Source organism: Acanthopagrus latus, chromosome 12, assembly GCF_904848185.1.
Source record: "Acanthopagrus latus isolate v.2019 chromosome 12, fAcaLat1.1, whole genome shotgun sequence".
In the NCBI taxonomy this organism is placed as follows: Eukaryota; Metazoa; Chordata; class Actinopteri; order Spariformes; family Sparidae; genus Acanthopagrus; species Acanthopagrus latus.
Genome location: NC_051050.1, coordinates 21,911,280 through 22,050,967, shown reverse-complemented (window position 1 = coordinate 22,050,967; position 139,688 = coordinate 21,911,280). Strand labels below are relative to the sequence as shown.

Genomic DNA, 139,688 nt, shown 5'->3' with positions numbered 1-139,688 from the left:
TGCTTTTTTTTTTGGATTGCAGAATTAACCAAAAAAAAAAAAAAAGGCAGGATTTGGCAGAAAAAATGATTACCCCTTCCAAAATGTGTAGTCATTTGAGCCCAGTTCTTTCACCAGTTGAGCTCTTTTCTTCTTCCCAGTTAGGGTTCTGCGAGTATGAGAGTGTGTGGAAGCGAGTGGGAGCGAGAGACGGAGGGAGAGTGAGTTAAAGAGCCTCAGTTTAAATTTAGGTCCTAATAGAATTTGTGTCTTTCCTCTCCGGCACGCTGCCATTACTTCCCCCTTTCATCACTTTCCGTGCTCTCTGCAGGGTAGATGCTACAGATAGCTATTAAAGCTATGTTTCACGTGTCTATTAGGTCTCAGTAATGCTCCGTTCATTTAGTTTGCTGCAGAGCGGCTCCGGATGGGTCCAGGACCTTGATCGGTTCGGCGCTTATGGAGAGAGAGAGAGCCATAAAAATATGATTTAACATCCTTTTTATGTGTTGATCTTGAGTCAGTATTAATGCCTTTTATAATCACTCTGTCTGTATTCAGCCTTCAGACCTTGGGAGGATAAAGGAGGAAGTGCCGTAGAGCGACGGAGAAAGGAAAGAGGAGCGGACGAAGGACAGATAAGAAATCTTTACAGACGAATGAGAAACAGCAGTGGTTGTCAGTCTTCGAAGAGATTTGATGATTATCTATAGAGTTATGATTAACTCTGAACTGAAACAATACGTTGAGTTTCACAAAGCTGCCATTTATGGCACAGCTGCCTTTAAGAGACCGGAAATCTGAGGCTACTGGAGGGAAGATAAATAATCTGGCATAAAGAGAATAAATTCCAGATTCGTGCATTTGAAATAGTGAGGTCTGATGAATCATGTTCCACTCATTTATCTGCATCCGGACAGATTTGTGTGAAATAAAGAAAAAAAAAACTAAAAAGGCTTTTGACTGTCAGATACCAGATGCTAAACATGGTTTAAGGCTTGGAGTGATGCAGCCGTCTACTGCAAAACATCAGATCTCGTGATTGCGATCTTTGCTGCAGTAAACATTACCACACTTTTTAAAAAGGCTCTAGATACCAATAACCCCCAGCTGGACATCAAGCACCAAGACCGAAACCAATGTGCACAAAGTTGGGATAAAAAGAAAGTCACATCTGAACTCTTTCTGAAGTATTTTTTCACCTGAAATGACCGAGTGGCCGCCATATTGTGTCCTGATTATAAACTGAGGCCTTGTTCATTGAATAAAGTTGGAACTACAATAGCACACACCTCTGCCAAGGTCCAACTGTCTCCTTTTATTCAACCAAGCTGAATCACCAATAGAGCCTTTCTGAATCCCAATTAACTAGCTCCACAGCGATTCCCCGTGAATAGTCATGTAAAATTACGAAAATCGCCCTAACTGGCAATGTTAAACAGAGTGAGAAGTTTGCACCATATGACCCTGAAATATGGCGGACAAAAGTAAACATTGGGTTGATGGTAACATACACATTTGTGAAAGACATTTCATGGCTTACAGGATCCGTTTCTTTTGTTCTTCCTCGTCACTCACACACTGGAAACAGCTGTCAGTGTGTCATTTAACCGCTCTGAGCGGTAAGATGCAAAACATAGTGCATGTTGTTCCCACTCAACACACGTAAACACACAGAAGTCGGAAGACCGTTTTCTGAACTCAAGAAGTGGGATCATCCAAGGAGTCTCACTCCCAGCCTGTCAAACACTGATGCTTTGGTGTCAGTTTTTGACAGCCTGCGAATGAGACCAAACATATTGAACTTTCCAGAGGACTAACTGGTAAAGTAAATAACACTGATAGATCCTGTTGCAATGCGCTGTTCTGCTGGGAAGCCTTTGGTAGCGACATTCATGTGGATGTCTCTTGACACACACCTTCCACCGGAACACTGCTGCAGACGAAGTACAACCACCATGGCAACGGCCTCCCCGACAAAACCTCCTCAGGAATGGCCCGAGGCGCATGACAAAGAGCTCATATGACAAAGGATGACCTCAATGGATCGGACTTGTTTTAGACTTCTCTCTGATCCTCAATCAGATTGGGATCTGGGGAATTTGGAGGCCAGGTTTGTCATCTTGAGCTCTTTGTAAAATGCTAACTTCCCAAAAACCCCTGACTCCCATGGAACGTGACAGTTTTAAGATTGGTGTCGTCAGGTTCAGGTGCCCATATGAGGATTTGATGTTGCAAAGTGCACAGATTGATGTTGTATCTGGCACAGACCTTCAGGGTCATTGACCAACAGGCCAGGTCACTAGCCTCAATACATGGACACTGTCCCTCACATCAGCACACAAGGATAAAATCAACTTTTCCAGTTCCAACCAACCTAAAATAAGGACTGACTTTTGCTTGACCTAGCTTTTCATCTACTGAGGGACATTAGGCCGTGTTTACAGTATCAGGTCCACACAGTAAGGCAGACACCTTTCCCTCATGGTGCTCCCATACTGCAGGAGGGTAATGTCACCAGACACTGCTACAGCAATTTAAGAGTAATTTCATCGATGTCGGGATGAAGTCAAACACATTATACAGTCTCTCCAATCACCACATCCAAAAATCAATAAAGTTTTATGGCAAGTTTCGGAATCACCGAGATAAATTAGACCGTTAACATCTCACCTCCGCGACCTAACGTCATTCATCAAATAATTGGAGGCTCGCTTCCTCCTTGGACTAATATGCCCCCTCAATATAGCTGAAGAGTTATACAGAACGCTGACACTATTTTTTTTAAATCTCTGCAATAGAAGCCAAAGCCCTCCATCGAACAGATTTTTGTGTTCCGTAACCGGAGATGATGACTCTTTGAAGAAAGGGTACAAACGTTTGCATGCAGCCCAGCTAGTAACTCAAGGGTTTGTTAGCTGACTGCATAATTTTTGGGGGGTTACAACAGAAAAAAGCTTCAGGACAGAAACAGTCACAGCACAGAAGATGATCATATTGTAGATGCCACTACGCCATTGTCAGGCAACAGACAATACGGTCTCCAAACTAATGTTAGTGAACGTGGCCACTTGTTGAGTTCCTATTGTAGCTTGCTAGCTCAGTTAGCCGTGCAGCTAGTTGGATTTGTGGTGCTCAACATGCATATTAAGTCTCCAAACTAACATTAGTAAAAGTGTTGTCATTTAAAAAAAAGGTGCAATATATAATAACAGGCCACGTAACTGTATTCTGTATGTAAATACACGACTGTAGCTTGTTAGCTCAGTTAGCCGTGCAGCTAGTTGGACTACTGGCGGAGGGTAGGTATTTAGCGCTAACAGAGGAGCTCTAAGAGAAAGAGGTTTTCAAGGGACTAGCCAATTAGCATGCTAACTTCAGTAGATACATGTCTACAACACAATACATAAAAGTCTGAGTATAACATCAAAACTACATATTCTTCAAATAAATCAAACAGACATTTAAAATTAAGCTTGTGCATGATTGCAGGAGATTGCAACAAGTAAACATTGTGATCGGCTAAAATCTTCCCTCATCCTACAGTTGACTGACTTTAGCGTACCCTGCTGTAGCCTACAAATGAAATGGATCTCCTTTATCTCCATGTTTTCCACATATATTATCAGTTGGTAAGGTGTGCTGGTATTTTTTAGCTTTAGCTTAATATCATATCGGTAGCTACAGTGGGCGTATTTAAAATCCGGTTTCAGACAAGCTCCTGCATTAAGTTTTCATCAAGGTAATGATCATAACTCACAGAATCTTGCTAGTTACCATGATGAAATATGTCAGCAGCAGTCGCAATCAAAGCTTGCAAAATTGGCAGTTGCAGACTAGAAATAGAAAAACTGCCTCTCTTTGAAATCAAGGATCTAAGTTTAGATTTCAGTTTAATTTCACGTGGTAAATCAGTCGACTCTCTAACTACAGTGCATACGCTGCTGTGTGAGAGCAGAACACCTTACAATCAGTAACTCAGGAGGGGCGGGACGTCGATCTTCACACACAAGTTGTCCTCATTTTAACCTATGAGCTGATTGTTCTGTAGGTGGTGTGGGTTGCTGTGAGTGTTCCTGAGCTCACACAGTTTGCTACGGCAAACACGGGCAACTCCAACTCCGGGCCCCCGGGGGTGGAGAAGCCTACAGGCCAGCCCCCGGGCCCTGCCTTTGATTCACTGACTAAGCACTGTGATTTGACTAATGCAGACATTTACAGCGGGAGCACAAAATCCTAAATTGAAAAATATTATGCATCCCACGCGTACACCTTCGCCCATCAACTCTGCCGTTCCAAAAAGATCCAGACACGCTCACAGCGCCGCACGCTAACTGTAGATGCTCTTTTATTTAGCAACTCTGAGGCTGATACACTGACGGTATGCGGCTGCTCACAACCGCACTGTCAAAACACATTCACAGCTGAATGACTGTATTAGTTGAGAAGGTTTCAGTGTGTCTGTATCACCCCATTTGTCTGCTACTGTATCCATTCAGTTAGCTCTGTTAACACTACGGGGTTTGTGCACTTCTTCCTTCATCTCTTAATTATCCGTTCCATTTATTTCTTTGTTCACTGCAGCCAGTGTCTGTGCAGAATATTATCGTCGCCGCTCAGACCGCGCTGTCTTTCTCCATGTTTGTCTGCCTCTGAATAGACCGCGGTGCTGCTCTTGTGTGTTGTTGCTGGGGGGGCTTATGTCGGCGCAACAACTGCCACGGCTCTGATTTATGCTTCGCGTACGAGTGTGTGTGTGCGAGCGTGTGCATGTGTGCGTGCATGTGTGTTTTGAGTGACACAGCCCCTGAAGGGACCTTTCCGCCATAGAAGATCCATGCATCATAGTGCATCAGCCATATACAAAATTGATGACCAGGGGTTATGTAGGTCAGGCCGGAATGATGCAGCAGACACGCACAGAGGGACACTGACAGACAATGGGAGACAGGAGAGGAGAGGCTGAGAAAGACAGGACAAAACAAAGAGTAGTCAGGAGAAATGCAGCGGGGGAGTCGGACGGATTGTCGAGCAAAACAAGACGGTGGAGGGAACGGAGTCGCGGGAGAAGGACGAGGACAGCACTTGACGTTAGTGTTCCTGTCGTAGAGTACCATCCTTTTGTTTTTGCTCATCACACGCGGCATCTCTGTGTGGTTCTTGTATTCGTGTCAGAGCTAATTACAGGACGACGCCGCCAGTTGCCAGATCAGTAGTTAGAGGACGGAGCCGCAGTCTCAGCAACGTGCTTTTCCACCCTACTGGGTTGCCAGATTCGTGGACGTCTTAATTACGCCGTTGCAAGCTCGCAGCAATGCCTCACCTTCTGCGTGTCCTCACATCATGATAATAATAATAATAATAGCAGCGTCGCCAGGCTCCACATTTCTTCACAGTCTTTGCCTTGAAGGTCAACGCAGTGTGTCTTAGCATCCATTTATATGCTTCTGACTCGAGCCGACTGTGGAACACAGCTCTTAAAGTGAAGCGAGGAGGAAAATTAAACCAATTTTCTGTCATTAATTTCTGTCTGTAATTGGCAGTTGCTTTGAATGGTTTTTACTTTATATTTCAGATTACTGTTGACATGCAGTGGGTGAAATTATTACATAAATATGTGAAAGGTGTTGCTGAAAGAGACAAAACACACTGGAAAATGAACGAGGTGAAATGGTCTGATGGCAACTGGCATCTGGAGATCATCATCAGTTTATAGACAGTGTCTTTATTATTAGTAGTACATTCTGCAAATCACTGTGTAAAAATGGCAAGATATGTACAAAACATACAAAATCACTTTCATATCAGGAGTCAGCTGGGATCAGTGTGCAGGGGGCATGACCCTGCAAAGGATATTACATTTACAATCATCCATAAGGAGGCTTTTTTCCTAAACCTAACCAGACCAAGCACAGCGTGGTCAAAAGATATTATAGAAAAAAAATGAACTTAAAGAAACCGAAAGTTGCAACACATGTGGTTTGCAGAAACGTTCGTAGCCAACATTCACTCTGGCAACTGATCATTTCATCCAGTGTAGCGTATCATAATGGATGAAAACTTACTCATGAAAGGTAGTCCTACAGGCGACTTTGGACGCCATTGTTGTTTACATTCTTGTTCCTGGAAGTCGGTCACAAGGCCATCCCTCCTGATAGTGATGCTCACAAGGCCTATGATTGTCACAGGGACCATTTCAGACCCCCAAATAATATATATCTTGTAGTCTGATTAGCTGGTGATAATAATGAAGAATTTAGCAGATAAAGTGTCTGATATTTTGGTGCAGGTCACAAAAACGGCTAAAAGGAGTCTGAATATTGAATGTGAATTTATTTTATTCTGTGCTTATTTGTGTAGAGACAAGTACGCAGAACAAACCAATGACAGATTATTTACAGAGCCTGTCCCTGGATGGGAATTGAAATAGAACTGCATAAAACTCAACAAATACACAAGAGACGTTACAAAACACAAAGCCAACAATAAATACAAATATCAAGGAAAAACTCAACGAGAAAACAGAAAGAGACAAGACACAAACAAAAAGACAATAAAAAAGCTAACACGCTAACAGTGTCAAGATGGTAACAGTGTCAGTGCTGCATTCACTGCGTTTCTGACCACTGTTCCCAATTGATCCGTTAACTAACCTTGTTAACTCTGCATTAATTCATGACAGTTACTATATTTGCACACTGCTACAGGATACATGAGGTACACGTCTCTTTGTTGGGCCCTCAATCAGGGCGCCAGATTTGGTTGATCTCTCTCGGCAAATTATATCTCTCTAGTTATTACTGTCTGCAAATTGGATTTGCAAAGTCTGACGCTGTGCGACTGTTTCATAAATAAAATTGTTCAATTATACATCACGAGTGAAATTGAACGGCGTGCGAGACAATGAACGCAGAGATGAGCAGACAAGAAAAGAAAGAAAAGGGAGTTAGTATTCAAAGTTGGTCTGAGGGAAAAAACAAAAAAAAAAACCTTCCCGGAGCAGCTCGCGGTGATTTATGGAGGGGCGAATATGCGTGATTTGTTCTCAGGAGCAAAAATCTGCCCTCTCGCCTTAATAGCGATTTCAATGCGGTTCAGGATTTTCTTTCCTTACGCGAGCGCCGAACGCACCAGCGCCGGAGTTCAGTTAAACACCATTTCAAAGCCCATCAAAGGGTGCATTCGGATTACAGCGATGTATTTGCTACTCTGAGACATCACACTGCGAGTGTTACAACTTCAAAGTGGCGGCAGCAAGTTCCATTGGCTTGAACGCTGGGGTGCCATAGAAACCAAAAAGAAAAAGGCAAAAGAAAAAAAAAAAAACCCTCTGTGCAGAAATGAAGACAGCCCCATAATTCACACAGAGTTGAACATCCTCGCTGTGTTGTACGAGGATGATCTTTCAAACACCCGTAAGAAGTCTGGCTCTTTATCTGAACGCCTGTTTCATATTCGCAGGATGTTTTTGACAGTTGCATCAGCGGGAGGTTGCTGCCAAGCACCTGTACATCCTAAAATGCAACTCTAATGTGTGGCTTTTTTTTTTTTTTTTGTAATTTCTGAGGCTTTTTGTGTGGGCGTCGTAATGAATCGTGTTGGATTATAAACCGCAGCTGATGTGTCGTCCACCTCTCCTGACAGCGCATCTTTAATCACGTTCACACATTGTGCGTTTTTTTTTTTTTAGTTTGGTTTTTTTTCTCCCCCCCCTCTTTACATGTACTTCTGCCCTCTCCTCCCTCTTTTATTCTCAGTGTGTGACATAGTTTTCATCTTTTCTGCGCTGTGTCTGGAGGGCGCCCGAGCCAGGGAATTCATCATCCTAATACACCATGTATAAGCACTTGTTAAAAACCCCACACTGCATTTTTTCGATATTCATCATGGTTGTAATATTTCTGCTTCGGATGCCTGAGGCAAACTTTCTGCAGCCGGTCAAAGAGCATCAGTGAAAAGAGGAAAAAAAAAAAAAAAAATCAAGCAGCATCTCAAGGAAACTCCCAGATATGAAAACAGACGGCTATTCAGGAATACTGCTGTGGCTGGAAGTCGTCCTACTATCACTACGACTGTGTGAAGATTTGGATTCTCTCTCTTTTGAATCATTTTGCAAGAGTATAAAACATTAATGAATGCAAATTACAACTAAATCATAGTGCAGGAGAATGAATCCAGTATTGTGTTATGTAGTGTTCAGCTTCTATGAGTTTTAGCACAAGGATGTACAGTCAGAAATACAGTTCAGTCACATAATGCCAGAAAACACACAATCTCATCAGCTGTGGCTCAGGGGTAGAGCCAGCGTCTTGTTCTCGGAAGGTTGCTGGTTTGATTCCCCTGGTCTGCATGTTTAAGTGTCCTTGGGCAAGATACTGAACCCCAAACTGCTCCTGATGTGCAGCCACTGCCATCAGCGTATGAATGTATGTATGAATTACTGTAGGTCGCTTTGGACAAAAGCGTCTGCTTAATGCCCTGAAATGTAAATAAATAAAAAATAAAAAAAATGGAGGGTGTGGCAGCATTCACTGTTACAGAGTGTTTGGTCAGCAACCCATCTCTCTCCTCCTGCTGCTCATCCAGCAAAAGAGAAAAAGACATTTTTCTGGTTTTCCCTGCCAACATTACCGTCTCCATAAAGAGGAGTTCCTCCGAGTAAAAAGCACCATCCTCCTGTTTGCTGATGTGTGGTGACTGAGAGGAGATCGGGGATTGCTGGCTGCAAAACAGGAAAACACTAGCTGAAATCACAAAAACGTGTGCAGCAGCAGCAGCAGCAGCAGCTTAGACGAGCCGTAACTATTCTGTGTCAAATTAGATTGAAACCAAATGTTCCATGTTCAGCTACGTTTCACAAGTTTGTAACACTTCTCACAGTTGTACTTCAGAGGGTGTTACAGTGACAATAATACATGATAATCCTGCACTTCTGTTGTCTTTTCTCTACGTGATTATGTAATGCAGATGTCTCTCTTTAACGCAGGATTAGCCATTAAATCGCAAAGCAAAGTAAATTTAATCGCAATCAGTCACATAAAATAAATTAGCTCCCTCACCAGCATGTTATTTATGTGTTCAAACCCTGTCGGAGCTGTTGTACAAACTTCCTGCATCAGTCAGAAGCATAAATATACCGTACATTTGCATCTGACGTAGCTCAAGTAACAGATGTACGTGAATATATGCCGACCTTTTCGTCGCTCCTCACCTTCTCTGTCATCTCTCATTTTAAAACATCAACATGTACAGTATGCCGACTGCTTGTTCAGCACATTATGAGTCACGGTCTGTTTTTGTTGTTGTTCAGTTGTCTGTGATTTGAGGTCGTGTTTCATTTAACGCCTGTTTTCTGTTGTCAGAGATGCTGACTCACACGGTGCAGTGATAGAAATACGATCACATGACTTCTGTGTTTGGAGAGGACGGCAGGTCAGAGACGTCCTCTGTGATTATTACAGTACTACTAACAGTCAAAACATTATACTCATCCCGTGCATAAAGTGTTTAAGACATCATTTAGCTCTATAATTTGCTCAGTTGCTCATATTTGAGAAATAGAAAAGTAATCAAATAGAATAAACTGAGTTAAGTTACTTAACAGGCTTCTTAATTATCTGTAACCCACTGCATTTCAGAAATAACCTTTCCATTTCTGACCACATACGCTCAGACAAAGCCACACAGATCTGAACGTAATCTCCTCTGACTTGTTTATCGCCTTCGTGCCACACACGCGCAGACACGAAACCTCTATGCATTAAAAATGAAATGAGTTCGCCCGGCTCTATGGGTGATAATGACGCTGTTTGACTGTTTGCTTTGCGGATGCCCCTCTAGGCACGGCAGTCCCTGTGAGGTTTGTGGGAATGCCATCAAAGCCCAGTAAATGTCATCCGGAGGGGGGTTGGGGCGAATCCGCCTTGGTTTCAAATAACTGCTTTGGCCATGTATTTTGATTTAATACTTATACATTAGAAATATGATCATGGAACAGATGTTAAAATGTGCATTTCAATCATTGGGATCAGTCGTTTGCATCCTTTTGTCACGACACTGGATGAAATGTAGATATACATTATCGTATGCGACACAGAGTTTGATTATTGGTGTAATAAATAATCAGTCACAATGCATGATATGAGAGAAACAGGGTTTTCTGGACATGCATAATAGATTAATTTTACTTTTGCCTCCATATTTCCATTTTCTTCGGCTTTGTACTTCCACTAATCGGTCAGAGAGCAGCTGATGTTGCTGCCAAGTGACAATAAACACTGTAGCCCTTGAAGCTAGCATAGCAACATTAGCTAGCATACTACTGCTGACAAGATCCCAAAATCTAACCTCCATTTCGCTTTAAAGAATAGAAAACCGTCACGTCTCGCCACTCATCCGAATTCCTTTAACCTTCTGCTTTAGTTTGCTTCTCAGTGCTCATGTTTAGGTCTGCTTCCCCGTGACAGGGATCACTTAAGGTGCTGCGCTGCTCCCTCTGGTTCAATAACCTCGTGCTGTCATTTCAGTGTGAAGTCTGTGCATGTTGAGGATTAGAGAGAAGACAATGTTAGTTTCACAGCCTGATCTCAAAATCAGTTTGGATTTTAGAAGTCCTGTGGTGGGAGCGCAGCTTCAGTCCGGCTGAGTTTGCTGTTGATTCAAGTAGATCGGATGAACGGTTCTCGAGACGTGAAGGGCAGACAGAAAGACGGGTGGAGAGTCGGCGCCGGCCAGACCAAACTGTATTTTTTGCCACACTGGCACAGAGTCAGCAATCAAGTGATGGAGAGTGACATTTGGAACGGGTGGCGCTGTAATAATGAATGTGATGTAAATGGACTGTGGTTTGGTGGTTCTCAAAATGAGTCTTTTCAATAGGTCAACCCCAGAAAGGAGAAATTACTTTATAATTCATTCAATTTAGAGACTTTCATCAAGTACAGACTCGGCATAATCCCAGTCTCGTGTCAATACATTGCCCCACTGGTGAAGGAAAATGCCAACATAGGATTTAATCGATCGTACGTGAGACGCAGCCGCTTAACCGCAGGTATGAGCGCCTCATCTCAGGCTGCAGCTCCACCGATGTGTGACTTATTAAAGAGGGAATGGCCGAGCCGTCGTTCGCCCGTCTGACGTGCAGCACTGCACATTAATGTTGATCACAAGTGTCTGAAGACTCATGATCAGTTTGAGGGTAAAAAAAAAAAAAAAATCAATAGCAGCTGAGTCTCCAAAGCTCCCGCAACTTAAATATTGGGGCCCGCGGGGAAAGAGATCGATGACCACACCAGCAGCAGGTGCATGATCCAATTACACCTGCGTACCACCAAGCATCCATCTTGCTAGTTGGCATGCACACAGGAGAATTAACCCCCAACACACACACACACACACACACACGATCTCACACCAACACTGTGGCCTGTGTGTGTGTGTGTGCGTATATATAAATAAATAAATCTATAGATACATATAGATGTGTAGAGAGAGAGACCTCAGTACTCCAGCACAGTTGAGACACAGTCAGTCTCATCCACCCCTCCCCCATTCCTGTAGGCTAACACAGACACAGACTGCCCTCTTTACTGATTCACAAAGATGCTATACGCTACATAACGAGCGGTCGCCGCACATTAAATCCAGACCGCAGTTCAAGCCGGCCAGAGCATTCGTTAGCATCAGTGTGCCTGTAAATAATTTGTTTTTTTTCCATCACGTCATTTCACACCGTTTCTGCTCTGTGCAGGAGAGCTCAGGCAATTTACAGTCATTCGTGTTGAAAGTAGTTATTTGAAGTGAAGTGATCGAAGTAGCAATGGAGATATAGAGCTCATAATGTTTTAACAAGGAGCTGCAAAATGGTAGCGTGCTGCGAGGATGATGGCGTGCATTTTTTTAGGCTAACTTGTAAGGTGATCTTTAAAAATTACACTTGATTTTAATGATTTTTGAAGGATAAAAGCTATCACCAGAAGTAAAAAGCTAAATTTGGCTTTAAATGAACTGAGCCTCCTGCTACACTTCACCTTAAAAAGATCAATCTGCAAGTTGTAACATCAGAGTTAGAACAGCTCGCAGCGAGTAAAGATACAGATACGTCTTCGTGTTCGGCGTGATGATGTTTCATGTCCCCGACAACTTCTGAAGTCTCTTAGCCGCTGGCTAGCGAAGACATGTTAACAGTTATCATACATGTGTGGGTTATTTACTGACATACCTCATGTTATAAGACAGAAGATGACGATCTCGTAAGACTTTTTTCAAGCACTTAACCGAAACCCTGTTCAAAAAAACCCATCGACTTCAAGACGAGGGAACAGGAAGCACAAAAATCTTAACCTGTTTCCAGGTTTTTGGACCGATTCCTTGCTGGAGTCCTATTAAACCTTTGTCAACAATTATTATTAGTATTCAGCATTAACACGGCACGGCAACATTTATTCTGTGATCCAGCTTGAGGTGTCAAACTGTTGTGATTACTCCATGAAGTCACTGTTCTCCTCCATTTCTTCAGGAGGCAGCGGGGTGAACAGAGTAAATCAGCACAACCCCGCAGTGCTGCCTTTTGACAAGACCTTTTTTCTCTTTTCCTTTCTTCATCTTACAGCAGGAAGTTGTGGGCCTCTTCCTGACATCTTCATACATCAGCGGTGTCTGTGAACAGAGTGCCTGCCTGAGTCAGATTTGTGTTGACAGATCCACCATCGTCTACGAGGGTGCTTATGTGCAGCTGGCAGCGAACAGATAGATGTTTTTTAATATCTATTCCACCAACTGGACCCTGAATAAATGAATCCGCCTTTATCTTGCCAAGAAACATCTCGCCATTCTCTTTTGTGTGCGATTGTTTATTTGATGTGTGTGAGAGAAGAAGGCCGTGCAGAATTGATTTTGATAGCACAGTTTTCGATTGCGGCGTACAAAGCCCAGCCCTAAACTCGCTGCCCGAAAAGATGTAATATTAAACTGCGCCAACAGCTCTCTGAATGAATCTGACACCGCACGCTCAGCTGCTTCAGCTCCTTCAAAAAAAAAAAAAAAAGGCAGTGGAGGTAAATTGTCAGGGTGATGATGAGCACGCCAGGCGCTGCAGACTGCTCATTTTGAAATAGAATTTCTAATGTAATTTGAACAAGCATCTGCAGGCCTCAACGGGATTCCTTTGTGTGTTTGATTTAGTTGCAATGGCATAAAAAAAAAGAAAAAGAAAAAGAAAGATATTGTGTTTGCAAATGAATTTGAGCCCTAATGCAGAACAGAGATTCCATCCAAACATCATTAGGTCTGAGTCCTCCGCCCCCCTCACACACCCCGCCATCTATTCTCGGCGAAGCCAGGCAGCAGCTCTGAATGAGTAATTTGCATCACATTGGGCATCATTAGCAGCTTTTACGAATCTTTAGACAGTGAGAGTATCGCTCTCCTTTTTTTGTAATGAGACAAGTCGTTCCCCTAAAACTCTGCAGGCAGAGGAAAATGTACGGAAGCCCTGAGGGGGCAAGTGGGAAATGATTTCTTTTTTTTTTTGGATCCATTTTGAAAGTTGGATCTAAATATTTTTTCTCTCCTGTGTTTATGACTTGTCATTGAAAATAAGTTTGCCGGGATAATCTCTCTACATTTAAGTGTCTTCATTGTTTCTGTCACCCATCTGTGAAAACAGAGAAACATTTTAGGAGAAAATATTAAACATGTCACGTGAAACTGAGTGAAAAACATATTTCACAAGAAAACTTTTTCTCGCCATGTGTAGAGCCGAAGGATTTTTACATGCGTGGAACAAAGTGAAAAAACTTTTTTTTTTCTCAAGAGCGCCAAAATTGACACATTGAAATGACGGTCATGTTAAATAATAACCACATCAATGATTCATCTTGTGTTTAGAGTGCAGAGAGAGATTAATGAAATACCTTCATACGTTTGTTTTTTTGTTGGTAAAAGTGTGTTTTTGCATATTAAATTGACTAACAGTATTGGTTTGCAAGTCATTGGTTCAGAACAGCCTGTAACTTCATACGAAATCTTGTTGGAGTAGCTTTCTAAGTAGCTCTTGACATAATCAGTTCTTTCTGTACTCCAATTTTGTTTCGGCGGTACGTAAAATCAGTCTACCGTCCCCTCCGGTGTATTTTCTGACACTTGTAACCACAAAGTCGGCGTTGGTTTCCTCTGTTGTCACCAGAATAAATGGCTGCTCGGAGCCAAAAATACCAGTCTGTGCCTCGTTCATCTCATCGTACAAGAGAAAGTACACACTGCTGAATAAATGCACCTATTCCTCCTCCACTACTGATCCTACCTGACTACTGTATTCTAATGGTTTTTGGTTTTGGAAAAGCCTAAAAAATATAAATATATATATTTATAAAAAAAAAAGAATGACACAAATCTGAGTGATTGATTGTGAGCGCAGACAAAAAGTTCTCCTGTTAAAAAAAAAAAAAAAAAGCAGCAAATTACAGCAGCCTCTTCTTGACAGTGTCGTTTCTTTCCCCCCTTTAGTTTACAACACCTTTTCTATCACTCACACTGAAGGAGACGAGACGAGAAGAGATGTTCAGAGACGTCAACATTTGTCTTTTTACCCAGACAATTGGGCGTCTGGTGGGTAACTTGAGATTTCCCTCTGCTGTGGAGGAGAAGCTACGTTTATGCCCACAGGAGGATTCGCTGCCTTCATTAAGATATACTGCCTGCTAATGCTGCTCTCATCCGGCTAATGTAGGCACGTTACATTTCCCTGGCACAGAGTGCACACAGGACAGGACAGAACAGAACATGCTGCGAGTATATAAAAACATGTTGGCTAACCACTGATACCTTCACATCACAATCACATTATATGTTTATGACCCTGAATTCATATTGTGTGGTGGAGGGATGGTCCAGCGGTGTCTGCGAGCCGTTTAAGGGGTTTTCAGGACATCTCAAGCCGCTTTTTTGGCGACTGAACAGGATGTTTTTGACAAGACCTCGGTACATCTCCAGCTGTGATCGTAGCGACTGAACCGGATATATGTGACAACTCAAACCACATCTGATCTCTACAAACACAGCCAGATGATGTCACCTGCTGTTGTCGCCACAAAGTGTGGATGTAAAAGCTTCAACATGATCTTTTCCTGACATTAACCTCGTTTGTTTATACCTAAACCTAATCAGATCACACGCATAGTTTCAGTACATCTGTGGTTTGCGGTACATTTACTCTGCAACTTGGTTTGGTCTGTGGAGTTTGTACCAGTCGGGGGTGACGGGTCTGACTTCACCGCCCTCTGGGCACGTCTGACTTTCTCACTCCACTCCAGTCAACAGCAAGAAATAATAAACAAATGCTGAGTTTGTCAAAGTGTTTGTGTGTGTGTGTGTGTGTGTGTGTGTGTGTGTGTGTGTGTGTGTGTGTGTGTGTGTGTTGTGACAGCCACGATGTGAAAAAAAAAAAAAAAGGGATAAACAGCGATGATACAAAAATACCAATTTTGGTTTATTGGCTGCAGCCCTGAGAGCACCTCCTCTTCCTCCTCCTCTTCCTCCTCCTCGCCTGCCACACTGTTACCTTTTGACATCTCCGAGCAGCATTTCCCATTACTGTCCGCGAGTTATAAAAGTCACTGGGAGTGCTTTTACTGCGAAGCACGCTGAGCCAATTAGGGATCACTCCTTTCATAGCTCTCTAAAACTTTTATAACGCTTGACACTGGGCGTCAGCCAGGGTTTGAGACGGATTTGTCCAAGTAATGTTCGAGTAAATGGGCTTCAATTCGTCCCCACGGAGAAAGAGAGAGAGAGAGAGAGAGAGAGAGAGAGAGAGAGAGAGAGAGAGAGAGAGAGAGAGAGAGAGAGAGAGAGAGAGAGAGAGAGAGAGAGAGAGAGAGAGAGAGAGAGAGAGGACAGTCTGGGGACAGAAGATGGTCTGGTGAAGATTCGGTCTCTTCTCCAGGGTTCAGCAAATCATCTTCACGACATCAGCAGCAGCTAAGTGCCACAACTTAGCTATATTTTTGAAATGCAGCTGCCATGTTTCCCCCCCAAAAAATATCAATTTATTGTGACTCAGTCGTTTTGTCTATTCATGTTAAGTCCACAATTTGTCCCCTGGCTGCGTTCATGTGCCCGTTTGAAAGCCAATTAAATCTCAAATCTTCAGATAAACCGGATTTAACTTTGTTTTCCCCCCTTCTCCCCGTGAAATGCCTCTTCCTCTCGTCTCTTTCACTTTAACCTTGTGTAGTAAGAACTTATTATAGCATCATTAAACAACTCGGACCCCCCGAGACGTTGAAACAACAAAACAAAAGAAACAACCCGCCACAGCTCGTTCGGCTTGTATAAACAGAGAGGAAAAGGATGACGGTGGGGTCCAACCACACACACACACACACACACACACACACACACACACACACACACACACACACACACACACACAGGAGGAAGGATGAGAAGCAGCCGACAATCACAGTGAGCGATGGAATATAAAAGAGGAGTGAGAGACAATTGGTGGCTGGTGTAAAATAAAAAAAAAATAAAAACAGATAAGAAGAGTAAACAGAGTCGGAGGGGAAGTTGAGAATATGCAGCGCGAGGGCCGAGAGAGGGGAGTTTAAAATCCAGCAGAGCAATAAATCTTCACTGAAAGAACAAAATGGGAGAGTCGGAGAAAGTGGAGGTGGAGGAGGAGGAGGAGGAGGAGGAGGAGGAGGAGGAGGAGGGAGTGTGCAAAGATAACGGGGGAGGAGAGGTGAGTGACAGGAGTAGACGGTGTCGCCGGGGGAGCAGCGTTCTACCTTTTCCCTCCTCTTCCTCAAACACGATGCCACCTTCACAACCAAGTCGATACTCATCCAATGGTGAGAGTAAAAAAAAAACAAACCTGGCTTTTTTTCTCTCAGTACAAATGATGATCAAAAGGCAACAGGTGGAAAATAAAATTGAAGTCGAACTTTTTTTGGATCCTTGGTGATGTGTGGAAGGAAGCTCAAAGATTTTAAATCCAGCAACTATACTGTCAAATATCACCAGAGAAGAAGAAGAAGAAGAAGAAGAAGAAGAAGAAGAAGAAGAAGAAGAAGAAGAAGAAGAAGAAGAAGAAGAAGAAGAAGAAGACGGTCTTGCAACATTTGTGCGCAGCAGCTTCGTTATGGTTTGAAAAGTGTAATTTGTGGAATATGGCCAGAATTCAAGGGCATCTCCAAAAGAACAGATTTCCCACTAAGCGGTGAATAGACGGCTGGTAATTTCCAGGAAACTTCCAACTGTTTCCTGCTTAACTTCTGCTAATCACGCCATTTTAATTTCCATCTTTTAATCAGCTTCAATTCTCGTTCAATTAATCTGCCACAACCGACTTCAAAATTTAGTGGCCTGCTGAGTGGAAGCTGGACGCTGAACCTCAAAAGTATGGGAGGTTCATTTTGACCAATTTAGGGACACTTACCGTGAAATTTCTGGACCGAGTCTGGCAAAAAGAGTCTGGGCCGAGAAAATACGGCCGCAGGGTGCTGCCACTGGTGGCTCCGGTCCAGAAGCTCACGACTAAGTGCCATATGTCCTGCTGGTGCTGGCTTGAGTCTCGTATTTCTGGACGTGTGCCACAGAAGTGTTCGGTTGTCCACACCTGTATGTGGTTCTGATGGTCCAACGCTCATGTAAAAAAGTTCAGCTTTAACAATATATTCTACTGTTTAGGATGTCAGGGCTCCTTAGATTTTTAATCCTTTTCAGGACTGCTCTGAAAAGTCACTAAGTACACTGTGGTGGATTAGCCTTAACGAGACTTTAATTTCAATTCCATCTGTAGGTTGATGAAGTTTCTCAAAAAGTACTGAAACAAAAACCAATGCCTGGAAACAAACGTGCTGCCTGGAAATCAATCCGAAAAACTTATGAAAAGAAAAAACAAAAAACAAAAAAAAAAAAGGTCCACGGAGTGATGTTGAGCCTGCGATGTTTGTTTTAATGGTCTTAAAAGATACAAATCTGCCAGTATGGTCCTTTATTTGACTAGTAAATTCAATATCTGTGTGTCTGGTGTTGTCTTTTCATTTCTCCGTGTTTCGTTGTTTTCTCTTGGTCTAAGTCGGCATCTCTAATTAGAGAGGGGATTAGATGGCGAGGATAATGTGTTATCGCCGGCTTCTGTCTGCCCGGGCCTTTATTATTAGCTCTTCTCATCATCTTGGATCATTGAGGAGTGGGGAAACAGATCAGCGCTGTCGGATTAACACCGGCCCTGAGAAACCAAGGGAGCTTAAAAAAGGCAGGGTACAGTTAATACCAGCACATGAATTTCAGGCGTGATGTGAAAGCTGTTATGATCCTCCAAACTACAGTAACCAGCTCTGGGACGCCGTCGGCACAGGAAAGCGCTACAACTCGTGAGGTCTCCGACGTTTGGGGCGGAGGAGGATTCTGCAACATGGTGGGCTAAGCGTGATGCTCGCCGCATTGAAAATAAAAAATAAAAAAAAAAACCTTTCACATCGTCACATCGTGGTAGCGGCCTGTGGACAGAGCGTGACTCACTGCCGGCGCCGTGACTCGCCCCCCCGGCAGCTGTTTTGGCCGTGTTTCATGATCCGACGTCTCATGTTCTGTCACAGGTTTCATACAGAGACTTTAATCCTCATGAAACATTGAGTTCGTTGGCCATGCGCCTAAGGGAACACTGAGACACGGCCGTGTGTGTGTGTGTGTGTGTGTGTGTGTGTGTGTGTGTGTGTGTGTGTGTGTGTGTGTGTGTGTGTGTGTGTGTTGTTCCGCCTCTCCCTCTTCCGTCTTGGTGCATGTTTGTGCCATCGTGCTGCAATTCTGCCATCTGTCCAAGCTGAGAATCAGGTGCTGAATGCTTTGTGATTTGGCTTCCAGCTAATTCCTCGTTCCCCAGCCTCGCTCTCTCTCGCTCGCTCTCTCTCCGAGGCCAGTTTATGCCTAAATGAGCCCAATTGAAATTACAAGTGCAGATACCGGCGCCGGGCTGCACCGGTCCAAAATTTTTTTGCGATGCTGAACACTAACGGAGCGTGTCGGAATGATAATGCTGCGAAACTTTCTGCCGTCACCACAACAACCGCCATCTTTCGTACCCCATTTGCTCGCGTTTTTTTCTCACTTCAGAACGCACTATGAAACCGAACGCGAGGTGCTGCTCAAAACAGCTGTTCAGATATTAAATAACGAACACAATAATATAAACCACGATCGTAAAGCCTGCCCGTCTGAGCATCTCGGTGTGTTTTTGTTTTTTTTCCCCCCCTTCTCTTTTGTGCCCCAGCCCATCCTGCGCTGGACACTCGCAGCACAACACCATTAATAATGCATTGACTGAGGGAACCATGCGAGCCAGAGCACAAAATCTATTTTTGTGGCCAAAGCAAATACACTGATTTGTCTTTTATTTACAGCAAAAGTGGAGACGACGCAGCAGTCGTCAGCCTTCGACGTCTTGTTGGCCTGCCGCCGCCGCCGCTCTCGAGCGGGAGGGGGGGGCGAGACACACTTGACATGATAAATAACCTGAAATATGAGGCGGTCGCACAAGACAAATGCAGAACTAATACAGACGCTGACAACATATGAAGACTGTCTTGCATTTTTATAAGCACATCTTCAATGCAGATTCGCAGCCCTGGCAGTGGATCACGCCCCCACACAGAACGCTGCTCAGCTAGTTTACAACCACCTACATATAAAAAAGACCCCGCTGGAGTTTTTAACGGCGCCTGCAGCCGGTTGTCGTGTTGCACAGCGGCTCAGATGTGTTCACTGCTCCCTGTAATGAGTGATACCCCACCTCCTCTCTCCACCGATGGATTGTAATATATGACATCACACAGCCTACTCTCATTCCCTCTAGATCCAATTTCCTTCCTATGTAACCCCGGGGCATCTGCGCCGCCGCGCAACTAGCAGTCCGCAGTCCTGTGCAAATCATTCCGCCCCCTTCGTCTTCCCATTAACTTTGGCATTAATGTGCGGATGCTGGTACATTGCGTCAGGCGCTGTGGACATCGCCGAGGAAGAAAACGGTGAATCAGAAGAAGAGGGAGGAAAGACAGAAGTGGGTATTAAAAAAAAAAAAAAAAAAAGGGAGACGTGAAATGACTCGAGCAAGACAGATGGCTGAGCGACATGTCTATTTCCAGGGTCATGCATAAATTGCGGAGCAGACTTGTTCTGCTATTATTATTTCTGTGTACTCCGGCGTGCAGCAGTGAATGAATCGCCTATGACCCGCCCTCTTCCGTCCCACACATTTGTTTACTCTGCGAGACAGATTGTGCAGAAGCTATTTAACCAGGCATGCACATCTGTCCACTTTCAAAAACTATTTTTAAAAAAAACAAAAGAAAGAACGTGGTCGTCACTCAGACTAAAATGCAATTACGGATGTATATTTTACGGGCGCTGTAAAAACTCAGAGGGCACACTGTATATTGATTTTTTTTTTACGCGTTCGTAACGACCTCGTTTTAAAGCAACAGTTCAACATTTTTTAGAAAATGGGCTTATCGCTTTCTTGCCAAGATTGCAATGAGAAGATCGATACCACTCTTATGTTTGTCCATTTAATATCACACTAAGGCCAGGAGATGATTGCCCTTCTTTGAGTCTTTAGGCTGAGCCAGAGACTGCAGTAAAGGATCGACCTTTAAAGATTTTTAATGGACATGATATATCTTGTTCCTTTAATCCATACAAAAATTGAAGTGCATAAATGACAAGATGTGTTTTTTTATGGAGGGAGCTCACATGTGCAGGACTTACAGGAGCCATTCTTCTTCCTTAAAGCTTTTTTTTTTTTATTCTTAATTACTATTCCCAATGTCAGATTTCTTGAGGAACTTCGAGTTTGGAAGCAGGACCAGCACTTGCACCCACAGAAAGGTTCATACTGTTAGGAGACCTTCAGTCAACCTGGTAAAGTTTCTGAATAAGCTCAGTTATGCTGCCACTGTAGCTGTAGCTGTACCGGAGCGGATAATCGATTCTTCACAGTTCGCATTATGTCTTTCATTCTTAGCACCTGAAGATGCAATCACCACTGACGTGTCAGAAACATGAAATGGATTGGATAAAGATGTCGTTTTGACACGTGAGGTGTGAAGATGATGATGATGATGATGATTCATGTCAACTCCTGCTTTGAGTTACATGCAAGAACATTTTACAATGAAAGAAGCTGACAGGGAGCTCTGAACTGGGGAGAGGAAATCAAATCAGTTCACAAATGACCAGCGTTAACGAGTAACAATGAAAAAAGTCATCAGAAAATCCTCTCGGCTTAAAAAAGGTCATGTAATCATTCAAAAAAAAAAAAAATGCTGCATCATATTCTGAACACGATGAAGTCAGTCGAACATTTAATCATTCTGTGAACTTGCCACTGATGGAACAGTTGTTACATGAAGGGGCATCATGTAGTCTGAGAAGGAATTCAAACTCAGATTTTTAATATTTACAATATCGATCAAGAAATATATAATCAGAAAACATTTTTTTTTCTGTAACTGGATAAACAAGCTGATCTGAGAGGACCCTGCCACCTGTCTAGCTTCACAGTAACAGCATGAAATTGTGTTTTTTCCGCAAGGTCACTTGTTTAATTCAGTTTTAGTCGTGAAAACAAGTTTGATTAGTCATAAAGAAACGCAGTTTCCCTAAAACTACACAGTGCAGCTTTAACCTTCAAAAAATGAGCATTACCATAAAAAAAAAATATTGTGTTCATGGTGTCCACCTGCATTATTCAGCAGCAGAGTCTGTCCAGTCTGTGAAAAAAAAGGCGTGCTTTGTGCTGAAAGGTTGAGAATATTTCGAGCACACATGAAGCGAGCTGTGCCTTAGAAAAACAACATTTCTGCTGCCAGTTGGTTGTGCAGCAACAACAACAGCAACAACAACTACACATGTATTTATTATGAAATGGATCAGGACCAATTTTTTTGGCTATTATCAGGCAACTGGCAGAGACTAAAAATGTGTGTGCAATGTAATGAATTCATAAGTTACATTTAGCAACAAAAAAAAAATAAATAAAAAATATGTCCCTCCAAACCAAAATGTCCTCACAAGACAGGCTGTCGTATCAGTCCTCACAAGTACAGCTAAACCTGCCCACGCACACGCCAAAAGGCGACGAGTATTCTGGATAATTGAGCACATTTTCTACACTGGATGTTCTGCACTTCCCTCCAAATTCTCACAGCTCTAACACTCCTTTGGTAGCTGATGCCATGCGGGACAGCTTCGCCGAGGACAGACCGGTGTGGTGTGTCCGCGAAGGCCGCCGTAAAAAATTCCCATGGTCACGGCCTTCACTCCCAGAGCTCAAACTGGGTTTAATTCCATCCTGTCAGCGGTTGCACCACAACGAGGGCTGTAGCTACCAGCGACTGCAGGAGACGTGGCTCCCATAATGATCCCCCTCGACTGCTGCAGGGTTTTTTCTTTTTTGCTCTCATCAAAGCTAATACAGAATCCCCCCTGCTGAAGATGGACGCAGGCTGCAGAGGAAGGCCTGACAGCTGTGAACGAGCATGATGCCAACTACATATCCAGACTATTCGTGAACCCCAAACTGCACATCTCAAGGCAGGTGGGTCCCTGCGAATCGGGATAGAGTAGCTGGTATTATGGAGCAGATAGTTGTCATTCATTTCCAGCCATCTGGGTGTGGGTTCACATTTTTGTCCCCAAGTTTTCCTGCAAACTGGGCCACGCTGTAATTAGTATTCACAGCAGACGATCTGCTTTGTTTTTGGTCCTCGGAGGCCGTGAATCACATCTCACTTGTTCCAAAATTTGACACCGTAGCCTCAATAAAAATGCTCTGCCCCTGCGTAGCTCACATTCCGTACTTCATATTGCATTGCTACTAAAAAAAAAAAATAATAAATTAAAAAAAAGGCAGCAGACCGATGTTTGTGTTTTTAAAGTGGCGAGTGAGATATCACACCTAGTTGTCAGCCGTCAGATCAGTTTCTGTGCGAGGGAGTGTAGCTGCCAGCTGCACACCTGCGCTGGCATTCAGTAGCTTCTCCACGTCAGGACCGGCTCGGCTGCTTCTCCTCCGAACAGTTAGTGACGACAAACGGTTGGACACAAAAGGAGCGTCTGGGTTTTTGGGTAACAATCTGCCACTTTGTTGACAAAATGTGTGGCTGACTGGATTTCTAATTTCATGTTCGGCGCTTTAATTAGTTAAGGAAAAGCTTATGCTCGTGAGACCTTCATTTCACGAAGATGTTACGATCCTGAAAAGTTGAGCCGAAGTGAATATTTGTGAGAGTGTGTGTGTCTGCAAAAGAAAAAAAAAGCGGGGGTGGGGATGAATCTGTCTTCTTGATTTATCATTTATGGAATATATTCATCACTATGACTGGAAATTGTGGATTTTGTGTGTGCGAGCTGGAGAGTCGGACCAAAAAAAGAAAAAAAAAGGAAAAAAAAAAAAAGAAAGGCAATTATTTTTAAACTAGACGTACATTGATAAAGCTGGATTAAGCGGGCTGTGTATTCAGGTAAGATTTACAGTAAAAGGCTGCAGACGGAGCTGAAAGAAGAATGAAAATGGAACCAAATCAATTTAGTGCAAAAGAAGTGCATTAAAGATTCTGAACCCGACAGTCTCTGGGAGCTTTTATCCAATTTCCCCGCCAAACTCAGCATATTGATATCCAAGTCATCTCGCATCTTCCCCTAAATCACTTCTGACTATATCGCTGCTGTATTTTCTTCTCACTATTGATACCTATGAAAATTCAAACTCATAAAATATTCACCACAGAAACAGACAACTGTCTGTTGCAGCTGTTCTGCACAAGCTGGAAGTTGTAGTCTCACATTGTTTTATCAAAACTACATTAAACAGCTTGTCTCGACATACCGTCTCCTTGATGAACGTAATAAATCACGTTTAACAGCATGCGCGCTTCCGTTTTTTGCCATGTTGTCCAGCTGTTGACTATGTGCTTTGCATATAGCACATAAACAAAATAAGATGCTGGTGGTTTCCTGTTCCTTCTGCTTTCTGTGCAGCAGGTACATGCTGGAATGCTACCTGGCTCCAGATTTACTGATTGGTAATTTGATTCACAGCGTGTATTCAAGCGCAAAACTGAAACGACCTTCAAAAAAAAAAAAAAAGGGGGGTAAAAAAAAAAAAAAGGTCTCGATTGCTCACATACTGTCACAGTAATCAGCAGTTCTGTCTGAATGCTCAATCATGTTGTCAGCAGGGCTCCATGTGGGTTTCGCATCATCACATATTCTGTTTGTAATATTTATTGACAGGAATCTCAGAGCAAAAAAGGAAGGAAGGAAGGGCGAAGGGTGAAGAACGTCCAGTACGCGGACCTGAGAAGATTGAGATGCAGACTGATCGCTGTGAAGATTCTCAGTCAAACACTACAAAGGCAACCGGACTCGCTTGAGTTTCTTGAAGACGTTTCACTCCTCATCTTCAGCTTCTTCAGTTCTGTTCGGTGGGGGTTGCTAGCTTTCAACCTTTGTGGGGTCGATAAAACCCTTTCAGAGTCGTTTGGAGGTCACCTGAGTCGAAGTGTGAACCGGTTGTGAAGACTGTGGCTCTTCTGGCTTCATCGACCTGTGATCAAAATACCTCGGGAGAGTTTACGAACAGTTTGGGATGCGAGTCAACGCTGACATGTCTCTGGTCGTAGCACTCTGGTGCCGGACCGCAGACAAAGAAGTAGTAAGTTATTTTATTTCCATTATATAGACGATCACGTATCTGTGTCTGTCTCATTCTACCCAAAAATATAAGCCCTCAAGCTAGATGAAATGAGTGGAAAAAAAACAAACATCTTCGGGGAGATACTTTGCAAAGGAAACAGGAGAAGGTCCAATGATGAGACAAGAAGATCCTACGACTGCCGAGAGAAAGGAAGCTGCATGTAGGGAGATGGACGACTGTCTTCAAGTTGGCTGATACCGTAGCTGAATGGCTGTATGTTACCTCAGTCAGTTACAGAGTAGACTGAACATAAGGAAGGCAAATCAGGTGGCAATTATTCACTGTATGATTGTATTTTACTACCGTGTAGTCCAGCTCCCCTCGCGGGTCTGTAAAATAGTTTACATGAAACCAGTCCGTGGTGCAAAAAAAGGTTGGGGACTGTTGTTCTAGATGATGGTAGATGGACTGTATTTATATAACGCTCTACAACACAAGACAACACACACACACACACACACACACACACACACACTGAACAGTCACCGGGAGCAATTTGAGTTTCAGTATCTTGCCCGAGGCCACTTCGTCATGTGGACATCAGGGGCCGGGGGATCAAACCACCGACCTTCCAGCTCTGGACGATGACTCTCTAGCCTCCCTGAGCCACACTTGTGATTTCACCAGATGCACTACAGCTTGTTTTTTCGAAACGTATCCCAGAAGGGGGGTCTCCACGCTCTTGAAATATGCATCCAGTCTATTTTGGGTTGAAGCCGCAGCAAGTTGCAAGGAGCAGATTGAGCAAGGGAGGAAGTCTGACACACGGCAAAATGGCAACGAGCCTCTTCCCAGTCGGAGAAACAGCAGAGAGAGAGAAATCATTTAACTTTGTAGAGAGTTTGAAGGACAAATCTGAGCATGTCAACGAGCCTCTGATAGGGAATGAAGCCATGTGGACGCAAGAACGTAGAGCCATGCCCGGTGGAAAACATGGTGTAGGTTTCGGTAGCAGCAATGCAGGCGTTGTACCCTCACCGATGTTTGTCTAGCAGGCTGTCTCACCCCTAGATAAAAAACGGTGTGAAGCTCGGACAACTTCTGTTCCTCTCGTCAAAGAGAACACTGGAGTTGGTTCTGGGATCTTGGACGTCCTCCTTCAGAGGTTTCCCAGATACTTCCAACTGGGACGAATCCGTGGGGCATCTGGCTCGGGAACATCTTGGCATCCCCCTGCGAATTTCAGGACATAGCGAGGGAGAGAGACTATAGTGCTATGATAGTTTTGGTATTGGAAAATGGATGGTTGGATGGCTAAACAACAACAACAAGTTTCTTCCGGCACAGTCCTGTAGACCAGGGTGATAAAAGTACCTGTGCAAGACACCCCTGTGTTTTCAATAAAAAAGGCAAGTATGCAATGACAGACAAGCGCCAATGTGTAATAGTTCATCATCAAAACTTGCTTTATTTATATGCTCTTATTCCCACCTTTGGATATAAGCTTTGTCATCTGAGGTTTCTTAGTGAATGCGAAATCAAAACCCAAAATAGAAGCCTTTGGTTGTTGGGGTAAAGTCGACGCACCATGGAGGCACCAAACACTCATCACACAAGTGTCACATATTGATGATAACTAACAGTGCAAGAATACCTGCGGGTGGATTATTCCTTAAAAAGTTAATGCTTCCTGATGCCTGCCTGGGCGCCATTAAAGATGCATCACGCAAAGTTTATTTGATCCAGCTGGGTTTTGATGATGAAATGTCTTTGTAGTACTTCTATCGGCGCGAGCGCGCACGCGGCATTTCCTAATCCAGCTGTCATTTTGGGTTAATGACACGTTGCGCAGACAAAAAGTGATGTGAAGTCAGACCTTAAAGAGAATCAGTTTGACTGGATCAAGCGCTGGTGGTAGAGACGACGTCGCAAGATGCGTAAGGTAGCGTAGGGAGGAGTGCAGGAGGGTCGGTACCGTTTCTCCTCCAGGACTTTGTGGAAAAATCGTGTGTCCTTGTTTGAATGGAGGTTTTGACTCCGTGTGTGTGTCTGTAAACACAGGGAAAGCCAGCAGCCTGCGCTTCTGCTGGTACCAGGGGAGAAGAGTGATGACAGCAGTGAGCTGTGTCAACTTAATGCCATTAGATGAATTATTCTGCCCATCAGTCAGTCTGGCTCTGGGCTGCATGTAGCACAAGCCTGACAAGCAGTAGTCCAGCCGGTCTAGTCCCAACAATCCTCTCAGTGGCTCACTGATAGCGCGCCAATACACGGAGCGCTGTTTATCTTTTTTTAAGCCCGCCTTCGTTTAGCTGTGGTACGTTGCGGGAACATGAGCCGAGCTAATCTTTTCCCTACTTAGCATACATGTATTCAGTTACACTGTGTGAATGATAACGGCAAATGCATTTTGTGAGGAGTGTTGATACTGAAAACTGACTTCAACGTTTATTAAATTTGTCTTAAATTAAGAGTTTTGTAATATTATACACTGAATTTGGATGTTATGGGCAACGGCCTGGAATTGACACATAATATTGTAACATTACACAATCCAATATGATGGCTGTGATAAGTGTTAGCTTTGCGAAGTATAATGATTGAATTTTGTTGAGACACACTCGAGGCGCTCCTTCAAAAATCGACTTTAATTATAAAAAAAAGGCCACAGTTGGTGGTGTTTTTGTATCGGACTGCATTGTAGGAAAGTTTCCACAGACTGCAGGTTAATAAGAGATGAAAAACAAAATCATTCCCAAGAATTATTCGTCTATTTTTGGAGCAAACAAAGCACTCAGAGAAATGATGTTAAACTGCCGTGAGCGATGTAACCTCATTATAATTAAAACGGCTTCTCACAGGGACTGGTTGGAGATCTGTTTTTGCTTTGCAGACTGCAGTGAGCGTCTCCCTCCAGGCCAAAAGATGCTTCACTGGTTTGATTCTCCTTGGCATCACTGTCTCCGCTTGATGTTTAATCAGAGGAAGCTTTCTGACCTGCTGGAAAGGTGTTGATGTTGAAATGACAGTGATGAATTACCTCAATGTGCTGTGACCTCAGGTGGTACATCCGCACTCTCATAATTTAATCTTCACTTTTTTTTTTTCCCCCCTTTCCCCTTCAATGTGCATCTTTTTTTGGCAGGATGCAGCAGAGGTGGATGATTCCAGGTGACTCTAATCAATACAAAATCAACTTTGAGGGCAGGTTGGTTCCCTGATATGTTTCAAAATTAAAAAAAAAAAAAGGTAGTAAGTTGTCATATTCAGTTCTCCGGAACAAAGAAACAGAAAGTGGAGTGTTAATAAAAGCGAACACAGACAGACAGTGTCCACCTTGCTGTAGAAACAGGGTTACAAATCATTTAAAACGACCATTTGTATGAGACAGACTGAAATATCACAAGGGCCGAATGTGGTCAAGGCTGGTCCAAGGAGCCGACAGGATGCTATTTTAGTGCCTATTAGTGCCAGAGCCACAGAGAGGGGCCTTGGGCTGAATCCCATTTCTGATTTTTACCCCTACCTCTCATTCTCAAGTGTCCCCTCACACCAGAGTCACAGGGAGTGGTTGAAGAGACAGGACAACCCTGCTCAACCCTCATGTGTCATCAGTAGTCATTAATTCTGTGGATGTAAACTGACATTTCCGAACATGCCATCTCCATCTCCAGCTGATTTTTTCCTTGCGTTACTGCTGCAATCCTGTCACAGTGCCTTTTATCTGATGGAGGCAGAAGTGCTTAGAAACTCACTGTCACATCGCGGTGAGGTTTGTCCTGTCTTGGGGTCTGCCTTGTGAATTTCATGTTTTATTTTGAAAGTAACTCTCCTCTCGTTTCAGGTCACTTGCCCTTCCTCCCTGGTCTGACGTCATCCCTAATCCTTGATTGTTTTCACCTGTGTCCCCTTCCCCCATGTGTATAAAGTCTTTGTCTTCCCCTGTCTGCGTCGCCAAAGTATTTCGTCATTTCGTCGTCTACTGAAGCCTTGTACCACAGCCTTGCCTTGAATATATCGTTAAGTATTGTCACGTTTTATTTTCTGATTTTGCCCTCTCTAGAAGGATTTTGTGTTCCGGTTTAACTTTGTTTATAGCCTTTTATTTTCCTCCTTCTGGAGCGTTTTGTGTTGTACCTTTTTGAATATAGAGAGAGTGTAGTTAAGTTTCATAGCCTTCGTGCTTTTTCCTCTTCGGAGTGTATTTTTGTTTGTTAACTTGCATATTCTAGAATTATAGTTCAGAGTAGGTTTTCCTCCTTCGGGAGCGCTTTAAGTTATTGTGTGTTTCATGTCTTGTTTGTCTTGTGAGTCTCTTAGTATTTCATTGCATTTATTTCATCATTCTGACTAAAGAGTCGCATAACAGAACAATAAAACCTGACATTACATCTGCCAAATCTGCATCTGAGTCCTCTCTTTTGTCTAAGCCTGACACTCGCAGTTCATTCAAAAACTTCAAAAATTTAAAGAGAACACTGCTTCATTACTTGGCTACTCGCGGCGCTTTATACATATAACATTTTCAACTCCTGCTGCTACGCTGCCAGTCTGTGCAGATATTACAGGAGCCGTGCCAAGTGAAGCAACTTCACCACTGGACTTCAGTTAACGTTCAGGCTTCAAAAAAAAAAAAAAAAGGAATGCAACACTGAGAGATGTCAAAATGTGGGACTGTCATGTTCAAATCAGTAGTAACTATTTTGCCAGCTAACCTCAACCCAATCTCCAGAATACGTTAGCCAAGAACCTCTCTGTTTTGGTAGAGTATTGTTTCTCTCGTCACAACACTGTGCCTGTACTCTGCTCAGGCATGAAAACCACTTGGTTAGAATAAGAAAAACATCAAGTTTTGGCAAAAAAAAATAAAAAATATCCGATTTCTGACTAGTCGCCATAAAGATGGTGGAAATATCCAGAGGACTCTTTAAAAATATCCACTGGTGCGACTTGAACGGTGGTCGGCCTTGTTGGTTGTAACATCACCACCACTCTCCAATGTGCAAATCAGATAAGACTACAATGTGATTGTGAGAACTTGATGCACTGTTAACTACCAACATGATATCCTGCTGGCAAAATAGTAGCTGTTGTTTTATGCCTGTTAAAAATGAAAAAAAAAGGACCATAATACAGCAGAGAGGGTAGGAAGGAACCTCTGAAAAACCTTGTGGAATAATTTGTCAACTTCCGATTTTGTCTTTCTACATGGATATTCATTCAACAAGTTGTTTCAACATTGGGAACATAATAAGTTTTAGCCAAGTTATCTACACATAAGCTTTGCTTTTCCATTGCTAACAGTAATGTGAATTGTTGATGACAGCATCAAATTTAAATGTTTTTAACATTCATTATTCATTCAGTAGCACCCAGCCGCTGGCTTCTGCGCCACCGCTGGTGGACGCTGGTGCCAGCGCCAGCTTCCCACCCATGCCACCCTTCCCCGGCTTCCCACCCTAGTGTCCCGCCTTGGCACTGGACATGAGCTGGCTCACCTTGTTGGACCAGGAGGCAAGCATTGTCACGCGATGCTGGGTAAGTAATTTTTATGGGTGGCAATTTGCTACATAAAAACTACTCAGTGACAGTCATATTAATGGTGGATTATTTATTTATCCCCCCCCCCGACAAATGTAATAGGGTCAGGCTTGGGGACCCTAGCACCACCCCAGAGCCATCTGCAGCCGGGGGGGGATGTAGGGTCGGATGTGGAGTTTTCCTCGGAGGCATCGCCACCTCCCTGTCCGACTCCGGCTGCATATCCTGAGTCGGCTGCTCCCCTCCCACCAGACAAATGTCTCCAGGACCAAACTCAGAGACGGACGAGGAGGTAATGGCGTAATTTCTGCCCCTCTTTGAGTATGAGGACTGAGCGCCAATTGGTTTTTTTTGTTGATTTTTTGTTGTGTTTTTTCTATTTTTGTTCTGGTTGGCAACAAAGCCTGGTTATGCAGCATTGTGGTTTCTGTCTTCATTTAGCCTTTTTTACACTTAACGTTATAGGATGATATAAAAAAAAAAAAGGATGAAAACTGCTTTCCGTAGGGCACCGGACTGGAGTCTGCCTTGAGGTGGTGTGGGGGCCCATATCATACTCCTGCCTTACCACACAGGAGTAAACTGTGCTGGGTGCAGCCACTCTGGAGAATCCCTGGGACCACTGGGACCAGACAGACAATGTACCAGGCTGAGCTGAGCTGGCGCCAGAGGAATTGCTCTCGGTCACCGTTTGTCCCTGGCAGCCTGGGAACCTCCGCATCACATAGGGACACTGTCACTTGAATTACGGGGTTCCTAGGCTTGTAAATCAATGTAAAATCAAAGCTGAAGTGGGTGAGAGGTGTATTGAGATTGGGCCCCATCTTCTGTTGTATTATACGGAACATGTTATATTTGGTGTTTTGATGTATAAAGCCAATCTTTGTAATCAGTGTATTCGTGCAGGGGTGTGTGTGCATGCGTACGTCTCTCTGCGGCAATTCATGCATATGTTATAGCATCTGAATTTGCATCTGTAAATGACTGAGCCTGGATCCTAGTTTACCATTTCCTGAATGATTTAGTAGCAAATAAAAAAAAAAATAAAAAGCACAGGGGAAGACGGTGAGATGATTTTTGCTGTCGATGGATAAACCCATGAAAATAAACCCATGAAAAGGAAATAATGAAAAAAATATTTGTTCATCGTGTGTCTACAACCCTGAGCTACTGCTGCAACAGTGCAGCGTGTGCAGACTGCATGTTAATCAACTGCACACCGTCGACACAGTCTGTCCACGGCTGCTTTTTCCACCTCTCCCAAATCCATTAACAGCCCCGTTTCTTTCCCACCTGTGCTTAACCACTTAACCAACACACACGTGATGGGTAAAGATGGACGCCATCTGTGAGAAGAGGAGTAAAGACAACACAGCGGTCGAAGAAATATGAGAGAAATTGTTTGCCGACAGCTTACAGAGCCACGTATACAAGAAAAAAAAAAAGACAGTCTCCCAATTGAATCTGAGAGCAAACAATATTGGTTTCTGTGTTCATCGACCTCGTGAGCCCTCTTCACTATATGAAGTCTTTTTTTTTTAGCCTCCAAATGTCAAGCCATGAAAGTCTCTCTCTCTCTCTCTCTCTCTCTCTCCATACTACACACTGTATCTCAGGAAAGAAATATGATAAACCTGCCATAAATAAAATACATACAGGATCATTTCCGTTGCATCAATGCATCATCTTGGCTGCTGCCTGGATTGTCAGCAGGGAAAACTACTGTTTTGTTTCAACCCGTATTGAGCACAACCGCTTGAGCAATGTGTGCACAGCCGTCACAAGAAGTTGGACGTCGTTGCTTTAAGCGACAGCAGATCAATATGCACAGGGAGTTTTGATGGCATCTATGTGCTCTGAACAAAAATCCCTAACTTCTGCAATCAAACCTCTACTTGTTTTCTCCACCAGAATTCAGATAAGGGGTGATTCTCGTCACCTTAGGTGTTGTCAGGAAGTCGGACTACCAACCAAGAGTCATCCTCCTGGGAGATTCACGATTAAACACCCGTCACGAGGTCTGCATCTGTCCTCCTGTTGTTAACCCCGATAGTATATTAAAAATTCACGACAATCTGAAGGTCTGGAGGGAACATCGTGCTCGGGTCTTCTCTCCGCGCTGCATGTATTATAGAAATCTTACTCATCACACCGAGTGTGAGATTCTTCAGAGAGTGAGCAACAACTCAGACCTCAACAACGTAACGTCTTGGTCTTCCAAAGACGTGATCGGTCACCAGTGACGGCTCTTTATTGGCAGGATTTATGCTTTGTGGACATTTACGTGGCAGTACTTGCAGGAAAATTCCTCCAAACCACATCAAGATATAAAAACCAGAATATGTTTATATCTACGCGGAATGCAAACATCTCTTATACTTGAGTAATCAAGTAAATCTAAGTAAATCTTAGGGAATAATGAAACTGAGATGTACTTCTTTCATCACTTTGAGTCCCCGATGAAATATAAAAACTGAGAGGTTCAACAAAGGAAACCTGCAACACTCTTATTCAATCAAGCTCAGCCCTGATGCAGGTAGCCCAGTCGAGTGGTGAACTTTTGATGATCACTTGGTTGTAAAATGCTCACAACTTCCCCTCAACCAGAGAGAATAAGGGCGGCAGAGAAATCTCAGCAGGGCCCGAACAGAGCAGAGGTTCTGGCTGACAATCAGTTTGGATCAGGTGCTGCAGTGTGTCAAGGACAGAGTCAGAATGAGACTCTGAGTCTGACCTGGGAGCTGTTCCTCCCACCTCACTTAAGCCTTCACAAAAAAAAAAAAAAAGATGGCATCGTCACACCCTGATTGGCTGAGAGGGGAACGCTGCGAGCTGCTGTCACTCAGTAATTAGCAGCTGGTCTCCACACAGGTGATCTGAATCCACTGCAATCAGTCCGGAGGGACCTTGAAACTCAGCTGAAACAAAACCAAAAAAAAAAGATAGCCGGTAGTAATACATGACGGGACATGGTTACTTTAGGAACACATCGTTTCTGTTGTTGAATGATTCATGATCATGACAATTAAAAAAAAAATACTTGTCAACATGACTGAAGTCTCACCTGCAGTCAATTTCAAGACTCAAAGTTGTTAAATTAAGAGTTGAAGAGAAGACTGCGACAATATTTAAAGATCCCACGTATGATAATAATAATAATCCAACAGCCGAGCTAACAAATGAATCACTTGACTTGAATAATTTACTGTGTCCTTGTTTGTCCCCTTGAATGACATGAAGGGAACTCTCACACTGCGTCGAGGAGAAAGTAATTAATGCCGTTAACTCGGGCCCGTCCTTGGCGGCTGTTTGAGTCCTGCACGCCACACCGGCTCTCTTTGACCCCGCCTCGCTACAGGGGAGCGCCAAAGTGTGGAGGAGCGGCCCGCGGCTTCAAAGACGATACTCCGGGATCCCGAAAATAGAACAGAGCTACTGTATGCGAGTGAAGGTGGGTGGGAGGGGGGAGAGGACCATATGCTCTTCCTTCTGGCCGTGAAACGAGATGATCTAATTAAATCAAGTGCTAAGTTTTACATGAGTGGGACAAAGCTTCTCCTGCTGAGAGAAGGTTCAAAGTCATATTGTTAGATATTTTCTCTCTGGCACCGGATCAGCTTCATTCGCCGAGATTTATTCCTTTAAAGCGACCTCGTGTTCTGAGCCTCCATCCAACCTACGCTGTCAAACTGTATATAAAATGTGCTGTTCACGTTAACGCGGCGCTGCTTTAATCTTTCTTAATTTCTCTGATTTGCCGGAGACATCTGAGCTTCATGTCGTCCCCCCCGAGAGAATCAAACTGCTCCTGAGGAGGCGAATTCAGCGACAGCCCAGATGTTTGGCATCTCTGGTGACAATAGCTGAGAGGAACAAAGAAAGACGCGCGGGACGATGAGGCTGATTCCTTCCCTGCATGCTAATGCTACCTGCAGACACTTATTTGAATATTATAATAATGTGTTATTTACCTGCTATTCTGCAGGGAGAACATCGCCGGCTGTGTGCGGTGTATTTACACATCAAACATCTCCCTCGCTTCCCCCATTACTGCTCCCCTTTTATTAATTAATTCAATTATTTTTTTGTCTTCAAGTTCTCCTCGGTCCCTTCCCCCGTCTTCATTTTAAGTCTGGGTGGTTTTTAAAAACGTCCTCTCAAAAGTCTTATCTCGTGTTCGTTATCTGATTAATCTTAAATAAAAAAAAAAAAGACCAGACTACAGTATTGACTCATTACATTTGTTCTACATGCACCACCGATTTAAAAAAATTAATAAATGCAAGGTTGTAGGATTGAATAACCGCTGCGGCGAATAACCTTCGCAGTGTTCGACGTTTGGATACTTCAGGTGAGCCGGTGGAAAGCATTCACAAAAAGATAAATACATGCTGTGTCTCAATTCAGGGTCTGCATCTTTCGAAGGACCCGGTCTTTGTGGTCTTCGAAGGCGAGTCATGCGGAGAGACCTTGTTAACTGCATCGACTGTATGGGACGGTCGAGCCTTTTGGAGCATTTCCTGGTTGCATCACCACATGTTTTACTTTTACGTCATGATTTCTGCCACCCAGGCCCGCGAAAGTGACGATCTACGCCACGCAACGTTGTCGTTTTCGGGCACACAAAGAATCTTGAGGCCACAAAGGATCGTAACAGTGCGTCCTCCAAAAAGGGGGAAAAGACGGAGCGTTTGTTGGCTGCATTTGGAGGAGACTTCGAGTCGGGACAGCCTTCACGCGGTCCTGTGACTGAACTGGCCTTCAAATGCTCCTCTGAAGGATGCAGCCCCTGAATTGAGACACATCAACACATTTTTTGAAGGCTCATGTGAAGCCTCTGCACGCCCACACAGGTGTTGTCACTTTGCTGATTAGACCTCTCAGCTCTGCGTGGGAGTGTGCAGACTGACATCTGCCCGACTCTCCTGGCAGCTTTGTTGCACTTTTTTTTTTTTTTTTTCCGATTCTACTTCTTGAATAACTGTACAAAAATAAGAAGAGGAAGAAGAAGAAGTGGTTTGAAGGTTGGTGTCCTCAGCGAGCACCACGCACGACAGGTTTGCTCCCTAATCAGCCCGGACCGAGTGAAACACTCGTGTGGCAGCGCAGCAGCTCTGACCAAAAAAAAAAAAAACGTACCACACTTTTGAAGACGTGTTCGTATTAATCAAAGCTTTCCTCTAATCCGGCCGCTGCAAAAAGCAATTTTCTTGTGCGCCTCTGACTTTTAAATCCTAGCACAAGTTTGCTATTTACCTCAGTTTTCATGGCTCCGGTCTGATGTATGCAGCAACGTTCTGTACCTCCTTTTTTTTTTTTTATATATAATTGGCTCCTCTTGGATTTTTTTTTTTTTTTGTCTGCAACTCTGTTGAAGTCGAGTTCTGGCACAGTTTGCCAGCTTGCAAGGTGGAGAAGGATGGCAGGCGTTTTCAAGTGTCAAAGCTCTAAAAAGGTCAAAAAAACACTTAATAGTATCTTCTGAAGCGACTGTGGGGCTGTCAGGAGGAGGGAGGGAGTTTATATTCAACAGTAAAGGGAATTCCTCTTGGTAGATGTATGACGGGATGATTTAAAGACGTTTTCGTCCTGGTGGCCTTAGGAATGGTGCGGACAGTCAGTCAGTTCGCTGCTGCGCTGCACAATCGAAACATGTCAAACAGTAACTGGATCACTGTGAAAATGTGTTGACGGTAATGGATGAATCTGATGTACTGACTCATCCCGTAGCGCCACAGGCAGGTTGACACTTCTGGCTTGCGGTGACACGTCTCCAGAACTTCTGGATGGATTCCTATTAAATGTGTCACGGAGATCCACGGAGCAGAGGAGGATGAGTTCAACGCTGGTTATTCTCCCCCCGCCTTTCTCCGTGACAGAGCTGTGCCGGTGCTCTATGTTTAGGCACAACACACAATTCGTTAAGGTTTGGAAAAAAGATCATGTTTGGGCTTCAAATACCTGTTTTGGTCTCAACAAACACAGCAATAAGCAGGGAAATAACCAGTCACGTCACATTTACAAACGTTGCGCCGTAGTCCGACATCAGAAATAATCCAGAGGTTCATCATTTACAAATGTTGAAACGCAGTCTTGAACTGTGGTCACTGGCTTGGCAGCGTTCTTGCTCTGTATCTCATGACATCTCAGCATCTACTAAAGTTTATCCAGTACTTTGGTTGCTTCTGGTGCAAGTTTGGACGCTACGTAGCATCAACAGTGCTAAAATGCTAAACCAAGACGGCAAACCCGGAACATATAAAACCAGCTCACATTGTTACCGTGAGCATGTTAGCACGCTGATGTTAGCATTTAGCTGAAGGAGCCACGAGCATGAACGTGTGTAGACTTGAGCTTTTCACATTTGACTCATTTTGTTAAATAAAAACATGTAAGATTCAACACTTTGTCACCGTGATTCAATAATGTGGAGAAGTCTCTGAAGCATCATTTAGGCCTCGGTGTCGAGGAATGAAATTAGCAGGCGATGAAAGTCAGAAGTGAATAAAAACTCGAAATTATTTTAATATTTCTACAATCCTGCGACACTGCTAAATGTATTCACTGTTTTTTTTCCTCCATACTAAGAATCTTGTAATTAAACGGGTTCGCCTCACTGATGAAGGAGCAAACCGTCTCTTGTTCAACGCTCGCGACGTCTCAGTCGGAGCTTGATTTTTTTTATTTTTTTTTTTACTGATATTTATGCCTTTTGTGTCATCCAGTCACGTCAGCTGATGACTGAGGGTCTGCAGCTGTGAGACGGTAGGTGGAGTCGCTCGTAAATATATGCAGACTGCTGAGACGTTACAGCGGCCCGACGATGACTGGAGGCTTTCGCTGCTTTTATTCTGTCTCTGCTGATATAAAAAAACGTCAAAAGGAAACGCAGCTTTTATGAGCCCAGACTGTTTTTTTTTTGTTTTGTTTTGTTTTTTTTGACAACTAATAACATTCAGATCCCGTGTTTGTTTAAGTCAGGGGATGTGTTGGATGCCATCTTTGATCTTCAGTGGAAAAGAGGCTCCAGATAAAGTTTAATATCGGAGCGATGCAGCCACGCGTGACGCCTGGGTGGCCGAGCCGTAATCACATTAGAAAACCAACATGTTGAACCGCAGCCACTCCCCAAACTCCAAGTCTATTAGAGCGGAAAAGCCTGTTATTAATATCCCAATATGACAGTCCCTGTGTTGTAACACTATCTCTCCCTCCGTTATCTGATTTGTATGGAAGTAGGTCAGCGGTGCCGGGGCCCCGGCTATGAATGGGCTCAGTTAGCCGGAGATCCAAAGGCTCAAAGCAATTACACATGAACACGGGGCTCCGTCCCAAATTTCCCTTCTAGCGGCTGCTGCTTGACCCCTCAGCTCTTCCCAACGACCAGTCGCACATTCACAACATCCAATAATTAGACTTTCTCGCGCTCTCCAAAAGGCGTGAATTGAAACATAATGCTTTAAAAAAAAAGAAAGTTTTCCAGCAATTTCAGGACGGGGGGGCAGAAAAGCCGGAGCAGCTGTCAGATAACAAAACGTTGCAGCAGCTGGAAACAGTCGGCTGCCACCGCGCTGACATCCAGACAGACGTTTACAGCGTATCTGGATCCTGACTGCTGTATTATTCTCCTTTCATCCACGTCCTCCTGTCACAGTCTCCATTCATTATTCCTTTAAACAGTCACAGAGCTCTGCAAAGTTTACTGCTGCATGAATCCGCAGCTTAAATTAAGTGCTCAAAGTCTGTCAATTAGCTGCTCCAGCTGCATTTCATGATTTTTTTTTAATATTTACGATCTGAAGTAAAGTGAGTCGTCATGCAGCTGATGTTCTGTGTGAAAGACGAAACTGGTACAGCCGCCTTTTCATTAAGTCTACAGGTGGTGGCGAGGACTAAATAATACATGTGTAAAAGTTATTCTACTCCTTAAAACATTATTACAATTCTGAATTAATCATTTTAAAATGTTTGTCAGCTCCAGAAATGATTGTTTTGTGACTGTGCATGATTCCAGCGTCTTCCAGCCAATAGTTCGGTTTGCAGAAATGTATCCAATGACATCTCAGCACCTACGAAAGTTCATCTGATACTTTTGTTGCTGCAGCTACAAGTTTGGACGCAAAAGAGCTAAAATGCTAAACCAAGACGGCAAACCCGGAACACATAAAACCAGCAAACATTGTTATTGTGAGCAAGTTAGCACGTTAGCATTTAGCTGAAAAGCGGCCTCGCAGAGTGGCCGGCGTCGCTGTAGATGTGAAGTAGCTTGGTGACGTTAGCATTTAGCTGAAAGAGCCACGAGCATGAACATGTGTAGACTACCTTTCCATATTAACAAATATTAACAAAAAACGGAACGGAAATGAAACAATCCTTGCAGCCTGCAACAGTCTTCAGCTGCGGTTGCCAGTTTGCGGGAGAATAAAAGTAAAGAAAGGCTGCGTTTTTCCGGATGTGCCCAGCGTGCTGTGCCGTCCTAATGTTAGCTAGCTTAGCAACATTATTGGTGGAGGTAATTAAGAGTCAACACGTTTCTATCATACATACATTGATGGCACTTGCTGCCATTCAGCACATCAGAAGCAGTTTTGGGGTTCAGTATCTTGATACTACAACATGATGGGAATCGAACCAGCGACCTCCTGATAACAAGGCACTGGCTCTGCCCCTGAGCTACAGCTCTACCAGAGACACTCGAAACATCCGACCGCTTGTAAAAGATGAAACTGGGCTTTAATCAGTTATCAGTTGTGTCTCTGGCTCTCGGGAAGCCCGTCAGAAAAAGCAGCTTTGTGTTTTGATTTTTTTTTCACGAGCTGTTAGCGTTTCCACCAAAGAGCGATTTTTCCTTTTTCTAAGCCTCTCAGATGGTTTCGTTTAATGAACTGTTTGAAGTGCTGAGAGGTCAAATTAACCAAAATATTTAAAAAAAAGACTCAAGGTCCAACTGTGAATACAAACGTGTGAAGCAGCGAGGCTTAATTTTTCATCTTTCCTCTCCCACCTAATAATTAATGAACTCCCTCAGGGCGATAACTGATCGGAAAAGTGTGAAAACACAAAAACAGCCGACCTTCCTTGACCTGCAGCGCGACACCTGTAACGTCAGAACACGAGCTCGCAGCTAATCGACGCGATCTACCGTCCTGATCACTTCCTCCACCAACGACGCGTCATTAATCACAACGATTCCTCGCGTCTGATAGAAAAAGCAGCAAAGGTTCTCAAGAATCCTGAATGGAACTGCTTCAGGAGCCGGAGCTAATTTGCTTGAGAGGAGCTACAAACAACCTGCAGGATAAAACGGTAAATAAAACATCCATCACAGAACGACAACTTTTTTTTTTTTTTTTTTTTAACTTTTAGACACTTGTGCTGATACGACTCCTGTGCCTTTTTTTTTTTTTTTTTTCTTAAAGTGGGATATAAATGCAGAACTCTCACTCGGATTAAATATTTCATATGGTATCATCGCTGGAGGAAAAAGATCTGAGTTTTCTTCTTCTTGCGTTTTTGTCCTTGAGCGGCTCTTACCTGGCACGCTGCAGCGATTTGGTGATACATCTCCTCTAAAATACACTTTTTTTTCTTTTCTTTTTCCCTAGAACACCGCCTCGCTGCGAGCGCATTAGCACGTCCCAGAGTGACCTCTTCACACATCCTGAATCTGCTGCTCCGAAATGTTTCACAAGCTTTTTTGTTTTACACTCGGGCGCCGCTGTGGTTTTTTGACGCGTCACCTGTTGCCGAAATTGGAGGCAGCTAAATCCCCACCTGCTGTGTTTTCTCTGCACCACCACCTCCACCCTCCTCATCCTCAACCCACTTCGATGCCCCACTTATCACCCCTGCATTGTAAGTAGTTCTGTGCTTAGACGAGCAATTTCCCTTATTTCTGCTTTACTTTCTGCTCCGCTCGCCCAGTGATGCTGCTGCCTCAGTAGAATCCACGCGTTCTGATCGTCCCGAATCCATACTGTAAACACCGCATTAAATATTGATCGCGGTATCACGCACAAGTTTTTATTTATTTATTTTGAGTGAGTGTGTGTGTGTTTGTGTGTGTTTCGCTGTGCTAGGCTTAATGTGCACTGTGCAAGGTTTTTTTTTTGTTTTTTTTCCTGCTAATGAGACACTTGAAGTGCTGCACGTCGTCTCCACCACCAGCAATTTGATCAAAGCCTCCAGATTACAGATTATTGAAATTAGTGATGCATGGGAGGAGATTTTTTTTTATTTTTTTATTTTAATGATCTCTGAGGAGGGTGGTGCAGGAGATACTTCCAGTGGAGGAGTTACACTTCATATCACAGGTCTGGAAATGTCGCGGTACGTAGATGATTCTTTAAAAATGTCACCCAAATCATCACAATTACCTCAACATGTACCGAAGATCACCCCAACACGATTTGATAATGATATTCTGCCTCAAACAAGCAGCTAATAAATAGCTGATCATGTCTTTAATTGATTTCCAGGATACTTCCTACTTTCTTCTTCTGCTGATCAGACCTTTTTTAAGTTTGTCGAACTGCTGCAGGTCAGGATTTTTTTCTAACTGTTTACATTCTCAACAAATCATAAATCAATAATCAGTCTCTCTTTCTCTCTGTCACTCAAACACACACAGTTATTTTACGCATTTACATGATAGTAAACATTAAACGTGCAAGAAACATCCCAAAAAATGTGCCGCAATTATCAACAATGTGTGAAGGAGTAACATTTTTGAAGTCAAAGAAGTCTACGTACTGTGCTGTGATGCTAGTCCGTTAGCCCCCCTAGCCATTTAGCACCTTAAGAGGACAGAGTCAGCTAGCACATGATATTTTCAGCCTGATAGCTGTGCATGAACAGGAGGACAAGAAGAAGTGATGTTATTTTGTGTTTTTTTTCTTTGTATTATAAAGTCACACCGCCCCCTGCTGGCCTGGAGTGCGTACGACAGTGTTTCCAATCATTTTATTTTTGCGGGTCACTGTGCACGAGATGCTGAGTTAGCTCAGGAGTCGCTGGTGTTCAGATGTTAATTCATTTATGTTATTGACTGCACTAAAACACTGACACTGAGGGAAACTGTACTGCAATTGTCACTCAGAGGCTTGTTGGGAATTAAACTGCAGGGAAGCACTTCAGTTTGGTGGTCTTTCATTTCTGATTCACACAAGCTGCTTTTTCATTCTCCCTAAAAAGAGGCACTGCAGATTATCACAGTCACATCGCTGATGGATGATTCACCTGGCAGAAGATCAACAAGGCCTACAAAGAGCTCAAACACCAGCTGGAGAGAGACACCAGACTCCACCTGAACTCAAGTGAAAGTTTTCCAGCTTTTGGAGGAAATGACAAAAAGCACTTGAGCGAGAGGTTAAATGCTGCTCTGACCCGACGGCTGCTGCTGATAGAAGAGTCCAACAAAGACGGAGAAGCAATTTAAAAATCCAACTCCTTTCATTTTCTTGATTTAGACGGAATCTGGTTAGAAAAAAAAAAATCCCAAGTCGAGCAGAAATTACCAGCATTTTTATTGACTGCTTGATAGAAAAATAGCAGTATATTATGGGTAATTTATGGGTCATATATAAGAAATAACAAAGACGTTACCCGGCGATCACGACCTGCTTACCATGACATCTCCAGACCTGTGAAAACGAAGTCATACCAAGTTACCGTACACATGATAACACATTTAGTTTCTGGCAGTTCCAAACCCCCTGAAGTATAGAAAAAGCTCAGAGAACATACATCAGCTGTCCAAAAAAATGCCTTTAACCAGAGAAGATTCTTTAAGCGGAGGAACAATCAGCGGATGACTTGGAGCTTCTTCCTCGCGGCGCATCTGCAGAGCGAGAGCTGGTTGAGACTATTAAAACATTGCAGTGCGGTAAACAGCAGGCCTTACCTTCTCTGAGGCTGAAAACAGACATCCAGTCAGTCATTTCTCTCTCTCACACACACTCACACACACCTCAGGTGTTGTAAACATGAGGACAGGACGATCTATCTGAATGGCCATCCTCAAAGACTCCACTGAAAACGACTCGTCTCCAGCTCACAATAACTCTCCTGTGTGCGTGTAAAGAGGGGGCCTGTTACACTTACACTATGGTATCATTTAACATTTATTTTTTTATTTTAAATAGTACAATAAATATACTACAAACGAACATTGGCTTTGGTAGAGTTACAAGTTCATCATTTTTCTCTCCACTTCACAATTTTTCTTTTTTTCTTTTTTTTTTTTTTTTTTTGACCACTGGAAAAAAAAAACTGGATGTATCCTGATGAATCGAGAGGTGGACGTGGAGAAGATCATGTCACTCTACAGATATCATAACAACAAGAGAAAGAACTTTACAATTTCATGCATACAGATAGGTTTTAATGCTTCAAAAGACATACAAGAGTGGATGGCCACAGTAAACTTGAATTTATTGACATAAAAACCAATATAACTTCTATCCTCTTATCCTTACACAGGTTTGACAAAAAGACTGCGACAAAAAAATAAAAATAAAAACAAAGACAGACAAAATGGAAATCTACAAAATAAAACCAAAAAAAAACCCCCCAAAAAAACAAAAAAACAATGGCAGCATCACTGCTGGTTTCTGGAAATTTACAAAAATGTGTTTGTCCTTTTCTTATCGAGAGCGAAAAAAAGTTAAAGTTAAATTTGGGCGTACTGCATCACAATGGAAAAAAAATAATAAAGCCGAAGATCTACAAGCATACTGATATATCTTAACAGAAATGGTTCAAGTCACATATTTTGAAGATTAGAAAAAAAAAATAATAAAGGAAACAAAACAAACCTATGTATGAAGGGCTGTAAAAAAAAAAAAAAAGAGATTCTGTGGTAGATACTAGTGGTCATAAGCAAAGAGAGTGCATAGTTTGAACAAAGAGCATAATTACAATAAGGGCAAAAAAAAAAAAATAGCATTTTTCTGAAACTGCACGAGCAAAAATCTTTCATCTGGCTGATTTTGGTGACCTGCCTTCTACCCGCCGGTAAAATCAAGAAGAAGATACTTTTCAAGTTGTTTCCCATGTAAGAAGAAATCATTTCAAGCCACTTAAAGCTAAAATATAATCATGAAATCCTTTTTTGTCAGAAGGATTTCAGACACCGAGCAACACTTTTCTTTTCTTTTTACTTTTCATTCCTTTGGACGCTTTCTGGCCCCCCAAAAAAATCACACAACATGTCCCACGTCTGATCTCCCGTCAGTTTTTTTTTCGATGTGGTGACAACAGATGATCCAACAGCACAAGAGAGCCCATAATGCAGCATTCTTAAGAGCAATGATATGCAAAAGCGAAAAAAAAAACCAAAAAAAAAAAAACAGCACCATCTTAGCTTTTTTTTCCTCTTCCAACAATTTTGGTACAAGTTTTTTTTTCTTTTCTCTTATCTGTCGCGGTCCGCTGAAGCAGGAGATATCATAACGCCGCCATGCTTGCACTGATCTGTCGAGAGGGATATGTAAGAGAAACGGCACGCAAGACGCCACCGCCGAACATCATCGAGAGAGAAAAAAAAAAAAAAAACACAAACCAATAACAGGATCTGCAGCAAAGATCCACCCGCGTCAGGACGCGGCGGTTAAGGGGTGAGGGTGGAAGTGTGGGAGGACGAGGGGCTGCTGGTGATGGAATAATTCTCACCCAGTTTCCTTTCATTCGAACAACAACAACTAGAAAAAAAAAATACACATAGCACCACAGAAGAGAGGAAATAGCACCTAGGTTTTTCGATTTCTTTGTGTTTTTCGTTAAAATGTGACATCATCTCCCGTTGCATAGTCAGATAGGTGAGTATTGGAGGAAACAAAAAGAAGAAAAAAAACAAGAAGCTGTTTATTAAGTTAATGATATTGCCACCAAAAGGGTCGGTGTCTTCTGTTCAGAGGGCACAAACAAAAAAAAAAAAGGAGGAATGTATTATTATTATTTTTTTATGCAAATCAAAAGTGTCACATAATATCACAGAGCTTGTTTTCGTCTTTTATTTCCATTCCGTTTTTTTTTTTTTTTTTTTAAATTACAACAAGGTGTGCTCCACAAACTGCAACAAGACAGGACTTCCCAATTTTCTTTTTTTTTTCTTTTTCCTTTTTTCAATTTACAAGTTCAGATTTCCTCACTTTTTTCTACAATTTTTTTTTATTTTAGATGTTATCCCCCGTATTCGTCATCTCCTACCTCAAAAAATCAATAACGTCACATGCATGTTTTGAAGCCAGAAGCAATAAACATTACCAGGAAGAAAAAAATATACAGAATGTACTTACAAACATAAAAATTATTTATATATATTTATATATATAAAGATCCATTCCAAAGAGAATGGGGAGACAATTATGCACAAACAAAGCTCCCGTAGTGAATGAGCAAATAAACCAACAAAAGAGGTGGGAAAAAAAAAAAACAAACAAAAGGAAAAGAAAAAAAAAAAAAAAAAAAGCCAGGGAGAGATGAAGGAAAACATGAAAAAGAAAAAAGAGCCAAATCTGATGGAGTCCATGGCATAAACGCTGCGAGCGTCTGGACGCGGCTGCAGCTCTCAGGGTCGCCTTCGATGTTTGGGTCGTAAACCAAAAAAAAAAAAAACAGGCTAAATCAAGTGTGGGCTGGAGTTGTGTGTGCGTGCGAGTCTGTTGTAGGAGGCAGGATGCGACATCCAGTTTCAAAACTTGCATGTGATGGAGAAGGCACACTGAGGTTTCAAGGTTATCTTTTTTTCCTCTATTCCTAAAGAATTTCACCGTATTCTCAACTTGATTCTCGTTTTTTTTTTTTTTTTTTTTTCTTTTAAACTCATACTTGTTGCTTTATGGAAAAAAAAAGATACTTTTTTTTTTTTTTTACAAATAGAATTGTCCTATGTTTGTTTTTCAATTGTTTTTTTTCTTTTCTGAGAAAACAAATATATGCTTTTTTTTTCTTTCTCCGTTTTGCTCAGTTAAACAGTCTTTAGCCGATGAAACAGACGGGGCCCACTTCGAACCCGAACTTCTGCGTGGAGCCGCCAAAGTCGTTGAACATGATGTCCACAAACGGCACCTGTTCCACCTTTGGCGTGTTGATCTCAAGTATTGTCTTTTCATAGCCCTTTTTCAACTGTCGAAGAGAAGAGACACAGCAGGAGGACGAGTTAGTTTTACGAAGCTGCAACAGAAACAACAGGAAACACTTTCCCGCCGCCGTTAATCAAAGGAACCCCGCCGACACATTCGCCGCGCTGACTTACCGCACAGCCGTCGACCACGGCGCGGATGTAGGGGTTGTTATCGTAAGACATCTCCTCGTCGTTGGAGCCCAGGAAGCGGATGGCCCTGTCGTAGCTGTCCTGCTCCTGGTCGTGCCAGGCCACCGACTGGTAGCAGTTGTACGTCATGTTCTGCCGGGCCGCCGCGCTCAGCAGCCGCAAGAAGGTCATCTGGACCACGCCGATGGGGTTGCCCTCCGCGTCCACGTAGGACAGCTGCAAAGAGGCGGACAGACGGAGTTGAGCATCAAAACGTCAGCGCCAGCAGGGAGGGACCGGTGTAAAGGATTAACTGAACACGCTGTCACGACTTTACTCTGCTGTGGGGTTTTTTTTGTCTCTCTGGAGCCATTTTGATTTAATTTATGACCAGTAATTTGTATTCCTCTTTATCCTGCTGTGTTTGGCTTCCCAGGACGTATTTCTTATTAGAAATAAGAGGTGTCATCCAAGGATATAGAGTTAATGCACTACCATGCTCCGTGAGAGCACAGACTGAACTCCAGAGAACTTCATTTACCAAGGACGCTGACGTTCGACATTTTTCTTACCGCCGATGAATCCCACGAAAGAAAACAAAACCAAGAATGTGTCTCTGAATAATCGCCGCCTTACCTGTTCTGTTCTGCTCACCCACGTTTCCTATTTTCTCCTCCCGGATGAATAAACACTGTTAATTGCAATCTCGTTTCAGCGTGTTGGACCTTCTTGCGTGACTTCTGGTACAGATTTCTGTGTGCACACACAGAAACCCGTATCTGTTTATAGAGGTTAGTGCACTAGTGAGTATTTGGAGAATGGTGCATGTGGGATTGACTCAGAATAAACAACAGTGCCCATGTTCATCATAATGAACATGTCAGCCAGTAAAACTGTGACTCACTGATGTGTTTTTAATAGTTTTTTTGGACAACAGTGTGGCTCTAAATCCGGCTCTGGCCACACAAACAACAGTGGATTGTTCGCGTTGGTTCTGGTGGTGAGTTTCGTGGGGATTCATCGGAGGTAAGAAACACCAACGCCCTTCAAAGTCCACATTTTAATAACTGGGGTAAAGCGATGATGCGATGTAAACGAGGAGGGAGGCTGCAGAGTGTTTTCCGAGGCCTCGTGCCTCCAAGCTGTTCTGATGTTCAAGGCTTAATGTGGGAAAAAAATCTGCCTCAAAGTACAAAATAAAAAAATTAAAAAAAGCATAACTAAATACCTCATTTAAATCTTGATTATGTAATTATGTAAAATATATATCCAATACGAGCAAATTATGGTAAGTACATGAGAAACGTAATTATCGTAATAAGAAATATGTTGCAGTAGGGATATGTTAATTGCCTGGTAATTAACCTATAATTAACCTCACATTTTTGCTTTTCAGGCTCATGTCAGAAAACAGAGTTATATCCCATTAAGCTGATTACAACGCTGTGTAATCCTGACTGATAAGATAGCGATTTGGAACCAGTCACGGTCCGGTTTCACTGTCCGTGGTAATTGGCTATCTGCATACCAACCATCAGGAATCCATCAGGTCCGCATGGACGCCTTTCAGACAAACAGGACTTACTGAGAGCAGAGCGCATGCAGCAATCCGCGCCATGCAGGCCAGAGCGGCGAACCGTCCTTCTCGACTCGTTGTCTCACACACACACACACACACACACACACACACACACCACACCTCAGCACACATGCATATACAAACCCAGAGTGCCGACACTCAAGCTCGACATTAACAGAGCGGGGCTGTCGTCTGTGCGACAATTCCGTGCCAATGATTGCTTTAATTAGCTAATTAATCACAAGATGTAAACAATGAAGACTTTGTTCTCGCGTCGTGTCTGTGAGTGTCGGCGCCGTGGCTCAGAGTGAGAACCCGTTCTGATGTTTTCACCCCCTCGGAGTGGCTCGATAGTCCCATGCTTAGCCACCCCACACCTTCCTCCCAGCTGCCCCCGCTCAGCGTGTGGATCCAGCCCAACATCGCCAGAGAAACATTACCTCTTCATCATCACAGCCGCAAGTCAACAGTGACTGAGTACCCAGAAGCCCCTGGGTGGCGACTGAGTGCCTGACCTGTTTGACTCGGAGCTACTCGGCCGGGGCTAAGTAGTGTTTCAGGGAGACAGTGGGAATGTGAGCACCGCTGAATGGCTTATTTTTTTTTTTTTTTTTTTACACCCCTTGTGAGGGATGAATGACCTGCTGAGGCGGGGAAAAGTGTCAAGATCCACAACTAAAACAAATCTGATGTGCGTGGAGGAGAAGTGTGACGTGATGTATTCACTGTGAGGTGTTTTTGTCCACACTATTAAATCAGCCGTGTGTGGATAATGCTGTAGCTTCCTGAGTCATCGGAGTGTCGAGGCACGCAGTCACTCTTAGGAGATGCTCCCTTAATGTAGCAGAGGAGGATATACAGCCAAGATTTAAACAGTGGGTTGTTTTTAAAACCCCATCAGGTGACGTATATGTTTGTTGTTTTTTTTTTTTTGCAAATCTTGCCTGTATGGTCCACAAACCTCTCCTCCATTTTCCTCGTTAGAGCATCACCTGTGTTTTCTGGACTGAAGGTGAGTGCAGCTCAGTGCTCCATCATGCACCCCAACAAAACCAACAAGCAAAGGTGCCAGTGCATGAGAAACCAGAACCATGCAGAGCCTCAGACGCACAGAGTCCAGGCCGGAGCCGGGACTCTGGCGCCCGCAGGCGGGGCCACTTACCAGGGAACCTCTCTTGTAGTGACTATACCATGTGCCTGGCGAGTCTTTGGGCCATTTTGCCATTTTGCTCTGTAAAATATAAGAGGCATTCAGGGAAGGGAAAAGGACTCGAGGAAAGTCGGGCTTACCAGTTTACCACGTTTGAATTCACTGAACCAGGAGCCGGGATTCTCCTTTACCCAGGATGTGAGCCTAGCCTGGGGGGCATGGATCGAGGAGGAGGAGGAGGAGGAGAAAACAGTGTTAAAGAAAGGAAACAGATCGGACAAACACACCCCCTCCCCGTCTTTCTCCTTCTGTTTGTCCTCTGAAGAGTCCTCCCGACCTGAAACGGCATTCAGCGAGATCAACCAGACCCAACCGGGTCCAGGGCAGAAATTTTCAGCGAGCCATTATGCCATTTTGTACAGTACAAACTGTAGCTGGCAGCTAATTGCTGCTGAAAAATTCATGAGTACACAGTGATTAATTAAGAAATGATCGCCTGCGAGGAGCTCTTACACGGCGGCCTCTATCCCTGCTGTTCGGTGTTAGTGCTGTGCAGCCATGGAGCACTGACTTTGTTATGCCATTAAAAGGCATGAATTGGCCAACAGGGCACAGCTCTAATGGTCTCAGCTATGACAATGATGAATTTCCCCATAATTAGATAGCAGGGTTTGATACGGAACTGTCATCAATAGCCTAATGCGTTAATGAATGATGAGCCGGAGATCGCTCATCGCTGGGAGACGGCATACATTAGACCCACGCTGCCTTGAAGGTGACCTTCGGTTTGTTTGCACCGCAGCAGACCGGGCAGAGGAGGAAGTGAGTACCCTTGCTGCGACTTTCTGACTCAGCGGCGGCGTGTCTGGTAGAGAGACGGGCCGATCGACAAGCTAAGATCAGTGTCAGATATATCCGATCCTGTGTCGGTCAGGTTTAAACACGAGCCTCAACTGAAGGAAAGAAACTTTATATTTAATGTTATTTATGTAAGTTATGTTCACTTGTGAGTCTTTACTTTTGGGAAACCAAAACATTGTACATCCCTCCGTTTCTACCCGCCACAATAAGAGTCCTGGATATAAATTCTTATCAGGGGAGAACTAAAATGATCTCAGACCATTTCAGATTACTGAACAACATATCTGACATGTTAGACAACAGCAACACATCAATAACAAGTTATTAGTTTCTTTGCAGATCAAATGCTGTGTCAGAGCCAAAGTGGAACATCTTTAAATTCATTTATTTTATCAGAAATGAGATTAAAAAATATTCAAATGTCAAAATATGTATAATTTAATTGTTCTTCTGATACTTAAGTACATTAAATATCAGATATCATAGGACATCTACTCGCGTACCCTTCATATGAGTGACTTTCACTTTTACCAAAGTCATATTTTAAAACTTTTAACTACACTGATAATTTGTGCAAAAAGCAGAGCACTTTATTTTGAAACTTGCATGCGAGTCCAAATGTTTTATTGTGAAAATACAAATGTTTGTGTATCTTGTAAATTCAAGTTCTTAGAAAGAAAAACGAAACTGTCCGAACTTCTGACTCTGCAGGTTGGACTTTAAAAATAAATTCCTCGGATTCGTCCAAGACAGTTTCAGTCTCTGAAGTCCGGCTCGTGGTTCTGTGGACTCTCCTCCTGTAATAACTGTGCCAATCCAAACGCATGTGGGAGTGTTTGGAGTCGTTATGCACAGACTGACAGCGCAGGCTTTTCTTCTCACCCCCTCCACGACACAAACCCGCCACCAGGACGCTATAAAAAGTCTGCTTCATTATTCTAAGCTTAGGCAAACTCCTGCTCCTCTGAGGCTCGGTGAGTGGGATCATTAAAATGGCTGTAGCTCCTCGCTGTTACACAACCTCCCTCGACTTGTCACAGCGTTCTCCGTGTTTCAGCGCTCCTGCTGCTCTCCTCGCCTCTTCATACTCATGCATAATGAACCAAATAATCTGCCCGACGTGCCTGTCACCTGCCAAAGGCTTTACAGGTGATAAAGTCTTTTAATGGCATCACACCTTTATAAATGGCAGTTAAACAATACAGGGCGCGCGAGGACGACGTGTGTTATCGAACCGCGCTCAGATTTAGCATGTTTGTAAAGTAGCGTCACCCCTCGTGGGATAAGGATTCCTGTTGAGTGCTCTTCATCTGGGTAACAACACACCAAGTAATCTCACGGAGGCTAATTATATGTCTACATGTGTAGGTACAACAGAGCTACAGCTGCAGCTAAGTCTTGAGACGTTCGGGTTATTTATACTGTACGCGCGGCTGTTAGTCCCAGACGTGAGGGAGGAAAGAGGAATTTACATGCAGCTTACGTTGCTGTCAATCACGACACAAACACAGAGGCTGAAAATAGTTCCTCTTCATCTTTTCTAGTCCCAGCCCCCCCCTTTTTTTTTCCGCCTCCTGTACCCCCTCCAACCTAAGTGTCCGACACGGAGAGTGTTTGTGCAAGTGTGTGTCTAAACGCTGCCAGGCTTACCCCTTCAGACTTCTTATCTGGGAATATGCAGCTCTCGCCGCCCGCTGTGAAGTTGCAGTAGACCTTGAAGGAGTCTCGGGAGCAGCCCTGGTTCGGATCAATCCAGTATTCACCTGGAGGAATGGAGAAAGAGAGAAAGAGAGAGAGAGAGAGAGAGAGCAATTACAGAGTGGCATACGTATGATTTAAAGCCTATACCCGCCTCCCTCGGGTAATGGTGATGTCTGACGTGATATGGCTTGCTGGGCTAAAATTGTCCTGCACGTCTCCATCTACAACTCTGAATTTTCAAGAAGTGTTGAATCTCACCTCGTCCTTTCTTGTGAACAACTGAGCTTTCAACGTCTGTTTCTACGACATCAGACTGGCCCTATTATATTACTATTATTTTTCTAGTGAGATCAGGATCACAGGTCACACACAACCACTTGACATAATTTAACAAATACCCTCCTTGTGATTCCTGCTGATTCCTCGCCAAGAGCCAATAATGAATTGGTCAATACTTGGTATACGATTACAAATGTCATATCGCAGCTGTGACGGATTAGCCCGCCGAGACATCCAGAATGCAGCGTGTAAAATGATGATTTATGGTGGAAGCGCAATAACATCACCGTGTCATCAGCATCGTCCCGGAATGAACACTTCTGAGGACGTGACGGGCCGATGAGTTGATGCGTTAATCAAGCGTTAAACGTTTTGTGTTTGCCCGGTGAATGTGTACATTTTTAAAAAGCCATTGTACGTTAGCATCTGCCAGCGGGCCATCATGATAAGAGGACGTGTAATGATATGTTAATTCCACCGAAGAGGAGACAAAATATTTGTGCATACGTCGACATCAGCCAAAAATTCAATACTACTAATTCCGGAGCTGCTGTTGATTATCTTCTCAAGTGGCTGATTATTCTTTTCGTCTATGAAATGCCAGAAACGTTGATGGAAAGCCCAAAAAGATGTAATCAAATCGCCCGTTTTTGTTCCGCTTTCACATTATAATCTCAAAGATATTCAATCTACTCTCACATACAAGAATGAAAAGCGAGCTGGAATCGTGGGGCATGTTTGACAGTTTTGATTGAAAAATTACGCCAAAGATTGTCTGCTGATGGACATGCAGCGCGACAGCGCCCATTAAGAACATGAATGCAGTGTCCAGTAGCTTATTTAATTCCACTAAGCTGCCTCGCGATAACTGCCATTTCAGTGCGGACATTAAAACCTGCAGAGACGGAGGATGAGACAAAAGACCTCGCGCCTCATTTTTCAGATTGACTGCAGTACAAACCATCGGGGAAATCAGGGTGGCAGAGCTGCAGGTCCTTGCAGGTACGAGCTGGGTTGCCCTGTGTGCCCAGCGGGTGCTTCATCTGCTCGATCTCCAGCTTGAGGGAGTTGAGGGAGCCGAAGATCTCCTCCATGCCGTCGTCGTAGTCCTTGTAGTTGGCGTCCATGGCCGCGTCGTCCATCACCTGGCTGGCGTCGATGTTTCTGCGAGTTCTGCCCTTCATGGAGGACTGGATGGGGAGTGGGTGGATGACATCGCCGGGAGGTCCCTGGTGTGGAGAGACGAAAGATGGAGAGATAAATGCCAGTCATAGGATAAGAATGGAGATTATAACATTCTGACGGTAGTCTAGTGTGTTGACTTACAGGAGGTCCAGGAGGTCCGGGTGTACCCGTCTCTCCCTTTGGTCCAGTTTGACCCTGAGTAGAAATAAGGAAACACATGCTTCATCCATAACGACAAGAGGACACTTGTTGCTGTTTCCAAAAGAATGCAGCTTTCAATGAAACACTTACCGCTGATCCTTTAGCTCCTTTGGGACCAGGAGGACCCTGAAGACACAGAGATGATCAACAGATCAATACTGGCTCGGACATAACAGGCTTTTTAGTTACACACACAACACATATGATGAGAGGAGGCTTACAGGTAATCCAGGAGGACCGAGGGGACCGAGAGGACCTGATGGACCAGCAATACCCTGGACGGAAAGAAGAGAGAGTGCGATCCATACTCATGAGACAGTATCGACTAGCATGAAGGTAATTAAATAAAAAAAAAAAAAAAAAGGTTATCAATAACATCAAAGTAGGCTGATTATTGGCGTCGCAGACTTTAAAACACGACTCCTGCGTGAGAATCGTCACTTACAGTGTCTCCTTTGGGACCGTGTGATCCTGAGGGACCAGGAAGTCCTCGGTCACCCTTTTCTCCCTGTTCGCCTGGGGGTCCGATAAGACCGATGAGACCAGGATGGCCCTGAATGTAGAGAGCAACACAAATATATTATCAATACAGCAATCAATAAAACACCATTACATACATTAGCCATATGTGCCTCTGACCATTAATGATCTGATGTCTGGAGGCTAACAGCGGAGCTAATCAATCTGCTGGTAAAAAGCTCCATTAGTTTTATGCTCTGAGAAGTTCTGGAGCGGCTCACCTTTTCTCCTTTGACACCAGAGTCTCCTTTCAGGCCGGGCAAACCAGGAGGACCCTGTGAGCGGGAGGACACATCGAAGACTCTGTGTAAGGACTCAGATCACAGATTATGTTGAGATACGTGGCTCTTGTTAAAAAGCCAGGAGTCTCTTCTACTCACCATAGGTCCGGGAGGTCCGTCTGGGCCTGGAGCACCAGGAAGGCCTTGCTCTCCCTGGTGAGAAACACAGAGATACACAATTTATTTCAGCCCTTTAAGAAAACTGCTTCTGTGTGTTGAGCAGTTTACTGAAAACTGTTTACCTGCTCTGCGTGCTGTCTCATTAATGCTACCAAACATCCAGACATGACTGTGATAAATCGGTGTAAAGATAAAAAAAACACTCCACTTACAACTGGGCCAGGGATACCCCTGAGGCCTTCAGAACCGGGCTTGCCAGGTGATCCTTGAGGACCAACGGGACCTGTCTTTCCTTGGGGACCTTCCAACCCAGACTCTCCCTTTCACAGAAAAAACAACATACCATTTAATTCCCGCTCGTATGTTTGTTATTTGACATGACTGGAGTACTAAGTGACTGTATCTGTGTGTGTCGGAGGCGTTACCTTGGCTCCCTTCTCTCCTTGTCTTCCCTCGGGTCCTGGAGCTCCAGGGGGGCCCTGCATAAAAAAAAAAAAAAGAAAAGACGACAAGGATTCATATTGTGGAATACAAAGAGGGAACATTTTAGCATTCTGACACTGATAACTTTTGCAAAGACGAGGACAAGTGAGCACAAGACGGTACTCACTCTCTTTCCTGGTGGTCCGGAGGGACCAGACTCTCCAGTGGGTCCAGGGGAACCCTAGACAGAATTTAAATGATTTGAATTTCAAACAGTGTTCATAATGTGTTCTTTAAATGGCATTTTTTTATGACACACAGAGGAGTGGTAAAGTAAAAAAAACAAAAAAACAAAGACACTCACGGCCTGACCAGCCTCTCCGTCATCTCCCTTGTCACCAGGTGGACCGTCTAACCCCTGTGTGAGAAATGAACAGAGCCTCAGTCGTGCTGCGCTGCACAGAAAAACAAACAGTAATGACAAGCTAATGATGACTTAGCCATACGTACAGCTGGACCGGGCTCTCCAGGGGGACCAGGGTCACCGGGGAATCCACTTGGACCCTGCGAGTCAATAAAAGTTGGAGATTTTTTTAAGTTTAAGGTCACATCGTTCGTCCTTTATGTGAGGTCAGAGCAGTGGGGGAGAGTACATTGATTTATAAAACTGAGATGTTGACGCTGAAGGTGGGAAGAAAATCTTACAGGGCTGCCTTTGGGACCATCATCTCCAGGGGGACCTTTAGGGCCAGGAGGTCCAGCTGCACCAGCAGGACCGGACTCTCCCTTTTCTCCTCGCTCTCCTCTTGGACCCTGGAATGATGCACAGTGTGTTTTTTTGACTCAGAGATGGTAGTTTAACAGTTCTTCGTTGGTGAAATTAGTGTTGGTCCTTTGATTCTCTGTAGAAATTCGATGAACGGTAGTAAGAAAACTCACAGGTGGTCCAACTTCTCCCTGAAGACCGGGCTCTCCTGTTTCACCAGCATCTCCCTGATAAGAGAGAGAGAGGAGGGGGGGTGTTATTAGAGGATAACAGGAGGCACACATCATCAGAGAGGTGATTTGTTGATCCAACATTGTTCTGAAATTCCCATCAGTTACAGCAGCCCCTCACTGTCCCGGTGCCCTTGTCAGCCAAACGGTGAGAGAAAGAGATGACACGAGAGATTTCAATCCATCAAGTGGCGGCAGATTGTGTGGCTGGAGCGCAGGAGGGCGCTGACCTCACTGTTCTCCCCGGACCCTGCACATATATCTTGTCTCCTTCCTCCCGGCTTATTGGATAGCTGCCCTGTTGACTCACCTATAACGCCGCGTGCTATCGTTACTCACTGTCACATAACCCTAACGTCCTCCCTGCTGAGGTTTACTGCAGACGCCGCCTGCCACACCTGTTTCGGGGCGGGTTGGGGGGGGGGGGGGACCTTAGCCCGTGTCGTGTTCGGGAGACCGGGAAGCCAATCGAATCACACAAGCTCTGCGGCGCCGGCGACAAGCTGTGAGCTGATGTGTTGTGATAAGCATATCCAGATTTTCTCTTGCAGGAACAAAAGGCTCTGCATTGTGAGCATCAAATCTAAATTAGTGTCTGGCTGTCTTCCACAGCCGCTCTTGTTGCCGTCAAGAAATCCACTTTAAGCAGTCGGCACGCCTGTTTAAAAGCATGACTGATCCTGCTGTATTAGCAGCTCGTACGCGGCTCCTTATGCAACGCTGCATCAGAGGAGCCCTGCAGAGGTCTTGCCTGCATCCTCGCGACAACCTGCTCCCGTTGGTGTTCAGATCTGCTGAGCTCAGGGGGAAAACGGAGAGCGTGAGAGACAGCCGCTCATCCGCAGATATATATGAGGGATGGAGAAAGAAAAAAAAAGGCCTGAGCTCGGTCGCTCGCCAGCTACCCGGGCCCGGCTACTAAAAAAAGTGCCAGATCAGCTAAAGAGCTATTAGGCCAAAAGAGTGCTCGTGTTTGTTTGCACAGCGGAAGGACAGGCGATCCTCCGGGAGATTGTGAAGGAGCAAAAGGTGATTCTATTGACTGAGCCAGATGAAACAAATCACACTATCACTACGGACAGAAAGTGATGAGGCGGCGCGCGGCACTGCGGCCAGCCTGGCTGCAAAGGCTGCCAAAGCTGAGGGTGGGGGGGGGAGGCGGACTTTCATAATGAAAGAGCAGCAACAAATAAGAGTAGGAGCTGATTTTTTTACGAGAGCCGTCTTTAATAATGCATTTATCATCTTAGAATTGCAAGAGCAGTGCCTTTGAGTATTTATTCATACTGTCTCCACCCTGCAACAGTACTGCTGGGGATGGCAGCCTGTCCGGTAGATTTGCTGTGCATCTGTCACTCCGCAGCAGATAAAAAACGATCATGTTCCCGTTTAAAAAGGGTATAATATAAATAGACGCGGGGAATATTAATGGCGGGGAAGAGGCTTTTAAAGGGTATCATGCGCAGGCTTCGCCACAAAGCACTCCAACAAACTGCCAGCTCAGTTGATCTGTTACAAAAACCAGTGAACACGATACAAAAAAAACACCTTTTTCCTACAGAAACTGTGCACATAATCAAGTGTCTCATAATATTAAGCCCACGTGGGGACTTCTGGTGTGTCGTCTAGCTCTCTGGAACGACCGCCTCATTATATACTTTAAGAAATTAACATGAGAGACGGCGCAGTTTTTTTTTTTTGGAAGGGAGCCAGGAAGTGCCATCTGGAACAAAGCGGCTATAGGATGATGAATTCATTATCAATTGAATGAACGCTCTCATGACAGCCGATCAGAACAGCTCCTCCCATCCACTTTAAAGTGATTACAAAGCAGTCCAAATACAGTATTTACACGAGTGGGCGATGTCACTTTTTTTTCCACTCGAGATAATGTTCCAGGAGACAATTAAATTTCAGCGTGCACAAAATTGATTTGGTTCAAATCGGTGCGGCTGAATTAGAGCACAAAAATAAAGAAATGTCCATGTTTACTCTTTGTTAACTGAAGTGATTTGTGCGTCCTCTTAATTGCCTGCAGGATAGACACAAGTAGTATCAAAAGAGATAGAAAATAACATGACTGAAGGGAGTTTATGTGACTTTGAGGACGTCTGTGTTTACATTTACACCAGCTGCAAGTTCCTGCCAAAAACAGCCATCAAAGCTACCCGACGTCCTTCAACACAACCTCAACAAGGCTACACAACAACACAGTAAAGGTGAGTGAAAACAAACACAGAGGGGAAGTTTACCTTTTCTCCGACAGCACCAGGGTTTCCAATACCACCAGGAGGTCCCTGAGGGCCATCTGCTCCTGGAGGTCCTGAGGGGCCTCTGGGACCAGGGGGACCGGGTGGACCCTACACAGAAGAGAGGACACGGTCCGATGAGTAAAGATGTTTCACCTGCAAACTTTAAAACGCAGCGTGTTGAAAAATAACAAGTTCTTACCATTTGACCAACGTCTCCGGTTTCACCTTTCTCACCAGGTGGACCAGGCAAGCCCTGAGGAGAGCGCAGAGGAGTTAATCATGTTTCTCTACAGTAACATTTGACCACAGCTTGTAGTTGTTGCTGCGGCCCGTACCTGCAGCCCGACTGGGCCTGGAGGTCCAGGGAATCCTCTTGATCCTTCATCTCCCTTCTGGCCAAACAGACCCTGCTGACCTCTGGGACCGGGCTCACCATCTGCACCCTGGGGAACAGTCAGGAAATAAAAGTTTTAGTGGTACTGTTGGGATACAGATAAAGCAGATGAGGCACCGAATGGTGTGCAAGGTGGACACTTACAGCGGGACCGGGTGCTCCTACAGGTCCTTGAGGGCCAGTGGGACCAGGTGGACCCTGCAGAGGAGAAGTAACACATCAATTAAAACCCGTGAATTCACAGTAAGAGTAAGAGAATTAACGCTGGAAATGAACAAACAACTCACATGTTCTCCTTTGTCACCTTTGCTTCCTTTCTGGCCGGGCTCTCCGATCTCTCCCTGCGAAACGAAAACGATAACAGTGTGAAAACAGAGACGGACGAAAACCCTCGATTCAAAGTAATACTCAGCTGAGAGGGGGAGATAAAATGTGACAATGAAGCGACGTTTAAATTTTTATCAAACCCTCCCGAGAACAGAGGGCTGACGTATCACAGCGCAAACATCTCAACAATATCCCACCTCTGAAAAGACATTTCATTTTCAATATTTCAATTACAATCTCTCCAAACGGTGACAAATATAGTTCGCCTGCCTCTGACGGGGGCTTATTGTGATGAGTCACTGGCGCTACTAGCAGCCAGAACAGAACAGAAAACTGGTCCCATCCAAAACTGTTTGCACCACAATTCCCAGAGCGAACAACCTTGCGCCATTATTTCAAAGCCTCCACGTGCTGTGGGTGTTTGGAGGAATAATGTTAATAACTGCCAAATCCGAAGGCATTTACTTTTGTTGTTGTGATTCAGACTATGCTCTTTGTGAGGCAGCGATAGTGTCTTAAAATAAAGGCCTTGGAGCTGTTGGTTCCCCGCGGACAGGACTTATAATGAGAAAGCGTCTGAATGTGTGTAAACATTAGCAAGCGAGATCCCTTATTTATTTATTTTTTTTATCTGCATGGTAAATACTCTCCGTGTTCTCCGTGTCCCCGCTCACCACAGGGACCATGGAGAGGCCAGTTAAGAACTGAAGCAGTCTTCAAAGGATAAGAGATTATCCTCTGAGCATCTCCGCGGATCATCTTCCCCCAAATGTTTTGAGAAGGGATGAGGAGTTATTCCTGCTTCTGGATGCTACAGCAGAGGGTCACTTTCACACATTCTGTCGCTGCCAAACCAAGAAAAAAAAAAAAAAATCCTCCCGCTCCTCTTCCTGTTTGTACAGCAGGGTACAAAGCCGAAACAAGGCAGGTTCACCTTTTAAAGATCTGTTAATCGATGCAAACTCTGTCAGACAAATTCCCCTCAGAGCGTTTAAGGTCACGGGGAAAGAGGTGAGAGAGTATCTGGCTTAGATCTCGTCTGTAAAGTTTAGTGTCTTTGTGAGGCGGTAGGTGTGCATGCACTGTAGATTAGGGCGCGTGTGTGCTCAAAGATTTAAAGCTTCAATACGGCTTTACTGAATTTCATTATAGTTCTCTCTACTCGAAAAAAGGAAAACAAGCAACTCACCTTGTCTCCGTCCTCTCCAGGTGGTCCGGGAGGTCCTCCAGGTCCTGGCAGACCCACAGGTCCTTGAATACCGTCTCTTCCGGCTGGGCCTTGAGGACCTTTCTCTCCCTAAAATAGACGTGTTTTTTTGTTTCATGTCAGATGCACTCAATCTCAAAATGTGAAATATTTCTGTATGTGGCAGCAGTCTTTTTATTCTTACCGGTCCACCTTTCTCTCCAGCAGGGCCTGGTGGTCCTTGAGGGCCAGGACGTCCAGGAAGACCTGTAGGTCCGGCTGGGCCTGCAGGACCACGCTCACCAGGAGAACCCTACATCCACACCACAGTGCAATGTTAGAAATCAGACAGCAAAGCTATAACAGTAAAAAAAACAAAACAAAAGGAATATCAGGCACATCTACACGACCAAATAGGTCAGACCTCGTCTTATATAAGGAGCGAACTGTGCATATCATTATATTATGTAAGAGCCTGGAACAACTGAGGGTGGGAACTTTTGCTATGAAGACAATTCCCAGAGATGGAGGCAGAATACTGAAGGTGTGAGCGAGAGAACGAGGGTGACAAATTGAGGATGCGGATGCAGTAAGTTGTACTCACAGCGGGACCAGGTGGGCCGTGAGGACCCTCATTCCCTTTCAGGCCGTGAGCCCCCTGCAGAAACAGAATAAAAGAGAAGGCTTCAGAAAACAAACACATCTGTTGGGGAAGCACACTTCCTGCCTCGCACTGGACTGCCTCTCTTCAAACAGGGCTCAGCGTGAGATGGAAAACCTCCTACAGTCCCCAAAGTGGAAGCTGAAGGCAGACGGGGGGAAGAAAAGTTATTTACCAAAAACGTCGGCAAGCATCCTTTACATTACAAAGGGAAAGAGGGGCGTCGCATCGTTTCTGCATCCTAGAGCGAAACAAAAAGCTGTCGCTGCCATTGATTTCCCCGACTAACAAGTTTGCAGCAAGAAAACAGTGTGAATTGCGTAACTACCAGGACATAACTTTTGTGCAGTTAGATTGAAAATTAAAGAAATAAACAGCCCGGAGCACGCTGTTCCTCTTCTGTAGCCCACTCAGGGATCTGATATCACGTCTGATTCTTGAAGTTCACCACAGTCATACAGCTTACAGATTTAATAGCCCAGAACTATTATGCAATAACCAAGCTGTGAGAGATATTGAATTTGTGCGATGCCATTGTGCCCGAGCAGAAGGCGATACTAACCACAGGGCCAGGCAGACCTCTCTCTCCGGGGAAACCTCGAGGACCGGGAGGGCCGTCTTTACCTGCTGGGCCTGCGGGTCCGGGGTCACCCTGTGGATCAAAACGCAACACTATTAATCCCGTAAAACCCCAGCGTGAACAAACATCATTAAATATTAAAACAGAGCTTCAGGATTCACCTTGGCTCCTTCCTTCCCTGCAGCACCGGGTAGACCTTGCTCACCAGGTGGGCCTGGGGGTCCAGGGTGGCCTCGATCTCCCATTGGTCCAGTCTCACCTGTTGGACCCTACGATTGAAAAACAAACAAATAAATAAATGAACAAAACATGCACACAACAGCACAAAACCCCTTTTGCAGAGGAGGTGTGAAGAAGAGACATTAGGAGGAACGCTCGGATAAAATCAACAATTTGATACAAAAAAAAAAATGCTACAATTTCTCCATTTATTACAAAACGTGGCGCGGAGAAGCTGAGCATTTGCTGCGTGGGAGGCTTACTAGTCATTAAGGCCACATACAGCTCCGTTATCATCAATGTTCTCAGCTGGCATTAACGGAGCGGCTGGGAGGGAAAGTCTGTTAAACGTTTATGCATAATGGATGAAGATCCCTTTTGCTAATATGAAAGAGGACAAACAGATTAATCCAATTCTTCGGACCGGAGAAACAAAAGCCTGAGTGATTTGGTAACTCTTAGTACAACATGTAGATTCCTTATTTTTCTGCACTTCGGGGCCGCACAGAAGAACAGAATCAATACGAGTTACGCAACCAAAACAACAGTCGGTGAGTCAACTGATAATATTATATTAGACCCGGAACAGGAAGATGGTCGGAGACTGTGACTCACCTGAGGTCCGACCACACCTGGAGGACCAGGGGGGCCGGTCTTGCCTTGGAATCCCTGAAATGAAAAGGAAAAAAAAAAACAGAGCTGTCATTGAAATGACTCTGGATAGTACAGATGAAGAGCTGAGTGCTCAGAGTAGTTTCTACTCACAGTCTCTCCTCTCTGTCCAGGATGTCCAGGCAGTCCGTCTTTTCCTGCAGGTCCCTGAGAAAAACATACAAAATACGAATGAGGTACACAGAAAGGCATTATGGGTAGGACGGGTATCACTACAGACCAAAATAAACCATTAACAAGTAGAATCAAAACTACAAGGCAAATGAAACCTGAATTTAGACCCGCAACGAATAATCGATTAGTTGTCAGCTGTTAAATTGATTGTGAGTTAATCGGTTTAAGTGTATTTTTAATATTTTCCTCTGTGAAAGAGAGATGAATATCTTTGGGTTGTGAGCAAGAGTCAAACATTTGAGGACATAATTCTGGGCTTTGGAGCACGACACGTTATTCTCATAGTTTATATACCAAACAACTTATTGATTAAGACAAATAATCGCTACTTTAACATGAGCCACCTAAACATTAGATAGTATGGCTTTGCTTGCACGCCTGCGTCATCTGATAAAAATAGTTAACTCTTTGTTGTTTTGATGTAATTGTTAATAGTGTCAATTGTTGCGCTGGAATATAGTTTTTTGTGGTCTACTGTGTTCACGTAGTAGAAATGGTAACTTGGCTAAATTACACGTTTTTGTGCATTACAACTTCAAACTATCGATCCAAAAACCGCTCCAGTAGGTCAAAAAGCTGCCGAATGAAGTACACTGTGGTGTCGGTATCACTTTAAACGAACAGTGTGAAACGTCTCTCCGTCAAAACAATGGGAGCTGTCTTCATTGTTGAGCGACCTCCACTGCAGGCTGAAATGTTCACATACTGGGTTGTTTTTCTTGTAAACTTTTATTCACGTTGTGTTTAGCCTCGCTCACCGACTTCCTCCCTCAATGTCCTCGACTCTCTCAGGCGACCACATGAGATGCAGCGTGACCTTGACGTCTCTTTGAACATCGTGTGAAACATTTGGTGCAATGCAAGGACACTACGACAAAATGTATCACAAAGATCTATGTGGTTTTATATCTCTAAGGGTGCTAGTATTGTTATTTTTTACCCCAACGTTGGGTTTATATACAGTGTTGTGTGCTGTCTGAGTCTGGACTTACAGGAGGGCCCTTTGGTCCGGGGAAACCAGTTGGTCCCTGAGGGCCTGGCAGACCCTGAAACAAACAAATGATTCCTGGTCAATAATAAGTTCTCTCTTACAGAAAAAGATTCTGATGTTATGAAACCAAAATGTGCCTCCATGACAGCGTGATGGCACGTACCCTCTCTCCTGGAGGTCCTGGTGGGCCGTCGTTCCCTGAGTTACCCTGAGGAGACAAAAGGGTAAATGGTGAACTTGTACAAAATAAAAATATGCGAGGAGGTGGGAGTGAAATGTTCTGTGCACCTTAGGTCCAGCTTTTCCTGTTGGTCCTCTCGGTCCTCTCTCTCCTCGAGGGCCCTTCCGGAAAAAGACAAAGCGGTTAAAAATCACAGAAAAGTGTCCTTAGAGAATATCTGTGACCTGAAAATGCTTCGCAGCTGAATCGTGTGGGTTTCCCCCCCTCAAGCACTGGTCAGGCTGAACCTCCGCGTTCAGTCCGCTGCCAAGCTCGCCATCTGTACATAAGCAGGAGTCTGCTGAGTAAGACTAACCGTCGGTCCTCGCTGTCCGCGTGGGCCAGGCTTTCCTGCCGTTCCCTGTGGACACGAAGAACACACACCATGATCAAAGGAGGGGCACTCGCATCATTAAGAGGCTGCATCCTCTCGGAAGAGCCGAACTGATGCCAGCAGACAGTCACATTTGCAAACACGCTTCAACAGAACTGAAGCCATTTGGGAGCGCTGAGATCTCTTATCATTAATTACTCGTTTCCAGAGCGCCATCCGTGTTTATCATCGCTTACATTAAATTCATTACTACCACAGAATGGAGCGTTTTAATCAACAATAACGCACAATTTAATGGTTTAAAAGCAGCATTATCACCGCGGCGGCTGCATACAACTTTAATGAGAGAACAATTATATCTTTTTGTGTGGCTTTTGAGTTCCTGTGAGAAAGTGTTAATGGGCACCGCTATCCCTTTCGGCCTGGGAGCTCGCTCTCATAAACTTCACAAATGTTTCGTGAAGATGAAAAGCTTTGTGCGCTCTTGCCCCATTCGTGGCGAAAAACACCATTACTCTTTGCGTTGGGGGAGCTAATGGCCCGTCCCTTTAAACAAAGAAGATGAAACATTGCTCAGCCACCGCTACGTGATAAACAATGCTTTTCGGGTGCTTTCGAAATGAGTTGTGTAAGTAGTAATGAAGAAGAAATGCAATTGTCTTTCTGTCCTTGGTAAAAATCTTTATTTCAGAGCCACACAGCTACCTCTACGTTGATAAATCCGGAGCGGCGGCGACAGCAGCCTGTCTCCAGCGCTACGCCTGTATCGATCCAACCCTTGTAGGGATGAGAAGAATAATAAGAAGTCTATCTGACATACCCGAGTTCCTTTCTCTCCATTGGCGCCAGGGAAACCTTGGAAACCCTGAGATCCCTGCATGTGCGGAGAGAAAAAAAAAAAGCAATTAATCATTCAAGACACAAACCTTAAATATTACATCCCCTTGTTTATTCCCCGAGATATCCGTCAAGTATTAAATGCAACAGGAGATTAAGTGCACCATAAATACAAGCAGATGTCACATCAGGGGCAGAGCGCTGACACCAAAAGGCATATTCAAATCCCCGTGTCTTTGATCAGGGAGCTTCAAGCACGTCCAGTTGTCAGACTGCAGCTTTGGCTCGGAGAGGCTAAATGATGAGCCATCAAAAGTGCAGCCCTCACATGCGCATGCATTCATCTTTCATTCCCTTTCAAATCCACACAGGGACGTGGACGGCTGCGGTGTCTATTATGCAGTGGGTTTTAAAGTTACACCATACCGAAATCCGTGACAATAATGTTTAGAAATGCATGCACGCACTTACCTTTGGTCCTTGTCTTCCTGGGTATCCTGGCAATCCGGGAACTCCAAGTTTACCCTGCGAACGAGACAAAAGGCAAATTTGTTTTTAGACGAACTGATGATCCTGACTTTTCGGTCCTTGAGTTGGAACTTTGCAACACACAGCAGCTTAATAAATGGTTCATTAAGTATTTTGCTGTTTGTTCACAGTGAAGAAGTCCAAAAATGCTGGATACTACAATTCCCATGATGCAACTCAACAGCTTGTCCTCTTAAACATCATCAGGGTTACTTGTGAGCAGTGTTGTGTAAAAGTACCCAAAGTCGTACTCGCATAAAAGCAAAGATATTGCGTGATATGTGACTTTGGTTAAAGTGTGAAAAGTACTGGAGTAAAAGTCTTAAAGAATCTGATTTTAAATGTACATAAGTATCACTTCCCACATTATGTACTTATACACTAGTCACACATTTATTATATGATACACTTTGTATTTATGTGTCTTTGTAAGTCAGATATCTGGTATTTTTCTGGGTTACATCATAGAAATTATGTTTCATTTTTATCTCCTGATGAATATTTTGTCAAACTAAATGTAAGACAAGCAGACTGCATCCTGCCTCCACACTACATTTGTCCAGCTGGGGATTTAAACAGATTTCAACAGTAGTCTTACTGGTAGTAGAACTGCATTAAAATATGAACAAGCACCTGCTGAACACAGTGCATTTATTAGAACCGGCTCAGCGTTTGAACGTGGAAATGTTGGCTGCCGTGCAGGCGCTAATTAAATATGAAAATGACTCAGCTGCTGCCTCACGTGTGATCCAGATCAGACTGGTGCGTACATCCATAATGCAGTCGAACCGCCATAATGCAAATATGTGTACAGTTCACAGTCAACACATGTGCCTCATTATACGAGGGAAGCTTTAAGGGTAATGAACACATCACCCTTCGGCTCATGACTCTCCAAATCAGATCGTGCATGAGTCTCGATGATCCTCGACGCCAGCTCAAGCCAATTTCCAAGCTTTTAGAGAAAGAGCGTTAAGAAGCTGCATCCTCTCCATGAGAGTAGAGTTAGTTTAAAGTATTTTCAACAACAGCTGACTCTGTGTTTGGTTTAATAAAGAATCTTAAGAACTGAATCCATCTGATGCTCCATGCCGGCAAGAAAAAAAATATATCGTTTGCCGTTCGAAAGAGAACGATCGCAAAAACAAATTTCCTCGTTAAGCCCTGGTGAGCTATAATCCGAGATCACACGCGCGACTGATGATACAAAACATAAAGTTTTTTATTCCGTTTTATCTGATGGATAAACTGATACATCCAATTTAGGCAGACGGGATATCCTGCCTGTGGGATACCAGTGTTGTAGCTGTAGACGCCAAACTGGCCAAAAAGAGGCTCACCTTCTCCCCGTTTGGTCCAAGAGGACCAGCATCTCCTGGGAGACCCGAGCGACCCTTTGGTCCTTCGGGACCGTCCTCTCCTCTGGGTCCGGCTGGTCCGAGCTCTCCCTGGAAGCACAGGAAGTCACAGAGGTCACATGCTATCCAACAGCTGAGGTTCAATGTGTAGAGTCGTGGTGCTGGAAGGCTGTTTTGGTTTTTTGTTTGTTTGTTTTTTACGTTCACTGCTGAAAGTGCACATTTTGCTCACTGAAGCATCCACAAGCATCGTGTGTGACATCACTTCCTCGTTCAATATTCAGCGTTATACTTTCATATTTTAAACATGCAGAAACCACAGAGAGTTTAGCCTGTGTATCCTAACAGACATGTTAGCTGTATTCCTTCATCATGAACCATAAATTTTAAAAAACACAAACATAAAGCCACATGAAATATTAATCATCTTTGCACTGCATGTTTTATCCCCTCAATTATTTAAGGTTGCCTAAAGTGGGGGCCCGCCATCAGGTTCGATTTAGTTTTTCTTTGAATAAATCACAATAGTAATCATTGTTCGTGCTGTTTTATTTTTCGGGAGGTACAAAACATTCACAGGTGGACACCTTCAGTCAAGTACAGAACTTGTGCCATCTTGCATTTTAACAATACAATAGGTGTTTGCTTACTTTTGGCCTGTGGCGTTCTGTGAAGTTTGAGTTTTTTTGGCTCTCGTAAGGAAAAAAAAATTGAGCACCCTGGTTCTAATGAGGTGGGCACCAGCTAGCTAACTAACTCTTGTTCTTCTCTGCATATTGCTGGTGCATGTCTGGGGGGCTTTACTGCCTTCAACTGTGTAAAGACGACTGCCTTCCACAATCACCGATACTAGTAGTAAGATTGTTAAAAACCAAGGTCCTTTTTTTCTTTTCGAGAATTGGGGGACATGTGAAGCCATCGATATTGTTGTACTGATCATTCCTTTACTACGCCGTCATGATCGCACACATTCGCATCCGTCGTATGAGTATGAGTGAATGTTTTCCTCTCAAGCCAACAAGGTATTCAGGTCGCCTCGTTTCGAGTGTGAGGTTGTTTAAAGAATCAAGTAAAGCCTATATTCCCTCGCCGCCTGCCCCTCAAAGCAGTTAGCGACCCTATTATTGCCTCTCTCTGTACGTGCGCTCCACTTCTAGCGGGACACGCGCTAAATGACAGAGTACAAACTCGCTCTGACAACCAGTCGCTGCTGCGGAGGCCCAGCGGTGTGTGAAAGGTATCTAGTTAAAGGCTTTTTGCAGAGTTGCACAAGCGAGCGGAGGGGAAGGAAAAAAAAAAAAAAAAAAACGAGCGCGCACACACCCACACTTGGAGTATACACATAAAACGGCATCAAGCAAACTGTACTTGACTCACACTTGCAAGCTCATCAAAGGGAAGACTTTAAATTGAGCACTCACACACACACACACTCACACTTTCGAAGGGATGCTTAAAAATGAGTCATTTAGATTCTGGGCCGTGTGTGTCTCCTCCAGAGCAGAGGGCCTCCTCAACCCCTTGCTTTCATGTGGATTTGCTGCATCTCCAGAGAAAAACAGGCTGCAGCCCCATGCCTCTCTCTCCAGTTTGATGGGGTTTAAAGTGCCATTGATTTCTCCTTCCTCTCTGTGCTCGGCTAGCCTGGTCAGGGGACCGGGGGTTTTGATGTTTGAAGTACGAGCCGGGGCGAAGAATGTTTCTCACTGTGAAAGACTGTTTTCTTGCTGCTTGACTTTGTAAATCCCTAATGCAGTTTGGGAAGCTGTTCCCGGGAACGCCTGTCAAACTTGAGCTTTCCTCCTAAAGTTGTCAAAGCTCAGATTGATGGCCGAGGGCGGGAAAAGAATCGGAAACTGCTCGCATGAACACACATGCTTTACATGCTATACACCCTTTTGATATTATGTTTGCTCGTTACCCACAATTCAGTAGTACTCGCAGAGGCTTAGACCATCAGGGGTTTTACATGGCAGAAGTGTTACTTTCATGAAGTTCGAGTAAAGGTCACCCTCAACTAAAAAACTATGCAGCACTGTAATCCCCCGCTCTGTCTGAAAAGCTGTTTTAGCACTCGTCTCTTTAAGGCTCCTCCCTCCCGATCGCCCAGTCTGCCCTGATTGGTCAGCTCACACATGCCCGACTCACTGTTGCTCTAAATCGATTCTTACGTGCCGCAATAGCCCGCGAGACACAAATCATGCAATTGTGTGACACGGCGATGTAGTGTGATGTCACAAAGTCGCAGGTCTACTGACGAGGCGTTTGAGGGGCAGGGTTTTCTGTGGGAGAGAGGAGCTTCTGTTGGACTAAAACCTACACAAAACACTGACCGAAAGAAAAAAAAAATAGATCTCCTTTAATATTTTTCTCTTCATGGGAACCTCGTGATATTAATGTTAATTAACATCCAACCATTGACTAATATTGGTTAGCACCTTAATTAACGTGTATGGATTCATGAACACCTTATTAATTATCAAATGATTATAAGAACATTAGTTAATGCTTATTACTACATTTATTTACACTCACAAACGTACCCTTACTGTACATTTTCCATAATACTACAATAATCTAAAATAACATATTAATAAAAAATAGTAATAATAAACTAAACTCCAGCTCTCAGGATGTGACTGACACACACTTACCCTGTCACCCTTGATACCCATGTCTCCCTTGAAGCCGGGGAAGCCGTCTTCTCCCTGGCAGGAGAATAAAGGAGACAGAAGGAGGTGAGGATGTAACGAAGGTGAACGAATGGCATAATACAGATGCTGAAACCATTTGTGAGGCATTCACACACACACACACACACACACTCTCAAAGACGAGCACACACAGATGTGGAGTCTTGGCAAGATCCCCTGTTGCCATAGAAACTCTTGATCATCTTTTTTTTTTCTTTTTCTTTTCTTCTTTTTTTTTTTCTTTTTTTGCTTCCGTGCCAGCAGAAGTCAGAATACAGGATTTCATTGAGATAATCATTAGCATCATGGATCAAGTGTCACCGCCATAATCCCTACAAGCACTACAGCTCCTCTGAAGTCTCTTCCTTTCACACAGTCACTTTTTTTTTTTTTTTCTCTCGCCAACAGTCGGCGCTCTCTTACCTTTTCACCCTTTCCTCCTTTAAGACCGCGAACACCGTCGGCTCCCTGTGATGCAAGAAGAGACAGACGTTACGTACAAACATGGCGCATGTCGGATTCTGGATCTCCACCAACGTGATGATTAGTTTCTCTAAAAATAGGTGTTGTGTTTGTCCGTGAACTACTTTTTTTTCTTGACCTTTCACCTCGTCTTCCCAGAAAAGAGCGCACACTTCAGATGTCCGCGGCGTCTGTTATCCAGAAGTCAAGCCGCCTGTGTGATCTTCTCTCTCGGCGGAAGCTTTAATGATCGGATCAATCGCAGCTTTTTGCCAAGATTCTATTTGATGGGATTTCTTTTGTCTTGGTTTTATCCGCTGCTGATGACAGCGGACGAGAGAAGGGCCGCGCACTTCGAGCCGTTATCAGCCCCTGTGACTAACCTCAGCGCCACCTGATGTGAGCGAGGTGATGTTAAGTCTGACGGGGGGACTCTCGGTGCTTAATCTCTGTGTCCAAGATCATTTTCACGCCTCTGTTACGAGGCCATTTTAGCATTCCACACGTTTCTTTCTTTAAGTTTGTTGCACAGCTTCTTTTTTCAAAACTCACACTAGTTGGCTGACAAAAACCTTGAAAATAATAACACAGATTTCCTTTCCAGAGGCATTTCAGATGAAGATAATGGGCAACTATTAGCCCATAACAGTTATTAATTACAGGGTGGCACCAGCTGATGAGATCACAAATGAATTTATTAGTGGTTGATAATCATCTCACCTTCACGCCTCGGGGTCCAGGATAACCGATGGGTCCTTGAGGGCCAGCGGGGCCCTGGGGAGATAAATGTTTGGTGAGAGTTTTGCAGCACACAAGCTATTACTGTACACACACACACACACACACACACACATGCACCCGCAGCACTACTGTTATCTCCATTAATGCAAAAGGCTTTATGCAAATGTGTCTGAAGTAGGACAAAGACGTAGCGCAGCTGAAATACATTCGAAATGCGAAGCTCCAAAATCTGGAGAGAAGTGAAGAGAGGGAGATAAAAATAAAAAAAAACTTACCATGTGTCCTTTCTCTCCATTAGGCCCTTCCTTTCCAGGGTGACCCTGTGAATTATTAAGAGAAATGTTATTGCATCTCATTCCAGGATAATTACTGCCATAAATACTACAACACCCCCTTTAACTGAGGGATTAAGTTGTAAAACTACGGGAGGACGAATCAAACTGGAAAATTGGAATAAGGGCCTTTGGAGTTCAATCTCATTTGGGATTTTCATCCTTAATGCGCAGAATTAGAAAACAGCGCTACCGGCTATTACTGCGCTCTAAAAGCCGAGACTGCTGTTTTGGGATTTCACGATACATTACACACATACTGTACATGCATGTGCACACACACACACACACACACACACACACACACACACACACAATATGCAGAAATCTAATATGGATGTCTGGTGAAAGGGAAACGGAGGAATGGAAGGAAAATCGATAGCATTCTCATGAGACAAAAGAAGCTCTGCAATCCCTCCGGTGGTCTTTTAGCGATGAAGAGAGGATGGAGAGGGAAATAAATACTGAGGAGAGGAGTTGACATGAGGGGCATGGAGGGGGCACTGACACTGAAACAGAGAATACTGCAGTTGATGGAAGATGCAACAAATGGGTGCATCTAAAAAAAAAAGAAAGAAAAAGGAGGGTCTATAAATGGCAGACTTTGACAGCCATTAGAGGAGCAGAGGTCCTCGTATGGTTTCCCTTTTACATTTCCCTATACACTCTCTCTTTCCGCTCTTTCACCACATCCCACCTCTTTTTTCACACCATCTCTCTTCATTCATATTTAACAGCCTCCCTTGTCTCCGTCTCCTTTAGGTGCCACCTGGTGCCTTTACCGTTAGCGCAGGTGTCTCCCGCGCTATCTGTGTTAGCATGTATGCGTCTGTGCGTGGGCGGGCTGTTCCACTGTTACACAGCTGGAGCTGAGTGTTGTCTCAGACATATGTCTCAGCCGAACAATTAACTCAGTGTGTTTGTAACGTGTGAAGAGGTTCTGAGATGTTGAGGCAGAAAGAGGCTGTTGTCATTTCTTGATAGCTGTCTTTTTCTTTTTTCCTATGTGCAACTTAAATGTACACTTCTTTTCTTTCATCTTTCACTTTTTTGCTTTTTGCAGCTCACTGAATCTTGGATGTGTGGTACATGAACTCACCGGAGGCCCATCAGCTCCTGGCATTCCTGGCAAACCGGGCTTTCCGGTTGGTCCCTAGATCAGAACACAAGACAAGATGTTAGGGCAAGTAAGACATCACAAAGCTAACAGGTAGCATTCCAAGGTTAAAAGTATCATAAAGGGCTGTATAAACGAATCTAAGCGCTTACAGTCATCTACTGGGGCAATACTGCACTGAGCTAAATGCTAACACTAGTGTGCTAACATCGGATTGCAACTATTTTGGTAATTAATAAATAGTTTCAGTCATTTTCTGGTAAAGAAAATGTCAGCCACTGGCCAGTGTTAGCTTACTTTTTTTGTCATGTATGATAGTAAATGAAAATTCTTCTGGTCTGTTGGACTGTTGGTTGAACAAAAGAAGAAACCTGAAGACGTCACTTTCAGCCCGGGGATATTTTTTTGGAACCACATGACATAAAAATTGTTTAAAAAACTGGCAGATTATTGATTGATTGAAAAAAAACAATCAACAAACATGCCTGCTAGAACAATGCTACCATGCTAACACCCTAACTCAGGTAGGATGTTTACAATGTTCACTCTTGAACATGCTCACAACAACAATGCTAACGTGCTAATGTTTAGCAGGTATAAAACGTACAATGTCCCACATGTTCACCACTGTAGCTTATGTGTTAGCATGCTTGCATTTGCTATTTGGTACAGATGGAAGTTGGCATTAACATTTCACTATATTTGGTAATCAAGTATTCAACAAATTCAAGTGATGTTCTGATGCTGCAGCTAAACAGGAAGTCAGGGAATCACCACAGTTCATCCCGTGTACCAGAGTCAATGTTGCATGAAACCGTGCGAGTGCTTACAGCGGCCATTTTTATTATTAAATCAGCCGCAGTGAATGAGTCTGTGTTTCTATGATTTATGATCAATCTGGGCTACTGTTTACTTTCTGAACCAACACCCTCAAACAAACCATCTTGTATCTCGTCTCAACTCTGTTCTTTTTTCTTTTTTTTTTTTGCTTCACCAGGCCACAAGCTCTCTGGTTATTTTATTTAACAATCACGAGAAGCAAAAATAACCTGCATTATTCATCCTTAAATTCAAACTATTTAATAACAAAACTCAATAACCTCTGCATAAACTGGCAGATATGATTTAGCTGCGATTGGATTAAAATGTATCAGGGTTTAAATCTATCTGTAGCCTCTTCGGTGGGGGGGCTGCGCTGGAGACGGGGACGCGTTTTGCATAATAGTGTGATAAGCATTTGGAGCTGAATAAGATGGCAACTTGGCTTTCAGCTCATGCAAACGAATGAGACAATTTCCTGCAATTTTTTTAAAGATTTGGGGGTTTATTAACATTTTATCGCGCTGGCAGTTTTTTTTTTTTTACCTTCTTCCCGGGGAGTTACATATTAAAGTTTCTTATAGAGTCGATCGTGTGATTTCGTACCTTCTCTCCTGGAGGTCCGATGGCTCCTTGGGGGCCCGGGAGTCCCTGTGGATGGAATACACAATGCTCAAAACATTTTATGTGATGGATTGGGGAGAAATCTGAAGTCAGACAACCTGTTCATCACTCACCTGAGCACCTGGGTTGCCTTGCTGTCCTGGAGGCCCTGGCTCTCCTTGAGGTCCCTGGAAAGAAAAAAAAGAAGCCATTTTTAGAAATCTCATTATAAATACAGAGATTGATTATGTTATTTACTTGAGTTAAAAGCGCTGTGAGAAGCAAAGACTGACTTGTTTCTCCATATGGTCGATTAAAAGTGAAATGTAGAACTGAGCAGACATAAATAAGCGTCTGTCCGGCAGCACATCACTGCATTATTACCTTCTTATACCTTAAACAGGCCGTAACTTTCAGACAAATAGCAACAATTTCTAGCTCTGGATCAAGCTCGACGACACACCTTTTTCCAAATGAAAGAAAAACTGCTGAGCCACAAACACACGACACCTTCCCTCTCGGATAACTGGCAATCAATTACGTTGCCCCCCTCTCCCCGTGCAAGAGTCTGGGAAAAGCTGTTGATCTTCCATCTCTACCTAGTTGGACCGTTTCCCGAGCTGCTCTCAGCCAGGTATTCTCTCATTACAGTCAGCCGCTACCAAGAAATTGACCTGGAATGATACGACTGGCCGTGGCGGACTGCTCAAATGGATCCAAACACAGTCGGCCTATTCTTCATTATCTGCTAAATATCCTCTGATTGTACTGCTGTGTGTGTGTGTGGGGCTCAGGAGGCGACACACTGGGTACAATAAAGAGGAAGAGATGAGCGCGTTGTATTTTTTTAGATTCAGTTTTGTGTGTGTGTGTGTGTGTGCTGAGTTTTTAATCTGGCAAACGGAGAATGTCGGATACAGAATATTAGCATTCTAATCAATTCCAGCTTCACTTACGATGTTTCCTTTGGGTCCGGGGTGGCCGTCCATTCCGGTAACGCCCTGCAGCAGAGGAGATGAACACATCATTCACGTGTATACAAGCAGGTCAGCAAATCTGTAATTCACTTAAAGAGTTATTATTTTGGGCGGTACTTCCTAGCTGTTAAATGCATAGTATGTATTTTTCTGCCGCTTGGGATTCTCTCAATCGAACCAATTAAACCAACAGATGTAGTTTGAGGACTTTGTGTAATAGTGGCGGGATCACAGAGGTTGTTGTCTTCATTATTAAACAACCACCATGGTCGATAAAAATCCATCAGATGTTTGTTTCACGCGAAGTTTAGTTGCTAAAGCCGAATTCCCTCCTCATTCTCAGATGTTTCCCTGGAAGTTCGAGTGACAAGCCGCCAAATATAGCACTACTTTGGAGAAAAACTGCAGATTTGTACACTGTATTCATCCTGCAGAAGAGGCAGAAGAAAACAGGAATCCAACAACTTATACCTGCTTTTCTTTTAGGAAGCCTCTCCATGTGAAGGCAGACAGGGACGGTTCTGACCCGTATTAACTTAACCCCTAACCCTGGATAAAAATAGGTGACTCGATTTGATGACTCCATTGATAGCTTGAAGTTGTGAATGATTTGTGAGTGTCTCTGCTTTTTATCTCCAGTTAAACAAACATGTGAATGAGGAAACGTTATCACATCTTTACATCTGATTATAGACAAGTTTATGAAATTGTTTGCAAGCCACACTTTGGTTTGAGTGTGTGATTTATTGTGTTTGAGATCTCCGCATACCCGCACAGAGATACTGCTTCAAAATGAGCCACCTGATCGATGTGCACCGCCCGTGTTAAATTAAATCCGTTGAAACGATATGAGCGTTTGGATTTGGCTTCGCTGTAGACACTTGTCTGAAGTGCCGAAGTCAAATTCAATAACATATGCTACTCTTTTATGTATGCCGCCTGAAATATATTGAGTTTTCTATTTCCCTGCGGATGTTGTTTGCATTGTCTTCTGTGCTTGTTCGCCTGTGAGATGGAACAATATGCTCTCCAAACAGTAAATCTATTGTAACAGAGTAGATATGAATAGGTGAGAGGAGGGGGACTCACGGGGGGTCCGGGAGGTCCCTGAGGTCCTTTTGGTCCCAGCAAACCGCGGGGCCCCTAGGAAACAAGAAGAGAAATGAGATTGAGAACGATATCACACCTTGCGAGAGGACTGCTGAATTATTAAACACGTGTAGCTAAATCAAGTTTTCAAAATTATACTTCTGGAAACAACCTGACTTCCCGAATGTCCTTGAGGATATTCGACAGAGTCGGTGATGGGAAGCTGAATCCGCTTCCTTTTTCTTTTTCTTTTTTTTCTTCTTTACTACACATTTCCCACAGCTACGCCTCTTGAACAATGCTTTGAATCTCTGCGGTTTGCCTCACAGCCACAGTTACCTAACAAGACGTATTGTCCTGGCAGTGTGGATTCACACCGATGTAGCACACCCTGGTGGACAAATCAAGTCATGACAGCAGCTATCAGGGTTTCTCCTTGCTTGTCTTTCTTCCCCCTCTGTGAGGAATATCCCGCCGGAGAGAGCGGGAGGCTATTATAACGAGCCTGATGTGAGCTGCCTGCATTTCTCACCTCCAAAAGAGGCACTAGAACACCTGATCACCGCACACATTATGGCTATATAACGCTAAATCTCCTCTTGGATGTGGCTGGAGTCTGCAAGAGGATGAACGGCGTCATCAGACCATATGTTGCCCGCTAACACAACGACATGATGAGAGCGGACACTTGGCTCTCGGCTCTATGCTGCAATCTCTCAGTGTTGTAAGGCTGGATGGTAGGACATGTGATCACTCACTGGTTCACCAGGAAGTCCCCTGGGTCCAATCTCTCCATCATCTCCCTGGGAAAGAGAGAAAGAGAGAGAACGGGTCAGAATGTGGAAACAGACGGTGAATGATAATAGAGGAGAGAGTGAGGATGTGTGTGTGTGTGTGTGTGTGTGTGTGTGTGTCTGTGTGTTACGAGGATGGAGGATATAATAGGGAGGCATGAAGGCAAAAAGCAGAGGAGGAGGGAATCGGGTTGCATCAGCTGTGGGTAATGAGGATGGCTGGGGGAGATCAGAAGCAGATAAAGGTGTGCAGAGATGAAGAATATTAAGAGAAAATTGAGCGAGAGAAGGAGAGCAAAGCGGAAAGTGGAAATGTGGGCGCTGATGAGAAAGGTGAGTTTGGTAAGAGGAAGAGGTTCAGCTCGGAGCAATTTGTGTCTTTCTGCAGGATGAGGATAACAGATGAGATGGATCAGACACGAGCTTTAGTTCTACCGGGCCTCTTAGGCTGAAATAACAAAAAAGAAAATGCAGGAAAAGAAACCGGTAAAAGAGAAAGATGTGAGGTCTGTTTTTTTTTTTTTTCTTCTGCATTACCCTCTCTCCATCCTCTCCAGGAGCGCCAGGAGGTCCGGAGGGTCCAGGTTCACCCTACAACAACAAACGTCAAGATTCTTAACAGTGGCACACATCAAAACAAACACACACACCTTTTATACACACCACAAAACAACTCACTCTGTGTCCTTTTTCACCAGGAAGTCCGGCCAGACCATCAAACCCTCGGTCTCCCTGCGGAGCAAAGAGAGAAAAGTTGCACACATTTTCGTACAGATGGGCTTCAGAAACACACTTTTTTCAATTAAAAAAAAAAAAAAAACAGCATTATGAAATATGGCGCAGTGAAGTGTGCTGTGAATGTGGCAGACAAGGTACCTTGGGTCCAGACTGTCCTGGCATGCCCCTGGCACCGTCAGATCCAGGACGACCCTGTAAAAATAACAACAGTTACGTAACACGTCTGCTGACCGATCACTTCAAACATGCAATGAAGGCTAGAATTTTTAATTCAGCACTCTGAAATGTATATAAACGACTTTGTGTGAGTAGCAGAAAATGTGTTGCATGCTTGGTCGTCCCAACTCAGTTTGTGTCACGCTTACCCTTCTGCCAGGCTTTCCAGGTGGGCCTTGGGATCCCAGAGGACCACGTGGTCCCTGAAACACAAACACTTCTCTGAAACTCAAAGGCATTTCTTCATGTTTAGGTCTACACCTTGGAAAATTATACCAAAACATGCAAAGTTGCACATAACTCAATTTGCTACAACAAATAAAACAGTTTAACAATCTAAGTTAAAATGTTTTAGATGAAGGATTTTATTTCAATACATTTGTTTCTGTTCCTGATAAATTCATTTTAAAAACTAAATTTCACATTTTGCTCGTACCTGAGGGCCTGATTCTCCAGACTCTCCCTTCAGTCCTGGTACACCAGGAGGACCCTGAGGAGAAAAATAAGTTAGAAAATCCAATCGACACTAAACTAATGAAAGTGTTCAGCTCAGCTACAATATTCATTGTGTGTACAGCGCGCTACAATATCTGCTGAGCAAACCGTTGAGACTTTGAGTCGGTGCCGTGAGGTGATACCTACCAGAGGGCCGGGCCTGCCAGTCAAACCCATCGGACCTGTGGGGCCGCGCATGGCGAGCTGGGCACAGAGAGGAAAAAAGATTAGCAAATACAAAATTAGATAAAAATACATAAAGAATCAAAATATGAAAAATTAAACCGACATCTAACATAAATCTAACATGCATTCAGCTATTTGCATGTGTGTGTGTGTCTGCTGTAAGTGTATTCATGTGTGTTCATGCGTTTTCTTTTTTGTGAGTTTGAAAATGATGTGAAGCTGCTGAAATAATAATGATAAAACAGGTTGTAGAAACAGAGTAGGAATACAACATACACATATCTTAGCTTTAGAAAATGAGAACAATAAGAAAATGTAAGAGGATTTGCAGAAGAAGCTAGTTTGTAAAAACAAGAGTGGCGCAGGACGACGCTGGCTGCTGCAGTGTGATGTGTCTGTGTGTGAACTGTTACCCTGGCCTGCTGCATGATGGCTTGCATCTGGGCCTCCTGTGCTGATACAGCAGGTCCCTTCTGTCCGGAGTCACCTCCAGCGCTCATTCTGAACTGTGGGGGGAATCACAGATCCAGTAAAAAGATGTGACCAGCACACATTAATCACTGGTGACACGCATCACGATAATAGCTGAGACAAATCTGGAATGAGAAAAAGTCACTCCAGGGGAACAAATATCAGCTCCCAACAACATTTTCTTTAGTACAGAAGAATCATCTTGAAACTATGCAACAGATGTTGAACTACAGTAAGCGTTGGTCTCCAGCTGCCAAACCAGGGAATATCAAAAGCAGCCTCTGCAAGCCACCAGCTGCAAATTCTACTGGCATCTGGTGGTGATAAGCGGGAATTGCACCGTGGGTGAATATCCAGGCTTGTGGTGCAGCACAGGTTTGTTTGGACCAGGCGTCTCTGGTTGGGTTACGCAGCACAGCAAGTCTCCTCTGGCCTCCTCTGGAGGCCGACTGTCAGTCGACTCACAGATGCAGAGCAGCACAACAGTGGAAGACGGAGCAGGATTTCACCATCGCAGAAACATTTGTTACCAAGAGGCAAAAATACAAACAGTTGATAGAGAACATGAGGGCTGAGTCAGATCTATTGCTGCTCCAGATTTCTTTTTCGTTCACAATTATTTTTTGCACATCCCGCAGTGCCTTCTTCTGACTAGATGTCTGCTGAGTTTCATTAAATACTGGCCCATCTTGTCCTCGCTATCTCTGTGACCATCAAATATATGCAGCTATTTCTTTTTCTTCTGCCTGCCAGTCTGTGAGCTTCTTGGTCTGTCTTTGATTCCCTCTCTCTCTTCATATTTAAGGCTTTTTTGTCATTCCTTTTCCAACACTCACTTCTCCACTGACATTCCACTGCATCATCAAGCCTTGAACAAACTGTTCTGATACATTAATTTGTTGACAAGCGGGGGACAGAGACAGAGTAGAACACTGGGAACGACGGGCACTACGTCATATTTTCACGCAACACCGACTCATGTTAGAGCCGAGTGTCGACAGAAAGATGCATCACTAACAAGCCCTTAAAGCGGGCGTCACTGTCATGTTTATTCCAGTTTTTAAACGCTGAACCGAACAATCCTCTGGTGAGAGAGGGGCGAAACAACAATGCATGTTTCTCATTAGACTCGGAGCTCGGGCATCAGGTTTCAAGTCGCTGGTTACACCAGAGCGACTCGAGTTTCTGTCCAGACGGAGCTCACTACATGGCTCCCCCAGACAGCTCTGTGGACCCCCAAAACAAACCACAGCACCACATCTGCACAACTCGTCAAGTCTGACGGCGGCAGCTTCAGACATCTTCCGAGAACGACGAAAAGAAAGTAAAAGAGGTAGACGGAGGAGGAAGTCGTTAGCGCTGCCGCGTGGAATCATTGGACGCAGATGAAGCTACAGAGAGAAACCGACGGCGTCGACCTGCTTCCTGTCTAACACTAGAGGACTTCTTGGAAAGACACACGATAGGTTAGCTTAAAATCTGACTGAAAAATGTTGAGCACGTTGAAAACTATGTCGCTGGAGAGCGTTTAGTCAAAACAACCAGGCGTGAGCACCACAGATGATACTAAGGGGGGTATCTCACTTACTGAACATACCACAAGGGGTTGCTCAAGCTCAGATTTATGTGCCAAAATATTTACAAGAGACAGGTCCATTAAAACATTTTTTAAAGGAAACCCCCTTCATCCCAACACTGTGTAAACCACATGTCAGAGTTACTGATGAAACAGAGCGATACGTCATACTTGGCTTTCAGCGCGGCTAAAGAAGGACATGAAGCCACATGGAAAATGTTTTAGCACTTTAAGCGGCGTAAACACGAAAACAGACAGCGCATTCTGCCATCTTTAACCCTTTTTTTTAAAATAGCAGTTTTAATATACTTACAGGCAGCATCAGGACAGTTCCTGGGGGTCCTGGCAGACCATCAGCACCAGGAAGACCACTACGACCCGGAGGACCCTTAAAGGGAAAACAACAAAAACATGAGCACGAGAACACTGACAGAAATGTGGTTATTCTCTGGAAGTTTTTGAAAGCTCACCCTCTCTCCAGGATCTCCAGGGCTGCCTGGTGGGCCAGAAGCGCCTGGGGGTCCGGGGAGACCCTATTTCAGGGGAAAGTTCTCACGTTACACACATCATACATACATACATACATGCATGCATGCATACGTAATGCAATACAAAGAAACAGCTCCACTACAATTCTCGCCCTTCTCTTGCAAAGTGGTCACACATGGGAGAAAGGAATGCATGAGGCAATACGGGACAGCTTGTCGAGCTGTAAATCCTTTGTGAGGCGCTCTTTATTTGTCTATTGCTCAACGCCTGAATGGCGGGACTCCGTGGGACTCCATCTGCAGGGTGTCAAGAGCAACTGAGTCTGAAAAACCTTCCCCGGATAAATAATTTAGTTCTCCAACATCTGGGCAGGTCCATATATCTTCAGGAGGGAAACTGTTAGTGGCCACTCCCTTTGCAATGGAAATAAGAGAATAAAACTAAAACTATCTTTTTTCTATCCAAGTATGGGGTGACATAAACTTCTATTAGCTCTGTTATTTATAAAGAGAGATCATGGGAGAATAATGCCAGGGATCAAGAGAGAACAGAGAGAGCACAGTGGGAAGTTAAAAGGAGGAGATTCGGAGTGACAAGATTGACTTACTGTTGGCCCCTCAGGCCCAGGCGGACCCTCCACCAGCATTCCCTGAAACACACAAGCACAGAAAAAAAAAAATCATCAGATACCACAAGAACTGTTTCATGACCTCATTCACCACGTCCGTACGCACACACAAGCGAGTCCGGCGTCCGCTAATACGAGGCCATAAGTCTACATGAATACATGTCCCGACACACCTGCCCATCCATCAACTTTCCATCTCATAGTCTTCGCTAAATCCAGCGTACATTCCTGCCTGTCATTTCGGTTTTGCCCGCAATTAATCCACAGAGACGGAGGACGGCGAAGGGCTGCAAAGACGCCCCGAGGTGCTCGACTACCTGCAGAGAGGCTGAAGCAAGCGCTCATCAAAACTCCAGTGATAATTAATTTGTTCACACCGACGGACCAGCACTCTGATCACGCATGCATTAACCCAGTTTATATGCACGCGTCCGTGCTTTTGAAATGGATCAAAATGAGACATCTTCTGGAAACCTGAGCTCACCGTGGACTCCATCTGACTTAAAGATGCTTTGCTGCAGCTCAGCGGCTACAGAGACATTGTTTTTTTTGTTTGTTTGTTTGCTCTTGCGGTAACAGTTTTGGCTTCCTGCTTTGTTGTGAGGACAGAAACTCGCACTTTATCCAAACTTGTTACGAAACAACAATTCTTTTTTTTTTTTCTTCGTTTTTTTGCATCAGCCCCTGAGCTCTATCCAAGGAGCCTTCTCATTATTAACTTACCACCATTCATCTCCGACGCTCCCCGGGTTGTGCTTGTGTTTCGCCTACAGTGTGTGTGATGGGAAACGGGCGAGACCTCGGGGGTGTGGGGGGGGATGAAAAGTGTGTGCATTTCTGTTGCAGTAAAGTTTGTTTACAAGAGATGAGACGCTCCGGGCGGGGATGTATCCTCGGACGTACTCGCACACACACACACACACACACATACGGTCATCGCGAAAGAGGACGCGGACACACACTCTTCTTTTCCGCTCTCACGTATAAACATGGAGACACTCAGTCAGAAAGTCGTGTATACTCCGCGGAGTTCAGTGACATTTGTTTGAAGTGAAGCAGCTGTAGCGCTATCACAAATATAAATTCCTGGTGTGTCAGATGTACAATTGCAAACACACAAGAGGAGTCGTCCTCATTTCCACGTTACCTGTATATACACGAGTGTCTGAATCACAGCCGGATGCGCTCCACCTGTTTTGGCAACGTCTCTCTTACTTCTCTTTCTCCTTTTGTTCTCTTTGTGCTCCTTCCCCTCCATCTCCCCCCTTGTGTTTACACAGTACCCACTCTGTGTTTAGAGATTGTTGACAATCCCTTTGCGTGGCCATTCTCCAAATGTTTATGCTGTAGTCCTGATGAACGGCAAGGCGCGAGAACTCGTGAGAAAAAGAGGGGTTTTTTTGGGGGGGGGCCTTTTGATTTTTTTTCTTTCAGAAGTGAGAGGGGCTGTGTACGTGTTTGGATGCGGATCAGTCGTACGCAATCACAAATACAAACATCCACGCGTACATCCATGTGCACGCCAGCAGCCTGCATCTGCTGCTCGAGTATGTTGTTTAAATAGTGGTACTCACAGGCTCAATAACAGCCGGCTCTCCCTTCTGTCCCTTCTCGCCGCGAGCACCGTCGACCTACACGCCAAACACACAGAAACACACAAAATTAACCTCACCCCCATCAAGTTATCCTCCCGGTCTTTCAAAGTCATATCTTTGCCGTTATTTCTCACCTGTCCGTAGTAATCCTGCGTCTCAGCGGGCAGTAATTTGCCCTCTTGGTCATCGTAATCTGTGTAGGAGTCGTAGATGTCCAGATCGCCATAGTCGTCGATGTTCTCCTCCTTGAATAAACCTTTGTAGTCGCCCTCGCCTTCGACGCCCAGGTCTGTTCCGGTGGCGATGGATCCTCCTGCTCCGGTGCCGGCGCTGGCCGATCCACCTCCAGCGGTGGAAGATCCTCCTGCTGAGACAGAGCCGCCTCCAGCGGAGACAGAACCACCTCCCACTGAGACAGAACCACCTCCGGCAGACCCGCCACCGATGGTGATGGTAGAACTGCTGCTGCTGCCTCCTCCACCACCGCCGACATGGACGGAGCTGCTGCTGCTGCTGCTGCCTCCTCCACCACCACCGCCGACATGGACGGAGCTGCTGCTGCTGCTGCCTCCTCCACCACCACCACTGACATGGACGGAGCTGCTGCCGCCTCCTCCACCACCGGTGTAATGGTAATCGTATCCATCACTGTAGTCATCGTATGTTGAAGCTCCAACCTACAAAGACACAGATGTGTTATGATTATATATTCAGATGTACTGTTGTTATACATGAGCCCAAACCTGACCCTGACACAGGGGACATTACATTATGGCTTTAAGCAAGACACTGTTTAGACAGATGTAACTGACGAGGAAGAGTGTACGTCCTCCCGTGCAGCATACCAGAGCTGCAATTTATGATTGTTTCCATGACAGATAACCCTGCAGATTATTGTGTCAGATTAAAAGATAGAACATGTCTCATGTTCCACAGCTGAAGTCTTAAAACATCTTCTTATCTGCCTGACAAACTTTCCAAATCCCCCAAATATTGAGTTTACTGTCATAATTTTTGAAGATGGAAGTCAAAAAATGAGAAACTTCGGTCAAATTCCTTGAACCTGGACACATTTGGTCACTATATCGATACTGGCTCTGCTTCCTCCAGGTGGATTGGTGGGTTATAACAGACCGACTGGTCCACGAGGCCTCTGGTTGTGCACAACACGCATAGTTTGTGACAAGTAAAGACACATGAGATTGATGTCAACCTACTGATGTCTTATTGATGGTTATCGAACTTCCTCCTCCACTGGTGATGATCTTTCCTCCGGTGCCTGCGTCCAGCCCGATCCTTCCCACTGCTCCCAGATCTAGTTCTCCATCGGAGCCGATGCTGGTGCTGGTGATGGTGACACGACGAGTGGTGTCCCCGTCCGGCGATGCTGTGGACTCATCGTAGTAGGTCTCGTAGTTGCCGTAGCCGTCGTAGCCGTCGTAAGGGCTGGCCTCCTCTCCGTAGGTGTCTCCTCCGGCGGCTGAGCTGGGTGTAGCATGGCCGACTCCGCCAGAGGATGAGCTGGATGAGCTGGATGAGCTGGATGAGCTGGAGGTCACCACTGTGCCAGTAGAGCCGGCGCCCACAACCTCCTTCACTGTGGTAATTACATCTCCGTCTTCTTCCGGCAGCTAGTAAGGGCACAGAGAGGATTACTGTTAGCGCCCCGATTTCATTTAGATTAATATGTGAAGTCACACTTGTGCTAGATTACCGTGGCTTCTTCTTTTGTGGTTGTCTCGGCGTCAGGTGACGCATATGGCTTGCCATCAGTGTCCTCATAGTAAGGGTATTCATAATAGTAGCTGTCCTCCTCCGTGTTCTAAAGGAGAAAAAAAAAAACATGACACTGACACTGAGGGAGTGTGACCAAGAGAGAGAAAAGAAAAACGATCAATTATTGAAAACATAATTTTTTTTTTTTTTTTTTTTTTTTTTAAATATGAGCCTCGGCTCTGTTGCTCCTGGCTCTGGCTGATATATGCGCGACAAGACTGGCCATCGATCAGACGAGCACAGGAATGCCGACTACTCCCGCTGCATCTCCCTGTTGCAACTCGTTACGACTGAGTGACAAATGACTTTTCTGCTGCCTTTTTCTTAATGAAATCTTTAGAGGAGGGAAAAAAAAATGGGTCAGGTTCACATGCTCGCTTTCAGGCATACCAACAGGGCCGGGAAAAGGTCAGGAGGAAGAGCTTCCTGTCCGTCTTTTAACACCTCGCCGACACACCTTTACGCAGCACTGGGGAAACAGAGCGGTGCAGGGGATGCAGGCTTAGGCAGGCACCGCACCATTCCTGAACATTAGTTACTAACTGCACAGACTGATAACACAGTTCCCTCGAGTCAGCACTTTGCTCTGGCAGAGCGCAGCTCCCCTTGCATAAGGCCAAGAGGCTCTTTTCAGCACAGGATCCGACCGAGATCCGATGTGAGTATTAGAGACAATTATGGATTAAGGGAAATGAACTTCCGAGAGTTAAGGTCAAGCCATGGGAACACTCTGTGGTTCTCTTGTCTCTTGTAACGGCCTCGAGTTTACACAGCTGCACCATGAAACACATTAAAACTATGAAAACCTAAAATGGGGAGGCAGGATATTGGATTTTTGCTGATATTAAGATGTTTTTCAACACATTTTGGCTGTTTGCCACTGATAACAAGACATTCACATTCACGTATTTCAGTGGAATTAGACATAATTATTCCTGCTGTCAAATACTGATACCTTGACACACATGTTCTGAAGAATGCAATTTACGCATTTGGCTGGATATAGTTCTGGTAAACTCTTATCATAATGGGCTACTGGCAGATGTAGACATATGATGATGCCAACATCATCAGAATTTGCTGGGTAAAATAAGGAAACTACATAGTCAACACTTGATTATGCCAGCAGATAATTAAGGCATCATCTTATCAGCCTGTCATCTCAGCATAAACATATTATATATCCGTGAGGAAAGGTCTCGTTACTCACATATTCATCAGTGTTGGGGTCCTGGTTCTGAGGCTGGTCGGGCGCTGGCACTTCACAATCGGGGCTGTAGTGCTCACAGTAGTCATAGGCAGCACGATGGTCTGCTACAATCATTAGCTGCTGGATGTCTCCCTGGAAATCGAGAAACAGGAAGTCACGTGACTGGAGTGGACACAGACACAAGTCATGCATGTGAAATAAACAAGCAAACAATCGCCAGCGACAAAGACGCCGCTCTCACACTCGCTGACCTAAGGAGGGAAAAATGAAGGCACATAAACAAACAAAGACGAGGGGGAACATCTGTGTGCTGCAGCGTTAGCACATGCACAACCAGGCAGTCCTGAAACTAGGTCAAGCCAGGGGGAATCTGAGGGTGACTAAATGATGAAGAACTTTGTCCCGCGTCCAAGAGTGTCGTCTCGCATCAGAGTTGAGCACCAGAGTGTGAGACAAAAAGGTTACAGCAAACAGAGCAGAGCTGCGAGAGAACATGGAACAACTGACTTCATGTAGCCGCGGACGATGACAGACACAAACGCAACCAGTGTGTGTTTCCAACAACAGCCGAAGGATCTGAGCGGGACTTGAGGGGATTTTTGCCTTCGAGCTGATCAAGACGAATACATGGGCGACATGTCGAACATGAGCAGACGTGCAGTTACAGAGTGTGTGCATGAGTCGAGGTGAAGGGGGTGGGACAGTAGCAGAAGTGAGAGATTTAAAGAAAACTCAAAAAAAAAAAAAAGAAGAAGAGACAGAACAGAGGAGATTGATAGAAACAGAAGAGGAGAGAACAAGAGGGAAGAAAGACAAGGCTCAGAAGGATCCCCAGGCTACATAGGGAGCTGGGTGTGTGTGTGTGTGTGTGTGTGTGTGTGTGTGTGTTTGCCACATGTTTCTGAACAGAATGCATATGGCACGGAAAAAGGCTGCGCTGTATCTCTCCAAACATGTCCTAATCATACATTCAGACCCGCTGATGTCATTCCACATCGATCAACTTTAGCTGAAACTAATATATTTCCGGGGGGGGGGGGGGTTGGATGAGAGTCACGAAGCAGAAACCACCACAGAGGGGGTGAAGTGGTTTTAATTATGTCTCATTGCCAAAAAGTCTGAAATCCCAAAACATCTCTTTCCAGCTTAAAAACTCTGCGGATCGCTCTCTTTCTCTGACAAACATAAATGCATCACATTTGAGGTCTAACCAGCGACAGTTCACTGCTGCTACACTTGGACATACCACACACAGCTCCCCATCTTGGGTCCTTTAATAATGCCTTGCAAAACACCCCACAAGATGATGTTTCCTGCTCAGTCCTTGGCTTATGTTATCGGGGAGGGGGGGGGGGTTATGATGGATGCGAGCAAACAAATCCCAGTACTTCCTCCAAGACAGAAAGACTGCCATTACAAAGCTCTCCCAGCTATGAGCTCGGGAGCTCCCAGGAAACTTTCAAATGGCTACCTCTGAGCTATTTGTCTAAAGCTGGGATCCGTAAGGGAGCCTCGACTTGCTATCATTTTGACAGCCTGTCTCTTATCCTGGCATGACTGCGTGTCACAGCTGCGCTGAGCGGGGATGATGGGAATTCAATGTTTGAAATGAGGTCACATTCAATAAGGAATCAGCCCTCAGTACGACAAAACAGCCCTGCCGTCTGGAGCGCTGCGACTGCTTTCCTATTCACATGCCATTCTTCGGCGTTCCTTTTTCTCTGTTTCCAAACACTCCTTTTCTCCATCACCCGGAGCAGCCAGAGGAATGTCAGGGTAGAGCCTGACCCACAAGTGGTGTGATCCTAATTGTACCAGGACGAGATAATTAATCATACACCTTAGGAGTAATGAGAACATCCTCGCAGCAGTGAGAGCAGCGTGGCAGAATGTGTTTAATTATGTGCGACATGTACACAGAGAAAGAAAAGAGGCATGTGCATACTTAGAAAGAAAAACTGTGCCGCTATAAGGAGCTTATTGAGGGTGGAAAAGCTGATGGTTGCATTTGATTGTACCAACCCTACAGCCAGAGGCATGTGAGAGAGGGAAAAAAAGGAGGATGGGAAGAAGAAGAAGCTAGATGGGAAACGTGGACATGAGCTGAGCTGAGCTGAGCTCCGTTGCGTTGGAGTGTTCAGCACAAAGAGTTCCAGCCGTCTGAAGTTTTATTCTGTGTTTAAAAAAAAAAAAAGGTTCTGGACTATAAAAAGGGAAGCCAGGCACTGAGCACAGGGATAAAACCAAATACAGATGGACAGGCAAGGAGAAGTTAGAAACCAATGATTTCTTTCTTGAACTGCACTTGGATTTGGAAGAATCAGAATCGATGCAGCAGAAGGGCTGAGTAGCAAAAGATAACATACAGTACAACATGATAATAGTTACACTGTCAAAGAAATATGACAGTCCACCTGTAGCTTGTGGCAGTAATGGTTCTGTATGTGTGATTTGATTGGACAGTTCAGTACAGTAATCGGCCTTGTAATTCATTTACAGTATCTGATAACACTTCCAAATAGTCTGACCCAACCCTGACTTGTAGCCCTTAGTATGGGTGCAGCTAAAAAAAAAAAACACTGGATCCTACATTTCCCAAAATGCAACTTCATAGTGTCACTTCCTTAGACTACCTACCCTCACCCCAGATTGTAACGCGACCTGTATTTGTGCATTTGTAAAGGCTGAGCCCAGTCCAGGATCGAGAGACATCCTGAGGTGATATTCAACACATCGGTGCTGACGTAATGTTAAAGTTAGCATGCTAACCAGCTAGCCCTGGACCATCTTGTCTCGTTATACCTGCTTTGTATATCTAGAGCTGATAGTCTGATTGTAAAGCTCAGGCAGAGTCGGCTAAAAGAGCTGCTAGCTGCATTGCTGACTGAGCTAATTAGCTGACAGCAGCCACAGTTAGCAACAGCTAGCAGTTACCCTGGTTATATGCTGCCCCCTATTTGCTTGAGGAGTGGCTACTTCTTACACTTTGCACCTTTAATTCTGATCACATATAATATATAATTTATAATAATGAATATATAAAATCATTTGATCCCCTTTTTCTCTCAAGATATAAACAATGACTGGAAAATAAACTGTCACTCTGCACAAGAGTGTCTTTTTTTGATACATCACAACAAAGATGCTTTCTCACTTCCTTTCCGTTACCCATGAATTATTTCTGCCTCCATATAAATGGCGTGCAGCGCATGGGTTCCCATGAAAACTGTACACCTCCACAGTGAAACTATTGTCAAAGTCCTGATCCACCGTGACAACCGCTAAAGCTGGTTCTGATTTCCTTTTTTCTTTGAGCCGGCGCTGCTCTTTTCACCGCACGTCGCTGACAGATTGCGCTGCCAAATGTTATATAAGCTGCTGTTTTACAGATGTAGGGAAGCAGTAAATATTCCTATACTGTACTCCAGCTGTATGCTAATGCCAAATTCTTCATCTAGTATTCTGGCGCTGGATGGTCGACTTCATCCAGCAGCACCATTAAAGCGTGAGATATTTTCTCCATTACTATACACGCCGGCTACCGCTCTGTGTTTGAGGACAGGAAACTGCACTGCCTCTGCTGCATGTGCAGAGTCAGGGATTCAGCATTCGATGAGGCTGATTGGTCAACCAAACACTTTAAAAGGAACAGGAAATTATAGCTTATTTGTTCACCTCAAAGGTCACATAAACGGACGCGTCTACATGACACAGAGGCATAAATAAAATGATTGATATGCAGCGACACACGCAGACACAGACGCACACGTACCGCCGATCCCACACCCAAACAGAGCACACCGAAGGAGGCGAAAAAGAAAAACCTGAAATTATACAATCACACCCAAACCCCTGAGGGAACCGTAAAAGACATGCAATCATCTTTCCTATTTGAGAGAGGACAGTGACATTTGTCACCGTGGAGCGTCATGTGGCACATCAGAGTGGTGCTTAAGGCAGAATTTTCAGACAATAACAGGGCCGCCGCTGTCAGCGTCTCCCTGGACTCAGCTGAAATATGACTCTTCTCCCGGCCAATGCTCTCCACACGTCGAAAAAAAAAAAAAAAGGCCATCGTCTGCGGCTGTGAGCGATGGCCGCCCTCACTTCACACACTTCATGTTAAAGACGCAGCTGAGGATGCTACAGTGTGAGGGTTACATCAGGGTCACAGCTGGATGACTGAAGAACGACTCCAGACTGATTAATAACACTTAAAATAAAAAACACTCAGATCCATCCTTGTTTTTTTTGTTTGTAATGTCACATCAACTTCTTGTGTTTTGCCCTCTCCCCCCCCCACACACACACATTCATCCCCTGCTGGATGTTCTGGCTGTGTCCAGGTGGGGGCAGGAGAGTGCTCTAATGAGCAAGCCGCCAAAACATTTGTCTCCATCTGAACCTGACCCAAAAATCATGCAGAGTGGACCGAGTTCATTGTGTTCCCTCTTCTGAATAAAAATATATGATGCGTGAGGATGGAAAGCAGCACCGGCGTCGTTTCAGAGTCGCCACATCGCGGCGGACAGCTAATGAAAGGCGGCGTGGGGGGGTAAGTCTCTGCAACATGAGCGGCTTAAACAAAACAAAACCGGTCGCACGCATATATGCTCTGCTCTTAAACACACACATACTTCAAGCACAAGGCTGAAGGAGCCCAACAGAGGCTTATTTTGATTATAGTAAGGTCTTGAGGTGATGTCAGGCGAGCCCCTGCTGATCATTTGAGGGGAGGGGGGGCTGGGCTCAGCGTCCCATGACATTTTTTGCACTTTCTTGGCTCAGAGCAGCATAGCATGGAATAAACAGCACAAACCAACGCTCATTAATTCCCCACATCCCCACAGGGACACCTGATAATGGCTCCGCTTACCACTTAATACAACGGCTTAAAGAAGCAAAACCTGAGTCTTGTTTCTCATCGTTTTACTGCTCATATGTCAGGCGAAGGAAAAACGGGTAGGAGGGCCCCACAGAGCAGGATGAGACTCTGGGAGGTCCGAGATCTGGCAGCATTTTAAGGCGAGCTACTTTAACAAACGTATTTACACAGTCACCCCTGAGCTCTGGGCCGGGCCTCGAGTTCCCACTGCCAGCCCCACACCGGCACACTGACAGTCCCAGCGCCTGGGTAAACTCCAACCTGACCACAAAAACCAAACAACACATTGAGGAGGTCAGCCTGCCGCGCAGAGGACATAAATCAGCGTGGACACGCACACAAAAATGCACACGGGCAAACTACATACGTACACACACCTATGTACGTCTACAGAAACGCCACTCCAGACCACTACAGGGTGAAACCTTTACCAGACATCAAGTAAATCTTCACCCACATGCACTTTCCCCTCCAGACTGTAGCTCAATCCCAACGCTCAGAGCAGCTGCCAAGAGCAACAGGTCTGTCTGCCACCCCACTTATCCAATACACAGCACCTTAACCATTCCCTCACCTCTTTGGAGCCCATCTTCCCAGCCGCCATCACACTCCCTTTTCTGTGTGACGTCTTAATTCCACCTCCCTAAGGACTGCAGGTGGCCATATTCCCCATTTCCCGTTCGTTCGGGGTGGTGGAAACCAGAGCGGCTCGCCTCACCTAACTAGAATCTGTAGATTCAGAGTGTTTGGCTTGGCCATTTGCTGAAATCTACATAAAAAAAAAGTGCTGAGGGCACACTTCAGCGCTTGCTGACACAGTGAAGGAATAACAGAGGGAATAAGTGGGCGAAAGACAAACATCTGACATGAGTTAGAGAAATTCTCTTAATTATCCGTGGTGGAAAAACCATCTTCCCCGGGGCTACTGGAGTCCCCACGTCCTGTTCCTCCTTGGAATTGTATAGAAGTAGTGTGCTATGACAGTCAAGCATGGCATTTACCTTGGATGTGATTATACAGACACATGTGAATACAGCAATCCACACGTCTGAGGAGCTACTGTGCTTTTAACACAGTGTGATTTGGAAGCACTTTTTAGATCTTTTAAGGGACAATACGTCATTCAAAAGTGACATAATGTTGTTGTTATTACACAGTGAATAACAAAGCAGTAAGATCTTTACTTGAAGCTGTAATCGCCCATTATCAGTGATGACTAGTGCTTCAAAAAATGTATCCAGATACAACTGCATTATTTATTTATTTTTAAATCCAGTTCCTCGGAGTCATAACTCAAGTGCATCCTTTCCTCCTTCACTTGACTTATCTATGGGAAAACTGCAGCTAGACAGTTTGTCTGGCATTGTTTATATCACTGAGAGCTGGCTGAATAACAGAAACATCTTTAATTTACTTACACACTTAATAAACTGAGTGCACGATGAGTTCAGTTCTTGGTACCTTGCTTCAAGTATGCTTTTACAAACTTTGGCCAAATTGATTTCTGTATAAATAAGGTCTGAAAATGGTGAATTATTTTCAGGACTATTCAATATATTGTTTGGTCTATACAATGTCTGAAAGTCAGACAACTCTCATCACAATTTCCAGGAGCCCAAAGTGACATTTTCAATTAGCTTTTTCCCCGAAACCAACTGTCCAAAAACCCAAAGACACTTCGTTAACTATCATGAATGAGCCTACTCGATTTACCAACTAATCTTTGCAGCCTTTATGTAAATTGCAGAGCCGTCCACTTGAGACCAGACCTGCTTTACTAAGATACATTATTTCATGGAAACAGGGCCTCATGTTTTCTAGGACCAGACCAATCGTGAAGACCAAAGCAGGGCATCAAATGTCCAGGTCTCCTCTACTGGGGCTCCAAGAGAGAAGTCATTATCCACCATTTAACACCCGAGGCAGACCTGTTACTGTTTGTTTGACACCCTCAAAGTTTTTTGAGTTTTTTTGTTTTTGCCTTTGTCCATTGGCTGGTTGGTTCCTTGGTTCATTTGTCGGTGGTTTTACCCAAATCCACCGAACAGATTTCTGCAGAACTTGGATGGATGATGGGACTCAGCCCAGAAACAGACTCCATTAAAATGTTGGTTATTTCACTTTCTTTAACAGTAGAACAATTCAATGTAGATTCAGCAGATATGTTTTAAATATAAAATGATTTATTTGATATTGGACGAGGCTTGATTGATTTAATGGGGGTGGTTGTGCCTTGGCAGAGGTATGCACTCTACTGATTGCCATTGTAGTTTACAACAGAAACCAGAAATGTTGGACCGTGGAGCCACTGATTTAAATTAAAAGCTTTACTTGAGCTTAGGTGCAGCTAATAACAAATAATAAGACAGGAGCACAGTCGAGGCCTGGCACCGTCAGCTACACCAATTTTACTACTACCTCAGAAACTGGGCCAACGTGGGCTTAGATCGGATTCTGAATCCGGAAAAAAAAAAAAACCCTGCCACAAATATGGAAAGAGATGATGTAGTACATCCTCCTTTGTCATAAATTACAACAACCTCGACAGGTGAGCACATCTTTACCTCAGATGACTGAAGAATGTGAACTGTAAATAAGGGGGTGCTGAGCGAAGAGTGGGGGAAAAACTGAGGAAAAGTCCTGAGGTGAAGATGAGGAAACAGGATGTGTTAAACTCGTCATGCCATCACATAATATTAAGGCTCTTAACGAGCATCAAGCTCATGTGTTGTGTGTTTTTACTACTTTTTCCTGGCTCCGGCTGCACTATGGGAGCCCCACAACTCAGCTCCATCCATCCCAGCCCTATTAAAGGCCTCCCAACCCTTCGCACTGCTCCTCTTCCTCTTATCGTACTGCCTCTAACTCTCCCACTCATTCCACCCCTAATCCTTTATTTCAACATATCTTAACCTCAGTCCTCTTCATCTCAAGTCCATTGTGCTTTTCTTACCTATCCTCCCCCCAACTTATCACCGCCCACCCACACACAGCCACCCACCCACCTACCCACCCCCTTCCTCTTGTTCAGGACAGCCTATCAGCGGATACCAAGGAAACCTCTGGATGATGTCATGTGGTGAGGCTGCCGGTCCAAGACTGACATCAGTAGGGAGAGAGAGAGAGAGAGAGAGAGAGAGAGAGAGAGAGAGAGAGAGAGAGAGAGAGAGAGAGAGAGAGAGAGAGAGAGAGAGAGAGAGCTCCTCATTCTTTCCAGAGTATGACCCAAAGGTTTTGGCTCCACGGGCCGAACCTACCGCTCCAGCTCCCCCGCTCCTCCATCCTGAACATCTTGCTTTTCACAACAACCAAAATCTCTAATACGCCAAGTTTTAGTTCACATTCATACTGGATGAGGAGGCTTTTGCCCTTTGCTGCAACAATAACGGAGGCCAGACGAGAAGTGCTGTGTCTGCACGGCTCCACTTGGGCTCAAGGTTCCCTGGACCCAATGGATTTACTTCGGAGTGACGCCAAGTGGTCCGTATGTCCCGAGCCAACCACAGCAATTTATTCCACTGAACGCTACGTCGAGCCAAGAGATGGGTATTCAATTATCTTCAGTTTTGCTTGGCACGCCCACTGGGAACCACAGTGATCGCAGAAAATCAGGGGACTCATTCTGCAGATGGACTACGTTGTGCATGCTCCACCGTCTGAACAGAGATTAAAGTACACTGGAAATACACATCCGTAACCCTGCTACGGTTAACGAAGGAAAACAACACCGCTAAAACCCATTAGCTTGCAAAAGATAGTCCCTTAATGACTGATTTTAAGATGCACATAACAATCCTTCAGAGGGAGTAATGACTGCTTCATTTGAAACAGATGGGCATTGATTACCCGATAAAATACCTGTCCTCTTATATAATCAGCACCTTAATCACCTTCATGGTCTTTACTGGCACACGCTACAGCGCTCTTATGCGAGCTGCTCAGGGAAGAAAAAAAAATAACATTATGGTACTTATAGAGTGCAGACGCTCTCCCTGCAACCGTAATAACCATGTCAGAAACCAAACCACAAACCAGCAGAGACTAAGTACAACTTGCCTCCTGTCCTGACTGCTTTATGTAAAGAAAAAAAGGCCTCTGGAGAACTTTACGGGCAAATGAAAACCCAAGATCAGCTGCGTTTACATCAGACGAACAGCACAATCAGGATCAAAAATGCCTCTTGTAAACCAGCAATGGAAAAGTAAGTACATTTACTCAAGGACTGTATATAAGTTCAACTGAGATGTGCTTTACTAGTAATTTCTACTCAGCAATTGGATAAAATATAACAGATTCAGAAGAAATATTCATATTCAGCTCGATTATTATGCGACTAATCATATCATAGTATCAATGGCTGTAGGTGTGTCCAGAAAGGCCCAGAGAGCAATAAATACAAAGGTTAGTAAATCACAACAGAGGGAATTCAAGAAACTGTGACCGTTGTCAGATAAATATATCATCCACTGAACGAGAACAACAAAAAGTAGCTTGGCTGCAATCACTTGCACGACGGCCCAGAGGAACAAAACTACGTGGGTGTCCGTGACGAGTCAACGCTGCAGAACATGATGGTGTTATCACGTTCAACACGGAGCGCCTGAGTGAAAGAACAAGACGTGTTGGTGTGAGTTTACATGAGTTGCAGAGACCTGAGAGTTGAGTTAATGAGAACAAAAGCCATTTTTCCGACTGATTATCTTTCCTTTTTTTGCAAGATACTCCATTTTATCAGTCTTCATGTGATGCATGGAAACCTCCCGTGACTCTGAATGAAAACGTGGGAGAGAAAAAAAAAAAACAGCCCTCGCCGACTGACAGCTCAAAAGTGCTGCTGCTCTTTTCCTGTTATTTCTCCTTTTACATGCTGTTTTTTTTTTTTTAAAGAGATTGACTGGAAATTGCAGCCTCTTGAGTCAACTGAATTAATCGGCCTGCCAGTGAAATCAAATACCTTTTCGTTTTTTTTTTTCTTATGTCTGTGTGTGTGTTTTCGTGCTCAACACCTCTTGGTGGTAACTGACTCTGGCAAAAGCCAACACAGGATCAGACTGAACTGCGGAGGGGAGAAGGGAGTACGAGGAGGGAAGGAGCGCGGCCTGAGCATAATTTGGAAACTATGTGGCATATTTTCCATTTTGTGCACGCACTGGAGCCTGTCCTGTCTCCCAACTGGCAGACGCACAGCAGGAGGGCTTTTAACATCTCTCGCAAAATATCTGTCTGTTCCCACGGTAACCATTGGACTGTTAACGCGGGGCTCTGATAGCCGGGGTAAAGAGTTTTACATTGTATCACCTCCATCTCAATGACAAGAATACCTCAGGCCCCCCCAAAATATTACAGCAGGATTATAAACTGTCGGGTGTAAATGCAGTCGTCTTGCTGGACACTGGAGGTTGTTTTTTTTTTTTTTTTTACTAGTGGCCATTAGGCTGAGGGGGGAAATAATAGCCAAGATAGAGCACGTATACACCAACATACACTAGAAACATCTGTATTTATGCCTCATTAAACTGTTCAAGTCAACAACTTCATGAGAAATGTGAACATAATCCATGTAATATGAAACAGAGCTGTATTCCCACATCCAACACTCTAGTGGGAAAATGCATACGTATACAGTTCAGTTCATACTGCATGTCTTCTCTAAGAATCTTTCTTTGGTCGCCAGGCGGTGATTAACGGTTTTGAACGAGTTCAAGAAGTGAATTTTTAGCGTTATTTTTATATTCCATCATATATCCGGCTCCCTGACGGCTCAACAGACCAACTAACCTTCATGGATTGTTGGGGCAGGGGGTGGGAGGGGGCGAGTGATGTCATATTTCATTCTTTTTGTCAGCGGTGAGGTTAAAGGTCAGCTGGCTCAGCATCAGTCACATCAGTCAGCCTCTGTTACTAATTATTATTGAGGGCCTCAGCCTCACAGACTAATCCCCCTTTAAACAAGCACAACTCTGACAGGACAAAGACAACACTATTCCTTGTGCCTTTCTGTGTGTGTGTGTGTGTGTGTGTCCGTCACAGGGGTTATGTTTAACAGCCACAAATATCCGCACAAAAGTCTTGTTTCTAGGCGCTCTCTGAACTGATTCTGATTCTTCACACGAGGTGAAAGCAACAAGTGCTCTGCTGTGATGCACATCAGGGATCTCTGGGCGTCGTGAAACCCTCCTGAAAGACTTCCCGTCACTGGTCAGATTAACATTAATCTTTCATCTCCAGCCACAGAAAAGAGTTTGGAGACATAAGAAAGAGGAGGAAGGAAGAAGGAAAGCCCTCGTTTGTAATAATGAAAACCTGTCAGCGCTTGTTAGAAACCTTTGTAAACAATAACTGCTGCAGCCGACCACGGACACGAACCCACAAACAGAAACACAACACTTTATTAGGATACACGTTCAACACTAACTTGTAGCTTATTAGCATGCATATTATCAGTGTTTCTATTCTTTGTTAGTTAGTATCCTGCACTTATTAATGACTAATATTCAACAAGTGCTAGTTTTTCCCTCAATAACGTCCTAAATTATGCTTGTTGCTTAAATAACCAGCAAACGTTTGATGTTTTTGCTGAAAAAAAAACATCAAAACCGTAAAACTGAGTTTAGTTTTGTCACATTATAATTGATCATATCTATAGAGAATGACTGTTCTTGTAAAAAGTTTAGCCAAATTAGAGAGAAATCAACTTATCTTTTTTTTTAACTGCTTTACATAAATATACAAGTTTTATTTGTTTCTAGTTGATTTAACTTAAAAATCTCTATGTCTCGATCTTTATCTATCTATTTTCAGACCACTTCAGAGTTGACAGGAGTTCTTCCAACATCAAGAGTTTTTGGACGAAGACTTCAATCAACTCATAAAAATAAGTTTAGTAGTGGACTTCCCAGCATGCACTGGCCGAGAGTTGAACCGAGACACTACTTTATCATAATTTAAAGAGGACATACGTGAAGATGCTGCGGTTCGTTAGGAAAAAGGACGAACTGACTCTCAAACTGAGAAAATGTGTTTGTGAGGTTCATCAGTTGTGATTTCACTTGATATCTTAAGTTTACTGGACATTTTTAAAGTCAGGCTTTAGAAAAAGCGTTATAATGTCTAATAAAGAGCTAATATATGATGGAAAATGCTAATAACCAACCAGTTAATGGTTAATTAGCCCTCATCTAGCCATTTGATGTACAGCTTCTAAATGCTCGGCAGCCACGATGATGCAAAACTCTAAATAGCGACAACAGACGAAGCACAGAACAGAACTCGGAGACGTGTTTTCGTGTGGACGATGTGGAATATACGGCACCTAAAATTAAATTTGATTTGCGATTGTGTGCATGTGCAGGGGTGGGTGGCAGAGGTCGGAGGATCAGATGTTTGGGGGGGTTCCACGTGCTGAATCCACACATCTATAAAGGATGTGGCCGCGACCGCGCTCCCCATCCCATGTGGCGTTGGGGAACTGGGGATGACCATCGCTCGCACCGCAGCCACATGTGTGTGAACTGCAGTTAAGATAAAGGATCTCATTTGCTTTTATCTAATTTGCTTGAGGACTCTAAATCACAGTGAAGTTGGCCTGGTGACTGCTGGTATGCAAACTTGTTTGGTACAAGCCTTGAAAACAGACCATAATTGGAGATCAATCCCAAATTGGTCGCAATCAATTCACACAGAGTCATAAACCAAATAGACTCAGTTTAGGAAATGTGCATGCATCTGGTAAAAAAAAAAAAAAAAAAAAGGGCCACAAACATACAAACAGTTTTAAATGTTCCAAAAACAGAACATGCACACGAGGAATTAAAGTTTATTTCCTACCTCAAAGACTTCTTCATCAAGTATTCTAGTTCCAAACACTACAATTCCCTTGGTATCGATGATGGGGCTGGCGCTTCGGAGCAGCCTCTGGGCGGTCTTCTTTTTACAGTCCAGAATGAGGGTGATGGTCTGCTTGTGCACACTGATGGCCACTCGATGCCATCTGAAAGGGGAGGTGAAGTTAATTCACACACGTACTGGGTTACATCCTGCCCTGCAACACATTGCTAACGCCCCGCTAAGAGCCTCTTTTGTGCTCAAATTCAAATGTAGCCTGTTTTGTTTGCCGGCGTGAAACCGAATCTCACTTTATTCTCTCTTTAAATCACTTTTGTTTTTGTTGTTTTTACTGTGATGCAAACTGAATTCTACACTGTGCCTGCGAGCAGAAAACTCATATCTGAGGACACTTGAATCCACATAAATGGATAAATTCACTTAATAATGAAAATGCAGTCATTATCTCTACAACTTCATGCTGCTAGAACAAACATTTCTGGAGCTTCAGAGCAAAACAGCGTGTCAGGATTCTCCTATATCCAGTGAAGTCAATGGGGTCTCGTTTTAAAACATAAAAATACAACTCAAAACAGCTCAAAACATTTCACCTGGCATAATTCAAGTTTCCAAAAGACCTGAGATCTGTTAAACTTGATTTGGAAAACGGTTATTTACCCTCATTTTGAAGCAGAAATAGCCACTGTAGCCGCTAAGCTAACAGCAATAGCGCAACAGCTAAACCCTGCGTCAAAGGATTAAATCACATCCTTTCATGCCACGACTTGAATTTTGCAGGACAAGCTGTATGGAGCCATTTTTATGTTTTTTTTTCTAAGTCCACATCTTCTTCGGTGGATTTAGGAGAATGCTGCAAAGCTGTTTTGCCGTGACGCTCCACAAATGTTTTGTCGGACGACAAAAACTCATCTGACCTTCTCTCAGCATGAGGGTGAGTAGATAATGACTGAATTTTCGTGTTTGGGTGAAATTACCCTTTAAAGTGTGAGGGATTAAATCACAAACAAATCCACTGCAGTTAAAGGACCGCCTGCGCCGGCTGCCGATAAATAAAACTAAACCACCATCAAAGTCCACATCCACCTGGACTTTAATTAGACGGGAGGTTTGCATTAACTAAAAGCAGAGCAGAGCTTATTGTACTGATGGATGTTCATCGGGCAAACAACAACAACAAGTGCACGTACTTTCCGTCAGCTAGGTTGACTCCTCGGAAGAGGGGGTAGTCCTCGGGGCTGGGTTTGCCTGTGTGGTCCTCGTACAGGAAGACGGGAGAGCGGCCCACTTCCAGTCCGAGCTGCTGGATGCCCTGTTCGTTGTACACAGACAACAGGAAGGACTGGCTGCCCTTCTTCGGCTTCACTGTAGCCAAGATGGAAAAGTCCTCCGGGAACGAATCACCTGGCAGGTAGGACGACGGGTTGGACAGAAGAGAGTGAAAAGTTTTGGAAAGTTAAAAGTAGTAGCAACCATTCATCATGAACTACTATTCTGTTTTTCTCCAGAATGTTGTAATCGTATTATTATTTTAGGACACTGTGCTCTTTGGAGTCGGGGGAGGAGTGTCGGAGGTATTATCGCTGCTCCTAATGGGGGAAAGAAAAAAAAACGCTACAAAAACAGACAAAGATAGCTTAGATTGGAAGATTTGGGAAGACGAGTTGAAAGGAAACATCAGCGATTTGTGGAGTGCCCAAAATGTAACAGGATAGGATTAATGTGAGAGGGGATGGCTGGCAGACTTAGAGGCCAGCCAGAGGAAAAAAAAAAAAATAATACAGCAGTTAGCAAAAGTGCATGGTGGAGCGTTTCCAGCGCAGCACAGGATGAGAAGCTTAATGACAAAAGCATGTGATCCTGGGAGACTTCTGTCGAACTATCCCTCCTCCTCCCCCCGACTTCTCCCACAGCTGATCGATCTAACAGACGCTGCGAGGGTCCAGCAGGGGGAAGATGGAAGAAGTAAAAGTTAAAACAGTTAAAGAAGCGTGGAAATGGAAATACCAATCATAACTCGGTTTTTCAACACATAAAATGTGCAGAAACAGGCGTTTCAAAAAAAAAAAAAAAAAAAGGGTGTGTTTGCCTCCATCTGCATGCTTTGAGTGTACAGCCTCAACTATTTCCTCCATTTTGCTCAAGTGTGAGGCACATCTGCCGAGCAGATTCCCTTAGTGGGGTGTTCTCAGGACCCCAGAAAGAGGGCGGCCTCTCCAGCTGAGCTTACCAGCTGAGGAGGCCGCTGCTCGCTAATGTGCAGGTCAGACGGAGAGAGTTTTTCAATCTTCTTTACTTTGGAGATTCGATCTGATTATATTCTAAAACCGCTGTTGTTATGAGAAAAACAGCTCTCTGGGTTTTTTGTTTGAACATAAGCAGAAGAGGCCATTATGATTCCAGTAGCAGATCCTGTCTGTTCACTCCGTGCAGATTTCCAGACGACCGGAAAAGAGCGAGGCAGGGTCTGTGGCTGGAGCGGTTTCGTAGCACCTCGTGCAGGAATCAAACCCCCTCCCTCTGCCACCAGCTTTTTTTTTTTTTTTTTTGATGAACAGCAGACAGGCTGGAAAACACTAAAGTGGAGCGACTACGGTTCAGGTAGCCAATCAGAGGCTGTGGAGGAAAAAAGACGCCTCAGAGGGAATGCGGTGTGGAAACCTGAGGTCAGGAAGAGATAGTGGAAAAGGAAAAGAAGAAAAAAAAAAAAAGCTCCCAAACCGAATCTGCCACCAACATTCAGCAGCTTTAATTCTTTATTTTCCATGGGGTTTTTTTTTTTCTTTCAGCATCTGCGTGTCTGTCTGCCATCCTGTCTTCTTTTCCCCTTTTCTCTGTGATTCCTTCATTAAATGCCAGGCATCAAATCGCATCATGCGGAGAGCACATGCCTTGGCAGAGGGCTCCCTCAGGAATTCAGCTTGGCATCATATGAGAAACATTGCTTTAATTGACGGATGCTTCGACAGGATGGTGTAAGGCAGACAGCGGGAGAGAGAGAACATAAGAAAGACAAAGAAGAGACAGATAGCTCTTCAGAAAAGGAGGAGTTTGGTGACAGAGAGCAAAATATTAAAGGAGATATATCATGCTCATTTTAATTTTAAGTTTTTCCCCGCCTGTCTGCTGTCTGCTCTGATTGGTCAGCTCACACACGCCTGAGCCAGACAGGCATAAGTTTGCAAATGTGTGACGTAGTGATTTCACGGAATTAAAGGTGGAGCTGCTGACGAGGTGTTTCAGGCGCTTCTGTGGGAGCGAGACTTTCAACTCTTTAACTTTCAAGATGTTTTACATGCACAACAACACTGACAAGGAAAAACTTAACAGGTCTCCTTCAAGATTTCAAAGTTAGCATGCAAAAAAAAGGGAGGTGGGAAATAAGAATGAAGAAACGTCCGTCACCACATCTTGTCACGTGATCCGTGTCTGTCACTGAGACAATGACTCAGCGCTGGCTCAGGACAGGCTGTCTGTGTGAAAAGGTCAAGGGTCAGCTGAGGGGTTAAAAGGGACACCAGAAGAAGAGGAGGAGGATTTTCAAATTCAAGGTTCAGCTCCTTTTGGAAGGCAGAATTAAAACCCGTCCCTGAATAGAACCGAAGTAGCATTTACACAGCGAGGTGTCTCATTTTGCGGATTGGTGTTTACGCAGCGTGTCACGTCCTCCCTGCCATCACTGCGAGGTCTGAGACGGCCTGAGGGAGGACTGACTGAGCTCTCTCTTGCATCAGCGTCCCACTTCACTCTCTCCTCAGGACCTCATGGCAAAGTGTGTGTTTGGGGGGTGGTGGGTGTTCAGAAAAAGCTCGGGTGTCTCTGGAATGCGTCTTTCATACCGCGACTTCAGGCCACCAGATGAGAGATACCTCATTCCTCAGTCAGTGTGCCGGGACACGGTGGGAATGGAAAAAGGCTGTGGTGCCAGAAATCCTGGGAGTTTACACCGACAGCACCACCAGAATGACCCGAGACATCTTAACCGGCCAATCAGACACGACCCAGTAATTCCCCCGCCCCCCCTCCAGATTAAATAACCAATTAAAGTCGCCTTTTACCTCGACGGTGGGAGAAGTGCACCTCGGTTACTCCTCCTCATGTGCCAAACTTACAGAATGCCTCAAACGCCGGGGAGGGGCAGGAGTTATGATCCTGTCTGCCATCTGTCAGTAGCGCATACAGGCAGGTAAATGGGCTAGAAAGTCTTAGTGTCCTGTAATTGGTCATTCAGTCATCGCCGTGTCCAAATCCCTCCTTCCCCTACGAGACGCGCAGCATTCCAGTGGGATTGCACGTTCGGCCGCGGAGACAACAAGCGTACCTGTCTGCCGGCGGAAAGAAGGGGACGGATGGACGGATGGACGGATGGATGTGTGTCAAGTCCCAGGTCTGAATAACCACCGTGTGACTTAAAGCTCTGAAGTTTAAGAGCAGTGAGAGACGGCTCTGCGTATAATTACATGGCTTTTTGTGTGTAAACAGCTTTACTTGGATTAAGCGCGAAAAACAGCAATTGGAGAAGCGTCTTATTCTCTGTGATCCACCTCTCATTACTTCTGGCGAGCGGCGATCATCAACCTACAAGTCAATAAGTCCATCAAATAAAACAAACCATCGACTGTTTTGATAGCTGATTGAGCTTTTCAGATATTTTTTTAAGGAAAAACACCTCTTAAATATCATTTGTGACAATAAATGAAGGTGGCTGGACAAACGAAGCGAGCTGCAGACGTTATTTCGAGCTCAGGAAAACTAAAATGCTAAAATAAAGAACACGTAAACATGTAGCTTTGAGAATTGATTCTAAGCTTCTATTGATTACTTCGAAAGCCCTGAGGAGCCTCACGTCAAGTTATTTAGGAGATCTTTCATGTCCTCTTCATAAAATCCTCAGTTACGGCTCCAGCGACTTTACAATGAGCTGCCTGAGGAGACCAGAGCTGCAAACTCAGTCTCGCCTTTTAAAATCACTTTTATTCGCTTTGTGTTTTATTCGGCTTTGTAAAGCACTCAGCTACCCTATCCCCTGCTGGAAAAATCAACTGGTATTATGGCTATAATCATATAAAATGACATCTGATTTCAGCAAATCTTCGCTATCACGCATCTCTACTTTGTTACTGTCATGCAGAATCACATCATTTTGGGTTTTCTGGATTTCTAGTCAGCTCTTTCTTATTCCCTGATGGCGCATCTTCGCGATCTTAATTGATTCTCAAGTTAAGCCACAAATGAAGGCACGATGCTCCACATGTGGGATGGTACATACCACACATACTAACAAACACAGGCGATGTGTAACACTCTGTATCGCCCCAGGCTTAACAAAGTTAGTAAAAATATGTCGATCCCGAGCCGTGTTTGCAAACAACAGCTCCATCTTTGTAGTCTTAGCCCAGCTAGCTGAAGCTCACTGTACGTCTCAGCAGAGGGTTCAGTGCCATCCAGCCACAACAGTCCAGACCACAAGAATGAACGCCAAGTGACAGCTTACTCTGTTCAGACACAATGTAGGAGCCACTGCGTCATTCTGTCCTTTCTGTCTGGACTGATGTTGGCTGTTGTCCATGATGGCAAGCAGCGTCGACTCGGGGGTGAAGAAAACTCCCCCTACAGCCAGAGATTTATGGGGGATTTGAATATGTATACGCACTCATTTTTTATCTGGATGCATAAAGAGTTACTGGGTGAGGTCAGACTTGAGACATGGGAAGTGTCGGGTACTAAAGTTAAATAGGGCAGACGGCTTCATCGGCCCTGTTTCTCTCATTCGCGTCTCGTTCACATCATAAAGGTAAGAAAGGACCGCTTGTGTTTTCGGTGCCTCGGTAGTTTTCAAATGAATCATCCCTTCCACATGTTTGCCTAATGATTGCATGTCTGCACCCGCTCGTTTCCAACACATCATCACAGACTGTCTGTGGTTACCGGGTCACGGGCCTGCGCACTCTCAACTGCGGTTTTTAATTATATCATTATTATATTATTGTAGCCATGACAAAGCCAGCGTGTTTCACGTGCTTTTGTTATCTATACACAGCATCATTTTTACCTTTTCCAGGCGGCACGACGCTGTGCTGATGATTTAAGCTAATTGCACCTCCAGGCTTCAGGCCAGAGTCATAACTCAGTAGCAAACTTAGTTAAAAGGGGGAGAAAAAAAAAAGGGATGGATAAAATGATCTCACAAGTTTTTAGCTGCCTTCTGGAACATATTAGCGGCACATTCTCTCGGTGTGGAGGTGAGAGAGGGACCACAGACAGCTAGTTATTCTGTTTGCACCTTAAAGACCGTGTGGTGCCCATTGTGAACTCCTCCAGAGTCGGTTTGTTTTAAGGGGACTGTTATTTTGGACGAATCCAGAGTAGCATGAGTATAATTATAGAATGTGTATCTAAACAGGGCTGCGCTGTCACAGAGGCTTCAAAGCGAGCAGTATTTGTTTGATTGGAGAGCATGATCAGGCATGCAGGCCATAGGAGCCCTGTGGCTCTACTTTAAGCCCCAAAAGAAGAGCCATGACATGGATCAAAGGTCCTCTGAGGCCAACGCAACGTCTCAGAGAGACGACCATGAATGGGGCTGTCATCCAATCTAAGCTTTGTGGGAGCTTTGCGAGCAGGAAGGGTTATTATTTCTCCCTCTTTCTGCATCAAAACCACATCATTTACTTCTTCTTTTCTGCTTTTTATATCCCTAAGCTGCATGGAAACCAATCACAATAATTGCTGAAACTGGTCGTCTTGGTCGCAAGAATTATGGTTTTGAATTCCCGTACTGTAGAACAAAAAAAAGAAAGTAAGGAGAGCCTTGCAACGTCTCACCGGACAGACACAAAGAGGAGAAAACAGTGCGAGGCGGCAGCAGCAGCAGCAGCAGCAGCAGCAGTGTGGGAGAAATGATAGAGGGAAAAATTATGGCGCTTGAGGGAAAATAAAGAGAAGGAAGGAGGGAGGAAAGTGAGGAAAGACTGCCGAAGAAGGAGGAGAGAGAGGAGAGTACTGCTGCAGCAGTAACCCAAAGCCACGTCAGCACAATAGAACAAGGCAAAAGTGGAACCCCAGACTTCCCCTCCCTGCTACCACCCCTGTTTTCACTGCTTTTCCATCGTCCGGCTCCTCCTACAACATCAAATATTACAGGGCTGGATCTCTCATGCATCTGGTGTGTGTTTTTCAAGGGAAGGGAACGAGCATTATCTAGACATTTTATTCAACATTTTTATGTGTGTGACTAAGCAACAGGACCGAAAAGAAGTGTCCAGATGTGCTAAACACGTCTGATTTATCTACAAATAAAAGCCGTAGACTTCCTCCAGCGTGTGGGTTTTTTTTTTTTCGTGAGGGGTAAACAAGGTTACAGGGAGGGTAAGGAGACGCTGCCAAAAAATCTCATAAACCGCAGATAGAGTCGACATAAATAATCAAGTTAAAGGAGCCAATAAAAACTTTCTACCTGGAGGGGGGGATGAAAGGAGCGAGCCAGGTGGGAGCAAAAGAAAAACACAAATTGCTTTCCAGCTACGTTGAAAGTGTTATAATCCCACTTCACTGTGATGTGGGGGGGTTAAAGGTCGTAACGCCGAGCAGATGGCAGAGCGGAGAGAAACCTGGAGGATGAGTCAAAGCTCTTGGAAAAGCTCCGCTACAGCTGCGGTGCAAGTGTTGGAAAAATGAGCTGTTTTTGTTTGATGTTTCGGCGAGAGAGAGAGAAAAAGAGAAAGAAATGAGAAACAAAGCCTGACGTGGAGAGTTGCTCACCTGGGTACAGCTGTTTGGTGGGGGCGCTGAGCTGGGCGTCTTTGGATACTCTGTAAGCGACATCGGCTCCTTGTGTTGACCTCCTATGTGAGCAGAAACCCGTTGTTTTCGTAACACCCTCGGGTAAATTGGGAAAATCTAAAATCTTCAAGAGGTCTGCTGGTTCGGCTGCAGAGAGGGAGAGAACAAAAAAGAGACACAAAAATACAGTTTTAATTGTCAAACTCAGCAGGACATATTCCTAAATATACAGCTCGAATATATCATATTGACAAAGCGTATTAAAATCCCAGAATTTCTACATTTCAAACGAGCCTTCATTATGGTTATTTTTTTTTTGACCGTTGCATCTATTTTTTGCCGTCTGCTGACTCAGAAGCTGCAGTTACTCAGCAGGAGTTTGCACTGTTGTGGTCCAGAGAAGATTTCTGTTATCCATTTAGGCGCTAAACTGAGATGTGCCCGTTTATAGAATCACCATGATCATGGGTTACGGATGCAGCAGAAACCCGTCCTTCCATCCATTTCCCTGAGACGCTAAATGTACCGCTGCCTCCCTCTCGGCCACAACCGTGCAATTAGCACACTCTCAGGCCGGTCGTCCCGGCTGTAACCGGGGCCACCGCAGAAGTACACTGGGTCAGAACAATGTGACATGGGGTTTGACCCTGCACCGCACCCTCCCGTGCCAAAACCACCCAGGACAAACAGCTGTTCCTGCAGCCAGATGCAAAGACAACAGGCCACACAATGACACCGTGCAGCCTTATCCCAGCCGAGATAGGGACAGAAAAGGACCGGGACCTTGTACTTGCATAAGGACAGGGGCTGTCAGGGTGTTTTAAAGCAGGGCAAACACCAACAAAAGGAATTTATGGCACAGGGGTTTAAGGAATAACACCAAGACAAAAGCAAGCATGCTGTTTTCATTCTACTGCATGTGAGAGTCTGAGGCGACCCGCACTCAGGTACAGCAGTCCCAGTGTCAGGCTACAAAGACCACACACACCGTTCAGGGGAAAAAAAAAGAAAAAAAAAATTCAATAGCCCCATCCATCCATCCGAGAGTGAAAGGGACGCTGGGAAAGAAGGTGGAGAGGGGAGTGGGCAGAGCGAGAGTGTTTGTACATTCTGCGTTACCACTGCAAGTCTCCAGCTGGATGTCATTACTTATGACTCACACGCAGCGCAGATCAATTCACAGGAACAAAACGAAAAGAAAAAAAAACAACTGGACATTCATAAACAGAGGTCTCCATTTAAGAGCGATGTGGCCGCACGTGCTCGTCCGCAGCTGTACAGCGACGGCGGAAAAAAAAAAACAGACTTCCTCCTCATCAGCTAAAGTGTGATTGCATGTTGCATTCATCGTCCTCTGATCAACGAGACCACTCAGGACCAAACGTTCATCAGTAGAAGTTTGATTTACACGCCGACTGCCTGACAACAAATACAAAAAAATACAACGAGAAAACATCCTTTGCCCAACAAATCAAACGCACTTTAAAACAGTTTATAAACGTTTATACACAAAAAAACCACACACACACACACACACAAACAGCAGTCTAAACAAGACTGTGAAGACTACTTCAAGGAGTAAATAGATTATTCTTCTCATGGCAAATACCAATAACATAAGAAGTTGATAACCTGAAGTTTATGCACACCTGAGGGTACAAACGGATGAGACTTAATGAGCAAACATGGATGATTTCATACGTCTATCTTCTCCTTCTTCTTCTCTGTATTAATTAGTGGAGTGAAAACTAACTCTCTAAAGTGCAAACAGCCACTAACTTTATCAGTAAATACTGGACAGATACCGTTAAGTAGCTGATAACATAAATATCCCATTATCTGCGCCTGAACACACGGCAAAGACTGCGGCCGACAGCCAACTAGCACGAGGAAATAACACTCCATACCACCAGGTGGCGATATACAAACCGTAGTTATCATTTTCAGACACATGGAGAATCTGTCTTGTCTAAAATAGTGGCAAGCGGTGGAGGCAAAAAAGGGACGGATAAGCTAGACGGGTGAAATCATGGGTACTTTGAATCACTCAGCTGAACAGCCAATCAGAATGATTTCACCCCTACAATTAGCGGCCGTGAACTAAACAACGAGGGCCACCGATGCTCCAGGTGTTCTGGAGTCTTTAAAACCAGGTAAAGACGACACTTAAGCTGTATTTGCACAGCGCTGTCTCCTAATCAGTATGTTCTCATCTCATCTCACTTTCTCTCTCTCTCTCTCTCTCTCTCTCTGAAGTCAGCCCACTTTCGCTTGCTTGCAGGAAGTCTATTATCCAACCCAAACTCTGTAATTGCAGTTTTTTACACATTGTGAATGCAGAACTAAACATTGCTCCGGGGGACATTTGAGGGCGAAGGCACGCGGATCTGTACCGGCAGCTCATCTGTGGAGGACTACATGAATCCGAGCACCACACCCATCTGTGTTTTTATTTTAAAAACCCACCTAGGCCGGGATTTACACATAGCACATACCAGGAAAGAGAGAGAGAGAGTCTTTAAGTAGGTGAAGGGTCTAAACAAAAAGACAGCTTTGTCTGTCATCAGCTCATAATGAAGAGACAGACAGAAACTCGCCCACCGGCCAGGAGATGTCTATCATTCATCCTGATGACAGAGGTTCATTTAATGAGCTTGTCTCTGAGCGCTCCGCAGCCGGGTAATCATATCTCAGAATGTCAAAGTGATGGGAAATGGAGCTCTGGTACAAACTGCTTGGACTGATCCGACATTAATCAGAAGCTTTGTTCTACATTTTCTATCGCTTATTGGTCTAATGAGCGGGGAGACTGCGAGGGCTGACTGACAAACGTGACGCGTTTGATGCAAAATCTCTGGATGTGGAGAGTTTGTTCTGCTGGTGGCTTCACAAATGAGGCGTTCAAGGACCTGAGTGCTGGTAACAAACTTCTGAAAAGTTGAATAAAGGTCGATGTGCTGTCAGAGGATACAGCATAAAAAAGTAGAACTAACGAATTCCCCCAGGAAAGAATGATGATTTACACCTGCGTAATAACGGTGTGAAATTTAAGATTTTACATCTTTTTATGACATTTTCACACTAAAAATCTTAAATGCTTTTGTTAAACGAGGGCTCCATACTAACTTTTTCACACTGGTTGCACTTATGCTCCTAATTTCATCGGCACATCCTAATTTAATTGATAAAGCAGGAATTGCACCAAGATATTTTGCGTCAACATTGATTGTTTTAAAAAACAAACACCAGTGCGACAAATTAAAATGTTTATTTGCACTTGACAGATTTTTGGGCATGTGCGACCAGAATAATTGTCCTCTGGAGCCCTGCATTAAACATGGACACCAAAAGTAAACTGCTTGAATAAATAGTTTATAATTGTCAGAATAAATGTATCACGCAATAGACTTGTTAACCTTTACTAGACTTAGCTGAGTTTTTTAATCGTAGAAGTTTATATCTCCACATTTTTTCGGGTGTGGCGCAAAAAAAAAAACTGTCCAGAAGATCCAGTAGAGTTCATAAAAAACAATCCCTGCATGTTTTGAGAATAGTCAACTGAATAAACCTTGAACTCTTGTATTTTTTTTACTACACTCCTGCAGTCCAGAACTTGCATTGATTCAGCATCTATCACAAAAACGTCACACAGGATTTTAACAATCCCAAAATCCTTCTTACCAGCTAATCCGGCGCCCTTTGATTCAAAATCAGCTTCGGTGACCCACACACAGGGAGCTACTGTTTCTCAGCCGCTAATATAAGAGAAGTAAATGACACATAAACTGGCACATACGGCGTTTTTTTCATTTAATTATTTTAACAAGGGCCCCGGTTTACCAAAAAGACACGGCTTCAGAGCTTCTTGCGCTTTTTCCTCACGCAGCCCCCACAAATGTTCCCTGTAAAAGCCCCGACAGTCTGTTCTGACACTACAGTAATCCCCTCTAACCTGCCAACATCCAGCAGCACATTATCCCCTGGAAAGATGGATCAATCGATCACTGGCGGGTTCGTGCAGACGGAGTGCCCATACAAGGCATGGAAATGTAGGCCAGCTAGGTTCGACCACTGGGTATAGGTGACGGCACTTACATTTACAGCTCAGATTAAACCCCGTTGATGTCTGTGATTCTCAGACTGTTACAACCAACCAGCCATGGCCTCGCTTTTCCGTCTCTGGATTCATCTTCATGTAGTCTCCTTCTACCACTCCAGTCTCCCCTCCTTATATGGACACAACCCCTCGCACATGAGACTCTGGAGCCGACAGGTACAAACCCTCACTTCATATCTCACCTCACATAATCAATACATAAACTGATATTCCTCCCAGTAACACTCATATTAAGAGTACTTTGAGATCACCCTCTCGATGGATTAACTCTGATTTTGGTGCCACTTTGTGCCGAGATTGTTCTTCTCGCGCCTCTAACTCGAACAAATACACGCCGGCAGCGGCTGACGGCGAACTCCCTCCATTTATCAGATGTTTTTCCCAACAAGCCACGGCCGTTTTATTAGTTTTCAGATGACAGGAACACACGCTGCAGTGATCAATGATTCAAAGAAAGTTCCTCCAGGCAGCAGCAGCGGCAGCAGCAGCCCACACTCGCGGTGCATCATGACAATATGGCTGTCATAATAACTATATCAGTTCAGCTTTACAGGGAAAAGTAGAAAAAAAGTAATGTGGGGAAGTCTGTGAGGAGCGTCCAGGCGATGCCAACTGTGTCATGACCCCTGCTGCTGCTGCTAATCCACACTGACACAAAGTAATCATGGAGATCAGCAGCTTTTAGGGAAGGAAACCATTCATCACCAGGATGCCCCCCTGATTCCACACCTGTGAACTGCTCTTCCATCAGTCGGTCGGCCGTTTCATCAAACTGTTCCACTTTCTCATTTCCCATCTCCAATTTCCTCTTTTTCCGCCTCGTATTAGTTTTTTTTTGTTCCGATGGATCTAAAAGCGGCCGCAGGGCCTCTGCTGGGTCGCCTGGAGGTGAGCCAGGTGGGCCGGGCCAATTAGCAGCTAACAGGAAAAGAGGAGGACGGCGGAGGGATGGCATAATATATCTCTGTCCAGACACCGGCCACAACATAACAGAGCTATTGAAAAAAAAACACAAGAGGAACAACAAATGTCTTTTCCAATAAGGCAATGACTCACCTGATGCAGTAGGTGCAAACAGAGGTGTGTGTGTGGGGGGAGTTAAATCCACACAGCGCGGTGCTGCAATATTATGCTTGACAATAATGTATTATGTTGAACACGGGCGGCAAGTGTCCATGTTTGTTATGGAATTAATTAATATTGCAAATTCTAATTAAGACTTTTCTGGTACAAGAGTGAAAAAAAATCAACTGCTTTTTTCTTTCAGAGTTCCCCAGCTCCTCACAGCGCTGCACTACTTTTCTGTACAAGTTGCATTTTGTTCAAAATCTAGTAATATAAAAACAGTTACAGTCCACACACTTTTACATCCAATTAAGTTGGACTATATAGCCTCTGATAAAATAAACACAGTTCATATCTGCAGTTTCATCGATTGATTGGATTAGTCGTATATTTCAAGCAACATTAGATTGATTCTAGTGTCTGAAATTTGAAGACTTGCTGTTTTTCTTTGTAATTCATCATAGTAAATGAAGAGTGTTTGTGTTTTGGACTCTTGGCTGGACAAAAGAATCAATTTTAAGTTGCCATTTTGGACTCGCGATGAGCATTTTTTCAAAATATGTTGCCATTTAGTAAACTAATTGTCAGTTGCAGGCCCGGTCCAGCTTGTCAAGTGGATTAATGACAATTCCAGTCAGTCTGTCAGTTAAACAGCTAACATATTGCTGAGGTTAACACAATTCTCAGCTCTCTCACTCTTTTTTCAAATCACGTTAATATCATATTGTGACTTCTGTACTGTTATAACATCGTATCATGACTTCATGGATGCGTTTCATGGTCCACAAATTTCCGGAGCTTCACATCAAAATGGCCGTGCAGCGGTCTCCTAAAATAGATGGGTGAACTTATATACATATATATATAAAAAAAAATAAATCTAAATCCCCCTGAGATCCTTAACTGATGTAAAAAGATGTCATGTTCAAAGCCTTTAGCCTGAGATGTTAGCTGTAGTGGCTAAGCTAAAGTGTTAGCGTACACCAACACTGAATTGACTGAATTTTCGATTTTGGGTGAACTTATCCTTTATAGTATCTCAATCATATCACTGGTGGCCTCTGATGATTCCCACCTCTGGTCAAAAAACCAGATCCACTCCATCTCCCTCCCTCCTCCACACGCTCTCACACACCTTCATTCATGGATTTCTGTCACCGGCGGTCGACCCTCCGGCGGAAGCTCTCCTGACCACATCCTAAGCCGCAGGTATGAGTCTCAGTCTCACCTTGTTAGGTTGAGATGTTTACCCACTTAGCATGGCGGATCCCTCGAGAGACCGACACCTCTGGCGCTAGATGCTAAAAATACTTCTCCGTCTGACCACAGCCCCTCACATCCAAGAGGCCGGTTCCCCGCACATACACAGAAACTGTTTACACGACACGGTCATGTGTACCTTCGCTCCCCGCCGCTCTGCTCACCTTCCTCTGCACGCTTTAATGCAGCGCAGTAAATAACAGAGCATCCTTTAAGCCTTGTAACGCTCCTTGGAAGCTTTTTTTTTTTTTTCATGTGTAAGCAAAAACAGTGTCTTTTCCTTTTTCCTACATCAACACACCGGGGCACTAATCCAGATGTCTGTAAGGCTCCAACGCCTCGGCTGCGCACAAGTAAAATGCATTTACAACATAATTACAAGGGCGAGGACACGACATGTTAAAAGGAGGACTGAAAATAGCAAACGCTGGGCCTTTTTCTGGAGCGCAAATTGACTCGAGGAAACTCTGTGCGACTCCAACTTGTTTCTTCCTCATGTTTCGGTGTTTAGAAACTCCTGGAAGACGGATGGGGTTGTGAAGTATCCGCTCCCACAGTAAAGCGCTTTCCAAAGCTATCGCAAGTGTTGATGTACAAATTTGTAAAGCAAAGTGATGCAAAAAAAGTGGAGCAGTTAACTCTGATTCCAGCCTTTTATAGGTGTGTTTGTCAGACACGGGGTTGGACGAGGCTGCAGCACAGTTAAAGATCATGGATTCATAAAAGCACATGCTTATACGCTCACTACATTACTACGGAGAAAATGGTGCATGATGTGTTTTTTCTTTGCAGACGTCTTCTCCTCCACTGCACTTTCTTCCTACCTTCCCTTCTCTCCCAGTCTGAACAGTAGCCTTGAGTGCCACATTCATAATCCTGCTGTCGGCCCTGTGCCAAGACTGTGGTGGATCCCGTTCCCCCTAACCTAACCATCTATCCTCCATCTCCGCAAATGCACACATACGTGTCCACACACACACACACACTCACATTCTGTAACAACACTTAGCGACTCCAGACGGCACCATTTCATCTGACAGGAGGAGGGGTGCCGGACCAATGAATTAGGACTTTTTTCATGGAGGGGGGGATTAACATTCTTCCGTCTTTCCCTGCCCCCTATCCTCCTCCTCCAGCCCGTCCTGAAGTGAGGCCTGACTCTCCAGGCACATGCTTGACCTGGCGCTGAGGACAAGGAGTAATTAGCAGCCATAAAGAGGACCCTGCCTCTCTTGGAAACCAGCACCAGCCGAAAACAAGAATGCCAAATGAGAGACTTCCCCCTCCTAGAGCGCATCACACACAGCGAGGGTGTAAGAGTCTCTCTCTCTCTCTCTCTCTAACTCTTTCTTTTTTCTTTTTTTTTTTTTTCTATTTCACCTGATTCTGTTATAAAACCTTAACCGAAGCCAACTGTTGTGAGGACGGAGCCTCACTGTGAATCCAGCAGGTTACAATTAAGGCCCCTGACTTTAATTACTTAAAACGAGACTGTAACTTTTTAAAGGAAGACATTCTTCCTCTTACAGATTAAAAGTGGAAGTCATCCGCAGTGAAGCACACTCTGGCTCTCACTCCAATATACTGAAGGGGGAGTTTTCAGCTGATGTTTGCAAACTTTAGATTGCATTACTGTCTACCTGACTCTCCTCTACATCAACTACTGTTACACTTATTTTTTTCATTATCCCATATTTGCCAGTTGTGGCCACAGTAGCCGCTGTCGAGCCTAAAACACAAGCCTGACACAAGGCCAGTTCAATCCCAACACTCATCAAATATGTAGAAATGCAGTGTGACATAGTGCCTCTCATTTTTTCCCCTTAAAGCACCATTTTCCCTACCATTATAAGGCCTAAGATAAGCACCTACGCCATTTTTTTTGCCATCACCGGTGCCAAATTCATGTAAAATGGATCAAAGTTTTTGTTCACAGATATAATAACGGTCCAAAAGATGTAAAAATTGCACAGAAAACAGGGTATTTTCATCCACAAACCTTGCAGACACACTGCTTTAAAAGTGTTTTTATCACACAAGTCCATCAAAATATAAAAGCGTCAAGACAAAACGACAACCTGAGGACACACTTCCGTCAACACACGACCTAAAGCTGTTGCTCCTGGCTGTCACGTGACCAACAGAGCTGCGAATCACACTGCAGACATTACGCTTGCTAGATTGAACACATTACATACACTGCATGGACATCCTGTGAGAGAACACACACACACACACACACAGACACACACTCCCGTAGACGTGAAACACATGGGTAAACTGATGCCGGAGCAAACCTGAACCAGGTCGCAGGACGGTAAACAATCACACATGCCCAAACACCTTCGCCTTAATGATGCTACCGAACACTGCGAGGGAAAGTTTACAGGGAGATTTCTTGGCGATCACCGCTCTTCTGTACGCAGGCTTTTCAGTTCAGATTAAATAAATCCTCAATCAAAGTTTCAAGTTGCACCCACATGTACAAAATACGGAACGGAAGATCATTTTATACTTGTCTGGACACACTGCTGCTTGTTTTTAAACAGATAAACAGACAATAGATCAAAAAACTTTAAACAGCAGCAATAGCGCATTATTTCTCTTGAAAAAAATAACTTATAAGCAATAAAATGGCACTGAGTAGAGCGCATACCTCCACCAAGACCCAAAAGTGCCCTTTAATCCTCTTTTATTAAGATCTGTACTCAATCATAGATCCTAGCCAATTAAATACACTTACTTAATTCATGAAGATCCATGCACTTCCCCTAGAAATTTAAGTAAAATGTTAAAATGTTTTGGATTTGTTAAAAAAGCCAGATCAACACCAAAAGTTTACGGGGTCTATTCTGGGCCGAGACCCATCCTCCATCCAGATTTCTTCAAAAAGTGTTGAGTAGTTTTTGTGTAATCCCACTGACAAACCAACCAACCAACAAACAAACAAGTAGGCTAGTTTATAACAGCTGATGTTAACTTTGAAGCTACAAATAACAAGACTTTGGCTTGTGTATTACCACTTGGAGCCACAGTGGGTGAAGTTCACCAGAAGCTAAAACCTGAATGCTACTGTGTTAGCATTAGCAGCCATCATGTTGTCAGCTGCTTTGTTGTGAATAAAGAGTAAGTGTGACTGAGAGGAAGTAGAGGAAGTAGACGACGTGACAAGTCTCAAAGGCAGCTGAGGAAAGTGTTTAAACTGGCAGGAGCACAATTAAACCTGTCAGAGTATCAGTGAAGATTCATTTTTATCACCCGGCTTTAATCCAGACGCTTTCAGGACACTGACCCAGTGACCTGAGCTGAGAGCTGCACGTGAACGCAGCAGCAGCAGCAACAGGGAGGAAGAAGCACAGGAGGAAATGAGACGAGGGAGATTTTCTTTTGTGTGTGTTTATGCACCTCGAGCACCTTCATTCCAACAGTCTGGATCGATTCTGGCCTCCATCACGAGATACCTGAACGCTAACCGCAGCCTCTAACTTCAAAATGTCAGGAAACGCCAGGCTGAAGCACGTCTGCGGACGGACTCAGACAAAAATCCACTGAAAAAAAATCTGCGAGACAACAGACTCGAATATTCACCCAGACATGCACACACAAACACAAGCACACAGTCTTGAAAGATGATCCAGAGAACAGACAGTCTTTCTGACCGGCGCTCCTCTTGTGTACTCTAAGTCTCAGCAGCTTCAGCCGGACTCTCTTATTGCTTTAACAGGGGGGAATACCAGATGGTTTACTTCACTGTCTCAGCGCTGCGAGCTCACAGCAGCGCAGATAAATCACTGTCTGCCGGCCACCACAAACTAAGATGGAAAAACTGAGTCAAGATTCCACGGTGCACCTCTGAACGCTCATTTTACGGCGAGGTAGTTCAGAAAATGGCACTTCTGAGGCACATGTGTGATGTGCGTCATCTTGGTCTTCCACCCCCTGGAGTTTCGTCTCCTCTTGCACCAGCTTCATTTGGTTTTATTCTCAAAACCTTAATTAGCAATGTTATATTCCTGTCCTAGTTTTATCCCTTACTGAGTTGTAGCCTTTTTTCCTCATTCTGTCTCTCCTGCAGCAGATTCGTTTTTTTTTTTTTTTCTTTTTGATGGCTGACTGCTCGGGAAAAGTTATGATAAAAGAGGGCCCTGCAGCAGTGACATTTCAGAGCCACATAACTGTTATTCCAGCACCAAACACACTGACAAAAAGCAATGAAACTGAATGCAATAAATATGAAATCCTGCACAAAAAGTGGCCGCATTTCCCCTTCGTTAAGGACGCTACAGAGACCTAAGCAGCACAGTAGGTGCTGTGCAACGGGAGTCAATCCAAATGTGCAGTGTTTTCTCTCAAAGGAGGAGTTTCATCATCATCGGTGAACTCAATGACCCATGACCCAGTCGGCATAATCAGTGGACGTGTGGCAAAAAACCAGCGAAATTCCCGATTATGATCAAATATGGCACGTTACAGTAGAAGGGAGCAGCACTGGGCGCTGACAATGTGAGAAGAAAAAGCGAGTAAATGTAGGTAATATATCAAAAGCAGCCATTTTATGATGTCTTTAGGGAAAGAAAATAACGGAGAGAGGATTGGTGAAAAAAGGAAAAAGTGATGGCACGGTTTCAGCGACGTGTGGAAAGAGTGATGAAACAGGAAAATGGAAAATCAAAAGCAGCAGTTAGGTTATCAATCATTGTTCTCGTGATAGCAATAACAAACACTGTAAGAGCAGCCCGGGGACGGGAAAACTCGCCATCTGAAAGCGCCAAATAATAACTGCTGGCGTCGCATTGACAACCAAGTACACCATCAATTCCCAAAAACTGATAAAACACGTTTTAACCGGCGTCCTATTTAAGCAGCAACATGCAGGTGAGAGAGCTACCTGCCTGCCAGGGTTACCTCACCTGAGTCATTAACTATGAGTCATCGGGAATCGGCTTCCGACATCGTGTCTGAGATTAGGTGAGATCTTCTGCTAACATTAAACATAAAGCCTCCTAAATGCAGGAGAAGTTAAAGAGTTGACAAACCAAACCCTGTCTCCTAGAAATTACTGCTAATTTACGGTAATTACTATATTTACTACAAACTATAAACTACTTACTTTGTTTGGACAATTATGTTTCATGAGGAATCATAATGACTGCTTGGATCATGTTCCCCTGCAATATTTTTCTTCTTCATATAATCTTTTCATGCATAAAAAAATGTGTCTGTGTGTGTGTGTGTGTGTGTGGTTGGGTTTGTGCATCGAAAGTATTTTGGCTGAAGTTAAGGAAACATTGTGGTTTCGGTTAGACGCTAATACATGTAAACATATTGTGTTCTCTCGACTTTGTCAACATGCGACCAACACCGCAGTCTTTTCCTAAACTTAACCGACTTCCTTGATTGTGTGATCTCGTAGAGACAACGTACAGGCAGACTGAACTGCATTTTCCCATCATCAGCTTAATCATCTAGATAAAATGTTAGCAGTTAATGTTTCTGCGAACCAGTGATACGTTCACGTTAGCACAACAAAGGCTAAGTATCATACTGGCAAAACCTGTCATATAGCATTAAAATTACATCTTTTTGACCTAACTGACGGTGGTAGAACTATAGGAGGGTTTCAATATTTGTAACAGTGATATGACTTCATATTTCTGATGAGAACGGAGTCCATTCATTGCAATGTTTGTGGCAACAACACCAACATTTTTGTCGTAACCAAAACAGGTATTTTAATCTAATAATATGTGTTTGTTTTCTTTCCCAACTCGAGTGTTTTTTTTGTGCCTAAACCCAACCAGACAATAAACGCAGTGTGGTCACGAGATAATATTAAGAATGTCTTTTAAATGCAAAGCTTTGACATATCTGTGGTTTGCAGAAATGTACGGTCCCAACATTTATTCCATTCCATTAATCCATCCGAGGCTAAACAGAGTAGTCCACACATCACCCTCTCCCCAGCAACGTCTCCAGCTCCTCCTGGGGGATCCCGAGGCTTTCCTGAGCCAGATAAGATGTATAATCCCTCCACCTTGTTCTGGGACTACCACAGAGTCTCCCACCGACTAGATGTGCCTAAAAATCTTCCGATGGGAGGAAGCCAGGAGGCATCAAGAACTGGCTCCTTCCTCCTCTGAGCTCCCTCCAGATGTCTGAGCTCCTCACCCCTTATCTCATGACATTTTTTTGACTAAATAAATTTACGGTTCCACAGCAGCACCACAAATGTAATTTCTAGGGAGACAGAGTTGCTCAAACACGTATTTCTGCTGCTACTGAGTGTGTTTCCTCATGTGTCTAACACATCTCCTTCAGTCTGCCTCAGCGTTTGCGGTCGGATTCTCGCTCGGTACACTTTGCTGTAAACAAACCCAAATTAATTAAGACTGAGCCCTTAATTACAAAAAGACTGCTGAGCGAGCAAAAACATAATGCTTTCCATTCCTGCTCTTGCTAATTTCATCACCTAATAAAGTAAAAATAGAAGACATCTGACGACAGAGAAGCTTCTGGAGTGACCAGAAACCATTGCATCCCCCCCCACCCCCTCCGAGTAGGAAGAGAAATGCTTACACTCAGTATTTCGACTGCCCAGGCTGTGGCTAAGCTCGGGCCAGGGAAGGGGGAACGGGGTTGGAAAGGATGAGTCATACATTGCTTTCCATGCTCAATGATTATAATACCCCATTACAGAGAAAAGCACTGTTTCCCAGCTGAAGTGAATACTCGGCTTGTGAGACCAGACCAGACTTAACTTTTTTCACTCCGCCGTGCACAACACGCTGCTGCGACAAAAAGAGCGCACTCTTAAAAATCAAACGCAGGGAGTGGGAGTTGCATCACGAGGCGGCGCATCCAAACTCTCACATCACTCATGTGTTTCGTGTTGACATTTCAAACGCCGTTTGCCTCCATTTTGTTCCCTTTTCGTCTGTCAGGCAGGCGGGGAACACATTGTCCCTTTCAATCGTAATGTGAACTGTTAGCGATCCCGCTTTGGGTTTTTAAAGCTCAGTCACAACACCTTTTAGAGGAAAAAAACCATCTGTATCTGGCTTCAAATCAAGCACGCTGTGTCATTAGCACAGAGCGCCATTGAGTAGCAACAATCATTTGCCCCTTGATTAGTCTGGAAGGGAATAGAGACAGTATCAGTCCCCGAATATGGCAAATAATGCGCTTTTTGTGCTGCACAAAGGATCTCCTAAACTCTGTCCCGAGGTCAAAATGACCTGTCCCTGCATATTTTGTTTTATCTCCCATGTTATCAGGCATCAGGGGCTGATTTACAGCGTCTTTTTTTACCCCACAAAGCCTGCATTTACAGGCTGAAGTGGCACATGCAATTGCAGGGTCACTGCTTCTCTCCACAGTCCAACTACCTCAGATTCCTTCGCCGCCGCCCCCCCTCGTGCCACGGCAATAGGCACACACAAGAAGCCCGTCTTTTTTGTTTTTTTCTCACTGCCACTTATCTGATTGAAGTTGGACGCGACCTCAGGATTTGCCACTTAAAGGTGAGTCAGAAAACAAGAGCCACGGAAAAAAAAACTACAGTTGCATGATGTCACCGTCTCTGGATGCTAAAAGCCCGTCGGCTGCCATGTAAGCCGGGTGATAACGCACGAGGCACATCTGCGTCTGGCTCGCACCTTCAACAAGCTGTGTTAGTTTGATTTGGACCGATCTGGACAGAACCAACTGTTCTAAATGAAATAAATAAATAAAGAGAACAACTGCATCTTTGTCCTTTTATTTAGTCATTAAAAAAAAGGGGGGTTTGACTTTAACAATATAAAAAAAAGAACCATAGTTGGAGCATCCTCCAGGGCAACCAGCTGTCAGCATCCTGTAAAAAATCTACAGGCAAAGCGCTCCAGAACTTATGCAATTTATTCGATTCTGCATGGCTTCAAGTCGCTTCTCTGTGCTTTTCTAATCATCCTCGTGGAGAACTTTTACACACAGCGAACGCAAGGAAAGACGGAATTATCCATAAATTCCTTCCGAGGACGAGTTGTCCAGATATAAAGAGACTGTAAATGAAAAACAGCTGCGGACCAGCTGTATTCGACCTTTAACCCTGTCATAAAGTTGGCTCGCTTAAACAAAAAGAACCTTTTAATGACCCGGGATGTGTTTGTGCAGAACCTGGCCGAGACGCGAGGCACACTGCTATTATTTTCATAAACCCAGGCTATAAGGCTGCAGATGTTATTCGATTAGGAATTTTTGCTTGAAACCAGAACAGAATGGTGTATTTTCTTTAGAAAAATGCAACAGTGTTTTTTTTCTCTCTCTCTCTCTCTCTTTCTCTCTCTCTCTCTTCATGGTCCCCTGTTCCACCGCGAATGGGAAGAAAACATCTGGAAGACATTTTTTCAGGGCTTTTTGGAGAGCTTAGCAGACAGCACAATGGAACTTATCGATTCCAGATGTGAAGGCACTCAGTGAAACAGTGAGGCCTTCTTCTGTTTATCCCTTTTTAAATGGACATAAGGATAAAACAAATATCAGCGCCTAATATGTAGCATAACTCTCGAATCGTGATCGTATTTCCCGATTCCTTGGCGTATCTGCTGACCCCCCCTTTCAAGACTCTTTTACCATCGGCGGCTTTGGCCAAAATCCATCCTTGTTTTCATTTGGCAAAAGGTATTCAAAGAATGTTATTTCAGTATTTTTGATGACCGAAGCACTCCGCACATGTCAGTTCTGGTCCTGTGTGAAAGTTTGTTACCGACGTCGACCATCCAAAGGAACTTTTTTAGTTAATTAACGATAACAAACCGCAGCAAAAAGAGTCTAAACAGATTTTTTTTTTTTTTTTTTTTCCCCGAGACATGTGAAAAGAGTCTATTGATAGAGGAAACTAGGCAGAAAAAAAAGGGCAACTCAGCAGAAACACAAAGGAAACCATTTGGTCCGTAGCAGGTATGCTAATCATAAAACTACAAAACAACTGAGCTGTCACGCTAGGAGGCCGGGGCATTCTGTCACATTTCAATGGATGTTATTCAATTGGACGTCTGTGAGTTTTGGGCCACAAAAAAGTAAACTACTGCAGATTATATTCATAAAAAAAAAAAACAAAAGGCATCAAACGACGACCTAAAATAAATCACTTCACACTCTTTCTCTTTGACCTCCACGAGCCGGAGGACAATTTGCTGAAACGAGAGGCAGTGAAGCTTCAACAGCAAGAATTCCTTTCTTCAGGCAGTGAAACTGTAAACCTGACAGCAGCGGCAATCCCAAAGTCCCGACCTTCACCTCCGAACTCTGACCCCTCCTCTCATTCTTAACCTCCGCGTCTTATAGGCCTTCTGTTATTACCACTTTTCACATGAGTTTAAAGCGAGTTTTTCCTCATTAATGCCAGGGCGAAATGACCTCCTTTAAGAAGTGGGGAGCATGACTTCACTCGCTCTCTCTAATAAAGCTTGTCTTACATTCGGTGCGCTGATCCTCTGTGACCTCAGGTCGACATTCACTTCAAACTATTTGGTAGTGTGCCAAAAAAAAAAAAAAAATCAGTTGATACAGTATGAGAGTTTAGGCTCACCTTTAAGCTAGCATTGCCCTGATTCCCTCAACAGAAAGTTTATAGGATTTTTTGATTTGGATTGTGGATTATTGCACAAAAATAATCCCTGGAGCAAACACAAGTTTATGAAACTTAAATGTTTTCTTTAGCAACGTAATCTTTGCAAATAAAGGCCACTAGACAGATTTATGAAGCGTTAATGTAATCACCAGAAGTGAAAAGCTAATGTTACGCCATGAAAAAACTACATCGTGACCACTTGACTTCAAATCCTACTGTTCATTTAGCCACTTGTTAGCAAGAGCTTAGCTTAGCTTAGCTTATCTTAGGCTACTGATTTATTTCATGTTGGAGCTGTGAACATTTCCTGAGTGTGTATTAACTACACACCTTATTGGAAACCCATTCCTTCGGCACACTGTATGTGGCAATGCAAGAAGCATAGCTCAATATTTTCTGTCTTTATTTATCAGTTTGTCGTAGCTAAAGGCTAACAGGCTTACAAGCTAAGCTACATTTGAGCCGAAGTCTTCTGGAGGTTCAGTACACCAGTAAAAAACTTAAAGCTATACTAGGGAGCACTTAGCATCTGTCAGCTAACTGTTTTACAGCCTTTAACTTTATTGTTTTAGTTCACCTTCACTTCTCTAACCAGTAGACAGAAAGTTAGCAACTAGCAGGTTAGCCCTGTGTGACATTTTGCAGCTAGCTGAGCACTTCTCTCTCATATTGTGGAGACCAAAATAGACCTAAAATAAAAGAAATAGATAAAAACACTTAAAACTTACATATGCCAGGGGAATAAAAACACAACTCCAAGTGAATGCTAATGCTGCCTTGTGACTGCTAACCCTAAAGGCTAGGGAGGCTAACAGTTTGCTAGCACAGTGTTGTGTGGTGTTTTCTGCTTCTTCTGCTGCCTCCAGGTGGTGAAAAAATGGATGCATCTTTATAAACTCAGACTTTTACATCTGAATAACGAAAGAAAGCTTGTGCTTACATTGTGCCAGTTAGCAAAATAAACAGTAATTCAAATCAAAATGATTATAAGTTTTTAAAAAAGAATCACTTTGTAGAAGATTTTACACTCCGAGTTTGGCAGATTTGGACTCAGATTCACTGGTAAACTAGCTACTGGACCCTAAAAATCAATAAAAGTGTTGTTAAATGATTGGTCTACATTAAGTCAATCAAACATACTGTGTAGAGAGTTGTCAAGTCTCAGATAAGCAGTGATGGTGTGTCCGGGCAGGCCTCAGAAGGCTCTCAGATTAATGCACATCCTGGTCTCTGGAAGCTAAAAGGTCATCTGGTGTGGGATCAAGATTTATCTCTTTGCCGCTGACAAACTGGCTAATTGTCTGTAATTACCACTTACTTATTACCTATTCTACCATCATAACAAAACTGATGTTAACTGAGCTCAAATCTGCAAGAATATGAATAAAAGGTGAAATATTTGAGATGAAGATGGAGATAATGAGTTTACACAGATCATGTAGTTGGCTTGTTGCTTGTGCTCAGTGTTTTATCGTTCGGCATGTGTCAAGTGTCACGTTTCGGAAAGATTTGTATACAGCAACTCCTGAGGATATCTTACAAGACTCTGGTGTTTGCTCTCTGCCGGTATTAAGAGCTGATTAACTCCAGCTTGCAGCATCAAAATGGATTCAGTCCCAAGCTCTCTAACAAGTAACAACCCTGCACAAAAAAAACCCTCCCAATTCCAGCTCCTCCTCCTCTTTCAGCAAAAAATAAAATAAAAAATGACCCAGATCTGGATCCAACCATTACACAGTGACCCAAAGTTGTGTTCGGTTAACAACCAGTGTTTATAGGCAACATGAAAATAAACAACTGCAGTAAGTAATCCCTTCATATGTTTAACAGTATGGCCCATATGAGCTCGTAAAAACCACTTCAATGGCATCTGGTTTGGAGATCTTCCTCCGTCAGACTGAGCTCTCGGCGGATCAGCAGCTCACAGGCGTCACATCAGCACAAATCTCGAGACACTTTCTTAACCGTCCGCTACAGATTGGGAAGAAGCCACCTGTTGGCCTCAGAGCCCCGTGTCAGAGGCAAGCAGCGGGACCACCAACCATGCCAGGCAGGCCTTAAGGTGCTAATAATACATGTAGGCCGGACCCCAGCCCCACTGCCCACAGCGCCGTGTGTGACCTCTGAGCACCCATGGGACACAACAGTGCCTCACGAGACACGAATCACCTCTTTCCTTCACGACTGTTCATGCTTTAACATGTAATATAAAGACTTTAGGTGATATGGGTGTTGGTGACAGGCAGGAGGAGACTGTGCAGGGTGCAGTTAGAAAGTGGGGGTTTAGAAAGCTGTGCCTCCTGATGTTGGAGTCCTTAAGGCGACTCCACCCTACCACTTCAGACAGGCTGCAGCCCCTCCCCTCCTATGGAAATCATGCTCATCCTTCTCATCACTTATTTAAAAAAAAGAAAGAAAGAAAGAAAGAGGGAGGAAAGGGAAAAAAAAAACACTGTAAAGTTTCTGGAGCTGCACGACTGCACTTTTTTCTTTTTTTTACAAAGTTTGCACCAAGCAAAACATACCTGGACACCTGTAAAGCACTGTTTTTGATGTATTTTGTTGGTTTTACTTAACTGTATAGTGTATTATTTCTGTTTTACACATGCAACACCTTTAAGATCACACATTCAGGCCTGCACGTGTGAGTTATTGGATGTTTTATGTTTGCAGATCAGCTTTCCAAGAAGATAAAAGAAAAGTGGCCAAAAGAAAAACTTTTTTCTCTATAAAAAAAAAAAAAAAAAAAAAAACTTGCAGACACTGTTTTGACACTTTGACAATAGTTTCCCATAGTTTCGGGAACACCAAGCTGAATATATTAAAGGCACCAATAAAAGGCACAAAGATGAGTTTTAGGAGGAGGAGGAGGAGGAGGAGGAGGGAGAACCCAAAAAAGTTTTCTCAGCTCCAAACAGACACAGACATCTCTCTCTTTTTTTTTTTTTTGCACTCTTACCTGAACTTGCTTGCGTTGTGACAAAAAGCAGAATCACCGCTAAAGTGACTTGGACGTCCCTTATCCTCCGTTTAACTTTCCATCTTATATGGGTATCCATGACCGCCAGAGACGTCCACGGCAAAGTGGAAGGATTCACTTTTTACACTCAGCCACCTGGAGCGACTTGATCTTAAGACTTTGTGCAACAGGCAACTTGTGGTCAGGAGCCCCCAATATTTGAAATAAAAAAAAAATAAGCCAACCAAAAAAAAAAAAAAAAAAAAAGTCCCAGAGAAAGAGAGAAAAAAGGGGGAGGGGGGGTGTATCGTTATTTCTCAAGCAGCCATAAGGGGGTTTTGTTGGTGCGCGTTTCCTCCAGCTAGCAGACGGATGGGACACCCGTCTCTTCCCGCACGGCTCCTCTTCCTCTCTGCTTCTTCTGAGCTGTCCTGCACCGCTGCGCCTCCGTTCAGAAGTGTCGCCCCCCTCTCTCCGACTCCGAGTCGTCACGTCAAGGCCCCCCTTCAAAAGTCCAGCACACGCAGGAGGGGAGGAAGGAGAGGAGGGAAAAAAGAAAAAAGAAAAAAGAAAAAAAAAAAAAGGTCTTTCCCCCCTCCAAGGGCTGTCAGTCACTCTCACGGACAGCAGGATCGGGCAAATCACAAGCCGTGCATACATCCAGAGCCTGCCCCTCTGTTATTGGGAGGTGGGAGGAGAGAGGAGGAGGAGGAGGAGGAGGAGGAGGAGGAGAGGGGAAAAAAAGAGAAAGAAAAAAAAAGTTGAGGGGAAAGTTTCACGCCTCCCTGATTCTCTGCGCGCTCTTGGATTCTTCTTTGACATGGAGGCTGTGTGGAGAGGAGAGAGGGACGGAGCGGGAAAAGCAAACTGCACACAGAGACTCAGATATTTAACATGCAGGACTGTGATGTGGATACACATGATGATGGTGACCAACAGGTGGACGTCACTTCTGTCCAGGTATTAGGTTTGAGACATTGACCTCCTAAATCAACTTTTAAAGGTGCAGTTTTGTAGTTTTTGGAGGAAGAGGAGAAACATCTTCATTGACAGAAGAAACCAAATAAACAATTTCTCTTTGTTTTCATGACTGAATAAAATGAATACACAAACTTTGTTTATATGTGGCGGACCCTGCCACCTCGCTAGCTTCTAACAGATGATCAATCAACAGGTGGACCTCACTTCTGTCCATGCTTCCATGTATTATGTTTGAGACAATAACCCACTTAACCTTAATCAAATCATGACTGAATAAAGTGAATACACAAACGTTGTTCACGTGTGGCGGACCCTGCCACCTCTCTAGCTTCAAACAGATGTTGAATCAACAGGTGGATGTAATTTCTGTCCATGCATCCACACATTAAGTACATTTAATTGATGATCTGTACAGAAAAGTTGTTCATATCAGAGCTATTAACTGTTTGTTCATTGACTTTTTTTTATGCCTGAACAAACTAAAGAACCAATTTCTCTTTGCTTTATTGACTGTATAAAGTGAATACACAAACTTTGTTTATATGTGGCGGACCCTGCCACCTCGCTAGCTTCAAACAGATGTTCAGTAAACAGGTGGATGTCACTTCTGTCCATGCATTGAGACATAAACCTTCTTAACATTAATTTCCTACAGACTAAATAACTTCAAATTTAAAGGTGCACTTTGTACTTTTTGTGGAAGATGAGAAACATCTTAATTGACTGATTTATTTTTATTTTTTATGCCTAAATAAAAACAATTTCTCTTGGTTTTCATGACTGACATTAAAGGACAACACATTTTCTGTGTAACTTTTGTTTATGTGTGGCGGACCCTGCCACTTCTCTAGCTTCAACTACATGTTGAATCAACGGGTGGACGTCACTCATCCACATATTAGGAACATTTATTTTGTGATCTCTACTGGAAAGTTATTTAAATTAGAGCGATTAACTATTTGTTGTTTCATCGAGAATGTTAAATAGTAAAAACAGCTGAATTACCAACTAACTAAATCACTAACTTCAACTTTAAAGCTGCACTTTGTAGTTTTATAGAAGAAATTTCAACTCAGGTTTTTAACATTATAATAATTACAAACTCATACTGAATAAACAAGCTGTTCTCCCAGGAGTGTGTTTGAAGCTGGAGAGGTGGCAGGGTCCGCCACATACAAACAAAGTTAGATAGAAATTGTGTTTACCTTTAAGCTCAGTTTGTTTACTCAGTTTATTTAGTTTTGAGAACAAAGAAAAATTTTTAAAAAATAAGTCAGTTGAGATCTTTCTCTTATGATTAAAAAATATTCCCAAAAATCACATAAAGCTCCTTTAATATTCAAGATTATTTGTTTAAAAAGAATGCTAAATGGGTAATTGGATGACCCAAAGACCCCAATATTAGTTTTTTGTGTCGGATTAATTTGATGTACTTAAAAATGTGTACTGTCAGTGAACAACAAAAAAAAAGAAAGACATGTCTCTGTGTCGATGTTACTTAATACTGTGCTCGCACGGTGGTATTTAATCCGTTAAGTGTGCACGGCTAGAGGGGTCTTATAAAACGCTTTGAAGCAAATTTGTGATTTAAATCTGTGTGGTTCCATTAATAAAACTGACTTAACCACATCAAATCATCAATCGGTCCGACTCCGGGGCCGACGGTAATGATTCCACTGTGTGTCGTCTGTTGTGGTGCATTATTCTAATTCAAGTGTGCTCAAACAACTGACCGCAAATCAGCTAAAACAAAACCCAGCATAAGGATTAGTTTTTTATTATGATTATTTGATTTAATAAGGATGATGCAGTTCAACATAGTGCCAGTACAGAATCTCTAGTTGGACTTTGACATGTACTTAATGGTCCACATCATAAAATCACAATACCATAAAATACAAATACCACAATATATCAACACACGTGTAACCTACATCGAAGTACAGAGCGCTAAAAAACAGGTTTGGTTTGCATTATATCTGATATAAGTGTGTTTTCAGTTAGTAATATATTCCAGATTTGACAGCCTGATTGTCCAAATTTAGATCTACAGCTGCCATTTGCCATGTGCTGTTCTGGACTAAATGTAATAACCCTGAAGAAATAGCGAACAGAAAAAATACAATACTAATGTATATTTTGACTCAGGAGGTAGAACAGGTCCACTAATGATCAATATGTTCCTTCATTCTGAATGTGGAATGTCTCCGGGCCTGATACCGAACCCCAAATTAGACTAGAATAGAAAAGTGTCATATGAATGCAGTCCATTTAACAATTCTGACTTGCCATAATATGAAATTCTGCCATCAGAAAATCATGTTTTATTTTTTATGATATTAGAGAAAGTAATGTTTCAATTACAGTTTGTGCTCGAAGATCTAGTTTGGACATGAAACATAATTTCTCTCTTAAAAAGGGAACTTTTGACTGTTTTGACCAACGAAAGCTTAAAGCAAACCTTTCTTTGAGGCCTTTTAAGTGCAATCTGAGACGTCACTGTTGTATATTAACATCCAGTAATGAGAGTAGTCGCAACTGTGAGAAAGCAAAGATAATATATTGCTATTGTTGTACATTTACCTACACTGAAGAACAATACGCCTATATTTAAAACCTTCTTTGGGCCAAACATGACCTCTCTCTGCTAAAAATGGCAGCTGTCTTTTATAAGCTTGTCATATGGCAGCTCCAGTGGGGGGCAAACTTCCATTAACTGCCCAGTAAAAAGTCGTCTTTAAGCTCAGTAAACAAACAGAACGGTGGCTATGGACACGTCTGAGTTTAGACGCGGATGCGCAGTTGCCATCGCAAAGTTAGACCATCTCTAAAATATGCAATACAATTGCAATGTAAACACTTAAAGAAGAAGGTGACCATCTTTAACCTGACCGCTCCATAACCACATCTAGATTTCCTAACATTTACATTCCCTGACAGAGATATTTACCTCAGATAACCCGTCTCACCATATAACGTCTTCAGATTTGTACCAGCTTGTCCTCAGCAGACGAGAGGATATTTACATCAGGAGTGCACCAGCCTTTCCTAACTGACCACTTAGCCATATAATGGTTACGTGGTCAGATATATGGTTCGAATTATGGTCCAAGCCCTGTATTTAGGGTGGCTCTGCACCTACACCACACTAATTTTAAAAAGCTCCTGTACAAGGCCTACGCTCGCTCCCGTAAAGTGTCCTCTAACCAAGAACATGATGATTTATGTGTACGCTGGACCATGAGGCGGTTACGCTTCATTTGACGACTCTCAGACAGAATAATTCTTCACAAAATAAGTCCCAGAGAGATAAAAGATGGGATGTACAGTGGAGAGGAAAGAAGTCGCCTAAATTGTGATTTAGTGCTTGAGTTTCTCTGTTCAGAGAGTTTTTCTCCTCCTTTCTCTTTGTCCTGTTTTCCACATTCACCATGTGTCAGGCTGGATATCAAAGCCTTAATCAGTCCAACCTTTTTTATTGTCCCTGTTAAAGTAACGCTTACAGATGGTTTGACTCTTACTGGAGCTAGATGAGAAAGTTTCAAAACTCTAGCTTGCTAGCTTAGCCAAACTAACTGGCCTGTAATGTTTAGTGTGTCAGTGGAGATTTAAAAATCACTGAATTAAAAAAAAACATTTGTACCAAAGAAACTACTTCATATGTGGACATTAGTGTTGATAAATATATACAGTGTTAGCTAACGGAATCAACTGACAACGCAAAAGTTAGCTTGCTAAGCTACAACAAATCTAGAGTGAAGAGAAAAAGAAGCAGGTTGACACTTGACACTAGATAAAAATGTAATTATGACAATTTGGACATTTTTAACTAAGAGGGACATGAAAATGACTGTCAGTTTGGCTATTGTGTCATTAGCAGCTGCCACAGTGTCTGTGGAAGCAGCTAGCATGTTTAAATTCACGCTGTTAGCTGACGGAATCAACTGACAACGCAAATGTTAGCTTGCTAGGCTACAATGAATTTAGAGTGAAGAGAAAATGAAGAATGTTAACGCTTGACACTAGATAAAAAATGTAATTATGAAAATTTGTAAGTTTCTAACTGAAAGGAACAAGTAAATGTTGGTTTGTTAGTGGTTGTTGATATAGCTAGCTTCTTTAAATTAGCTGCTAGATTAACACAATGTACTTCTCAATCTCTACTGTTTTTCAGGGTCAAAACTTGAACATACATACATGATACACACATTTATAGATTATGTGTACCTTACCTTTCAAAGATACACCTCCACTGGGAATAAACGGGAATTGGGAATAAACGTCCACTAATCTGCGTAGAAATCAGAGAAAATCGGCGCTCACTAGAACCGCAGAACTTGCCTGAGAATTATCACGTTTTTAAGTTGTCTTCAGTGACAAAGTAATTCAGTGACAGCTACATGAACATCCTTGGGTAAAATGCAAGCAGGAACTGGTAATAGCTAATTCGGCATACTTTTAATGGTGCCAGTTTGCCAAATTCCAAACAATTATTGGCTAAACAAACTGAACTCATGTTTTAGCCCATTGCTAGTTCAATGGCAAAGCTGGACTTCCATCTGTAAATCCTCCAAAACCATTGAATTATGGGAGTTGTAGTTCCAAAATAAAAATATCACTGTTATTATAAACACTTTGTTCATGTTTCCCTTTAAATATATATACACATTTTAGACTTCTAAGGATCAGAATGTCCCAAAATACCATGTTAACACAAACACTGGGGGTCAGACTGGTGCCCCAGTCGATTCAGTCTTTCCTGATTACTCACTGAGACATTCCTGGAGTGTTACTGTTGGACTCTGATTCAGCAAACCATTCATTTGAAAACAGTTACTTAGACCTGAGAACAGACTTTATATAAATTGGTGGAAAAAAAAAGGTGAAATCCTGCAGTTCAGACGCCACCGTAGAAGGAAGGACGCCATCATACAAGACACATTCTTGGAATACTTCGAGCTTGGCTTATGTCATCATAACTTTTTTTTTCTGTTTAAATACACAAGGTTTTATTGTGACAGAAGCATCTTAAAATACAAGGGGGGGATTTTAGAGGGACATCTTTATGGGCTGTGAAGGAGCTCACGTCTGCACGTCTTCTTCCTCCTCAGGTCCCCCCCATAAACCAAAGCATTTCAGTTCTCATAAACTTTGTACAAGTGGAATTACGCGTGTTTAAACCTGACTTTTTTTAAAAATTATTTTAGATCTTCTCAGTCATTTCTCAGACACCCAATAATCATCCATAGAACGTACATCAAAACATCGCTCTCCCAGTGTTGTGATGGGGATGAATTACAGAACGGAGTTGATTCAGTGGTTTCACTTTAATGATAGATCCTTCAAGAGCCAGAAGCAGGAAACTCGAATACAGCACACACTTACGGAGAAAAAAAAAATAAAAAAGGAAAAAAGACTAGATAAGTCGTGGATCCTGGCACCGAGCGGCTCCTGGCAGCTCCGAACAGCAGATTACATTTCTACGCAATGTTGTGCTGCAGAGCAAAAAATAAAAAGTTTTTGAAATTCAAGTTCCACAGAGCGAGCTTCGCATGTGTCGTCCACTGTTTTTTGCAAGGCTTTTCTGGCAACTGAGGCAAATCCTGGAAACAAAGGAGGCACGTGCACTATCGGAGAAGAGGGGAAACCCAGGAGCTGACTAACACAAATTTGAACAAACACAGTGTACACAGTCATATTTTTTCAGATGGGAATCAAATCTGCAACACAAATGTGTAACGTGTCGACACTGAACTGCAGATGTTTAATCGATCTGTGGCGTTGCATTCTTTATTAGATCATCACCATTTTGCAGAAGAAGCCATTCTCGAAAATATAATTTAAGTAGTGCTGATTATCTTAATGAAAGGAGAAGAACCTTTTGACTGAACCCAGTGCCTTGTCTTTCAGCTGCACACTGGTGTTGTTCTGCATTGTTAAAGCCTGTTTGGCATGACGCACCGTGGCAGGACACCATATTTTCCATTCCACAATGTGTGACTCCATCCCGTGCCAGATTTGATCCTGGCAAGCCTCCCCCCTAAAGATGCACTCTGGGGGAAACTGTGAAGCATTAAAAGACCTGACTGTTCAGAGAAAAAAAACCTCAAGAGCACACATGTATACACGCACCACTCGGGATGATAACAAGAGATGGAAAACACACCGGCGTTTAATGACTCACCTGCCTGCTCATGCTCCCACTTGCAGCTCATCTTTTCTTCGACATGCTGTGTTGGATTTGCATACACAGGGCCAAAAAAAATACAAGTGCCAGGCACTAATCAATCAATGTAGTTATTAACTTAACTAAACACAAATCGACAGCCGTGCATTGTGCCGTACGTCCTGCACGACTATGCCAAAGAGTGCAGCAAAAGGAATGAGAGTGTCAGTGAGCTGATTCTTCCAACGGTTTAAGAAACTTGAGATTGAAACTTGAGATTGGTGGAGAGCAACGGGGAGTTAAGTTGATAAAGCATCTGTGTTCAAGTTCTCCACGATGTTTGAATTCACTGAGTTGAGACCTTCTTCCTGTTTTAACAATACAGAGCTTAATCCAACTTGTGCTATTCAAGAAATGCAGAACATCTGCTCAGAGTCCTCGAAAGTGTCGGCCGGTTGTTTCTCATCGTTACTACAGGTGCTGTCACATATTCTGTTATTGAAACATTGTGGTTCTTTTTCAACTTTTAGAATATCTTTGAAACACTAAGAAGAATTGTTTTTATTTCTATTTCCCGTTCACTGGATCAGTGATGCAACATAACTAAGCACATTTTAAGCTCTGTACTACAAATTTTGGCTGTCAATATTTAATTTTTTTCTCCACTACATTTATTAGACACCTGCAGTTACTGATTACCTCGTAATTAGTCATTTATTTCATCTTCAACTGGTTATAAAAAGACCAGAGTAAGTTCATTATCTCATAATATTCCATACAGTATTTACATATACATGTAAATATATGTATATAGAACTTTTACATGTACTTTTCGTACATAAGGACATTTCATTGGACACTTTAAGACTTTTATATGTGCACTATTTGTGTGGGTAACTTTTACCAAGTTAATAATTTATCACAGTATCTTTAATATAACTTTAACTATAACTTAAAATAACTATTGTGTACTTTTACTAAACTGTTCATGCTGATGTTTGAGCCAGAAATGGTGAATGTCTCCAATGCATGGAAGGATGTAGTAGATTTTATATAATACACAACCTAATATTATCTATGTTTCAACACCCTACAAATTACGTGTTTATATATGAATTCATAATTAACTATTTTTTGGCTATTAAAAAAACATCTGACACCTTCTACATGTTGACATTCTGACCCGTGACGACTCAGTAATCATTACTACATTATCACATTAGTACTCAGGCTTATGTAATGATGTGGGAGGCAGAGCGGGTCATCCACTAATCAGAAAGGTCGTTGGTTTGATCCCCCGGCTGCGTGGCTCAGTATCCTTAAGCAAGATTCTGAACCCCAGAAAAGTGTTGTAGAGCGCTTTGAGTGGTCAGTAGAATCAAAAAATGCAAGTTATTTCACCAATCTCTGCCTGCAATTTGACCTAAGCTACATACTGATGATTGTTTCTTGGACGGTTATGATGCTATCGTGGTGACAAACAGACGGACTGACGAACCTCCTGCCGAAGTGCTCAAAACCACTTCTGGGTCAGTTCCTGCTACAACAGACGTATCCAGGACCCCATTTCGCAATGATGAAACACACAGATTGGCGTGACCGGTAGTAAAAACATGCAGTATATACAGGTGGCAAATGTAAGTCACTATAAAACATAACTGCCTCCTGTTAATTTTATATTTTTCCCCACAATCACGTCGAACATATGACCCCAAAAAGTCTCAGGTAACTTCCTGCTTCCTGGGGTGGCAGCAGCAGGTTTCATTTAATGTTTATTTAGCAGTAAAAGTTAAAAAAAAAATCAAGCAGTGTTTAAGTACATGGATTAAACAGCCTTGAGCTGACATATGGAGTTCATAAAGATGAACAAGAAGCAAGAGTGTTGCCAAAACACTGAAGAAGACGATGAGAAACGAAGAGCGAGCCTTTACATGTTTTCCCCTGAAGAGCGAAGAGGGAGCGCTCGAGCAAATTACACTCTTTGATGTCGATGTTAATTAGTTTTGGGCTGTCTAGCATCTTAAATGTGCCGCTCTGACGTCCATCATGTCTCGGCTGACCGAATTATACAACGTAAAGAGGACAAATCTCACATATAATTGTCGAGGTTTCCCCCCCAGAAGGAAAACATTAGTGTAAACCATCCATTGTTGCACATCCCGAAGGTGAGATAAGGTCTGTTCAGATTCGGGTTCGTTCCATAATCCTCCTCCCTCTCAGTGAGGAGAACAAACACTCCTTTTAAATTAATTCTGTCGACCAAAGCGGTGAGAATTAAAGCGTCAAAGTTGTCGCCTGTCGCCTAAGAAATTAACTAACCATGTCTCCTTCCTCCACCCCTGCGATCCCAGCTCCGCCCTGTCGGCTGTTTGTAGTGGTGACTGTAATTATGGAAGGCACTTTGAGCCCATGTGTTTTAACAAGACCAGTTCGTTATGTTCCTCTCTCACTGCCGAAGGGCGGCTCGTCGCGTTATTGCGACGGTCCGAGGAGTGACGCTGCGCAAACAAGAGGCTCATCTGTGTCCACTGAGGTTTTGAACCGGAGCTTGCTTTATTACGGGTGCAAAAATATTATATTAATGTGGGAATTGTTAAAATAATACACTTCTTTCAAGGCAGCGTGAGTGTTTCTGATGAGGAAATGAGTCTATTTTTCACATGTTTACCTGGAGGAATACATTTGACTTCAGTCAGACTTCTGCTGTTTATAAAAACAAAAATCTTCCAGGCTGGAGAATCTCAAAAATGTAGATGAGTTTCGATTACACTCGTTGCTTCAGGCTCCTTTTTTCCATTTTATTCCACTCAAATAAAAAGAGAAAAGGTTTTATGGCCTGGCAGCTCACCTGATGTATTTTTACTGTCTGTGACACCCTGTGATCTCAGAGCTGCCCTGAAAAACCTCAAATCAAAGTTACACTTGACTTTGACATCTTCCTGCTTGATTATGTTACCATCCAGAGTCAGTATTCATTTCTAGGCCGTGCTTGTGGCACACGGGATGGTCTGCCATTTTGGTCCAGACTTAAATATCTCAACGACGTGAAATGTTTTACAGACATTGACAGTCTCCAGAGGATGATTCCTAATTATTTTGATGATATGTTGGCTTTTTTCCTGTAGCATCACCATGTGGTTGGACTGTTGGTCATCATTTTAAGTTCCCATGAAGTCAGAATCAAAATGTGGATGAAGTTTTCTTGCTTCCTCTCGTGTGTGTATCAACAGAAGGACGCTGCGAGGACAGTGTGTTTCCTGGGCACTGAGCCTCATTAGCTATTGCACAAAAACACAGATGTATAACTTTATATTTCCAGATATGATATCATAAGGAGATGGATTTTTTTCTCTCTTCCTTGACTCTGAACAGATAGTTTCATTTGCTGCTAAAGTAACTGATCGCAAATGCTGATCAGCAACCGCTCAATGGCCACTCACGGCAAAGCTGACAATCAGGCATCACTGTAATCATGAACACATCTTATTTAGCTGGCACTAGGATACAGGGATGAGAACAAAGGGGTGAACTATCCCTTTAAATGAATATATTGATGACACACAACTTCTTAAACAAAAACCCTGTCTGTTTTAAAATTCAAATAACTGATGGCATTAACTGTCTTCATCCTTGAAAATGCAAACAAACAAACAAACAAACAAACAAATGAGATTAATACAAAAAACATAAATTAACATTTGTCTTTGACAGTGACTTTAAAGCATCGCCACCATATTTTAATATATTTCAATGATTCATCACTGGATGACACAATAAGCTGCTAATAAAAAAAAATAAAAATAAAAAAAACAGCCTATAAGTTCTGCGGGCCTCTCTCCAGCGGCTCCACATAAAACGCATGTGTTGATTACAATGTACCGCTCGCCGCTCGTCAGGCCTTACGTAACAACATGGCATCCCGATATATCATTAGTTCACAAGCCTCCCCACATTCTCCGCTTGCAGGATGCAGAAATGGTCCCTGCATTCAAAAGAAACAGCTTCGGGTCAGGGTCATCTTTTATGGGGCCTGGCTGCCTCTTCCAACGAGCCACCAGCCATTGTGTGGAGCGGCACACACAGTTTTCAGGAGCTGCGTCCTGTGGAGGTTCAGTCCCACGGTGAGAGTTGAGCTCTTTATTTAATCAAAAGGACAACTTGACCACAGAGAACTGACTCACTGAGTTAAACGCACACGTTTTTGTTTTTTTTATTTATTTATTTATTTTTTTGTGCAGAACATCACAGACTCTTGACCCAAGTGGAGCCTCATGGTTTCACGGTTCAGTCTACTCAACCGTGATGCAGGCCGCTCTTGTGTTTGGAAATTTGGCTGCTGATTCTGGGAAGTCAAACAAAAAAACTAAACCACAATAAAACATGAAAAAATATATATATATATTTTAGTTGTCCACAACATTATACAGCATTCATTGTGCATTTCCTCCATGAATGGAAACCTATTATACTGGGACTGGAACATTTAACAACACTGAGTCTGCAAATTATATCAGTGAGCTGAAGTGAGACGTCGGTGGGATGGAATGTAACTAAGTACTGTACTTAACTACTAATGTAAGGGTACATTAATGACTAATACTAATTCTCTACATGTATTCAGTTAAATTAATCTGGCAACTTTATGTAATTGTTACTATACAAATTAAGATTTTGGTTACACTTTATAATGATCATCATTAAAACATGATAAACACTGATGTGTTTAATAATCCATTTATTCAGTAACTGTTAATATTTATAAACATCAGTTGCAACTTTGTAATGACATGAATGTTGATTGAATGTTACATGATCACTGGCTAAATAAACGGTTTATACAGCATCTCATCAGTTGTTAACAGTGAACTAACTCATTTTTAATTAACTAACAATGAGCCATTTATCAGTGATGATTATAATAAAGTGTTATCAGGATCTTTGCGCACAAAACATACAAAGAGCTCAAAGAACATGACGTTTTATCACAATTTAAACTAGCCAACAATGAAAGAATCAGTCAGTTAATATTCATAATGAAGACATTATGGCTCTGGCTTTGCAAATGTGATGATTTGCTGTGTTTCCCTTCAACAATTCTAATTTATCATTTATCAAAGGCCCAATCGGTTAACGGAGAACATTAATCCTCGAAGGTACAATACGTTAATATCTATATGTACGAATGTGTGTTTGAGTTTAAAACATGCATAATTTAAAATACATATGTCAGTTTTTGAGTTTTTGTCAGAGACGGAGGCTGCTTTCATCCGTTGCTCCAACCTTCCTGGTCTGTGGAGACTGCACTGCTAACTGAGCTAACTGGCTAACAGCAGCTAGAAGCTACAGCTAAAGATAAGAGCTACAGACAAGAGTAGAGTAAGCAGCAGTTAGCGGTTCATCTGGTGATATGTTGCTCCCTATTAGCTTTGAGTTGCACCTTTACTACAAATTAAAGAGCTCCACTGACCTGAACTTTTAATAGTTTAGAAAACATTTTATTGATTAGATTAAACCTATTCACTTTTACTTAAGTATCATTTCTACTAGTAATGTATCGTAGAGTGTTACAGTTACAGTGTTGTATTCGTAATTCCACATGAGGAAATCATCTGAATACTTTCTCCAGCGCTGGCGTCTTATCTCAGCTTCAGCTTCCCCTCGAAGATTAAGTTTTCAAACAATCACTGGGTTGTGTGTGTGTGTGTGTGTGTGTGTGTGTGTGTGTGTGTGTGTGTGAGAACCCACCTCCTGTCAATCAAAAACCAAGTCAACAGGCAAACCACACCTCAACAATTTTGTCAGTTATAATCAGTAAAACACAAAGAGAAGATAAAAGGGAAGCAGAATTTTGGAAGCTTCTTCTTTATCTTACTGTATAATTAGACAGTATTTACTGTATTTCCAAATATTTACTTTATGATTAAATACAGGGGAAAGAGGAATTATAGATAAAACTGTTGTTTTTTTTTCTGTTTCCATGCAGACAGACAGTTTTGTTAGCTGTATATACGTTGCAGGAGTGTAAACGCATGTACACAGACAAAAATAAACTCTCGCAGCGCACCCCCTTCTTCTGCTGTTTGTGTTGATGATGGCGATATGACTTCTCGGGACACAGAGAGTTTCCATTGGCCGTCGGTTGGAACTGAGCTCATATAAATATTATCATGAGTGCATAAAAACCTGCGCACATGTGAAAGTCTTCAGCTGCTGCCCGCGAGAGAGTAATACATCAGATTAGAGCACAAAAGCACTGAAGGTACGCGAAGACTCGCACTTAGCTGACGAACACAAACACGTCCCCCCCCCTCCTCGGATACAGACCGCACGCTTGACACATTGTCATGAACTCAGCGGCTGCCAGTTATCAAATGGGTGCAAATCCCCTGTTGGCAGGAGTCCTGCTGCCTGCAAGTTTGTGCTCCGGAGGAACAACCCTCCCTGGAGTCAGGAGAGGGACGAGGACTTTCACAGAAACCTTTAGAGAATAAGATGTTTCCAGATTGTTAAACTCTTAACTCTATGTATCAAGACTTAGGAACTGAGAGGTGCCATCTTGTAATATATAATTATTAAGATTAATAAAATACAGACAGGGTGAAGAAGTCTGACACCACAAGTCAAAACACTTCCACCTCCAGGCCCAAAAAATCCAAGCGAATTCCCAAAAACTGCACATGAATCTCCCAGCAGGTCCCCCTCCGACACCAACCACAGCACAAATTTGTGCAAAAGCCAACGACCAACAGCACCCCAGCATGACCCGCCAGCACCAGAACAAGTGCCCAACTTGGCGAGGAAAGCCAAATTCAGCAAAAGCCCAGTCCAGTCAATATGAGAGCCGACGTTATCCTGCAGCAGGACAAAGATCCCTCAACACACCCCAAAGCCCCACAAGACAACCCAATCGCCAGAAGATCATGTTTTAGCTTAAAATACTGTACCTGCGCTGGTCAAAGTAATCATGGATGGAGATGGTCCAACATCCTCAGAAGAATGGTTGCCGCAAAAACAGCTAAAAATACCCCCAGTATCCTTAGAAATATCTGGCGGCATGACTCGAACTACGGACGACCATTCTGCGGCCATGTTGGATTGTAATAACACCACCACCACTCTGTTGGCCTCCTGATGTGAAAGGTGGCTAACAAACATACAATGCGAAGGTGAAATCTCATTTTTGCTGACAAATCACATGCATTTTTATTTTCTAAAGCATAATAAAACTTTTTGGATTTGTTTCCTGTCATTGTGGCGGATATTGAATCATCATCTTCAGCAGAGAGGAAATTCTAGTATTTTTAAACTTGGTCCCTTATGCTTTTATTTTGGTGAGTAAATGGATAATATGTACAAAAATTTTTGGAATCGGTCCAGTAGATCAACCTCGCCGGCGGCCAAATGCAATGGCTCCAAAGTAACCCTTGTTTTTGACACGACAGGCTACGATTGTAATTCAAAGTGTCTGATAACATTATGGAAAGGATTCCTTCAGCGATAGACTATTTCCTTGGAGTAAAAAATTTTTTTTGTTTTTTTTTTGTTTAACCAGCAGCAGCCTCCGTGTCGCTCTCGCCAAATCGACCAGACATCATTTACAGAAACAGTCGTTTTACTACAGTCAAACACACTCAATGAGAAACCAAATAAATCTAACCAAAACCACCTTGTTTAATCTTTCCAGTGTTCCAACAATCACCACTCTGGTATTTCTTTTGGGTGGAAATTAACCCTTAATTCACATGGGGAAACAAAGGTAGGGAAGGTAGTCACAAGCTGGGACTGTATATCATCCCTTCAGTGATTCTCTTCAGTTCGCTCTTCTTTCCAGTTTTGTAAAAGTTTTCTTTTTGGCAGCTGGACTCTTGGATGCACCGACGCCGAGCAGCTGAAAGCACTCATTACCAGTCTCTAACAACCTTAAAGTCTCTGCAGCTGTAGTTAAGGATTTTTATGATTCTGTTCAGGCCTTTTCCTTTCTTCTTCTTCTTTTTTTTTTTTAATGTTTGTGTGAAACTCGGTATAAATGTATTTTCATCTTGTTATGTTACGTGGCTGTGTATGCATTAAAAAGTCGTGTTTCCTGCTGCAGGAAAGGCACTGTACAGTGTTTACAGCTCACAGAGTGAAGGCCTCTTGTGATGACAACTCACCAAATGTTTTCAATCAGAAGGGAGGAGAGCAACTGGGAGAGGATACAAATCAGATGATGATTTTGTTGGTAAGAACAGAAAAAAAATGCATAATTGGCTAAACCAAAGCGGGATGTGTGCTCCACTTATTCGTTGATCAGATTTTATCCCATTGATTCCTGATTTAGAAAAATGAAAAAAACCCAAAAGATGTTGAGCCGTAGTTAGATCGATGGACGGCTTCCAGATTTGTGGCGACCAAAGCAGGTAGTTTAGGCCAAAACACGATCGTTTCCAACTTCTAACCAAGAGGTTTTCACGCCAAAACCGAAACCAGACCATGAACGCAATGCTGTCACATCGTAAAATCGAACAAATGAA

At 43.6% G+C, this 139,688-nt stretch overlaps 1 protein-coding gene and 1 long non-coding RNA gene across 3 annotated transcripts; one reads left to right on the top strand and one right to left on the bottom strand.

The window, feature by feature from the left end:
* The first annotated feature begins 29,654 nt into the window (after positions 1 to 29,654).
* On the top strand, positions 29,655 to 31,186 carry LOC119030158. Its single transcript, XR_005078190.1, has 3 exons — positions 29,655 to 30,217; positions 30,323 to 30,512; positions 30,728 to 31,186. It is a non-coding gene; the product is annotated as an uncharacterized LOC119030158 (long non-coding RNA).
* Positions 31,187 to 42,444: 11,258 nt separating this feature from the next.
* col5a1 (procollagen, type V, alpha 1) lies at positions 42,445 to 124,695 on the bottom strand. 2 transcript variants are annotated; one of them, XM_037117257.1, is made up of 66 exons: positions 124,029 to 124,694; positions 104,997 to 105,164; positions 98,426 to 98,639; positions 97,221 to 97,383; positions 84,509 to 84,640; positions 83,237 to 83,344; positions 82,740 to 83,153; positions 81,657 to 82,199; positions 81,502 to 81,558; positions 79,907 to 79,948; positions 79,281 to 79,343; positions 79,124 to 79,198; positions 77,177 to 77,269; positions 76,725 to 76,781; positions 76,519 to 76,572; positions 76,232 to 76,285; positions 76,005 to 76,058; positions 75,807 to 75,860; positions 75,666 to 75,719; positions 75,093 to 75,137; positions 74,335 to 74,388; positions 73,225 to 73,269; positions 72,403 to 72,456; positions 72,272 to 72,316; positions 70,829 to 70,882; positions 69,673 to 69,717; positions 69,377 to 69,430; positions 68,618 to 68,662; positions 68,156 to 68,209; positions 65,484 to 65,591; positions 64,087 to 64,140; positions 63,599 to 63,652; positions 62,761 to 62,805; positions 62,513 to 62,566; positions 62,388 to 62,432; positions 62,226 to 62,279; positions 61,153 to 61,206; positions 61,003 to 61,056; positions 60,330 to 60,437; positions 60,151 to 60,240; positions 59,532 to 59,585; positions 59,133 to 59,240; positions 58,931 to 59,038; positions 57,702 to 57,755; positions 57,559 to 57,612; positions 57,356 to 57,463; positions 57,220 to 57,273; positions 57,021 to 57,128; positions 54,712 to 54,765; positions 54,478 to 54,585; positions 54,283 to 54,336; positions 54,137 to 54,190; positions 53,960 to 54,013; positions 53,775 to 53,828; positions 53,562 to 53,669; positions 53,329 to 53,382; positions 53,170 to 53,223; positions 52,875 to 52,982; positions 52,651 to 52,704; positions 52,520 to 52,555; positions 52,370 to 52,423; positions 52,005 to 52,272; positions 50,714 to 50,826; positions 48,343 to 48,411; positions 45,477 to 45,710; positions 42,445 to 45,346 (listed from the first exon to the last, which is right to left on the bottom strand). In XM_037117257.1, the coding sequence occupies exons 1-66, from the start codon at positions 124,126 to 124,128 to the stop codon at positions 45,200 to 45,202; spliced, it is 6,039 nt and encodes a 2,012-aa protein (XP_036973152.1). In that variant the 5' UTR covers positions 124,129 to 124,694; the 3' UTR covers positions 42,445 to 45,199. The 2 variants fall into 2 exon arrangements, with proteins under 2 accessions (XP_036973152.1, XP_036973153.1); XM_037117258.1 differs by lacking the exon at positions 48,343 to 48,411 and adding an exon at positions 48,215 to 48,283 and having other exon boundaries at positions 45,200 to 45,346; positions 124,029 to 124,695.
* Between the last annotated feature and the right edge of the window lie 14,993 nt (positions 124,696 to 139,688).

Bases quoted from the DNA above. Each gene is read 5' to 3' on its own strand.
- col5a1 (XM_037117258.1), bottom strand. From the start codon at position 124,128: ATGGATACCCATATAAGATGGAAAGTTAAACGGAGGATAAGGGACGTC. The intron at 83,345-84,508 runs GTGAGTAACGAG...TTTCTCCTTTAG, and splicing joins ACCCCAACACTGATGAATAT to AACACGGAGGAGGACAGCTA. The intron at 65,592-68,155 runs GTAAGTGTGTGT...CTGTGCTTCCAG, and splicing joins TGGGTATCAAGGGTGACAGG to GGAGAGCTCGGACCAGCCGG.